Raw genomic sequence first — 144,179 nt, forward strand, 5'->3', positions numbered from 1 at the left:
TAACAACGGAGCGCGTCCCCGCGTCTCAGACCTGCGACCGATCCCGTCTCCCGTGGTCTCTCTCCCCCCCTACACACACACACACACACACACTCCCCTTCTTCCCCAGATTTGTGATCTCCCCGTTGTTTGTGTTGGAATCATCGGAAGATCATGAAAACCCAAAGCGCACGCATCCTCCACGTTGTGTGGCTGTAGTTTGAGCCGGCGTGCGGCCGCAGCGCGCCTCTCTCTCTTTCTCTCTCTCTCTCTCTCTCTCTCTCTCTCTCTCTTTCTCTCTCTCTCTCTCCATCCCTCCGCTGCTTCCGAAGCGAGAACCAGCGACCGAGCAGCGCCGGTGCCATTGAGCAGCACATTTCTTTTTGTCTGTGCGCTCCGCAGGCTGCAGGCTGTGGGCTTTGCGGCTTCCCATCCTCTCCCGGCTCGCTACGGTAGGAGAGGACAACGAAGGGCGAATGAACAAAAACAACATCTTGATTTCTGATGTTTGAAAACAGTTGAACAGTCGGACGTCTGCTTTTTGGCATCGTTTTTCTAGACGCTTTTTTGTTTTGTTTTTGATAACATGGAGTCGGTGGAGAAGGAGTGTGGAGCGCTGGGTGGATTATTCCAGGCCATCGTGAACGACATGAAGGTAGCACATCTACACTGAAGTAGACAGTTTTTCCCCCCTGACCTTTATTATTGCATGGTGGCTGATCAGACGCTTATATTTTTTTTACTGCCTTTGTTTCTTTCACCGAGTCCTCCCCCACTAGAGACAGCGCTGCAGGACAAATAGAGAGATGAAACATGTTTCCCTTTGTGTTATTTGCATAATGTGCAGCAGGTCTGTCAGGCACTGCTTAGATTTTAACACTAATTTGATCAGTGTGTCAATCTGTGTATCATTTACTAATCGCCTGTATGCTATTAAGTAGCTGAGCGTGATGTTTATTTTGTTTAAAAAAAAAACTATTTGGTGGTGATGTGCATTTGGCCCAGAGGTTGCAACCTAACCTCATCATGGCTTTAGTATTCAGCAAATAGACAGTTTAATCAAATAATCAGTTTTGTTAAAGGAAAGCTGGGTAAAAGGATGGAAAAATAGCAATCAAAAGTGACTTTGATTATTTTGATTGTGTGGATTTATCAAGATCTGTCACAGTACAAATGTTCTGGGTGTTCCAGTTGACCCCAAACTCTAGTCCTTCTTATCAAAGGCTCAAAGGTTTTCAAGATATAATGCCAGGGATGGAAGGATGCTCTTAAAGCTAACAAGACTAACAAGACTAACAAGACAAACAGCTGCTAGGCTCCATCTCCTCAACCTCTCAACAGAACCAGGGATGGAAGGATATTGATTATGGTGCTTCCTAATGTTTGGCCTTGTGGCAGGAAATCACTGCTTTGGCAATATGTAGTTCAAATGTAGGCCTTATTTAAATTGAATAGACTTATAATAAGACTTTAGTTCAACTGAATGTAGTCATCTAGGCCAATATTTCTGTGTGTGTATGTGGGTGACATTTTTCCTTTTTGTGTTGCATCTTATTTGTCTATAACATGAGAAAAGATAGATTTCTGGTGATGCTTGATGTCTCCAATTCTGTTTAAATGTGTGTGTGTGTGTGTGTGTGTGTGTGTGTGTATGTGTAGGGGGAGGGGGTCAAGTAAGTTGAACCAGGGTGGTCTGTTGTTCTTCACGGCAACAGATGGAAAGTGTGAACGTATTCATCAGCCCTGCTAGAAGCCCACAGCCCTGTCATTGTCAAGGATGCTCATCCTACAAAGCGTTAATAACACCATATAAGCCGAGCATCAGGCGCCACTTTCAACCTAACAAATTTCTTATTGATCACTTGCTCACAGGAGCATGGCGCCGCTGGACACTGACTATTTATGGGCCCTCGTTTGTCAGACTGTCTGTGAGAGGCTCAATGAAATCAGCTCCCAGCTATTGGCAGCGGTGGTTTCATATATTTCCTTTTGTGTCGTGGTCATGCCAGGGGCGAGGGAGACAAAGAGCCGGTCCATGTATTGATAAGCAGTGCAGATGAATGGAGGCAGAAGCCCTTAGTCAGCACAGTGTTGATGTCCAGTCTGAGACAGACATCTGACCTCATTCCTGCTGCCTGGCTGGGCCATGGAAGCCCATCAGGCCCGCTTTAACCCTTAGAGCGACCTAGCAGTGTGTCTATTCTATGCATTCTGTGGCTGATCTTGCTGTTCATGTCTATAAGAGTGAACAAATTGTAATGTACACACACATATACACTTATATATACACATACAGTGGACTTAAAGAACATACATTGCTTAGCCTCTTTACAGACTGTACAGACACACACAAAATGTCTTGATAAAAGCAGCACCTGTTGGAGTTATATAACTGCCTGGTGAATTGATGACGGGCATTGGATAAGAAGAAAAGGAGTAGGAGGTAGTAGAAGAGGAGGCAGATGGTGAGAAGGAGGAGAAGGATCTGGCAAAAATATCTGGCTGGTTTTGAACAGAAATCAGCAATTTGGCCAGCGATGTAGCATAGAGAGTAGGGAGACCGCCCTATCTATCTATCTATCTATCTATCTATCTATCTATCTAGCTATCTATCTATCTAGCTATCTATGTCGATCCCTCTGTCTGTCCCCCCTCGCCTCCATGGGAGCTGCTGAGTGTGGATGAAGGGAGTGGTGTGTGTCTCCCTGTCCCTGGTGTGTGTCTCCCTGTTGCGCTGCGTGTGGCTCTCCTCACCTCCCGTCTTCACCCTCCTCCCTCAGCTGTCTTGGCAGCGCATCTCTCCTGCCCTTGGGAGGCGCGGGCCACACAAGCTAATTAGCCACCTGTTGGAGTCCAAGTGAAGACAGCGAGGCTGGGAGGTTCACGGCAAACATTTTGTTAGCGGTGATAGTCACTAAATCACTTTCCGAGGCGGAGACTTTATCCGAGAGACGACCCCGAAGCAGTCGTGTTGTTAACTTGAAGATATTATGATGAAGAAGAGTGTTTCCAGATTGCATGCTACTGTATATATAGTGAGAATGTGTGGCCTCTTCTGCCTCCTTTCCGTCAAAAGAGGCACATAGGGGGTGTGCCCTCCCTCTCCTTTCTCCAAGGCTCAAGCTCTTGTTCTAATGGGATCTAGTCCTGAATGTGTTTTATGTTTTGGCTGCTGCTCTGATAGCCTCAGGCAGCGTGTGATGATCCTGGGCTAAATCTGATCCTTATTCCTCAAAGACCAGGCATACTACCTGCCCCGTGCGCACAAACACACATGCACGAGCCTACACAGATCATGCATGCACTACACACATGCACACGTTAACACACATACCCGCCTACAGCAACTCATGTGCATAGAGAGAGTATGTTGTCCTTTTTAAAAACAAGTGATAGCACATAGAAGCGCACACACCAACCTGTTTCCAAGCCCAAGGCGAGAAGCCAGGTTTTCTTGAGTTATTCCCAGCTTTATTTGGATTTCACTTTGTGGACTCTGTATCTTATCGCTATGATTTTGCTAGAAAAATGCATGTACTGTGAATAAACTTGACATTGAGCGTTTATCAAGTTGTGCCATAGTCTATCCTATTGTGGAGAACATCACGTCCTTTTGACTACATTTGTACACAATATGTGTGTGAGGTTAGTTCCTACTAAAATGTACTGTATGCTTGTGTGTATGCCATCCTCGGAGAGGTATTTTTGGTTGACTTGACTATCTTCTTTCCCCTTCTCTTATCAGAGCTCCTACCCTGTGTGGGAAGACTTCAGTGCCAAGGCCACGAAGCTGCACTCTCAACTCAGGTGAGAAATAGCTCGCTACCTCCTTCCAAGAATGCCAATGAATGGTAAACCTTTAGTGATAAATTCCTGTCTGTGCAATATTTACAGACTTTTTTTTATACTGTAATGGCGCAGTAAATGTGTGCCAACATTTTTACAGGACGACCATTCTGGCAGCAGTGGCCTTTCTCGATGCCTTTCAGAAGGTGGCAGACATGGCTACCAACTCCAGAGGTAAGGGGAAGTTGTCCAATTAATTCAAGCCCACACACAGCGGGGCTATGCTCGGAAAGAAGTGGTGGAAAAAGCAGAAAGAGAGCATTTGCCAATTCTTTATGGGCAGTTTGCTTTGTTTCTGTCTTTGGGGGTGTTGCATGCTGAATATTCTTTCCCTACTGGAACAAACAAAATCCACGTACTTTGAAGCTCCACAGTATAGTAGAGTTATACCACAGTAGTGTTTTGTGTAGTGGTCCTGTGTAGCTCAATGGCAGTATAACATGGCAGAAGACTTACAGTACTAAAATGTATGCACTCACAGTACTGTAAGGTGCTCGGGATAAAAGCACCCACTGAAAAAACACTTACCACAACTTATTAATGTTATTCTTCAACCACACACATTTTCCCCGTGATTGAGAAAACGTGTGATTGTCACACATTTCCTCACACATCTTCACACATCTTGTAGGACTACTAGCGAATTCACCCCACAGTGAAAACAGCATGGACAGATGAAGACTTCTCTTTTTCCTTTGGCAACTGAATTTGCTGTGTATATATAAACTAAGAAAGAGAGCAAGGGGGCAGTCTGACCTCCCCCTACGCCTTCTGCCGCCCCCTCAGGCAGAGTCGTGACACTCTAAGATGGTCGGAGCGGGGTGGCTCTGGAGGGAGACGGCTCAGAGAAGTGAAAATCTGAGCTTATTGTTTCTTGGGTCCTAATGAGGTCTGCTGATCTGCTTTGTCACTGTGCTAGCGGCAGCAGACGGATCGGCTAGAGAGGCAGCTGATTAACACAGATTTCGGTGCAGTTGATCATCGAGAGCAGTATGTAGGTCAAAAAAAACCTGCGAAGCCCCGCGGACGAGCATGCACCAGCTCATGACACATACACAAACTCACTCACACATGCGTAGAAACATTCACTGCATGCATGCGCACGTACGTACGCGCACACACACACACACACACACACACATTCACAGAGCGACAGCTGGTAGCCGGCCACCTGACCTTAGGTCACATGCCAACATGCTCTAAAACAGTTTGCAGTAGCTGACCCCTTTACTGACCACTGCCTGCTGGAGAAAATAACTAAAGAGGTATTTCTTCAACACAGTGTTCACACATTCTCACCCCTAAAACCAAATATAGTAGTGCTTTTACTCCTAAGGCCTCTTCAGTTGTGCCAAATTTTATTGCTATAGAGCTACATCACGTTACCTTAATAGATTCCTGATGCGAGCGCATATGAGCTCAGCAAGACTGAGCGAGACACAGTTGGGTCAATCCACCGGCTGCTAGCAGCTGGCTGACTGCTTCAATAAAGCAGAGATATAGACTATGCAAGGGCAACACTTCAAAGGAAAGCGAGTCTGCACTAAGAGAAGGTAAAACACGACAGAATGATTGGAGGAAGACTGCGAGAGAGAGAGAGAGATGAGAGAGAAGGGCGATTTGGTTTTACAGCTATAGATGCATAAAATCCCTGTAAGTGTGTCAGTCATACGCCCACTCACCCCTCTACTCCTCTCCACTGACATTAACTTTAGGATTAAAGTCATCGTTCTCAGGCCACCATCCGTGTGAGTGACGCAGAAAACAATATGGGCAGAGAGATTTTCTACAGATTAAATAGGAACGTAATGAAACATGGTTTAGAGGAGTGGACATTATTCTCTCTACAGTGTTGGTACAAATTGTGTGCGGAGATAAAGTGCACAGAAACTGAGTGTGCCGTTCCGGGTCATTAGTGTTATAGTAGAAAACCATTAGATGAATTCAAGATTTAGCACTTATTAAGATGTCTTACACAATTTAGTAGGTCTGGCTATAAAAAAGCACCATTGCTCTCAGCCTTTTTTCATACTCCAATTTGAATAGGACTCGATATTAATTAGTTGGAGGAATCTGCGAGAAGTCTTGCAGCCTTTATGCACTCTTAATCAGCGGACCAATTCCATCACATTTGTCCTCTGGGAGCCCTTTCGGCCCTCGTGTGTTCCAAACCCCAGCAATTAATTGGGCAGGAGGAATGTCGATATTTATTGGAGCTGGCTTGTGGTGGACTGGGATAACCTTTGAACCCCAGGCTGCGTGCTGCATGGATATAGTTTGGGTCATTTTAGCCGAGGATTTGTGTGTGTCCTGGACTAGTGTGTCAATAGACGACAAATTGTAAGACTAAAGAAGCAAAGGGAAAAGAAGAAAGAGACAGGGAGTGATAGAGGTGAGAGGGATAGAAGCAATAGAGATGTAAACAGAGAGTTATCATCCTAATACATATTGGCATCCAGACGTTCCGCTCTTTCCGCTCTTTCCGCTTGGTTGTACACTTACAACTCCCCCGCATGAAAGTGTAAAGGCACTTTTCAGGAAAACAACAGCAGAGAAATTGCTGTCTCGTAAGTTTCCCTCTCTCTCTCTCTCTCTCTCTCTCTCTCTCTCTCTCTCTCTTCATGTCTGAGTGGGTCTGTCTGCCTGCAGTGAGTGTGTTTGTCTCAGTGTCTGTATGGCCATATAGGGGTTATTGCACCGCAGGGGGCAGGTCCTGTGCTGTTGGCCATCAACACTGTCACCCCGATTCCCCTGTCTTGGTCAGGGACGAGCTGCAGCTGCCGGCACAGCTGGAGGTTTCATCGCGTTCTTCTTCCTCTAATCTACCTTTGACACACTCACCCCATCACCCCATTAAGTCTCCAAAACTGTCTCATTCTTTTGGCTGTACGCATTTCCCTGCCAAGGAAAGCAACATTTCTACCTATTCAGTGCTTCTTGATAGATTCAGCAAGTCGGGGAGAGAGGACAGTGTAGGAAAGAGAGGATTTCATTATTTCCTGGCTATGGATTTTTGTGTTGTCTTTTGTGGGAACTATTTATATATAGTCAAAAGTTTGGACACACCTGATTGAATGTACTATGTTTTTCATTATCTTAAAGCCATTTTGATCTAAAGGCTTATGCTTAAATGCTTGAAATGTGTTTCTTAGACAAATATAAATAGTGAAGTTGATGCCTATGTATGAATTTCCTTCCAAAGCCTTTGCCTTTCCATCAAGGCAAAGGAAGAATCTAAAATATAAGATGGTTTTGATTTGTTTAACACTTTTTTGGTCACTGCATAATTCCATTTGTGTCATTTCACAGTTTTGATGTCTTCACTATTATTCTAAAATGTGGAAAATAGTAAAAATAAAGAAAAATGTGGCGTGTCCAAACTTTTGAGTGTACCCATAATAACTGTGTTACAGTAGAGAGCAAACCTCCTCCACTCTCTCTACCTGCCGCTTTCTCTACCACATGCAATCTCTCTCCCCTCTGTCTTTCTCTCTCTCTCTCTCTCTCTCTCTCTCTCTCTCTCTCTCTCTCTGCATGTCCATCTATCAGAAGGTCTTGGTCTGGGTTCAAGTTTGGGCTCCCAGTCGCCTGTGTTGTCCGTTTTTAGAGTTTATAGTCATGGCGTCAGCGTCTGTGTTTTATGAAGCAGCTGGAGGGGTCGGATGCCAGGCGTTTTGGCATGTGTCCGACAGCGGTGTTGCTCTAAGCTGTTCTCTGTCGTGTTGACGGATCTATGTCTAAAGGCCTGCCTGTCTCCATGAAGCGGGGGCCGGCATCTGGGTCCAATAAAGGTCCGCTAACAAAGTGCGTATTGGATGAACGTATTTGGAGAATTTAGTCGTAAAAAGATAAATGTTTCATGTTTCGTCACCCATCTTTCCTAGGACTTAGTTTGAGGCCCTGCAGCTCTATGGAGTGCTTTGTTGTTATATTGGTTAGCGTAATGGTTTCTGGTGTGTCGTCTAGGCCATTTTTTTTTTCATTCACAGACCAGACTCATGCATTTTTTTTAACTGATGTGGAGGGTAGTGTTTTGTTAAGGTGTTTTGTTGTTGCTAGGCTAGATTGAAACAGGCCCATATGTTTTTTTTTCGTGAAAGATTGAGTTCATTTTTTCCCATTTTTGGACATGGATGAATTGGACTCGCCTATATCCTCTGTGTTTAGAGAGGTCAGAGGGCCGGGAGTCCAGGGCTAATGGTCCATCAGGGTATGAGATATTTGCTCCATATTTTCGGCGAGCGCGAATGAGTCTGGTGGGGGTGGGTTAGGGCCGGCTGGGGTGGGGGTTGTGATTGCAGTGGGATTTCCACAGCTCTGTGTAGCCGGGCTAGGCAGAGGCGTTTAGCTAATCCTCTTAGCCGCACTCTGTAACACACAGACACAGACCGCCTTCTCTTCACTTCCCTTCCCGTCAGCCACTCTCAGCTTTAACACCACGTATTCACACTGCGGGATCACCAGTCAGACTGGGATGCTTTGCGAGTTTGTATTCAACACTGCGTGAACACATTCACACTCCGCTCTCCCTTCACATCTGTGTGCCAGAGCTAGTAGAGTACACACACCATTACACACGCAGACGTCATGTTCCAGTGGATCACTGCATGCCGATGCTTACTCTCTGTCTGTCTCCCTCTCTGTGTCTTTCTTTCTTTCTTTTCTTCTTTCAGTCTGTCTTTGGTCTCTTCAGACTCATACAGTACATACAGTGGAGGCGTGGAGGTGCGCTAGTAGATCAGTGTGTCAGCGAAGCAGTAATCTGCTTGGCCGCTGTGCTTCTCTGGGTTGGCAGATGGGACGGATATCCCTACCCGCCATCTGGACCGCCTGGCATGGGCGAGATGCAGCCGTGGCCTAGTGCAGAGCGAGATCAGGGGATTACTGTCCTCCTCGCCATCCCAGCAGTGCAGCTATTTATATGGACATGTCAAATAATGAGCGAGTGCCCATGTGACCGGCGTTGACATCCACCACCCCCGGCTTTTCGTATCTGAGGCTGACATGAGCCTGTATTGTACTGTAACGGGGCGGGGGGGTTACATCTGCATTTTATGTGGGTTTGATGTCATAAGACGTGCTTGTGGATTTAGAGCATGTTTGACACTGGATTATGCGCACATGTATGTTGCGTGTGCGCGCGGTCACGTGGGCTACCTTTGATGGATGCCAACGCGTTATGGTCTTTCCACCCCCTCTGCTGAGCCATTACCGCTGATTGTGTGGTGTACTCTGCAGGTATTAAACGACCTGCAGCTTTAAGGTCACCTTAAGTATAGACAGAGCCTCTTATTTCTCCTTCAGCTGCCCAGCCTGTCTGTCAGTCAGAGCCACAACAGAGTTGTGTGTGACCACCGCAGTTCTCCTACTGCCTCTCTCTGGGTTTACGAGCCTCAACCTTAAAAGCTTAATGTGGTCGCCCTGCAAATGAATGTTTTCCAGTAATTATTATTACTACATGCAAGGAGCGAAGGGTGAGGGGGGGGGGGGGGGGTGGGGGGTGGAAGGGACTAGATGGACTAGAGGAAAAAGGGGGATAATAATGAGGAGAGAAAAACAAATCTGTTGGCCCCGCATAACGTTGACTCTGCGGGCGAATACCAAACTAAGAAGACAAACATGAGACTCGAGGAGAACACTGTGTTCAGCTCGGTCCTGAACGCTCAGTCGGGGTGGAAGGGAGCCGGAGAGGGGAGGGAAAAACATGAGAGGGAGACTCTGATAGAGGAATGCAAGAAGGAGGTCATAAATGGAGGGAATGAAGGAATACATACATGGTTTCACTCAACTAAAGTGGCTGATAGAGACATTTGCTGAGATGTGAAGTTCACTGGTCGGGTCACACAAGACCACACAAGCCTCACATCATTTAAAGCATAACACTGACTGTCCTGTAGCTTATTTTCCCATCATTTTCTGTCTTGCCAATCAATTCTTGGGTGAGCAGCTCTCCAGTACAGTACTATAGGGCTAACGGACATTTAAAAAAACAAAAAACAAAGCGCTCAAAGCTTTTCTTTTTCAACATATTGATGCTCTCTCCAACTCTACAGTGAAGCATTTGAAGAGATTTTGGTCAAGAATGATGGGAAAATAGAATCCAGGGTGAAAGTGGACACAGTTATAAGCTTTAAGACTGAGGCGAACTTGTCACAGACCAGTACTCTCCGTCTCCAGTCTGTCTGCTGTTGTGTTTGGACACTGGTCACAGCTGGGGTCCAGTGGAGCGGATGTAGGAGGAGCCTCCAGTGTCCATCTCTCAGCTTTAAGTTCCCCCTGTCAGGGTTGTACACGACGACATCTCGCCTCCTTTCCACTGTCTTTTCTGCTCAGGGTTTCTCTGTAACTCTTCTCCCTCACTCATTTTTCCTTCCCACTAAGTGCTCTTTCTCTCTCTTGCTCTCCCTTTCCGGCATTTTTCTCATTTTTGATCCTTGTTCAGCCCGTTTTTGATTCCATTTTTGACTCATGACACTTGCATTCTCTTCTTTCCTGTCTTGTAAGGTTGTTTTCTCTCTCTCTCTCCCTCTCTCTTTCTCTCCTCCACCTCTAATGAAAAGCACATCTGGACAAGGGGAGGTATTTATTATTAGCAGCACTTCTGTCCCTCAACAGGAAGCTCCTTCAACAGTAAATATCGCTTCCTCCCTGTTCTCCTCCTCCTCCTCCTTTAAACTCTGTCCCATCTCTTCTTAATGCACTCCAGAACATGTTTACACCACATTAAGACACTCCAAGGTCTGCTGTCTGCGGGTGTTTCTGGCGGTGAGGTAAAGCTCGCTGTGTGTATTGTCTGGGCAGACAACAATGGGATGTGTGTGTCCGTGCGTGTGTGTGACTAAAACAATTGATGTCCGGGCAGTTTCCTCTGTCTTCCATTAGTATTGTTGCTGGTAAGAGCATGAGAGACATTCCACATGTGAGGAAGTGACACGCAGGTTTTGAATGCTGTTTTTATTTCTACTGTGGACTCATATCATTGATAAACACGCAACACATGTGCACACACACAGATACACACACACACACTCACGTGCAAGCACATTCACTAAAGAGTTTCCTCATTAAGCCACAGGAGTCTCATGAATCTCATACACACTTTCATCCATTTTCCTACTTTACAGAATGGGGAGTAATGGGTTTAAAAAAAAATCACAGTTTAATGTATATTGTGGTTTTGGGGCCAGGATTGGCTGCATATGTAGTTCAAGGAAATACAATTTTCAATATTTAATTGTAAAAACACAATGTGGGTCTTGGTTTTAATTCCCACTGAAAACAAGAAATACAAACACTGGTGGTCTGTTCTTCAATTAAAGCACAATTTTCACTTATTAAACACTGTCATCCACTTCTGGCTTTGTTTACATAGTGATTTATTTGATTTAAAATATTCTGTAAGGTTATTATCTGAGCTTTTGATACATTGTACGTGTATCATTCTACATGTATTTTGAGGCTGTAAAAGGTTTGATTACATTACATTTGTAATTTATGTAAAAATGGAGTGAAACAGACTAGTATTTAGTGTTACAATGAACAAAGAATGTTCTAAAAAGCTTATTTTTCCATTTGCAAGTCAAACTCCCATATTAAATAATAAACCCATATTTTAGAAAGTCAAATAAATTCTGGATGGTTTCTTGAAACAGTACCTAGGATGTTAAACACTGCCTCTGCTCTGGCTGTCATCCAGAATTCATAGATCTTCAGGTAGATCCGTAACTCTTGTTAACAAACTATTGCTCCAGGCCTACTGCACTGTTCTACAATCAATGTCCACATGCTGCTGCTGTTTCATCCACCACTCTCCCCATCATCACTGCTGTCAACAGGGAAGCTATCGCTGCCTAACCAGCAGACATAATGGATGCAGATTTTCTTCCAGTGTTTTGTAGACCGACTGCTCCTGCTGCGGAACACAACTCAAGCTGTGCTTTGAAGTAAATATTTGATGATGTGAAAGTATGATGTTTTCGTCAGGTTTTGAATTCAGAAATATCAGCGGCGTATTTGCTCTACTGGCAACTGAACGAGATCAATGAAGATGATAGAATCAAAGCGATTTCTCCTCACACAGCCTCGACTCCGTTACCGTTCGCAGGATGTTTTTCATTCCTCGGAAAAGACAAACACACAACCTACAAGAAGATGATGATGATATTTCAAGGTTCAGGTTCCTCTTTTTTTGTGTCGTTACACTCGTTATCAGAGCAATAGACACATTTACCGGGGCAAATGCACAAACATGTACACACGTTTTCCCAGAGATTGGGCCTGGCAGCCCTATAGTTGCACCTGCAGCAGCCGGGCCAGCGCTTCCTCTGTCCCTTCACTGGCCGAACCCAGCCAGTGTGTACCCTCTTTCATCCTTTCCTCTCCTCCCTTCTCATCCCTATCCCCTTTCATCCATCATTGGCCTCCACTGTGTCCCTGCCAGTTCACATTCTCAAGCACTTAAAAGGCGAGAGAGAGGGTAAAGGCGGGAGGCTTAGCGGTCTGTGCCAGCCGCGGTCAGTCCAGTGGCCAAGGTGCCAGCGTGAGGAATAGCTGTTGTCTTACGGATGATGGAATTTCCTTAGCTAAGCAGCGGCTGTATAAGAGCTCAGCACATCAAGGGACTCCGTATTCCTGGAACCGTAACGGCGAGGATGTTCTGTATCTTACTGCTCCACAGCCCACATAAACATGCTTTATTGACACAGGAAGCAGAGGGAGAGAGACAGGGAGCACCCACTGGAGCTCTAACAGTAGAACTGGGTTTAACTTCCAGACCGGTCTAATTCCAGCCTCGCTCCAGTAGAAGCTGCTTCTCATTCCAGCTCGGTAGTCTGAGCGCGGAGGAAATCAGAGCCGAACAGCAGGGTTTAGATGCTGAAAGAGGGAGATGGTTAAGCTAAGTTCCCATGTTGAAGACATCAGGGAGTGAGGCCCCTGGCAGTTAGACTACAGCTCCTGGCTCCCGGCTCCTGGCAGGAGACCCCCCTATAAAGCAGGCCTATTAAAAAGCTCCTCCTTCCCCGAGGATTCAGGCTAGTTAATCAGAACCAGAACGCTGGAAGGAACCACTCGCTAAACGCTTAGACCGCACTACACTGGTGCTGGATATTGGGACTCAAGGTTCCCACCAATACCCAACAGTGGAGCACGACCTTCCCACCAATAACCCCCAGTGCTGCTGTAACCGAGCAGATCTGGTGGCCATTATGTTTATGTACGTCACATATATTGAAATAGGCACCATCTGCCTCGGCGACATACACAGCAGTCGCGTTATAATGACCCACACACTGTTGCGCTGTTGGAATATCGTTTAGTTGCTCCCAGTTGTTTAATCCGCGTCTTCAGATATACAGCTGGGTTGCATAACGGCTCTCCCTCGCTCTGGCCTGCGCCGAGGGCCTTTGGCTCTGTTCTTGTGAATGTGTGTGTGGGTGTCCGCTATGAGGTCGGCCCCGCTCCCCCTGCACCCCCGGGGGTCCAGGTCTGCTAAATAATAACTTTCCCAGCTCCTACTCACTTCCAGCCAGGTTTCAAGCTGCAAGTGAGTCAGGTGCTCTGAATCTTTCCCTCCCACACAGACATAATAACAGAGAGAGAGGGAGAGGAGAAAGAGTGATACTTAAATAGGTAGGTAGGTAGGTAGGTAGATAGATAGATAGATAGATAGATAGATAGATAGATAGATAGATAGATAGATAGATAGATAGATAAGCAGTTGCATTTTCATAATTTTTTACTAAGTGTACTTTTAAGTTTAAGTTGACTTTTTCAGTTCTAATATTTCACCTCTAGAGGATTTTGCTGATTTATCTGTCATTCCAGTCAACCTGAACCGTCCTCCCAGCTCTGCTTGCGTATGTTTGACGCATGCCTGTGTGTGCGCGCAGGGGTGCTGTGGGAGCGAATCGCCCTGTCCCGGTCCGTCCGGTCAGGGCCAGAGGCCAGCAGGGCTCCTGGACACGGGCAGGAAGCCGCTGGACCTCCCCAGGATGTAGCTGTCAGCTGATCCCCTCTGGGAGGGGAAGGAGAAGAAGAGGAGACGGGAGGGAGAGGGAGAGGGAGCGGGAGAGGAAGGGAAGTTGGCAGGTGTGGATGGGATAGGAGCGTGGGGGTTGGGGGCTTTCGGGGAGGCTGGCCGACGGTGACATTGGGAAGGTCTGTTATAGAGATAAAAGAGCCCACACTGCTCCCTCTCTCCCTCTAGCTCTCCCTCTCTCCCTCCCTCCATCCTGCCCACTTACCCTCCAAGAGCTGATTTGCAGCTGTGGATGCCTCCTGTAATGCTTTTAAGAGGAGAAAGGCGAAACGGAGAGATGCATAACCTGCGCCGCGCACGTGTCCTGTGTGTGTGTGCTTGTGTTTTTCCACGTCAGTTTCCCCGTGTGCCTGTCTGTGTATCTCATTGGTCTTTGCATATATATATATATATTATACAGAAATGATCCAGTGTGTGCATAGAGGCTTCAATGTGACAGATATTACACACTTAGAACACAAACTCCTTTGAAGATGGACACCTCTTCTGCCATTAATAACATGAGCTTGGTGTATGGGTTCCACATGTTAACACAATCACTTCCTGGTGTTTAAGGCCTGTGTGTGACACAGCTGGATGACCTTTCACCTGTGCCCCCCTCAGTCACCTGGAAAAGCAATGCAGACACATGACAACACACACACTCACTCACACACACACACACACACACACACACACACACACACACACACACACACACACACAAGTTATTCTACATCTACCCAGCCAACACTGATGTCTCTGTGAGATGGAGACCAGATACTCTGCTGACTGCCTTTGAACTGGTTCAACAGGCGCTGCAGTTGACAGCTAAGGGAATACTGTGTGAGTGAAATGGTCTTTGTCTCACACTGTGATGTGATATTGACTGGAGATCGGTAACCCAGTTTCTTTGTGCGATAAATGGAATAGAGCGGAGATCTCACCGGACAACCATCCGCAGCATTCCTCAGACAGTGTCTGATTTCATGCCAGCTGTATTAGGGGTGTTTTTCTATCTCTCCGTGTCACTGTCTCTGTCTGTCTCTCTCTGTTTCTGCCTGTTTTAGCAGGGAATGTTGGAGCCAGTCTCTCTCTCTCTCTCTCTCTCTCTCTCTCTCTGTCTGTGTCCCTCCTGTATGAATGGTGTTTAGGAAACAGAGAGAACAGGAAAGGCAGAGCAGGCAGGGAAGAATAGAGGGATATCCCCTTACAGGGTTCCCTCCTTTTTCCTCCAGGATAGAGGGGGTGAGAACTTCGGAAAGGGTGGGGGTGGGTAAATCACACCACCTGTCCACACACACACACACACACACACACGCACATGCACGGGGCCTGCACACATGCACCCGCACGCACACACACACTCAAACAAACATTCTCAAACACAAACACAACGGTGCATGCCACCTCTCTGTGAGGTCTGTCTGCTGCTGAGAGATGCTCTCTCTCTCTCTCTCTCTCTCTCTATGTGTGTGTGTGTGTATGTGTGTGTTCAGAGACCCTCAGATTAGCCCTATGTGGCCCAGATTACAACAGGATCAGTGCTGCCACATATTACACTGGCCTGTGAACCATCAGTGAGACAGTGGGCCGTGGCCAGCCTGGGCTTTAGGGCTTAAGACCCCATTTAATTACACTTCAGCAGAGAGGAAAAGTACAGTAACAAAGTCTCACAAGCTGTTATTTACAACACTAGGGCAAGAATCACGCACGCAATCTGGAAGTGTCAAACCTTTGTGGGGGAGATGTAGCTTGCAGGCAGTGTGTCATATTTGCTTTCCCCATGGTTTAAACGGCAAACAAAGTATGACATTTGTGGGCTCTGGTTTTACCATCAGCACTCGTCCATCTAGTGGCTGCAGCTGGAACTTCCTCTCTGGTCTGGAATGAAGCCCTGATGAATCCATCTGACAGGAGTGAATTGGGCCTTTCAGAAAACGGTCTCCTGATTTGTCTTGCCTCCTCTCAGAAAGTCATGTGTCGCTGGGCCGAGAGGCATATCTGTCATTTTTAATGCCAAGCTTTTATGTCCTCGCTGACAATTTCTTTGTTCATTTTATGTATTATCTTTTTCAAGGTGCCACCAGGGACATCGGCTCGGCTCTGACGAGGATGTGCATGCGACACCGCAGCATTGAGACTAAATTACGCCACTTCACCAAGTAAGTGGCGCCTGCTGTTTTTTTTCTCTGCTGCAGTTTTCTCTCTTCCCCTGCCTTCATGGAATTATTGTGTTACAGGTCTAGTAGCTTTTTTCTGTTGACCTTCCTCTCATTCTGTTTTTTTGTGCATGTTTTCCCTCCTCTTCTCTGCAGTGCTCTTATGGAAGGCCTAGTTACGCCGCTGCAGGACAGGATAGAGGAATGGAAGAAGACGGCTAATCAGCTGGACAAAGACCATGCCAAAGGTGAACGACCAGAAAACACAAACTCCCACCAATACCCAGCATTTACGAGCGTTTATTAACAATAGATAAAACAGGAACACTTGCTGTCATGGATGCTGGGTACCACTGAAACATATTTTTTTTAACCACATGAACAGAATAGAAATTGAAACCTCTGTGATTTTCACTTGCCCTCCACAGAATACAAGCGGTCTCGTCAGGAGATCAAAAGGAAGTCGTCAGACACCATGAAACTCCAGAAAAAAGCCAGAAAAGGTGAGAAAAAAAATCTCCCCAGCGACAAGATCTTATTGGTGAATGGAACTGTGATGAAGTTTATCATAACTCTGTAGAAATTTTAGGGTTGATGTTTATGAACTTCTGCTTGGTTACAGTTCACTGGTCTGTACCAATGGCTCAGTTTGAGATGGCGCCATCTAGTGACTAGAAAGGGAAATCACAAGTCAGTTGACTCAAAGTGACTGGCAGAATTTCAGAGGGCCTTTTATCAACTTTGCATGATTTATCAGCATCTACCCTAGAAGGCAGACAAAATGATCTTCTCTCCTGGATATGCTTGCTTTAGCCCCTATTGCTGGTTTGACCTCTTATTTTCATACAAGACTCTTACCAGTGGTACGGGCTAGTCATACATGCAAATTGCCCTTATTTGATATAGCTAACATTGCCTCTCCTTCTGTTTCTCTTATACTCCTCCCCCTGCCTATTCCTGCAACCCCTCTTCTATTTCTTTCTGGCTATTTCCCTGGCTGTAGAGCTTCTAGGTATGTGCGCTGCGTTTTGCCCTGATGTTAATTTAGTAGTGAGATATTCCTGCATGAGATATTTCACAAACGCATCATGATCATCTTTGAGGTTATGTCTGTCTACATCATCAGAGAAATGAAGATTTTGGTCATCTTTTATAGAGTCGTCCGTCCTTTCATTCTTTTGCTTTTCCTCACCCATCATCCAGTTTCATTGTGCTATGCCTTCTTGAATGACTGGTATTCTGTAGTAATAGCCTGTATCTAATCACATCCATTTCAGGACCTTCAAGTCACCACCAGTCGCTGTGCATCATCTCATCATCTCACCTGAATAGTTAGCGATGACATGTTTCAGTGTCTGGCCTCCTCTCATCCTCATGTACCTGCTGAACCATTTAACTGTAGTGTTTGTCAGTGGTTTGACCTCTAGTGCTCTAGCAATTTATCATAGTGAGTGCTCTAATCATCTCTTTTTTTTACTCTCTTCCCTCTCCCCTGCACTACCTCTTTTCTCCCTTCACGTCATCCCCGTCCCTAACTATCACTTTCTCCTCACTCAAAACAATTTTCCCCTTCAATTTCCAATCCCTTTTCGTTCTCCCCTCCTCTCCTCCCCTCCTCCTTTTTGTCCGTTGTTCCTCAACAACCCCTGCTATCCTTCCTCCCCTCTTCTTTCTCTCTGTGCTCTGACCCCTGTCCTCTCCAGGGCGGGGTAACCTGCGCCCCCAGCTGGACAGTGCCATGCAGGACGTCAGCGACTTGTACCTGCTGATGGAGGAGACGGAGAGGCAGGCGGTGCGCCGAGCCCTCCTGGAAGAGAGGGGGCGCTACTGTACATTCATCAACCTGCTGCAGCCTGTGGTGGTGAGGGACATTACCTGAGGATTTCATATCTATATATACATCATCTACCAAAGCAGCTGTAGAAAAACAGTGGAGATGTCACTGATGTAAACAGATATTCCAGCTTGCATCATCTTGTTGTTGATTTGGTTGTTGTGAAATTCGATCCATCTTTTTCTCTCTCCCTAGAATGGAGAGATTGCCATGCTGGGAGAGGTAACACACTTGCAGGCCATTGTTGATGACCTCACTGTGTTGACTGAAGACCCACACAAACTGCCACCAGCCAGTGAGCAGGTAACACTCACTCTAATACTCTTTAACACAGTCAAATACAAGGGCATGTGTATATTTTTTGTGTACCAAACCACATTCCACTATTGGATACAAGCCCTCTCTAAACAATGTGCAGATTTTACTGTCGTTAGTCACAGTTACGCCTGTCACTGCAGTGTGATTTCTGAGATTGAATTATAAAGGCTGGATGTTATAAGATGACTTTGGTGTTCGTCCACACTTTGCCTGAAAATACCTGATATAGGCCCACATCTCTTGTGGCTGTGTGTCTGCAAATGTTTTTCTGCTCTTCCTCTCCTTCTCTAAATTATTCACATGCACATTATCACAGGACTGTGTCCAGGCTTTGTGGAATTCTGATCACAATGTGACCCTGATCGCTTCTGAATCTGTTTTTTTTCCAATGGTAAAATGAGCAAAACCCAGGTGTAGCCATAGCCATTCAATAACCCGCTCTATTATTCACATTGTTTTTTTAATCCCTATCTCTATCTCTTACAAAAACAATGTTGCTCATGTCCATTGTCTCACCACGTTGGCCACATCTCATCACCATGTGCTCATGTGTCGCTCCAGGTGATCCGGGACCTGAAGGGCTCCGACTACAGCTGGTCCTACCAGACTCCTCCCTCCTCCCCCAGTAGCACTGGCTCCAGGAAGAGCAGCATGTGCAGGTAAGTCCTATACATACACACACACACACACACACACACCATGAGAGGGAGAATGGGACGGAGCGAGTAGAGAGCAGTGCTTGGTCCTGTGTGGTTAGTGGATAGAGTGCCAAGGTCAGGGGTTTGATTTCCACTGGGGCATCCACAACTAGAAGGGCACTCGGAGAGCGCAGACCTCCACCAAGGCCAATAGTCCAGTCTTCTACGAATTGCTTGTTCGTGAGTCGGATCCGCTATTATTCGCTATTACTGCTTGTTGCTGCTTGTTCATGCTATTATTGCTTGTTCGTGAGTCGGATCCGGATCCGCTCCAAAATTTTATGGGTTCTTCCTTGGGCCATGCTACACCCTTCCACGAAGTTTCATGAAAATCGGGCCAGTAGTTTTTCTGTAATCCTGCTGACAAACAGACAAACAAACGGCACCAAAAACATAACCTCCTTGGCGTAGGTAATAAAGGGAGTGCAGTCCTGGACCTACAAGGTGCTTTGGCTAAAATCATCCACCAAAATAGCATGTTGTTGCTGTGGGGTGAAAACCTCACATCTTCCAAATATCTCCCAATTTTTCAGGAACTAAAAAAAACATGGAGTTTTTCCTCTGGGCTTTGAAAGGGTTTCACAAGCCCAAGGTCACAGAATTTTCTCAACCCACAGCGGAGCGACCTATCGCTCCGCTGTTGGTTCTCTCCTGTGTTTTTTGACTTGAAATGATTAAAAATAAGTAACTATCAAGTCGGTCGAGGAGTTATGTAGTGTGTGCCAACTTTTACGGATTTTATTTCCCCTGTATTTTCCCAGCACCTAAAAGAAACTGCAGCAGTGCATTGGACGCTACTAATTTTGCCACAGAGGAGCATGTAATGATTCAATTGAAGTTAAAACATGAAAATAAAAAAAATTTGAGTTACAAGGTTTTTACACAACAACATTGATGGATGAAGAGGTGAATGAGTGGGTGGATGGGAAGAAGGAAGAGGAAACAAGGTGGAGCAGTTAGGCTACTTCCAGAGAGAGAGAGAGGGAGAGGGAGAGAGGGAGGGAAGACCAGTATGTGTGAATACACTGCACTGTCAAGTTGAGTACCTGGCCTGGGGCTCAAGGATAATGAGCCATTTTTTCTAGTTGTAGAACATTTACAGAAATATTAATTAATTTGCCATTTAAAAAAAAACGTTGAAAAGTTGACTGCTGTGAGAGAGAATAAGGCGCTAGGAGGAAGAGGATGAAGGAGGAATGATAACTGCAAATGTATTCCAGAGGGAGAGGGGGAGGAGTGGGAGAGCAGAACAGTAGGGAGGTGAGAAGCCCAAGTCGCACATCTTCAAATGTGTGGGTGACAAAGAGGAGAGACGCTGAGTGAGAATGAATGAGAGGGAGGGAGATAACGAGAAAGAAAAAGCAATTTGATAGCCTGTAATGCTGAGAAGGAAAGACAAATCAAAGAACAGATCACTTTTTAATGCTCTTTGATGCACCAAATTAGAACAGTGGCATCGTATTGTATGGAGAATTTATAGAGTTTTCATGTTCGTAGCTGTTGTGATCAATTTTTAATTTCGCTTTTTATGTTTTGGTTTCGGCCTGACACATAATTCCTCCCGAAACAAGAAAAAAACAAGAATAAAAATGTTTGGATGTTGACGGCGTTCCTTTTTTTATGATACACGCTACCAGTCACACCACATTTTTCCTTATTATTACTATTTTCCACATTTTAGAATAATAGTAAAGACATCAAAACTATGAAATAACACAAATGGAAACAAATGGAAAGTGTTAAATCAAAACTATCTTATATTTTAGATCCTTTAAAGTAGCTTTCCATTGCCTTGATGGAAAGGCAAAGGCTTTGGAAAGAAATTCATACATAGGCATCAACTTCCCTATTTATATTTGTCTAAGAAACATTTCAAGCATTTAAGCATAAACCTTTAGATCAAAATGGCTTTAAGATAATGAAAAACATGACTGGTAGTGTGCATGTGAATGTTTAAATAAATACTGATGTGATGTTGTGTCCACAGTCTCCTGCAGATGCCCTCTGCCGGCGCCCATCGCCTCAGCAGCGTCTCCTCTCACGACTCAGGCTTCATCTCCCAGGACGCCAACACCCACTCCAAGCCCCCCTCACCCATGCCCTCTGACATCACCAGCCAGGTAGCACTCTCGGCGGTTTAATCTTTTCGATCGTTTTATCACGGCAAAACCAGAAAGTAGCTTACTTGTTAGATCCCTAGATCCCTCAGGCAATAACACCACAGGACAGAAGGATGCAACAACAACAACACACCACTTTCTGGTCACGGTAGATCTAATTCTTTTTAGACTACAAACTCTCCCCCCATCTGGCAACTTCAGGCTGACCTGAGATACTGTATTGCATGTTTTTTCCTTTCTCATCTCAGACACACACCCATAGCCTCTTCAGGGAGACAGGTACCCAGGCCCAGACAGAGCTCTTAGTTTTTGTATTAACCGCTGCAATAGAGCTTTATCAGTTCTGAATGTTGGGTTTTCATCCCACAGGAATGATGAAGTTATTCTACTCTCACTGTCTGAAAGGATTGCGGCGCGCAGAACACACGCGCATGCAGCAATACACCGACTGATGCAATGTTCTGTGCTGAATAAATGATCTTATGGGCGAGTTTATTTTCTATCTAGCCTTAGATCCCCATAGACGAAATAAAAGAAAAGAAAAAAATCCTCCCTCTTCCTAAACCGTACCACCCCTCTTCTCCAACTCTCACTCCCTTTCTATACATTTCTTATCGCTCACACCTCCCTCTCTCTCTCTCTCTCTCTCTCTCTCTCCATTTCTCATTCCCCTCTCTCTCTCTCTCTCCATTTCTCATTCCCCTCCACTCTTTCTTTTTTTTTTTTTTCCATCTTCCACTTTCCTGCAGAAATCAACAAGCTCAGCCTCCTCTGAGGCCTCAGAAACCTGCCAGTCTGTCAGCGAGTGCAACTCTCCCACAGCGGTTAGTACTGCATGCACACACATCTCGCCCATCTACTTACTGCTTTGGTGGACACACACACACAGAAAATGCAGTGCTTTTCGCTCATTGTTATCTATAGCTTAAGGAGGCTCATGGGCCTCTCCTGACAACCGCAGTACAGTTTGACGAGAGCTATTCATGGATGTTGAGCACTCTGACTCAGACTTGTCTGTCCGTTCCGCAGTTTGGCTCATGCTCATCCTTCGGTACCTTCCGCCCTGCTTTCTCTCACACTGGCACCATCAGGCCTCTCTCTGTCATACTTCCTGCGTCCCCCACATTTAACCACTCCCCCGGATCCAACACCCCCTCACCCACATCCAAGGTTCCTAGCTGGAAGGTTTGTTTTCATTTGCAATTTTTACTTTTGGGTTTTCTCCTTTTAAAAAACTTCTCTGTGTTGCTTCCTTGCTTCTTGGTTTTTTCAATGCCTCACATGCATATCAAGCAATGTGTAGATTAACCTCACAATCACCATTTTGCTGCTACCCATTAAGCTCAGTTTTCAAATCTTTACTTACAAAGGTTTGCTAAACTGAGACAGCCTAACCCATTGTAATGCCATTGACATCTTGATATCTACCGTAGCATCTAACCAGTTCATGAGCCAAATGAACAGTTTCCATTTGTAATAAATGGAAGACTGTACAACTGTCGGATGGTAGACAAGTCCTCTACTTGGAGATACGCTGCTGGGAGACAGTCTCATTGTTACGTCTAATGCCACAGGATTGGGCCAAATCGAGTTCCTATGAGCCGTCACTGGCCACCACTCTGCAGCGTAGGAGAGAATCTCTGGATAGGATGAGAGAGCAGGAGGCTCCGCCCAGTCCACAGGGGTATTCTGGGATGCATCCAGACGATCCACACCGGTCCAGGATTGGCCCAGGAGCCATTGCAGCCAAGGTAAGTGAATGTTGGTATATACAGCGGTATGCCTTGGGAACTGTCCTGTGGTCAATTGTGTATGTGGGGTTAGGGTTAATCCTTATGTATGTCTCTTGTGTCTTGCCTGCCTGTGTGTGTGTGTGTGTGTGTGTGTGTGTGTGTGTGCGCTTCAGCATTGTGAGCCCATCTCCCCAGCAGCCAGTACTCTGGCCATGGTCCTGACCAGAGGCCTGAGCATGGAGCAGCAGAAGAGCAGCAGAGACTCCCTGCAGTACTCCAGTGGCTACAGCACCCAGACCAACACCCCGTCCTGCTCCGAGGACACCATCCCCTCACAAGGTAACACTGCCCACTTGGGTGTCATCCCAATCATTATCTACATTATAAGCTGAAAAGCCATAAAAAAATAATCTTCAAAATGTAGTTCCCATCAGTGTTTGGTGTGGAATATCATGAGAAAATGGATGCTCATGGCATATTGTTACTTTCAGGTTCTGATTATGAGTGCTACTCTCTCAACGGGGACGCTGACAGTGAAGGTCAGGCAGACTTTGACAAGTCCTCCACGATCCCGCGCCACAGCAACATTGCCCAGAACTACCGCCGCATGATCCAAACCAAGAGGCCTGCTAGCACCGCGGGCCTGCCTGCTGGTAAAACCCCTCAGGGAACTACAAACGGAGCAGGGGGAGGGGGCTCAGGGGCCGTCGCCTCCGGGACAGCCACCATTCGCCGGACACCATCCTCCAAAACCGGGGTGAGACGCACCCCGTCCACATCTGGCCCCATCCCCATCCGCCCCCCCATCGTCCCAGTTAAGACCCCCACAGTCCCGGACTCCCCGGGGTACGCCAGCCCGACCCAGCAGCGTTCGGGCAGCGAGGAGTTTCTGTACGGCGACGACCCGTCCACTACGGACTACATGAGGGCTTCTCCCAAGCGGCTGAGCCTGCCGGACACGGCTTGGGGCTGCGGAGCGGGGTTGGACAGGACCGTTTACGCCCAGCAGCCCCCCGGCATGGCCGCCCACGGTGCCGAGGAGGACCCTCTGCTCGCCGCCAACCGCCACAGCCTGGTGGAGAAGATAGGAGAGCTGGCGGCCAGCGCCCACGCCCTGGGCGAGGGTCAGTTCCCCTTCCCCAGCTCGCTGCTCGGAGACCTGGCTCAGTCTGCCCACTCGGTGCCCCAGGAGCTGCCCTCTACAGCCCAGGGGGACGTGGATATGCTGGTGTCCATACGCCGCGGGGTGAGGCTCCGCAAGGCAATGACCGATGACAGGTCGGCCCCCAGGATCCTGCGGTAGCCGGTGGGAGAAGAAAGGCTGCGGTGCAACAACTGCAGTGTCCTTATTAACAAACTGAAGCTGTGTAGTGAAATGCAACAACACTCATGTAATACATGAACTCAGTTAACTGAGAGGACGTAATATGCGGTGAATGAAGGCCAGTTGATAGAGGAAATGTACAGAGGATGAAAATGAATGACCATGGACAATGTCATGTCATGTCATTTCATGTCATGTATGTATTGCGTACAAAGTAACCCATGTTTTTTTGGTTGTATTATTCTTTTTTCTGTCTGTGGGCTTTGTGGCTGTGCTTCTCTGTTCCCTGTGACCGGTCGTTTCAGCCCAGCTTGTCCCTTTAGACCCAGTGGCCAGAAGATCACTGCTGTAGGGATCCAATGCTCTGTGTCTTTATTCTTCCTCTTATCATTATTATTATTGTGCATTTCTTAATTAACACAGCCACCCGTCAGTGGAAGGTGACGGGCTGAAGTGCTCTGTGAGCCTGTCTGTATGTTGTGTTTCATCACCATTACTGTACGTGTACCGTATTACTGTTTGGTTTCATAAGCTGAACACCAACTGTGTAAGTCATGTAAAATAGGAGCAATATGGCAGTGTTTTTATTGCTGTACTGTACTGTCAATATATTCTGCAATTAAACAGGCTTTTTACTGTAAAATGACTTGACTCTCATTGTTGGGAAGTATCATATGCATAAGCTACTGTCAGGATACAAATAACCTGGTAAACCTGCCAGTATACCGACAGCAGTGCTGTGAAATATATTGTTACATATTATTATTGACATATATTAATAGTTATTAATAGCATATTAATAGTTATCGAACAGCATTAACAACATTTAAGATCAGTTTCATGTAGTTTTTATTTTAATTTATTTTCCTTAATTTCCTCTAAATTTTATATTTATATTATTGTTTTTAATTTCAGTTTAGGTTTCAGTATTATGTTCACAGCTAACAACTAATCTCCAATATAGCTATTTTATATGTCCAGTGCTACGTACAGCTGTACAGCAAAAAAACTTAAACTAATAATATTTTTTGATTTCGACATTAGTTAATTATGAGGGGGGGGGGGGGGGGGGCATTCATACCTGTGCAATCAACTATTTTTTTCCTCCATTAATATTAGGTTTAGTTCACTGTAACCGTACCTACAGCCATTACATTGTATGTCGCTGCTGCTATTTTCAACACTGCAATCCGCTGAGGAGACAGATGGGGGCGACAGAGGTCTTCCACTGTGGCGGAGCGGCCACAGAGGAGCCAGGAGGAGCAGCGATGGAGGATTTGTACCAACGTGACTGCTTCCTTAACATTGGGCAGATTGGCAAAATGGATGATAAGTGGGATAAATACGAGAGACAGGTAAGGGGCTATTACAGCTTCCATGAGCGATATAGCTTTGATCTTAAACCAGTGAACCAACACCACCTGTATATAAACATAAACATTACACACATATTTCAGAATAGTTATGCTTTAAAGGACACAAAAATGACCAAAACTATCCACGTGGATGACATTTATTCTAAAATAGCCTATATACCAAAATATATTTTACATACTTGCAGATGCTCTCAACAACAAAGACATTTCCAGCGTCCAAGATATATTTCGAATTGATTCCTAATGAATCTGTCATCTGCAAATGTACAAATTCATTGTGGCCAATTTCCTGTAGGCTATATTTTGAACCATATCTCTAAATATCTTCTGAAGTATATGAAACGTATTACCCTGCAGAATGAGCTGCACTGAATGCAAGAAACTCCCTCTCATTAGGCTATAAATGATGGGTGCTGCTGGAAAACAAACAGTAAATTGAGTGTATAAAGCTGCTTCCCCCTGGACGATAGTGATGGACTGAGGCCCTTTGCCTGAGGGGCCCCTATCTAAAGGGCTTTAAGATCTATGAGCACCACGTCCATTTAGGGCCGCGCTTATTACTAGGAGAACATTAAACGGCGTAGACCAAGCAAACGAGCAATATAGTTTATAGAAATTAGGAGAGAGAGAGAGAGAGAGAGAGAGAGAGAGAGAGAGAGAGAGATGCAAACGGAAAAAAATAATAAAAATGACCTATTTTTTATCTCATTGACACTGACTCATCACTGACAAAGCTCTCTGATTTGTGGGGAAAATGGAAGCTAATAAGTTTGAGATAAGGAAGATCAGACAATTGGATCAGTGGTCCAGCCTGGCTAACAGGGTGGCAGGAGGGTGTGGATGTGGGTGGGGGTGGGTGGTTGGGGTGGGGGTCCTACAGGTATGCATGTGTATGTCAGACATGTAGCATATGCTGCAGGACCACCAAGTCTGAAGAAATGAATCATCTGCTCAACTCAGCAAGCCTATAATACATTTCCCATTTTCCGCAAATGGGTTTGTCATAATCCTCTCAGCCTCATAAATAGCACGTTATTGAATTTATACTATTAGTTCAGAGCCTTGAATGAACTGGTCGGGTAATGGAAACCTGCCTAATGGCCGGGGCTTGGCGGAATAATTAACTCTCCCTGCAGTGAAAACATGAATTAAGTAGTTGTTTCATTGTGTATCAGGTAATGTTCTCTCTCTCTCTCTAAACTAGGCAATTCAAAAAGAACATCATCACTGCCTCTTTCACACATCTCACCTTTTATTTAGGCTAGACATTGAGCTGAGCCACTGAGCTGTGCTCATTTTCATTTGCTTTTATTTTTCAGTGACTGTCTCCTGTGTCTTTTGTTGATGTGAGAAATCTTTTAATGTGCTAATAGATAGTCGTGATTCTTCAGGGCTAGAACAAGATACTCTTCAAATCAATGATCATCTCTGAGTGTGCTAATCACTTAGGCAGCCTGAGGCTGCTCTAATCAGAATGTAGATATTATAAAAGCTCTCCTCAGACAAGATGTGGCCCTGAAGTTGCAGGTTTTTGTTTCTATCTGAACAACAGGCCATGCATTAATCATAAAATTATTTTTGGCTTATTCTTTCAAAGTGGCTAATGTTGTTCTCATTTTATTATTCTTAGTGAGTCTTTCAGTGAACAAATGCCAGCTTCCAGGAGAAGTGGCATTCTGAGCAACAAAGGCTGAAGTGACACTCGGTAATTAGATAGTTTGGTTTTTCTGGTACTTTTTGTGCATAAGTGACATTTTCAAAACCTGGTAGTAACTCCGCTGCATAATTATTGATGAAGGTAAAGACTGAACCTGGTTGCACGCGTTGCTCCATAATTAATATCCATATTAATACACTGTGATGGGTTGCTACAGCACGGCTTAAATAGTACAGTAGGTGGTAGGAGCCTCAAGGGGCTCACAGATCAAATCTAATTAGCCGTACCTAATACATGAGGGAAATGTCTTTATATTTATCCAGCTCCTCTAACTGCTTTTTGCCTTCAGGTTTTGTTCAGGGAAAATGTCCTGAGGGGGCCGTATAGTCAGGAACGCTACAGTGAACTGCACTACAGAGCTGCTGCTGTTGGTGTCATGGTGTTTCCAGAAATGGCTCTTCCAGGGGAGTGTGTGAGTGTGTGTGTGTGTGGGGCAGGGCGTCCATAAATGTTCACTATAAATGTTCACAGATGAATGGCAACCAGAGAGCCGGATGCTTAGTCATCCATTTTAATTGTCCTGTCATTCTTTAATACACCTGCCTGTTTCAGCCAATTATTTCACTGACTTCTGCTGAACAGCCTATTTCAAGACATTTTTTAACACCCTACTTATGCCGTGGCACAAACGGACTATTAACTGATGCCAGCACCACAGAATCCCCTTAACATTGCCTCCCATTATTTCCCATTTTGCTCTGTTTTTCCAGGGAAAATAATGGACAATTTACAACTTACAGAACCTATAACTTGACATGAGAGGATCCCCCTCCTCCACCCCACCATCCCCTGTCTCTGAGGAATGTAAAGACAAAGGTAGGAAAGTTTTGAGTGCTGCCACGGCCACAACCTTTGCCTTTAAGAAGCCATGCCTGCTTCTATTTGAGTGAAGGGAATGGATTTTGTCAATTATTCATTAAGCATGAAGCTTTCTAATGTTCGTTGGCTACTTCCTTGGGTGTGATTTTTTTCTTCTTCTCTTAATGCCCTGCAGCTCTCAGTTATCTGTTGGAAAATAGGGATGATGAAAAGGTTTCAGCAATTTTTTTTTTATTATTCATTACAGCTTTGTTGTTTTTATGTGGTGTATGTTGGCGTTTCATCTCGGGCAGATAGAAGTGCTGCAGCCCTCAAGTCAACTATCCCTCTCACTAGTGTATGGCCCGACCCAATGATTGAATTAGCACTTGCCGCTATCTCTCACACTGGCAGTCACGGTGCATTTCACCGTGTGAAACAACATGATAAAAGACAGGTCTTGATTTGCATTCGGTAAGCACTTAGAAAGTTCAAAGTGAAGTTACATGGTACAGTAGAGCAGAGGAGAACAGAAGGTCCTTTAGAAAAAAACAACACAAAAAAAGAATTGGATAAAAGCCCGTAAACTTGGGCACCCAGATTCAGACGGCCTATTTTTAGGTTTTTATTTTAGCTTCACCTTAAAGGAAAACACCGGTGTTGTTCAGCATAAATTTCTTGGCTCATTTCCTTCATCATAACTCATATTATAAACTTATGAACTTATAAGGCATCTTCCATTAAATGGTTTTCTTGCCATAATTTGGAGAAAGGTTCTTTTAGTTCACATATTTTGAAATGTAATTTCCTTCTTAGGTCAAAGATTGTAAAAACACCAGTGAGTGACACCAGTGAGGCATATATTGTGTGCTGTGTCAACAAATAAAAGACTACAGCTATCTATTCCAATATGAACAGCTGCATGCTTTGATTCAAAATCGTCTGGGAGCTCACTGCCAGTTACCAAAGTTATTTCCTCAAAAGAACAGTTTTCTGCAGAAAGTGAATCTGCAGTGATGGATTGTGGCTTCAAATTGATAAGGATGTCTGACAGCGGGAGTTTTGATGAACTTTCAAACTGAATGCAGATGTAGGAGCAGCAGAATGTAATGTGGCATTGAATTACATATCTAGCGTAACAACACACCCCAATGAATTGAGCATTGATCCATGTGCCTCCATAGTAAAGTAAAAATAATACGACATGAGTGACAAACCCAACAGACAGTGCAGCAGTGTTCTCACCCCGGCAGATTGCATTACTCCCTTATCTTTCTGACAACTCAAAGTATTCCGGTCCATGTAATATTTAGCATTCTGTCTTGTCACAGACTGAGAGGTGAGGGGAATCGGAAGTGTGCAGTCTGTGAGAATCAGCAGTAGGCCACCTATGATAAGGTTGTTAAGAGTGTTCATGGTGCTTGGCACGCTAGCAGAGTGGGAGGGGAGAGGGAGAGCGGTCGGGGTGACAATGTTCATTCTGAACACTCTGCTGAACATACAACACCTGCAGCACAGATACACAGGGCCGCGCAGCGTAGGCTGTCTCACACTCTGATACCGTGATGTTTACACAGCTTAACAGCCCAAATCATAGGACTTTCAGTTTTAGGTTTCAGTCAGCTGTTTCACTGGTTTTTCATGCTTTCATAATGCTGTATTTCCGGACTTGTTTGCATTTTCTGCAAGCTGTAAATAAAACAAAGCCATGTGATTATGGAAATAGGTTGCATATGGCTGCAGTAACCTAACGATTAGAAAAGTGGGCTTGTGACCAGAAGTTTGCAGGTTCAATTCCCCAGTCAGGCTGGGGAGATGTGGGGGAGAGTGAATGAGTGAATGAGTAATGCCTCCCTACAGTTGAGGTGCCTTTGAGCAAGGCAGTCCACCCCCAGCTGCTTCAGTGGAGCCCCTCGGTGGCCAATGGGAGACTTTGATTCTACTGGGCAGCTCTTACATGTGAACATGTGTAACCGTGCATGTGAAGCAGAGCGTTGCTGGGAAAAGAGCATTATATGCGCTCACTCGACTTTCCCTGGATGAAAAAAAAAGGATGAGTGACTTCAGCTCCATCAACATTTCTTTATGCTGAGAGCGGCGTTGTAGCAGAGAGTCTCCCACATCTGGGGACAACAGTCGCTCAGGGAGAGCTGGTCGGGGTTTGAGGCGGGGACCCCTCTGACCATCACGCAGGGTGGGGTTCTCCGAGGATCTACCGTCCCCCGCGCGCCACGCCCCCGCGCTTGGCGCTGTCCGGTGCTCCGGTGCTGAACGCTGGGTACGAAAACAGAACAACTGCCTGCAGCGCTGTGGACTGGCTGCACGCAGCGGCGCTGAATGGAGCCACGCGACGGATCTCCCCAGGATGAAAAGAGGTTAAAGTTCAGAGGCGTCACTTGAAAAAGGATCATATCGTGGAGAAGTATGAGGGAAATGTTTTTTTAAGTTTGGGATTTTTTTGTTGTTGTTGTTTTTAATGATTTGCTGTCAGAACTCCTGAGCCACTCGAAGGAACATAACTTGTCACCAACATGATTTGGAGGGTTTTGCTATGCTGCCTCCTGACACTGGTTTTCGGATATAAGACGGAGGAGCGACTGCCTTTCTTCCACGGGCATGTTTTTGAGAACTCGCCGACGGCGTCAAAAGTGAACGGACTGAGCATTCCGGTGAGGCGCATCAACGCGCAAAAATGGTGCCCAGAGTCCGGGATGCACTTGAAACTGTATGGAAACGGCAGCGAAGATTTCCGCGTCTTCGCCCACCACAAGCGGGGGAATATATTGCTAAAAACTTCCCGGGTTTTAGACAGGGAGGCTCGCGCAGAATACCTCCTGAGTGTTGGTCTGTGCTGCCAGACCTGCGTGTCGGAGCCCGTCGTCTTCGAGGTTGCGTCGGTAAAAGTGGACGTTTTGGACACCAACGACCACGAACCCACTTTTCGCAGTGCAGACACCGTTCACATAACTTTAGACGACACCACTGCTCTCCGTAGCGTGGTTTACAGGCTCGAGGCTGTCGACGCAGACAGCGGAAAGAACGCAGACCTGGCATACGTTTCCATCCCCAAAAACGGCAGTTTCTATGTTGTCCCGAAAACAGGCGAAGTTTTGCTGGTTGACTCTATCCTGGGGCTCCCCTCTAAAGTCCAATTCTATGTTTACGCCAAAGACCACGGATGGCCCTCTCTGACCAGTAAAGGTGTAGTGGTCACCATTACGCCACACCGGTGGGCGACGCGTCCTGCTGAATTAAGGGAGTCACGGAGGGCAGGGCGGTCGCCGAGGGCTCTGCTGGAGCCCGGCACCGTGCTCTCCCTCAACGTGTCCGAAGACGCCAGCATCGGCTCGGTCATAACGAGCCTGAGTCCCACCAGGTTTCAGTCGGCCGCCTACGAGTTGATCTACCCGGAGTCAGAGAGCTCCCCGGTCACCGTGGGGCGCGACAGTGGAGATATCACGATAGCCAGGCGTTTGGATAGGGAGACAGAGCCTTTCATGGAGCTCACTGTTAAGATTCAGGATAAACGAGGTGTGTAGTCTATTCCACTATTAATCCGCACTTAAGTGAGGTCATATATACCCCCCCCCCCCCCCCCCCCCCCTTCCCCCCCATCCTCTATCTCCCTCCCCTCCCCTCCACCGGGTGATATTTGCATTGTGGTGATGCCCTATAATGGAATGCTGCTATTGCATGCATGATGTGGCAAAACTGTGCCGCCATCTGGACAGCTCACCCTTCATCACTAGAGCCCCCCACCCCCACCCCCCACCCAAAAGGCCTGACATCATATCAATACAAGGCTGTCACTGTAGCTGCAGCACAGCCTCATTCAACAGGTGTGCGTCATTATCATCCATCCATCCACACGCCTGAAATATTATCCGAAACTCTGCGCATCAATATTACAATGTTCCGTGGCATAATCTCCAGAGTGTTCCAATTTACAATGATTTGAACACTTTGGCAAGATGTTTCAATTATGGATTAACATCATTCACGCTCATTCGTGGGAGGCAGAAGTTGATCTTTTCAATATATGTTCAAGGTCTTTGTGAACTGGATGAATTATGGCCATGATTGACATGGTTTGTGGCTGTGAAGTTGTTTTCAGTGCTAATCCTTGCAGAGTGGCAAACCACTGCGACCCTCTCTCTCTCTCTCTCATCTACTAGCATTAGCTCTCTAATCCTCCTCTCATTCACTCCCTAGTCCCAGGGATTTGAAGTGGTGCTGCCACAGTCAGGCAACCTCTCAGATTCTTGGAGGGAGAGAGAAACTCTCCGTATCTGTCATTTAACTTTTGCTTTGCCCCTCCTGAAGTTAGATTCCTGGTATCCTACAAAGAAACATTTGTGGCACGGAATCTAAATGATTTGCTTTGTAATTGTGCCACACAGCGTGCAGGAAACTTGCACTGTTTTCATTTGAATAGCCTGCTGCTGTTACAATGCACAGCATGTTCTAGATTGTAATTGCACGCCTGATTGGGACACATTCTTGTGGGGAAGTATGTGGAGGCTTTTCAGTGGGAGCAAAAATAGTCGGAATTCTATCTTTTTTTTATAGATGCATAATAGAAATAAGCTTCTCTAGTCTGACAGATATTCAGATACCTTCCTCCATTTTCCCTCTCTCACCTGCCAAACTCTCCTCTCCTGATCAAAGGCATGGCATGTCCTTTATCCTGTGAATATAGCTTTCCAGACAGAATCCTGACTCGAGTCTGTGAGGGCGGGCCTTTCTTCTCCTTGTCTCTTTCCCAATCCGCGCATACATGGCTCTTTGAGTGATGGAGTCCATTTTAGCTGGGTTTGAGGGATTTACCCTAATCTTCTCCCACTAGAATTGGCCTGCTACCGTTGCATGTGGGTTTGCTTGGGTTTTGCAATAAATACGCGGTCTGTCTCATGCAAAGAGAAGCAAGCTCATACATTACAGACTGAGAAAGGATGAGAGAAAGGCTTACTGTGTGTGCGTCTGGGCGTTTGTGTGGGTGTTTGTGTGTATGCAAGTGTGAAACTACATGGTCATACTAAGGCACACTGAAATTGACGTTCCCAGGTACGTGCGCCTAAAAACCAATTTAATAAGACCCCGTGTTGCTTTGTCTCTACCCATTTTACTCCTGTGAGCTCCCAGTAGCATAGAGCTGTCCATGGTGCTGACCGTCACCTGCTGCATGCCAGACAGGGAGCAGTCAGGAAATAGTCTACTTACTGCGGCTCAAGGTTACAGGAGCTTGCTGAATTCTAATCTATTACACGCTAATCCTACTACAAATATTTAGTGCATTACTCACATACATACACAACATGTCACTTTCATTATAACACTTAAGTACCACTGCTGATGCATGTCTGTCTTCTGCTCCTCCTCTTCTTCTGAACAACAACAACAACATTAATACTACTACTACTACTACTACTACTACTACTTCTGTCACTACTACTACTGCTACTACTACTACTACTACTACTACTACTACTACTGCTACTACTACTACTACTACTACTACTACTTCTAATAATAATAATTCCATCCTATATAGCCTATATATAATGTTTGGCATCATAGTTAACTGTTTATCACTATCCCTCCTGGATAGTATTTTCCAGCTACTCCAAGCATACGCATACATATGTTACGGTCAATTTTGGAAAAAGATAAATGTTCCCATTGACAGTGCACAATGTGGACGTACCAGATGTGTGGTGAATGTGTCCATTAACTGGTTAATGTGGGCGTGAGACGCTAATCACAGCGGTGCGAGGCTTTCTCATGTTAATAAGTTTTGCTGTGGGTACAATGTTCTGATTAGAGCCATCACAAGAGCTGTCATTTGAGCTGTTGAAATGGAGATTAAAAAGGCTAGTTTGACACTTAGATATCTTAGATTAAATTATTCTGTCACACTACAGATAAGGAGGAAATGCAATAGCAGTACCGGATTGCCCTCAGTATTGGGTCCATCCTCACTCCAGGAGACACACTTACCCGTATGAAAATGCACATAGCAAAAGCCAATCTTCTGTCCCCCATGTTTGTAAGATATGGCACATTTGAATACTTGGCCTACTTTGCATCCTTTGTATTACTCAAAAACAAATGTATTTGAGTACATTTTGAATAAATGTAATGTTACAGTGTGGCAGACCAAACTGGGTTATGTCTATCCACAACAAAATGTAGCACCATCAGGACTGAGAGCAATGTGCCACTGTGCTCAGTGTTTTGCTTCCTGATTAACCAGGAAATACAGTTTGTCATCCATGCATAAAAAGATGTACATACACCAAGATGGTTATTGCTCACAATCAGGCATATCATTTTAAATAATCTACCATATCACTGTAAAGCCAATTACATGTTAAAAGTTAGACTGCTGATATCCAGATCTGATGTAATTTTTCATCACTGTGATTGGCATTTTCTGCTGAAATTTACCACCATAGTTGTTCAGTTTACACATATGACTGCTCAATGTGTACAATTACCATTGACTGTAACCAGTGTTGGGCTCATCCCTCAAAAAAATGTAATGCATTACTTACTATTCATTTCCAAAGTAATAATTTTATTTTACATATTACTCCCTGGGAGAAGTGATTTGTTTGATTTGTTAAACTAACCTACTTGTTACAGCTAATTTATTTTCCATTACACCCCCCATCTCCTTCCTCAAATTGGCAACTGCTTTTGCTTTTACCTTAAAAAATGGGGATAATTTAATGACCTCAGAGTCACTATTTCTTATCTAATCTAGCTCAGTGTGGAAGGAAGTCAACTAATTATGATGAAAACCAATCAGTGTATGGGTGCGGGATATCATTTTTGGATAATTTGGACTTTAATCTGATTTAGTGGTTGAGGGTTACGGATGATAACAAAAGCAATAAATTATATTTTTGTTGGTAACTAATAATTTTTTTGAGATTGAAACTTGGGAAAGTAACAGTATTGTTCCACCCAACACTGACTGTAGCACATAAACAAACATAAATACAGCAACATCCTGGCAGTATAAGTGCACATTTCTGGACCCCCTGACAGGATGTGACACTGGCCCCCCCCACCCTGATGCATCAAATTCAGTCCAGTATCACCTCATCTGTCTGAATGGCCCTTTCTTGCTTGGGGCCCCATGAAAGTACCCCCCCCCCCCCCCCTCCTCCCACTTGTGAACCCCTGCTGATGTTACAGAGATGTTTCCCTTCTAAACTATTTTCAGTACAGTGAAAAGCCCCAGAGATAACAATGCAGCGGTACTTTTTTGACATCGTCTCTGTGTATCAAAGTAGTCGTATATGAAGAGTGGTAAAAGCAATGGAAGTAGGCCATGACTCATGACTCACAGAAACTGGTTAGGTGGTGTTGTTTTGGAGGAGAGGGAGTGAGGGACCTCTATAGTTGTTTCTGTAAAGGATTTTGTTGCCCCACAGAGGACGTCAGCTTAGATTTGTATTGGAGTGGAATTTTGCGTTTGGTTGTCCCTCCCGAAGACTCCTTTTCTCTGCACCTGAGCAGAAATCTGTTAATGGTATCGGACGGGTTAGGAGAAGTATTGAGCAAGTGGTGCAATCCTTTGTGAGTTGGAGTGGGGAATATTGGAGTGCTTTCTCCCGCCTTTCCGTATCTGTGGGCAGGATGGCATTCAGCTTGTGGTAATCACCTCGGCTCAGCCTGATTTGTCAGAGAACCTACTCCCTCTCTCGCTCCCTAGTCTCTCTCTCTCTCTCTCTCTCTCTCTCTCTCTCTCTCTCTCTCTCTCTCTCTCTCTCTCTCTCTCTCTCTCTCTCTCTCTCTCTCTCTCTCTCTCTCTCTCTCTCTCTCTCTCTCTCTCTCTCTCTCTCTCTCTCTCTCTCTCCCTCCCTGTCTCCCTCTCTGTCTCTGTCTCATAGTCAATGTCTTGCCTCATGCTGTCTTTAATCCAATTTCCCCTTTCCTACTAGTTTTTCCCCAGTATATTTGCATATTCCCCTTGTGATGTGAAATGAATTGAGAAGAGACTCGATCTCATTTTTATTTGTAATTTGTGACTGTGGGGCTGTTTGTTTAAGTAGAAAACATCTCCACAAAAGCCTTATTCAATTTAGGGAAAAGACGCCTGTGGTGATTGCGTTTTATTTCGTGTGTGCTTGTGAGCGCGTGTGCAGCGGCATGCGCACGCGTGTTGGTACGGTTTTACATACCCAAGTGGCGTTGTGTAAATTTGTTTGTGTATCCTGTGCGTGTGGTAAATGTTTATGATGGTCCCTACAGTATCCAGATTCCCCACAGAAGAGATTCTCAGATTTATTGCTTGGGATGCCGTGCTGTGATGCTCCAGCTCGCCTGAAGCATTCGATATTCTGCTCTGTGGTCTTTCTGATAGCAAACGAATGTGTCTAAGGAACATACACCCCTGCAGTCTTCTTCTCTCCGCTGTCCTAGCATGTTTCTGATGCCCCAGTAGGAGGGAGGGAGGGAGGGGTGGAGGAAGAAAGAGCCACAGTTTCTTTAAGATGGGATTAAGTAGGCAGCGGGAGCAGGAAAGAGAAAGGAGGCGAGCGCTCCTGGACTTGTTAGGGAGATATTTAAAGAGGATACAAAACATTAGTAGGGGCACAGAAAGGTCAGGGGGAGCTGTGCCGCCGCTGAGGCCAATGCGGCCACAGCACCTGGCTTTAAGATGAAGCAGGTTCCGTGACGCAAAGGACAGAAAGCCGAGGATGAGAGAGAGAGAGAGAGAGAGAGAGAGAGAGAGAGAGAGAGAGAGGGAAGCGAAGGAGAAAGAAAAAGAATGAGTCTGATGAAAGGAGTGTGTAAATGTCTGTGTGCGTTCTGTGTGAGTTTGGACGTGTGCATATTAACTATGTGTTTATTGAAGATAAGTAAAGGGCAGACGGATCAGAGGCAGGGAGTTGTATACCGCTGATAAGAGGTCAGCTCGGTGAGACACTAATTGTCAGATGGTTAGAGGGCAGAAGGGAGAGAAACCATTGGGGTGGTGAGAGTGCAGGAGGAGAATGAGGTGTGCATGTGCTCTAGCCCGTAGTGCCGAGTGGATGGTTTCAGGGCAGAGAAAGAGAGAGAGAGAGAGAGTGAGAGAGAAATAATACTGTATAGCAGAGAATAGGGCAAGGTGTTCTAGTGTTTGTCTGAAAGGGCAAATGGAAGGAAGATGAGAGGAAAAGTATAACCTGACCCTTGGAAGGGCATGCGGAGAGAGCACAAGAGAGAAAGAAAGAGAGAATATTTTGTAAATCTCTCCGAAACAGTCGAGAGAGAGAGACATAGGGAGAGATATGTAGAGTGAGAAAGACAGGGAGATGGAGAGAGAGAGAGAGAGAGTGAGCGAGAGAGTATGTGGGTGGGTGTACTGCTATGCTGGGGTCACAGCAGGATAAGGTATCCCTCCATTGCCAACAACAAAAATGGTAGAGCTAGAGGCATGGGATGAGTGTGTGTGTGTGTGTGTGTGTGTGTCTGTGTGTGCCTGCTTGCATGAGCAGTATCTATCTTCTTACTGGAGCAATTTTAACAATAGAACCCCATAAACAGTTAAGCAAGCTTGCGTGTGTGTGTGTGCGTGTGTGTGACACCAAGAGCAGTGGGAAAGGGAACAGTTGCATTTGACTGTGAGTATAGTCATGGGGACAGGGAGTTTTTACCAGGCCGAGGGTCTGCATTATTGATGTCCATTACCACAGACATTGTCAAGTCCAGACATCGCAGGGCGGCAGCTGCTGTCAGGTAAAATGTCTCGCTGACCTCCAAAGGCACAGATTCCCAGAAACACCTCCGCGCAACCTGCTGTCTACCTGTGTGATAAATGAATACAACTTGTACATTTTACAGGAAACTTATCACCAGCTGAGAAGGTCTTGCGGTTATTAAATCTCATCCGTGATGCGCTGACACCAACTTAGTGGGAGGCAGAGATTTGAGTTTGAAGGTTCTGTAGACGTTGATTTAATTTGCCTCCATTGCGTGTGTTGCTGCGACTGCCTAAATTTAGAATTTGTAATGAACACAATAACAGAGAGTTTATTTCACCGACTGAACGGCTGCTCTCCTCCTCCACCTGCCATTTTCCCCCCGTCCGTCTGAAACTTTTGTCTTGGCTTCACCTTTGCATGCTCCATAGCCTCTCTGTGGCATTTCCCCAGAGAGCTCAATTGATTTTGTGCTATTGATTAACCAGGAGCTGTTTTGCTCCCAGTCACAAAACATCGCTTTAAACAACAATTTATATGTCGAGGAATAGGCCGCGACAGACTGTTGCTGATAGTTTACAAACTGGCGGAGAGGTAGGTGTGAGATTGAGTCGACGAGCTGATAGAACTGTCCTAAAGCACTCTAATGAATCAGCCCTTCAGACAGGCCCGCCTATAGGCTAGACTGAGCAAGGAAAATTGGAGCTGGCACGAGGATATGCCGTGGGAATTCGATGCCTTTTGTTTATTTATCTACTTTGTCTTGAATTTCTCAACCTTTTGTACCCAAAGGTCCAATTAACTGAGCATAACAATGGTTGCAGCCCAACTCTCGGTGGCCCAAGGAGGCACTGATAAACACACAAGGCACAGACAACTTTGAAAGTTTTGCCGGGTGAACTGTGAGCAAGGAGGATTTTTTAGTGCAGGAGAAAAGATCACATGGTTGGCCAAGTCGCCTAGTGAGATTTTTTGACACGCCATGAACTTTGCTGTGGAGAAAAGAGCAGAAATTGCAGTAATTGTACGACACCGATTTGCACAGCGAGAATGTGCCTTTTGTTGAAAAGATGAAAATGACTGCCATGCAAAAGAGAGGGTAGAACGAAGAGAAAGACTGTTTCGCTCATTCCGAGTCTGACTGATGATCAAAAAAGACTACGTTGGAGCCAAGGGAATCACAGCTCAGATAATAAAATGCTTTTGAAGATGATGTCCATCTCATGGTTCAGTTATTTAATCAATTCTGGGAGATGGAGAGACTACGACCTCATCTTAGCCAGAGGATGACTGATTACAGTCGCAGGTGTCTGATGCGGAGGAAATGTAGTGTCTCTCCAGGCTGATGAACGACACCTAGGGGAAAGAATGGGCTACACGGGCTGTTATTTGGATATTTACACACATGTGAGTTTGTGTGTGTGTGTGTGTGTGTGTGTGTGTGTGTGTGACAGAGAGAGGGAGAGAGCCAGATAAAGAGAGATAGATAGACACGTAAACAGAGGGCCTAAAGCATGGTTGAGACAAAAGCAGGATGTACAAAACACTGTTTCTGTTCCTGCTTTGCATTCCTTTGTTGTTTTGTCATCTCAGTCGGAGTGCATATTGTACGCTTTTGTTATATTTTCCCCATCTGTGGTTGAACACGTCTGTTATGCCTGCTCCAAACTAGACTATTGTGCGTGTGTGAGCACGTGTGTGATCGTTTTGTTGGTTTTTTTAACTGTGGTTCGACTGCCAATTTGTGGCCGTTCTCAGCGGAGCCGGCGAACGTGCGCGGCTCTCTTTCTTCCTCTCTCCGTCGTCAGCGTAGGGCTTAATTCCGCGGACTAATCAGACCATATGTTCTCTACGGTCTTATGATGTGCTGAGAAGGATGGGATGGGGATGCTATGTCATTAGCAGTGCCAGCCTTGCCGTGCAAACGCACAGACACGCGCCACCGCCACACACTGTAAGGATCAAGACCTGGAGCTGAGAGCGCAGGGTTCACTGCAGTCCTCATTGCAGTCCTCATTGCCCCTGTGCCTCTAAATGAAAACTAGGAAAAGAGCAGGATTGGAAAATGAGAAGTCAAGTTTCTGCATATCCTATTTTTATGCCTATATATAGTATCTGTGTTTAGACTCCGTCGAAAGATTGCCAGCCTGCTTTGCATGCCATTTTTCACAAGTTATCGACTCGTAATTACTTCTGCCCTTTCTGCCCCGGCAGTGCAGCTGCAATTTAATCGAGTAATTTGAATAATTAATTGCGTGAATGTTTGTTAAGTTGCTTTTGATGGATATCTCTGACTGAGAATTGACTGCGTCTGTCAAACTCTAAATTGAGGATCTGTCCCTAAACGTTCTGGGACCCCATGAATAATCATCTGCTCAAAGTCATAAATGAGTCACTCAGCTTGTCTTAATATTTGGATTGATTGCGAGATCATCGCATATTTACACCACCAAATCCTACTGACGAGATATAAATATGAGATTATATCCAACCAATATGAATATCACATCATCATAGATTTGGGGCATTTAAATCATTTATTATTTCTATTTAACATGTATATAAGAGATAATCACAGATATCCGTTGTTAATGTGTTTTTGATACCAGATACTGTGATAAATGGTGATGAAGCGGGGGTGTTCGTCATTCGGGTCTGATGATGTTAGCCCCTCTCTCCCTCACACGCACTGGGAGTGATAAACATTGATCTTGTTTAATCTTGCTGGCTTGCTGCTAATGCCGCTCTGGATGTGAGACGGGAGATGATGGTCAACACAGGACAGACTGCTCACTGGATTAGATGTTCTAAATGAGGACTTTATCCTTTCCTCTTTCCCCATTAACAATGTGCCAGACTAGTCACATGCTAACAGTATGATACATGTGACCAGTGTAGTGTGTAGCATGTTTTGTGTGTCTGTGTGTATGTGTGCGTGTCTTTGTGTGTATGTGTGTGCGTGTATGTGTATGTGTGTGTGTGTGTGTGTGTGTGTGTGTGTATGTGTGTGTGATACAGACAAGAGACAGACAGAATTACATTCATGTGTGCATTCATGCATGCACACAGCGTTCACATCTGAGGAAGCGTCGTCAGAGCCGGAGCCCACGCTCACACTCTGCCTACTGCTCCATGCTAATCTTTTCACCTGCAGTTGTTCCACAGCAATACATTTGCAATGTTCAAGGCATTATTGTCCCTTTTATAACAATAGCAGGGGGAGGCAAACAGGGATAGGGCCTTCCCAGAATCCCTCTCTTTCTCTGGTGTGATAAACAAACACAGACCCAGGTTCTGGTTCCAGTGATAGATTAACGCTGTCTAACCCATACACTGTGGCTTGTTTTCCCATTAAACCTGCGCGGCTCCCTCTGTTGCTTCTGCCTGGCCCCGGTCCCTCTTCGTGTCGGTGTGGGTGTGTGCGGATGCTTGCGTGTGAGTGTGTGTGTGTGTGTGACTATATACGTGTGTTCCTATGGAAAGATATCGAAAAGGCTCTCAGGACAACCCCCATCAATCACCAACTCACAAGGAAATGGAGAGAGGGATGGAGGATGAAGGGAAGGATGGAGGTCGCTACAGCAAGCAGCATCAGGGGATAAGAGAGAGAGAGAGAGAGGAAGAGTGGATGGATGGATGGAGCAGTCCGGGCCGGCTCTGATTGAGCTGGGTAGTGTAGTTTATATCCTTTAGAGATAAGGCCGGGGCGCACTGCTCAGCAGCTTCCTCCCCCTGTAGCTCGAACCGAGCGTGATAATAAGAAAGCGTGAATGGGGCAAATTGAATTAATGCCGCGGCACACCATAAAAGCCCTAACTATAATGCATTTTAAAATCCTATAATGAGCAGAGAGCTAAAATAATTTCACACTCCAGTGAAGAAGATGGGCCTCTAACAGATTTTGGGCCAGGCTGACACTGCCAGGGCTTTTGTCATTTAATGTGACTCTAGGTGCTGTGTCGAAATGATACTTACTGTTACTTTCAGGGGTACAGCAGCGTGAGGCAAACTTAGTGAACAAACCATTTAAATTCCCAAAACACACACAGAGTTTAATCAGAGCATGGAGCGGCTGCTTGACTGTTGATGTCTCGCTTGGGTCACTTTTACAGTCTCGGGGCAAGACAGAGTTGCAGAGAGGGCACATCTGCCATGAAAGTACTCCCTCATTACTCTCCATTAACGGCCCATTCAGTGTTGGGGACAGCAGTAGGAGTTGGACCCTATCCTGCTTGTGTCCACACACACACACGTGCACACACACAGAAAAGCACAGATGTGCACTTACGCATGTACACAAGCACACACAGAGACACACACACTATTTTCACTCTCTTTCCCAAGCTCACATGCTCTCTGCTCTCCCATCCCCATCATTAGAGTCACACCATCGTAAAACTGAAATTACCTCTCCATCATCAAGCCAGGGAGAGAGAGAGAAAGAAAGATAGCTCTCTGACACACACTAACACTAACAGACGGGTACTGATGGAGACTAATGACCAAATGAAAGCCTCTGGTATGAACAGTACCCCTTCCTGTTTAGAGTGGAAGAGAGCAACATGGCAGCATCCACCATTTCCTCTCTTCTAATCTCTCCTCTCCTCTCCTTTCCTCTACTCTCCTCCCATGCGCTAACAAACTCACCATTCCCAGAGGAATAGTGGTTTTTTTTTTAGTTTAATGGTGTTTCTTCGAACTCCTTGCACTTCCCAATAAACCTCAGGCTAGTGTGAGCTGAACGGTGGAGTGCATACGAGCATCTTAACAGTCTGCTTACTACTGGAGACACACACACACACACACACACACAGATGGACACAGCTACACATGAGTACACAAACAATGCTCACTTTAAAAAAAAAACTTCACCACGCTGACATCACATGCATATGTACATACACATGCGCACATGAATGCGCAGACAACACACAATTCGATACAATTTCGATCACACACACACACACACACACACACACATATACACACACATGCATTCCCTCCTCCAGACTCATAGGCAGGAAAATGAAAGCCCGGAGCGAGGGGCAGGAAGAGGCCAAACAACAATTTATATCTGTTCATACCCATTTAGACCAACGCTCCTTTCCACATTTCTAAATAACTGCTCTGCTGTGAGCTGCGAGACAGCGTGTGCACGTGTGCTGTTGCACATTCATGTCATTTGTGGGTGGGTGGATGGGTGCAGCATGTATGACTGAGTGTATAAAAGGCTATTTCTACAGTAGCTGTCCTTTTGGATGGGAGCCATATGTTCCATCACAGATTTGAGGATAGAGAGTGTACTTCACCAACTGTAATACAGAAATACAATACTTGACTACTGATACAACACTGATGTAGAGCAGATGTAGTGCTGGGTCACACAGTCATTTTCCCTCTAATTTCATTCAAGTGTTATCATGCAGACAGCTCTAGATGTGTTTTTTATCTTCGCCTACCCATCAAAAGCTCCTCTGGTCTGCAGCTTGTTGAGTGCAGCAGCGAGGCTTTTAACTAGAGCGAAGAAGAGAGCTGATACAGCCCAGCGCCCGTTTTACCTTGTGTTGGCTTCCTGTTGATTTTCAGATCTTAACATTTTCTTCTTACGTGACAAGCGGCTTGTTTTAAGCGTGTTTTTTATGAGCTTTAATGAACTCCCAATCTTCAGAAATCTCAGACGTACAGACAAAGCTATTTGGACTGTTTCAAAGTCTAGATGAAAGACAAAAGGCAATCAAGCATTTTCGATCGGGGCCTCTAAACTTTAAAGCAACTTGCCTGAGGAAATACGATCGGCAACGCTGTATCTTCTTTTAAGACACAACTGAAAACTCCATTATATTGGATTCAACTGCTAACTTGTTACTGCTCTCATTATGCCGTAGAAAAAATATTGATTTGTTTGTTGGGAGCGCTGGGTCCTATCGGCTTTGATGGTGTATTTAGCATCAAGTGGACTTTGAAGCCCATAGCATTGTCGTTTTTTTTTGTGTGTAAAGTATTGATTGTACAAATTGTATTTGTGTTGCTAATATTGACAATATTACTGTTACACTGATTTTTGCTCTCTTCTGCTGCATGGGTGTTAATGGAGCCAGCAGCGTGACCGCTCCTTTTATTATAGTGGATGGTTTGGTATCATCCAAGTTTTGTTTAATTTCTACAGCACTTTGTAACTGTTAGGAGAATACTCACAATATATCTGTAAAAATGTGGCTCTTTAAAAATGGTCATGTGGTAATATGTTCACATCAGTTTATGTGAACAGACAACCTTATTTCTTGTACAATAGGCAGAGCCATGAATTAACACACATTCCAGACTTTCAGGCACAATTTCAGACATTTTGTGTCAGCGTGATATTGATTATCCAGCGTCAAAGTCAAGGAATCAATTATGTGTCCTTTGTGTGTGAAGGACACTGAGAGGGAAAGAGAAATAGTTTCATCTAGATGGAAGAAGATGAGAGTTTGTGTCTTGGCTCGTGTTGCAAAACGTCAGGCACAGAATCTTTCAGCAATAATTTCTCAGCACTGACATTGAGAACGACAACGCTGTTTGAATTCTGTCGACACATAACGAACCGTAACAGCATATATCTTCTCATGACAGTGGCTTCTTTGTGTGTGTGTGACTTGTATCATGAATATATCAACATGACTAAAAAAATCCATGACAACATGACTCACATGACTCTTGAGTCATGTGAGTCATGTTGTCAAAAAGCCAAACATTTTGGGGGAATGCGAATTAAAGCTGGCAGCTGCTGCGTTTAGACATAATCTTCCCCTGTGTTGTTTTTAAGTATGTGAGGATGCATCGTAGACATGGGCAGATTTAAAAGAGATGGTGATCTTAAAGGTGCATTAAGTAAGATTTTTACGGTCTCACACAAAATAGCTATAATGCATCTTGAGGGGGTTGCTGATCAGTGCCAGTGACTCAACCATCATTTGCTGAAATTCCTGGCTTAAAAACTCACTTTCCACCCTGCCAAGCCCACCCACCCCCTCCCACACACACACACACACACACACACACACACCTACGCACATTTTCAACTGCTTAACGGTGGAGGACAGTGCTAGGAGCGAGTGACTGGTGACCAAAAAAAGCAAATGACAAAGCAGTATTATTATTGCAGTATTTTGCATCATAATATAGTTTCTGGTGGCTCTCTGCACTGATTAGCTAGCTCACTCACCTCAATTGAATATGAATATGTGACTTTATTATCTATGTCAATTACAGGCCACTGTGAACTGTCCATGTTGCAATTTCTTGGTTGCAGATAGAGGTTAAATACAAATCATAGACTTACTTAATGCCCCTTTAATGGAACACTCCTATGTGCATTTATTGTAGAGATAGAGGAGCTAAAATGTGCAGAATGTGAAAATGTCTGCCATTTGAGATTGTGTGTGTGTGTGTGTGTGTGTGTGTGTGTGTGTGTGTGTGTGTGTGTGTGTGTGGTTAGCATGTCAGTCATACTGAGCCACTGAGTCCAGAGTGTGCAGTGCAGGGATCCCTGAGTTAATAGATTTCCGTCCCTGGTGCTTTCAGCATGTTGATCTCCTGCTGACGGCTTCACACTCTGCTTTAAGCACAGAGAGCAGGGGGTGGGCAGCTCAGAATAGAGCCTCCTTAACACTGCAAACATTTGGCTAATGTACCTTATTACTCCCCCATTGAGCCGATTTTCACTTTCCATTCACTCGCTGCTAAAAAAGCACTCCTGAAATTCCCCGTCTCACACGGGCCATTGATATTTATGCTTGCAGACGCAATTTGCGCTCATCTAATTCCACGCTGGAATATTCGGATCTTAATTCCCCTCCTCGCTGGACTCTGGAAGTGGAGCAAGGGATCCATAAGGAAAAAAAAAAACCCTGTGATTTTAATTATATCTTCTATCTCAAATTTTCGCCTCTTGTGTTGTGCGCTCTGCTACTGTATGTTTCCTTTGTAAACACAGATGCTCCTGGAGTCCATTGTTGTGCTTGTGCTGTTTGTTGTTTGTTTCCCCCTGTGCTCTTGTCTCTATAATATTATTTCACATTGTCGGCTAAGCATCACACAATATTCCCTCCCCCATCCTCCTTCACCCTCTCTCTCTCTAGATTTCTATATATGTATACAGTATATATTTGTGTTTCTGCATCTCTGCCTCTCCCGCTCTTTCTGTTTCCCTCTCATCCCCTTCCCACACGCACTGAGTGTCCTTGTACTGTGGGCAGTGTATATGTGCACAGCAGCACTTGAGACAACTTTTCTTTTTTTTTTACACCGGCAAGCCACTTAGCAGCTTTATATAGCAACTACCCAAGGAGAGGATTAACAGCAGGGAACATCAACAGAATGGCTTGCAGTGATATAGAACACACACACACACACGCACACAGCACACACATTGTACTCACTGAGCCTTGGCTAACCACACACAGAATACTCCTCTCATCCACCTCTTTATGATACATTATTATATTAGTCATCCGGCAGATGCTCTTATCCTTAAGGGATTGTAGTGTATAGACCGGCTTTTCATCAGGCTGAGCTGCAGAAAACACATCAGACTTTGAACCATCCGGCGGAGCCCGGGAGCCTCTGCCTCGCCCGGTTATTTGATCACCTCTCTTGTCTCAGTCAGGTGCGGCGGGAAGTGTCAGGTTTCGCCGCTCGTTCGCGGCCGTTCTTTATTTAATTCTCCAGATCATAGAGAAATCGCACGCGTCCGCAGCCTCGAAACACACTCCCTCACTCACTCACATCACTCAGACGTGAACTCAACCAGTCGCTCACCTACTCTCTCACACACACACACGCACACACAAACTCGCGCACGCACTCTAGTACATTCTTCATTACCATTCTAGAGCTGATGGGCTCTAATTATCTGCCTTGGCTCTGATTAGTCTCTCTGTAACGAGCTAATTAGACGGAGCCTTGTAAAATCATCGCTGCCATTACCACAGAGACATGGCTGGGAAAAGCACCAACAAGCAGGAGGCAAGGCATGTGGCGTGCTCCGCTCCCCGCAAAGATTTGATAGTCAACTAAATGTTAAGTAGCGGAGCTTTGATTTCTCTTTGATTAAGTGCCTTTGAAAAACCCTCTAGTTTGGAATAGAATCTTTATCCGTTCTCATTATTCATCACGAAAGGATTGTTCCTTCTTACGGAGCGGGACGGTCTGGCTAAAACCGCATAAACTGCCGCTGTCGACATTTTCGGCGATAGCATCTGAGCATTGATTAGTTTCTCTGCCCCTGCGATACAGTGGCTATTTATCCAAACGAGCTATCGCCGGATCCAAGTCAGAACTTTTCCCTCCGCTGAGCAACTTTAAAGCCTGAGCAGAAAGCTAGATTAATTCTCTCCTCTAGCTTCTTCCTCCCTCTGTTATTATCCCTCTAACAATCCTTTTAGGAGCTGTCACACACTTTATGGCTATTGTGTTTCAGTCATGAACACTCCAGAGCTAGTCTGGAGTGCAACACTGTGTTTTTCATCAAAATGCAGGCTATCTGGACTATAAGCCAGTTAAAAAGAAATAGGAAATGTGATCTCAGCATCTGTTTTCTGCTGTCAGACCCAGCTGAGCAAACCGTAGGTGCTGTTAAATATTTACGATTGCAATTCATTCATTTTGAAGACTTTATTTCAAGGATATATAGTTTTCATTATTGGCTATAACAGATTTGTAGAGACGGAAGATTAGGGAAACCAGTAAGGCAGCTTTTTTTGTACAGTGACAGAGCACATCTGTTGAGTCAACCCTCAGGTAGCAAAAGGATGCATCAGAAACTCCTGCTGCTTTTGTCTCGGATTAAAAAGTACATATATAGCCCCTGGTCAAACACAGGAGACCTATTACATAATGGGATTTGAAACCCATAGTTACTTTTATCCCTTAGGTAACTAACCTGTGTGTATGTGTGAGAGAGAGAGAGAGAGAGAGAGAGAGAGAGAGAGAGAGAGAGAGAGAAAGAGGAGAGAGAGAGAGCGACTTAGACATGTGCATGTCAAGTGTGTGAGCATGTGTGTGGGTGTGACCGTGACAGGCCTGCATGTCAAATCCTTGTGCTTGTATTTATTTGTGTTTGTGTATGTTTGTGTGTGTGTGTGTGTGTGTGTGTGTGTGTGTGGGTGTCCTAGTGGGGGGGTTCTTCTCCTCTTGGGTGCGGGAGATGGCCTCTGTGAATCTCAGTCTACTGAACTGGTTGGCAGCCCCTCTGACATTCCTTCATCCTGTGTTGACACTGGATCACAGCCAATATCTGCAGAAATAGTGACTTAGCTCACAATTCTGTGACTTGTTCCACTTTGCAGGAATAGATTCCATACAAAACGTGTCCTAGATTGGGGCTGTAACAGTGTCAGTAGTTTTTTGTGCACTTTGTCTTATCTACCCCTTGCTGGCTCTATTGTCATAAGTTGCTAGATTGTGCCGTCGTGTTTCCTCAGTACTTTACTGAAATAATGTGGATAACGATCCCCGCTATCAGTTCCAGTTAAAGGCTCGCTAGGCTCCTGACACGGCGACTGTAATGCAGTCGTACACCAGCCCTCCTTGGGCACTGCTGTGCTCTCTTGCTGTCTAGCCCAGCTCAGGGTGAGAGAGTTGGTAATTGGATTCCAGGAATCTTCTTATTCACTCCAGTGAGGCTGTGTGCAGGCGACAAAATGCCTGCAGTCATGAGGCATCATCTCTAGGCCCCTGTGGGAAGATCAAGGTGGCTTTACACAGACTTGCTAGATGAGACCCTGGCTGAGACACTCTCCCACGGGAACCTGGGTGTCTGGACGGCTGGATGGGAGCCCTGATGGAGGATGGATGGATCATGTCACCTCCACCAACCTCCACCTTGCGCTCAGACAGCCTCCCTGACACCCACTTCCAACAATCTCGCAAGCCCGGCAGCTGTGTAACAAAGGGAAGGAACGTGGAAAGAAAGTAGAGAGATAGCTGTTAAATTGCGACTTTTAAGATAGCACTGCAATTGGCTTTGACCAGCACTCTGGGCCGAAAAAGAAGAGAATAAGTCAATATGTCGGTATCTGCTCTACATTCTGGATATAATAAGCATTCAGATTTATTCTGATCCTGCAGCATTAGGTTTTTTTCATCTACTGTAGCTGGTTCATATCTCACAAGCCTCCCCTTGGTACCCTCGGTTGACTCGCTGCCTGTCTCCGCTTTGGGTTCCCCTGGCTGCTTGTCTCCCTTCTACCCACACAGTTACATGACAGCTGTCACTTTCGGAAACCACAGCGCCGTCACTATCTCTGTACTATCCCCCAGGCCCAGACTGGTACCTGAACAAGGTGAAGCTGAAGATCACCGATGTCAATGACAACGTCCCTGAGTGGAACATGGAGCCGTACCCCTACCTGGCTGTAGTCTTCCCCGAGGCTCCTCCGGGAACGCTGGTCTACCAGCTCCAGGCTCGCGACGGGGACGAGGGCGACAGCGGGGAGGTGGAGTACTTTCTGTCTGATGGTAAGGTTTCTGGTATTCGTACGTAAACGCACACACACACACACGAGATGGAGATGAAGGGAGTTGTATACTGGTGGAATACTTCTTCTACTTCTTCCTCTCTCACTCTTAAAATAGGCTGGCAGACTATGGATTCCTGGATATAAACACAGCCAGACTGACAGCAGCACAGTCGCTCCGACAGGCAGCCACAGGCAGCACGTTCATTCATGCACTCATACACTCTATGCATCTCTCTATTAGTTTACCTGTCTCTCTGCCCGTCTCTCTCTGCTTCTGTCTCTCTGTCTCTCTCTCTCTCTCTCTCTTTGTCTCTCTCTCTCACACACATATACTCTCATACACACACGCACACTCACAGACGGCCAGGGGCTTTCACACATTTGTGTATGCACTCATCATGCGCTCTTGTGTGTCTGTCTGCTTCTCTCTTTGCCTCTCTCCGTCTCATACACACACAGAGAAACACACATACACACACACACACACACACACACACACACACCAACACATAGAGTGGGCTATTGGAAGTCTGCCATAGTAGTGGAACCCCTGGTGGTTGATGGGATAGAGGTTTGTTGCCATGTCAGAGACGGGGGGTTGTGCTAATCTCGCTCTTGGGGGTTTACACTCCGCCAGTGACGTTCCTCTGACCCGCATTAGTGCACACCCCCACCCCCCCTCCCCCTAAACCACAATTACCACAATTTTAGTGGATTTCTCCCTCCTCCCTCCTGCTTGATCTCTTGTAGGCAGTAAGGTTCAACTGGTACAGCGAGTACAAGCTAAACAAAAAAATAATCCACCTTCAAAGTATTCCAGAACAAATTTCTGAGATTTCACATATATTTTATCTAATCCTCCTGTTCAAATACATCCTGTGCTTAACTTTAAACATGTAAAGAGGATGAGAGTAGCTGACCTCTCTCTCGGTGAGAGAGGTTTGGCTTATATAGCCTGACCTCGTTCTTTAGTATTTACAGCACATGCAGAGCCTGCTGTGTTATGATTGGTGAATAGGATGGTAATATTTGCTGTTCGATGAATACGCCTTTTACCTATGACCTTTGGAGAGCTCAGTGTTTCTTTGTTTGCCTTTGTGTGAGAATAAAATGTATTATAGATCATGGACACAAGCGCATATGTTGTAATATTAATAAAACATCGGTAGAGTCAGTCTTCCTTTCCTCTCTGCGTTCTAAATAAAAGATGGCCTGGTGGTTCTATACTGAACCAAATGTTTCTTTAGCAGTTTTTATTTGATAGTTTGAAACACCAACAGATGAAAATGATTTTTCCCTGTTTGACAGAGAATAATTCATAATTCATAATAATTAACTCATTACGTATCTGCCTTTGGAGATAGCTATTGATGACGCAGGCTGAAATTCAGCTTGATCTCACTATTGAATGTTTACTATGGTAAATGGTAAATGGACTGCATTTATATAGCGCTTTTATCCAAAGTGCTTTACAATATGCCTACATTCACCCATTCACTACTACCATACTGCCAAAATAAAAAGTACAAAATGCTGTGTTCCTACATATAATAATATATGTTGGAACTGTATTAATACAGTTGTTTTGTAACATGTCATGCATTGCTTTTATTTTATTCTATAGCACAATAGTGTACTGTATGTGAACTGTATGAGCATGATGAAACCTGCTCAAACTTTTGGCATATCCATATGGCATAATAACCTTTCCTAAAGGGTTTTAATAGAAAACAAAAATGGTTCTAGTACTATCCAAGCCACAACAACACTCTCTGGTACTAAATAGAAATGTTTGTTAAAGGTTAACCAGTGTGTTTATACAATAGATAGTGGTTATTCATATGGCAAGAGCCTTGACAATAGTATGAAAATAAAGCATTGCATGGAAAGAATGAATGTACGTGGCAACTTGAATGACAATGACAATGATGAAACCTACTTGATAAAAATAGAATCACCCACTTCCCTTTAACATCTGAATAACGGTTCTGAGTTAGTGCTCAAGCTGAGATCATGGGATATTCTTACAGGTTCAGATCCTGTGTTGGACAATGTCATGTGTATCACCCTGTAGGAGGTGACGGCTGCTTTGCGGTGGACAAGAAGACAGGCCAGGTGGCGACCACGGGCCTGGTGCTGCAGCGGGACAGAGAGTACTTGTTAAGTGTGGTGGCCCTTGACGGCCTGGGCAGCCGCAGTGCCCCTGCCATGCTCTCTGTGGTGGCAGGAGCCAGAGCGCCGCAGTTCACCAACACCACCTACGCCATCTCCATACTGGAGAACACGCCCGAAGGACAGCCGTGAGTACTGCACATGCTCATGTCCAAACACACAATTAAGGACACACACTTAAGCAGGGATGAATGTACGTTTGCATGCACTCAGTCAGTCAGTCAGTCACTTAGTCACACAAACACATTCTGTTTCTTACATATCGCTGTTGTCCCGGGGAATTTAAACCTTGTAACCTTTGGTGATTTTCATGTTTTCTCTCCAATTGAAGGATTACATGCTCTTCTATGGGTTGAGTTAATCCTACGAGACTTGTGCTTTTGAAACCCTTTCAGATCTCATTGGATAAAGTCAAAAATACATGGAGGTCAAGCTGAAAACAAGGCTGTGTTTCTTAGTTCCTTTAAAGTTGACATTTTGGAGATACAAGTGATGATATGTATATACAAATATTGCTGTGTACAGTCTACATCTATATTCTAGTAATAATATATTCTATATTCAACTGTGTTTGTGACATTAAATGCATACAGCCATGACTTCTCACACCCAGTGGCAGTCAATGGCCTAGAGCGGCAGGTGGCTAGGGGCGGCAGGTGGCTAGGGGCGGCACGCTGCGGCAGAGCGCTGTTACGGTTGTTGTTGTATTCAAAGTCATTTCCCTCCTGTGCGCTCGTGCCGTGCGCTGCGCTAGGAGCGACAGGGCGCAGCTTTATTTATTATTATAATATAAATTTCAAAGTAGTTCCCTTCCTGCGCTCATGCCGTGCGCCCCATCAACTGTGTCGTGATTTCTGTAAATTGTACTGTAATATTGAATGTAACAATTATTTGTCATCTTCCAATACATTGTTTTTTCTATTTGTAAATATGTTATATTTGCATTGTATAGTGTTATTTTTCTCTGTAGTTGCTGGAAAAAAATATGTTTTTTATTGTTACACCCGCTACAAATCACTAGCATAAGGAATGACAATCAAGGAGGTAAAGAGTCACATGTTTATTACAAAAGTTAAGCTTGACAATTTACATCCGCCCACCTTAACCTCCTTACAGTTTACTTCCCAGCTATCACTGACAGGACAGGGGCTGAGTTACACTAAATCACACCAGTGCACACTATAATTAATAAGTCTTGCACGCTAGGTTGGTTAACACATTCCAAAGTTTAACACACGTGATTAATGTCACTGCAAACAATTAATAACTCCGTCACACCTTAAGCCTGCCCTGACTGTCTGACTGGGATTCGACCTGAGTAAAGGTATTGATGGGGGAAGCAAACAGATGGATAATAAAACAGAACAAACAAACGAAAAGAAAAAAGAAAAGAAAACTAGTCCGCCCCAAGGGCAATACCCAGATATTTTTGCCCGCTACCAGCACACTTGCCAGGGCGGACTAGACAGAAAAAGCAATACCAAAAACAAACTGGCAAACAACGAAAATAGTCCCACGGCAAGAGCAGCTAATGGACCACTGATGCTCTGCAGGGAAACAAATATTAACAATCTTAAAAACACTTTATTACATCAATATTAAAATACATACCGATTAAATGTTAAAAACTACATGCCTAAACTTCAAAATACCTGGTACGTCGGTCTACTTCGCTACCGACTACCAGCCACCTTCAACCCAACAGGGAAGCAGGTCTGAAATAAATGAAAACAATAAATGTCACACACATTCAAACCTCACAGCACAAAACGCTATACAAAGAAAACAGCCTTAGGCCTACCAATTGTTCCTGCCCCCTCGTCTTCCCTGCACGCCAGCATGGAATGAGGTGTGCACCTGCCTCACTCCACCGGCTTGAACCAACAGCCGCAACCTGGCGTTCCTCCTGCAGGTAGCCCTATATCAGCAAGCCTCTCTAATTGGTGCACCTCCCCTTTTTTACTCGGTGCCACCTGCCACATTATGTTATTTCACAAGATAGAAGGTTCTCTAAGGCTAATGAATAACGATAGCTTTAGGTGGGTCAAGGGATTATAACTATGTGTCGGGTAATTGGAAGAATTCTTATTGTTGTTACTTGAATCTCTGAAGCAATAATGACTAATGAGTGAAGTTCTAGCAGCTAATGTACACATGCATATGCACACACTCTACCTTGGTGTTGCGGCTACCTATTGAAACTTGCTGATGTGCTGAATACTCATCTTGTCACACTAGTGCACTCAAGCATAAATCCACATAATAATAATGCTTTCAAAAACACCATTAGGCAAAGCAAACTCTTACCCATAAAAACACAAATATAACAGCATAATAATACCACATTACTACACAGAATTACTAGTATTGATTGAACACGTTTTTAACACTTGACCTATTGACCATACAGTAATTGATTCCATTACAACACGGTGAACAGACTGCTGTGGGTGTGCGGTTTTCCCTTCTTTTTTTTTACACCATTAACCCCACAGCGCCGCCTGATTAAACCGTTTTGTCCCGCAGCTTCCTGGTGGTGTTGGCCATTTCCTTCCAGAAGCAGCCAATCAGCTACAGCCTGTTGATCAATCCCAGCAGCCTGTTCAGCATCCGGCAGGAGACCGGAGAGATCAGCCTGACCCGCACCCTGGACTACGAGAGCGACCAGCGGCGCTACCTGCTGATGGTGCGGGCCAGCGAGGAGCCCGGCAGCCTGAGCGCCGCCATAGAGGTTAGTTTAATTAGAAAGTGATAGAGAGAGTGTCAATGAGCCGCGTTAAGAGCTTAATCACTCGTGTCAACCAATCCAAGGTGAGCAGAGCCGAGGTTCACTATGATGTTTTATTACTGAGTCAGTCAAGTAAGAATTTACGGAATGGAAATCCGCTTTGTTGCCGAGCTCGGCGGTGTGATGCTATCCTGCTGGACGCTCACAAAGCTCTCTGACAGGCCAATTACACCTAAACGCTACGCGGCTCAGATATCGCCAGACAAGACAGCATTAACTGGAATGATCTGATCTCAGCGCTGACCTATTGGCACCGCGATGCTTTGAGTGAACCACAATAGAGAGGCAGCAGAGTTTGTAACTGTCTGCAGGAAACGCATGGTTGGCTGGTTTTGAAAAGTTAACAAGTGGACCATGGGCCCAAATGATGGTGTTTTTTTGGGGTTTTTTTTTGCTTTGTTTCCGCCCTTTCGTCTCTGTGTCTCAGTAAGTGATTTCTGTGGAGTGTGAGATCTGGAGATGCACCGTGTAAAATATACAACACACTCTGAGGCACTTGGCATGAGAACTCATAATCCTAAAACTTTATTCACTAAAGAGACTATCTCTCGTTAAACTGTTCATGTATTCAGTATCTTTTAAATTATTAATTCAAAGATTTTGTTACCCAATTATCATGTCAGGCACTTATTTCACACCACAGATTTAGCAGGCAAAATCTCTTTCTGCTCAGCTGAATGCTCTGGACCAGTGGATGGAGAGTCTGGGCCTGGGAAAACCTATCCCAGCTATTTCAGGACTATTACTCAGCTGTCACTTCACACTTTACACACAGTGGTGACAGGGAGCTTGTAGGGCGGAGGGCGGCTAAGGGCCTTTGTCGAAAACACACACAGTGAGGCACACACATGCTCAGAACATTTCTATTTTTGACTCAGGAAAATCATGAAGCGGAAGATAAAGGATGTGTTGAACTGGCAACTTGAGAAACTATATAATGCAATTTAGATTAAGTTTTGAGGTCAGCCTCCTGTACAGAGAATTTCCCGCGGCTGTCTCCTGGATTTAAGGGTTATTAAAGAGATGCTAATTTTGTATTCTTCTACGCTGATTTTGTATTTTCCTCTCCTCTCCTCTCCTCTCCTCTCCTCTCTCCCTCTCCTCACCTCCCTTCCTCCTCATCCTCCAGCTCTTCCTTCCACTCCTACTCCATACCTCACCTCACTCCCTCACACCATCTCCTCCAACAACCAACCATCCTCACTCTCCCTCCCTCTCCTCACCTTCCTTCCATCTCCTCTTCCTCACTCCAATCCCTCTCTCTCTCCTCATCCCTCTCCCTCTCCTCATCACTCTCCAAACCTCTCCTCTCCCTCTAAACCTCTCCACTCCTCTCCATCTCCTCTCCTCTCCTCTCCTTCCTCACCTCCTCCAGTCCTCTCCTCTCCTTCCTCTCCTCTCCTCTCCACTCACCACCCAACCACACCACTCCCCACACTCCTCTCCACTCCACTCCTCTCAACACCTCCTTCCTCCTCGTCCTCTCACTCTCCTCTCCCACTCCTCTCCTCCATCACCCCTCCGACATCCCTCTCAACCTCTCCTCTCTCCTCTCCTCTCCTCAACCTCTCCTCCCTCTCCTTCTCACTCTCTCCTCACCTCTCCTCTCCCTCTCCTCCCTCTCCTCCTCTCCTCCCCTCTCCTCCTCCTTCTCCCTCTCCTCCTCCTCTCTCCCCTCACTCTCTCCTTCCTCTCCCTCTCCTCTCCTCTCCTCTCCTCTCCCTCTCTCACCTCCCACTCCTCTCTATCCTCGTCTATCCTCATCCTCTCCTCACCCATCCACCTCTCCACTCTCCCTCTCTCCTTCACTCTCCTCTCCATTCTCCTTTCCTCTCCTCTCCTCTCCTGTCCTTCTCCTCTCCTCTCCTCTCCTCTCCTGTCCTGTCCTTCCTGTCCTTCGTCCTCTCCTCTGCCTGTCACTCCTTCCTCTCCTCTCCTCTCCTCCCTCTCCTCTCCTCCTCTCCTCTCCTCTCCTCTCCCTCTCCTCATCCTCTCCCTCTCTCCTCTCCTCTCCTCCTCTTCCTCTCCCTCTTCTCTCCTCTCTCCCTCTCCTCTCCTCTCTCTCCTCTCCTCTCCTCTCCTCTCCTCTCCTCTCCTCTCCTCCCCTCTCCTCTCCTCTCCTCTCCCTCTCCTTTCCTCTCCCTCTCCTCTCCTCTCCTCTCCTCTCTCCCTCTCCTCTCCTCTCCTTTCCTCTCCTCTCCTCTCCTCTCTCCCTCTCCTCTCCTTTTCTCTCCCTCTCCTCTCCTCTCCTCTCCTCTCTCCCTCTCCTCTCCTCTCCTTTCCTCTCCTCTCCTCTCCTCTCCTCTCCTCTCCTCTCTCCCTCTCCTCTCCTTTTCTCTCCCTCTCCTCTCCTCTCCTTTCCTCTCCTCTCCTCTCTCCCTCTCCTCTCCTCTCCTCTCCTCTCCCTCTCCTCTCCTCTCCTCTCCCTCTCCTTTCCTCTCCCTCTCCTCTCCTCTCCTCTCTCCTTCTCCTCTCCTCTCCTTTTCTCTCCTCTCCTCTCCTCTCTCCCTCTCCTCTCCTTTTCTCTCCCTCCTCTCCTCTCCTCTCCTCTCCTCTCCTCTCCTCTCCTTTCCTCTCCTCTCCTCTCCTCTCCTCTCCTCTCCTCTCCCTCTCCTCTCCTTTTCTCTTCCTCTCCTCTCCTCTCCTCTCCTCTCCTCTCCTGTCCCTCTCCTCTCCTCTCCCTCTCCCTCTCCTCTCCACTCCTCTCCCTCTCTTGTCCTCTCATCACCTCATCTTGCCGCTAATCAGGTTCAGGTGTTGATAACGGATGAGAATGATTGTGTCCCAGAATTCCTCCAGTCCATCTACAGCGTGGATGGAGTCCCTGAGACCGTAACCACGGCAACGTCCCTGCTGCAGGGTGAGACTCTTCTGACCCCATATTTCACATCCATCTGTTTCTCTTTGAAATGAAGAGGCAACTATTAGAAAAGTCACTTTTTTCTACAGAAATACAACAGCTTTATTTTAATTGTCGGCAGAAAGCCAAGGCTGCAAACTTGGAATCATTTTATTGGCTTGTAGACCTGTAACATCTCCATCTTTGCCTCCTGAAAGGCACTAACATAACTCTCTGTGATCCGTTCCAATTATACTATTGCATTTATAATAGCTGCTATCATGCTTTTGCTTTGATGCATTGTGTGGTAAGGTGATGAGGTTATGATAAGGTTTGTAAAAATAAACACCACGCGTAATGAGGAACGTTACCTAAGCCTAAAAGCCTTTTAATCAGAGGCACTTGTTCAGAAAAGCTGTTGATTTCAAATGTGTGATAACCTTTGTTCTAAAAAATAAGATGTTTTGTCACTGTCATTTGTCACTGTTGCAAAACCAAGTAAAATTTCCTCCTAAGTCTTCATAAGTTTGCTGCTTGAAAAATTACACTTCAGAAGCATTCAGTATAACTGTTCCAAATATGACTCTGGATCATGAGATTCATGGTGTATTCCTCTGAGATACTCAGAGGAATTCCTTTGAATGGATCTGAATGGATCTCAGCAAGATTTTGAGAATTTTTCAAATTCTGTTATATTTGACTCTGGGATAGTGTGGACTACATGGCTAACTAATAAAACGTTAAAGTTTTGTGGCCCCAAGGGAGCAAAATCCCCGTTCAACTGGGCATAAAGATACAGATGGATACTTTATAATGAGGCTTTCACATCCACTTCCCCCCCAGAAGTTGATGGGAAAGAATCCAGAAGTAATCTTAAATGTAATATTGAATTAAAGCACCTCCATCTTGATGTATGGTGGAACAGTAGTGCAGGTGGGGTTTCAGGCAAATTTACTTCCTCAGTGCCTTGACATTTAATCAATCAGTCATGTAATACAAACTATACTGTACATGGATGAATAATTGCCAATCGTGATCCATATTAGAAAACACTGAGATGGGACGAGAATCGAGCATTGAGATGCACAGGCATAGTTGATGCTTGACAGAGAGGAAATATACACATCAAAGGAATATGCAGAAGTCTTATGAGCTAGAGGGGCTGTACTTGAAGCAGTGAGTTTAAGTGAAATGAAATTTACCAAACAGCAAACTTAGTCAGACTTAAATTAGCTTTGTAACCAAGGGTGTCAATATTTGTGGCGGCGCGGCAGTCTTTTAGAAAAAAGCTTATCACACATTAGAAACAAATATATAGTTTTTTCTGTGCAATTGCCCCTGAATAAAATAATTCTACAAACATTCTCAGCCCAAAATGCAACTCATTACTTGTATTGGGTCTTTTTTTGCTGTCTTCTAAGCTCATCTTTGCAAAGGATGGTAATAATTCTGGAGGGCGCTGTACAGTGTGTGCGCTGCTAATTGCAACTGCCACTGCCTATGATCTATTACATGTTTAGGAAGGCCATAAAGAGATAATGATCTGCACAGATGTCAACATATTCATCAGCCGATGCCGTCAGCTCATTTGGTTAACGGATTGCTCTTGTGTGATATTTGTTTTACCTCTCACCAGTATTAGCCACGGACTGTGACTCGGGGTTAAACGCCGAGCTCACCTATTACACCCTGAGCCCGGACTTCAGCATTTCGCCCCACGGGACCATCTTCCCCGCGGGCCGGCTGGACTACGAGAGGCCCAACCATCTGTACGAGTTTGTGGTGATGGCGGTGGACAGCGGGGAAGAGCCTCACTCGGGCACCGCCACGGTGCGTGTCAGGATGGCGAACGTCAACGACGAGGCCCCAGAGTTCTCCCAGCCTGTGTGAGCAGATTTCTTTCTTAGAATTTGTCGACCCGCAAACCACAAATCACCCTTAAAAATCCTTTCTCTCATCCCCCATTTCCTCCATTATTTCTCCTGGTAATCTCAGCCATTCTCATTTAGAGTATATTTAGAGTCCTTGTGCCATTCATCACCCATCAAAGAGTGGGTGTACAAATAATATCTCCTTAAAAAGCAGAATAAGGACCAATAAGTGATCTACAAGAGAACGTTGAGACTGATATTGATTGACTCAAAACATATTGTATAGCATCTGGAGAATTATGATATCGAGATATAAAGAAGGATAGTCACAAAAAGACACAATAGTGCTATGAGTAGCTCAGTAGGCTATTATAAAAAGCAGTCAGTGTGTGTGTGTGTGTGTGTGTGTGTGCGTGTGTGTGTGAGTGTGTGTGAGTTAGTTACTGCCACACCATCTTGGAGGCGCATCTCTGACCCACCAGTTGGCCAGTTTTATTCTCAGTGAAGCTTTGCTGGTAGAGCAGACAGAGGCAGTTGCATCACAGACATGCAGGTAGTTACATCACACAGCACCTTCCTTCAGGCTATTCATCTCATAACATCTAATGCTGGGATGCTGCTATCTCAACCACGGAAACTCTCCACAGAGTGTGTTTGCGCTGCTGTAGTAGCACGCCGCCATTCAAAGAGCAACTCAGTGCATACGGCTTGAGGTGTTAATCACAGCCATCTGGCATTAATACAATCTGTTACTCACTTCTCATAAATTAGCCACAAACACAGCGTGACACTTTGTTCCTTTGGTATAGTAATGCCACTTACACTGTCTCCTCGAGGTTCGCTAATAGCTTCTCTTGTTCAATATCGTAGTAAAACCATGCAGCTGCACACGGTTCCTTGGGGTTATTTTCTGCCTTTTCCGAAAAACCTATGAAGTAAATTGACATAGGGATGCAATCCACTGTGTCCTGGAGAGTCTTTTTGGCAAAGCTGAGTGAGTGGGTGGGCAGCAACTGTCACAGCTGCTCTGCCGCATCTATTCCCCCAAATGAGTCAGCCTCTTGTCCTGTCAGTCAAGTGTCAGCGACCTTCACAGGAAGCGCCGCAGACCCCTGTTGCGCGCTCTTGTTCTATTGTTTGGGTGTGCTCGCCTCGGCGGGCGGACGGACGCGGGGACAAACAGACAAGACAGGCGGACAGGAAGACGGAGACGTAGGCAGACACACATGCAAGTGGAGAGAGAAACAGACTGGAACATGGGTTGGCAAAAAAGGGAGAGAATAACAAAAGCACGCACGACGAGCCGACAGGAGACAGGCAGTCAGATATGCAGATGAACAGAGAAGGCTGTCGGCAGGCAGACAAATACTGTTGCCAGACCGGCAGACAGATAGTTAGATATGCAGGCGCGCTGCCAGGTGGGGTCGGTTTGGGCTGCTCTTCGTAGCTCACTGAGATGGAGAGAAGTGCTTTAAGGGCAGAGGAGGACAGAAATAAACAGCGCACAGACAGTTATATAGAAGGCTTAGAGGTTGTCCAGCAGATTCTGCAATGTTTAAGGAATTATTGAATTATTGTTGGAGTGAGACTGACAGACAGATGCGGCCGTTCCTGGTCACAGTTCACGGCTGAGCGAGATGGAGAGAGGTTACGAGGGGAGAAGAAGCGCGGACACACACACACACACACACACACAGGCAGCTGCACAGAGGAACTTATAGGCGGACAGACAGGCGGCCCTCAGACAGTCCGCCTTCACAGCTCAGTGAGATGTAGGGAGCTGCTGCGGGAGGAGAGGAGGAGGGAGTGTATATGTCTCATCCCACAGTGCTGCGGAGAGGTGGCCTCTGAGCCGGGTGACAGATTACAGGTCACTCATGTTGCCACCGAGACTGCCACGGCTGGCGGAGATGAATCACCCATCAGCGTTCTTCTGTAAACCATCAATCACCTCTGACTCCTCGCCACAGACACTGACACCCCCGCCATAGACACGCATACTTACACACACACACACACACACACACACACACACAGACACACACACACTAGAACAGGATACAGCACAAAATCTTGCAGGGGATGAGTTCTGCTGACGAATCAACTCAAACTCTCTCCGAACACCGCCCTCCTCTTACATCCTACTCCTTTCCGTCTATCTGCCTTACTCTTTTCCCCTGCTCCTCTCTCTCTCTCTCTCTCTCTCTCTCACTCTCCCTCCCACATATCACTTTACCTGTCATTTCAGTGCCAGGCTTGCTCTCCTCCGTCACCTATTCCTCTCTCCATCTCTTCCTCGTTCTTTTGCCATTTCTCTTCATCTCGCGGCCCTCTAAGTCACACAGTTCATCTCCGCCCCTTTGTGCAGCGTACCACAGCGGTATATCAGTCTCTTGTGTCTCTGTGCCGGGTATCTCAGTGCCCAACGCCACAGAGCAAGCAAATCACTGTTGACATTTTAAAAGGCACTGGATCAAATGGCCCAGAGTGGGCCGGGTATGCGGAAGGACCATTTGTTCAATGACTTCAACATCCCAGTAGACATTATCGTTTGTCTCTGGGCCGGCCAGCTAAGAGGCCGGGTTAAATCATAGTGACAAGGAAAAGCCACAACCATAAGTCTAATCAGCCTGCTGATGCTTTGAACTGTGTGAATGATGCGTCTCTTGTGTGTTTGTGTGAGAACATGCGTGTGTGCGTGTGTCTCTATCGCTGATGTCTATCGCACCTCTTTGCAGATATCGAACCTTTGTTTCGGAGGATGCGGGCCCCAACACCCTCGTCGCCACAGTACTGGCCAAAGACCCAGATGGCGACGGAATAATCTACTCAATAACAGCAGGCAACGAAGAGGGCAATTTTGTCATTGACAGCCAGAAAGGTGATACTTTTTAATTTGCCAGTCAGGCTTTACATTTGCAGCTCTCACTCTAATTGACAGGCTTTCCCTCAAATCACACATTCCATTTTCTCTAATATAATCTCGCTATACAGTGTGTGCACAGTGAGTGCCCTCTACTTTCAAAGTCAATCTGGAAAGATATTGAAAGTTGATATTAAAAGCGGTAATTTCAATACGAGCGGCGCTGTTTCTATTATTGGGGTCATAAATACAAACAGTGACGTTATTGGGGAATTTTTCCACAGCGGGCTTTTTCTTTTGGCAGGTACAGAGAGGAATGTTCCTTGTTTCTGAGCTCCCGAGCTCTGGTGACTGCACAGTTTATCTTTTTTATTTACCCTTTGATCCGAAACCAGTGGCACATTTGTCAGACACTGTGACATTTGTCAACCAACCCTTTCAATTCAATTTCACAACAACCGCTCTATCATAGCTCACAATCTTCAGCCTGCACTCTGCCAGCTCCTCTATCTTTTGTGTAGTCCTCTTATGTTCCTTTGCTGCCTTTTTGTGTATCTTCAGAGCAAGAAAATGCGAAGGGTAATATTGTTCGGGTGCAGGAAACCTACGATGTGGCTTCCCACTTTGCATGAAGTGCTGGCTCATTGAATAGCTGCTACAGCTCGTGTCACATTTGTAAACAAGGTTGACATTTAAGCCGGGAGAATCACTGTGTACATCGCACCATTCACTTATTTCAATGTAGTGGCGCAGTGCAGTTAGTGTCATGCATTGTCATTAGGAGCTGAGGCCCTTCTCTCCTCCGTGGGCAACGGAGATCACAAGTAAATGGGAATAGAGTAGAGTCAGGCACTCGCATCTGGGTGTATCAGCATGCTGTGGTGTCTTTAATCAAGAGCATTGAAAGAGATGAATAGAAACACAACAAGAGAATATAAAAAAAAACACTCCCCATGCTCTCACTTCAATGGGTTTCCCCACATCACAGGCTGCTTGCTCATCCTGCAACCTCTGATGTTTTTGTATGTCTGTTGACAGGAAAGATGTTGACTCAGATGCTGCCTCCTTTTATCCCACCTTTTATCTCGACTGTTACATGAACACAGACAAAGGGGGAGAGAGCAGCAAGTAATAGGCATCTGCTGAGTCGGGTTAACTTCTAACCCAAGTCACCTACTACTCATGTTTTCGCTCAACTGGTTGAGCCGGACGGGCGTCTGTAGAGGAGAGCATGCAATTATTAGATTAGAAATGTGACAAAATCACTCAGGAAAATCACCACTGTGAAATTGGTTTTCGGATTTAGTCTGCATTTCAGATTTTTACCTCTTTGAGGACTTTTGAGGTAAATTTCCACCGCTCCCTATCTTGCTCTCAACTCCTGGAATCTAACAACATACAGTGTGTCTGCTGTGAAACTACCTTAAGATACCACATACCTTACTATGGGTGGCCACAGCGGGAATCATCCCCCTAACCACAGCGGTGTTGATGACTGATGAATGGATTGGACTACTCATTGAATTGGATGGGACCCTTTAATGATATGTAATTTACTGGGCCTGTGATGTCTGTAGGGCTGATTCGCCTGCGCTCCACACCCCTGCCCAAGCTCCAAGGCCTGGAGTATGTCCTGAATGTGACGGCCACAGACGACAACGTGTCCGGGGGGCCGCACCCTCTCTCTTCCACCGCCCACGTCATTGTTGGAGTCGATGACGTCAACAACAACAAACCCATATTTGAGAAGGTGAGGCGAGCCTGTTAGTGAATATACAGCGTTTTTTTTTGCTGTTGTCACTGTCATGTGGTTCAACATGTAAACCACAAAAAAGCACTCTAATTAACAGCTGACAGCTGGTTGTTTTGCCTCAAATCAGAAAATGTGCTTTCACAATATGTTACATTTTTCTCACTCCTGCGGCCATGGCATTGGTCTCTCTCGCTCGCTCATCCTCTCGGTGTACGACAGCTATTCATCTGTCTATCACTCTGTCCTCCTCATCCCCCTCTCCAACTCTCCCTCTTTCCTTTTTTTGCCCTGGCCATCTCATTTCCCTGGCCTCCCTTTTCTCTTTCCGCTGTTTTCCCATGAGTTCTGATTAGCCTGCACACCCACTCTATCTTTAGGCGCTCCATAGGGATTTCAATTAATTTATGAAAAAAAGTGCAATATCATCACAATATACCATACCTGTTTAATTAACTTCCTCCTTAATTAGGAATGACTTGAACTTCAGATATATTCATGCCAAGCTGTCACTCCTGAGGTCTTGTGGGTGGCCGGGAAGTGTTGGCAACTTGATGTGTTTAAATATCAAGTTACGCCTCAGAACCATCTGGGCTAACACGACCTTATGTTTGATATTATGTGATTTTATGAACAATTACCTACAGGCCATATTGCCTCTGTCATCACACTCCCTTAAACGCTTGCTTTAGTCTTCTTTCTATCTCTTATATCCTCTCATCCATCTCCCTCTGTCTCTGTCTCTCTCTCTCTCTCTCTCTCTCTCTCTCTCTCATCTGTGTCGGCTCCTCCACTCTGTTGTTGTTCTCTCTCATGGTCATTCTGCAGAGAGAGTAGCTAGCATGTATATGTAATTACGAAACAGCAGGGCTCCAGGGACACAGCTCTCTATCTGGGGCGTATGTTCATCAGGGGAAATGGATTGAATACCCGGCTGAGATAAAGCCGGGCATTGCTTGGTTTTCATAGGAAACCAGCTGAAGTGCTTTCATTTCTATACTGTAGAAGCTGGCTGCAGTATGTATAGCTCACGCCTTGTGTTTTATGTACCCACTGTGCGGTATGTGAAGTGGCCTCCTAATTGATTAGTTCCCTGTGATCTTTGCACTCCGGTGAATGTAACATATTCTGACATGCCCTTATTCGCTCCTGTTCTCCTGTGTGTGTTCTCTACCTTGGATTTCTACCCTCCTCCGTCTCCATTTCCCTCTCCTTCTCACCCCTCATCGCTCCCTATCCGTCTTCTCTCCACCTCCTCCCCCTCTCTCCTTCATTGTGTCTTCACTTTACTCCCTTCAATCCCTCCACCTCTTCCTCCCTTCCTCCTCCTCCTCCTCCTCCTCCTCCTCCTCCTCCAACCCTGCGTCTGCCTCAGTGTCTGCAGTACCGTGAGCAGGCTTCGGTGCTGGAGAACCAGCCGACGGGGACTTTTGTGTTGCAAGTGCACGCTGTGGATGCAGATGAGGGAGCGAATGGAAAAGTCAAATATGGCTTAATGCACAGAGACAGCGCCATGCCCGCCTTCAGAGTTCATCCAGACACAGGTAGAGTGGCTACGAACCGCCAGGGGTAGAATAGGTCTCAATTAGACTTTGATCCTCAGAGTTTACTGTGCTACACCATAGAGCTTAATTGACACCTGTGCAGTGGTAAGGGCCATTGCAGTGAAATTGTTAAAATGATCCTGAGAGGACAAGAGGCAGATGGACTAGCATGAGCTGAAATTTTCACAGAATTCAAACTGCTGCTCTCATGTTCTCAACAGCATGAGCCCGATGCCAAAAAGCCATTAGAAAAGGACATTTTCAATTATCTTTATCTTCCTGCTGGAATGAAGCACCAGCCCAGTTAACCTTTACATACCTGTCAATTAATCATCATTTCATTTAATCTGGTCAAGGGCAGTGTGGTGCTACAGTACACACAGTGATTGCTTATCATGAATGAAAGATTAATAGGCCAACAGTTTTACTCCATAATGAAGACTTAACACATAGAGGCATTATGTTATTCTAGCACTCATTTCATCCTTGTGTTCTGTAAAACACACATTTAAATAGGAAAATCACTGCGCCTGAAGAAAACGCTTGACATTTCTCAGAATACATTTCTGCTTGTTTAATTGTTTTTTCTTGGTTTGTGGATGGATGGATGGATGGATGGGTAGATTGGAGAATCGCTGAATGGATGAATAGATATATGGATGCATGCATGCGTGTATGGTTGGTTGGTTGGGGAATTGCCTGATTATTGTGTTGTATTTACAGGAGTGATTGTGACAGCCAGGCGGTTTGACAGGGAGCGTCAGAGAGAATATTCCATTACAGTAACGGCCACTGACTGGGCGGAGGAGCCGCTCATCGGCATCTGTCAGCTCAACGTCCAAATACTGGACCAGAACGATAACAGCCCCAAGTTTGAGAATTTGCGCTATGAGTGTGAGTTTAAATAAGAAAATATCATTAAAAAAAATTTACTAAAAATATTACTATGGTTTTAGCCTGAACTACTTTTGCATATCAACCAATGTAAAGTCACAACAAAATGAAAAATGACTTTTTCACCTTGTTAGCTCATTTCCCCTACCATAATATACACCTATTTAACAATAAATGCCCCCCAAATTTACAAAATTCTTCTTTTTTTGATATCAAAATCCAATTACTTTCTGGAAAACAGTGTATCTTTAATGGTGACCTCATGCTGCACCAGTATTTAGTAGTAGTAGTAAATTCCACCCATCAAAACAGTACAGATTTTTTTTTTCCTGTCAAATAATACTGCCTTTCTCTCCCTAACTGAAATCCCCTTGGTTTACACTTTTGAATGAATATGTCTTGCCCCATCATCCTGTTTCAACATGAAATACATCAAATTAAGGAAGCCAGATGTTCTCAAAATGCTGTTTCGTTGTGACTTTACCATCCTTCTTTTTTTACTATCCTGACAAAATGTGTACATTTCTTCAAGGTCACCCTCAGCTTTATACATTTCTACTCTTTGACCAGCAAATCGACTGCATGGTGTCACTTTTACTCTCCCCTCCAGACTTTCTGAGAGAAGACACCATGATCGGCACCAGTTTCCTGCGCGTGGCGGCTCACGATGACGACTTCGGCACAAACGCCGCCATCACTTACTCCATGTCTGTGGAGCAGCCCGAGTACCTGAGGGTCAACCCCGTCACCGGATGGGTCTACGTTAACCAGCCCATATCGCAGGTCAGTCAGCACTTATCGACAGGCTCTCTGTCAGCCAGCGCACGCAGGATCAAAGGCCGTTGTCTGCTAACCAGTCAGCCGATATCACATGTCGGCCTGCGGGTGTGTGTCAACCGAGTTGGTGAGTGAGCCTGGTCAAAACGCTTGCACTTGCTATTCCCAAACTCGGGTATGCGTACTCCCAGAGGTGCTGCATGTGGAGAGACTATAGAGAGGGAGGATGGAGGGAGACTCTAATTTGGGCTGAAGAAATGATTAAAAATAGATCTAAACATCTTGGGATTCCCGTGGTCACATCCGATGACAACACTTCAGTTTTTTTTGCACTGTTTCTAATGACTATCCTTTAAATATGCATAAATATCATCTAACCCAGAATAGCTTGAGAATCTCTGATGAAAAAGATCTGATGTTTTTAAATGGATGGCACAGGTTTTTAAGAAGCCTGTCTAATTTATTGCACACTGAGACTCCTTTGTCCATCCAAGATCCATGATTTACTTTTTTGCTGTGAAATTTATGGTTGGAGATTTTGATATAAAGACTGACAGCATGTGACAGCTTACGATGAGTCATATATTTTGAGGCTATTAACTGGAATAATTAAGGAAACTGTGTGGAATAATTAAGGAAACTGTGTGGAAGGTTCTGCATGTGATTTGACTTGCAGCAGCACCTCAATGCTAACAGCTTCTCCACAGCCAAAACACTGAGTCAAGTGCTTGGGGATAGACTTAAACTACCACAAAGATAAATTCCTTCACGACAGAATAAACAAGTTTCTTCAAAAGGTGAATCATGTTAATTATATTAATCATTTTAATGTTTACATGTGAGACTTGAAAACAGGGTTTTCATACATTTCTGCTGTGCTACTGAGAGGATTTATAGAGGAATTCAAGTGAGATTTATTAAACACCGTTGACTTTTTTCTCCACTGGTTATTGTAAGTGATGTAGTTGATGTAAGTGATTAATTGTGTCAGTGTTAGTTATGTCATTTAACACCTCATTATGCAAATTATGTTCCATAGTGTTTTTACATATACAGTATATACATACGTGTGTTTTAGACATTTAAGTTTTCTGTAGCTTATCAATGTTCTTCCTTCACTCAGACCCATGCTTAGTGAAATCAAATCAAATCAAATCAAATAAAGACATTTTCTTTGGCTGGTAATCTAGTAGCACTATAGCGCTGTGTATTATTTAGTATACCTTTTCTTGCAGTGGCTCCAGACGTCTCTGGCAATTTAGTCAGTGACCTCATGCAAAATTTAAATTGTTAAGTCAAAAACCTTGCTGAACAAAGCTGTTGCATTTTTCAGAATGGTTTCAGGAGCCATTTCCCAATCTTCCCTCAGTCTTTGGGCCCCAACTACGCCTATAAAAGCACTTTGTTAAATGTTAAATGCCTCAACTTGTCTGAGACGTTGTTGCGTTTTGATTTTCTGATCAGAGTTTCTGATTGCAGTGAACGAGCATTAAGGCCAAAGCGTCGAAGCCATACATCACAGCGATTAACATTTGCACGTCAATACTTGTGTTGGTGCAGCATAGTTCCACTTTGTCTTGTGGATGGTTCAGGAGGAAGCCGTCCAACAACAGCATTCAAAACTGTCCCTATGCCCCAAGTTACCAGATGTGATGTCAATGTACAGTGCAGCTCTATAGAAAGTTAATTGGAGAAGATGGAAAAGGTGGCTGTGACCGCATCCAGAATATTTTATGGATATTTTATGGATCAGATCTGACAGCATTACTGCAAATTTAATTTTTAAAACTTAGTTGGATGAGTCCACAAAGTCAGTTATTCATTTATTGTAAATGGAGCGGCTCCAGGGTGAACATCGGACATCACAGATTAGAATCTTTGTTCTCCGGTTTCCAGCTTCGGAAAAGAATTGCACTTGCTCACAAATACTAATTGGATTGTCCTAAGAATAGAACATGTGAATTCTTAAATTAAGTGATGTTTCTTTGTAAATGGCCAGCGCACCACAATAATAGAGTTGCTATGCCATGATTTGCATTGATAGAATAATGCACTTGAGTGAAAATTTAATTCTCAACAATTGAATGCTGATGCGAGCAGTTTTTCATTAACAAAGTGGTATAATTATGACTCGCATTATCTTTTATTGTGAGTGGTTAGAATAAAAAAAAAAAAAACATTCGCTGTGGCAAAAAAGCCCCTTTAAAGGAGGGATTGTCTTTTCTGACTGAGTGCATCGTTAACGTTACACCTCCAATAGATAAACATAATAAATGTTCTAATCACCTCTTAAGAAAATGTTCTACTTTCCCTGCAGTGTTTACTTTGATGAGATACAGTTCCTCAATCAAATTTACCTGCCTTAATTCCTAGCGGTTCAGTTGTAGCACAATAACAAAACTAGACCAGCCTTTGTGCAATCTGCCTGTGTGAATTACAGCTTAATAAACCTTTTCGAGGCTCATGCTGCTGCTTTTGTTCTTCTTACAGTAGCCTAATTAAACGACTTCCTAACTGTCATTGTTTACTACAGAGGACCTACATTACGCGGGACATAATAGCAACGGATGGGGGGAACCGGAGCACTTCTGTTGAGCTGGCGGTCACCATCACCAATGTGAAGAACCAGCCTCCGCAATGGGAACAGGACAGCTACAGCGTGGTCATCCCCGAAAACACCGCCAGGGACACACCCATAGTGGTATGCAGAGTGTGTGTGTGTGTGTGTGTGTGTGTGTCTGCAACTTTGATTGCAGATTTTTTGTTGTTACACCCTTATCAATACTTGATTTGATACTGATGGATTAGGGTGAATATTGTTGTAATGCTGCTTTAATTACTCTAACTTGGCATTTGTGTTGCTGTAATTCAATCAATTAAATGTTTCTTTGCTTAGTTTCCTGGTTTAGTGAGCAGTCGGAGCGCCATTCAGTCGCTGTGTGTTCTTTTTGTGCTCAAAATACACCTTTGAAAGCTTGTCAGTGTGCTGGAAATCTTTAAACCTTTTTTTGGTTTGATGCTCTAAGTGAATGCTGACATTGTACTGCGTGTGCTGAGCAAGTTTCATGACTCCAGGCTAATTAAATCCATTCAAAACGTCTCCTTTGAAGTGAAAAATATATGGCTGTCAATCTGGGGAGTAAGAAAATCCTTTTTCTATAAAGGTCTTCAAAAGGGGGACTCATTTAGAGATAAGAGGTTGTCCCAGGGCCCGGACAATAGGTTTGACTGTTATCCTCCTATACGTCCATTCCAGATAATCATCGAGATACATTCGATCAGAATCTGACATAGCCTGCGCTCCTTCCAGACTAGCGAAGCACCAACCTGACCTGTTCTCTATGGGGTTCAGGCTGTCACATACGAACAGATGTTACCTGACCTCCATCAAAGAGAATCAGAAGGATGAGAGTCGACTGGGTCGTGAATGTCGATCGTATTCCATCACAAGGCTTGAGTCGGCTCGCTTGCAGCCAGTCAAGCACATGGGCTTAAACTGGAGGAAAGCAGATGGCACACTTGCAGAGATTTTTTTGGGTGGGGGGCAAGGACTAAGAACTGGTGGTCGGTTTGCTCTGTGCATGTGTTTTTGCACGAGTCTAGCCTAATTGTAATGGCAAAAAAAAGGTGTGAGAAGGTGCACACTATTGTACAACTTCTCACACCTTTTTTTCCATTTGATGCATTTTTCAGAAAGTTTGCACCTCGCCTAAAGTTTTTTGGGTGTGCGCCTCCAGCTTCTGCGTCACTCTATCCTAATTCTAACAGAGCCTGAGATCTAGGCCTTTGGGAAACTTCTAACCTATCCTGTCGTCCTGTTCAGACTATCAAATCGACCTCTCAGCTGGGTGACCCGAGGGTGACCTATAACCTGGAGGATGGGATGGTCCCAGAAACCAACATGCCAGTGCGTTTCTACCTCTCCCCCAACCGGGAAGACGGCTCCGCGTCCATCCTGGTGTCGGAGCCACTGGACTACGAGACCACGCCCTTCTTCTCTCTGCGGGTTCGGGCGCAGAACGTGGCCGCAGTGCCTCTGGCGGCGTTCACCACTGTTTATGTCAACGTTACAGGTATGATTTGTACTGACATTTACCAGTGTTTGTTCTTTGATAGGAAAAATGTTGACCAACTATACCTTACATAAGTAGCTAGTATCTTTTATAATTTGTGTTTTTTTATGGTATTTTTTAAATAGACTGTCGTTCATTCTGCCGGGTGATGTAATAACTTGTCAGAATGTAATAAAATGGCCCTCTAAATGGATTGAAAATGTAATAAAATGTGTTAATATACTAAATTGCCAGATAATGTAATGTAATGTAATTGCCAGTTAATGTAATAATGTTTAGCAAGATATCTCAAAAAGCAACAATCGGATTTGGCTGAAATTTGGTGGACAGAAAGCCCTTGGCCTTATGATCAACTGATTAGATTTTGGTGCTGATCTGGATCTGAGATTTCTGCCATTAGACAATTATTGTTTGTAAGCTGTAACTGTTATGCTGCGTTCATGTGCTGCTGGGAAGGTTCGACATCTGGTAATCAGATCCCGGACACAGATCAGCTGTGTAAACAGCATTGCACTCACATGTTATCTTATTGGAAAATCAAACCCAGAAGACAAATGGTAAACAAACATAAACCATTACGGAGGCTCCGGCTTTGCAAGTTGGAAAATTGTTCGGCGTTTGCAGAGGTTTGTGCTTTACCAAGTGCTTTCTAGTTACATTTTAGACTCATTTAGAGGGGACATTTTATCACATTTTCACAAGTTATTACATTATCTGGCAATTATTACATCATCAGTTGCTACATATGTGTTAGGTAAAGTATACATCTCTCTTCTCTCCCCTAAGATGTCAATGACAACGTGCCATTTTTCACCTCCTCCATCTACGAGGCCTCAGTGACAGAGGGAGCCCAGATAGGGACCTCGGTTCTCCAGGTGTCTGCTCATGACAAAGACCTGGGTCTGAATGGAGAGGTTTGTGTTATTTTTTTGTGTTCAGGTTAGGTTGCACAGGTAGAAAAATTAAGAGATTTGCAAAAACCTGAAATCACTACAACCACATCTGCAAACTGCTATTCCCTTGCTAAACCATCAATCTTAAGTCAGAGGGAACATCACATCATAGCACCATCCCTCCAGTGTGGAAGCTTTTGTTTCAGTGCTGTCAAAGGGATTTTGGGAACTGTGCCATTGCAGCTGCGTGACTGACTGTGACAGTATCAGTGGGACACTGTATTGATCTGAATTTTGGTTGCATGGAGAAAAGACGGACTTGAGGAATACAGTAGAGACCTGTTGACATTTTCAGCCACAAAGCCTTTAATTTCTGCTGTTTCTGCAGGTTATTGTTAAAAAGAAGATTGCTACTTAATTTCCAGTTTCCCCGTGCTCCACAGATCACTTACTCTCTCCTGAGTGACAGCAGTGGGGACCACCATCTGTTCCGTATAGACCCAAAGCTCGGGACGGTCTATACAGAAGCGGTGTTTGATCGTGAGGCGCGCAGCTCCTACTTGCTGGAGGTTCAGTCGGAGGATGGCCAGGAGTCGGCTCGACCCGGCAAGAACAAGCAGTCCAACTCAGGTTAGAAGTGATCTGGATAATAATAATGACATCAGATTAGAGCATGAAACTTTCATGAATTTACATTTTGCTTAATTTCATTAAGAAGTGGCCATGGAAAGCTCAGTGCTTGGTCCGACCACGGGGTAGAACTCTTATTATTCAGTCATAAAGTTGTAAATATTTGAATGAGTCAATCGCAATTGCTTAAGTTTTGTTTTAGCCTTATTCTTTTTTTCACATGGAAGTCTTTTCGTTGTTAAATTCTGAGACGCTTCTTGAGTTGTCGGAGTTAACTTTGAGGTGACCTCCACCCTGGTTGCAATGTCTCATTCATAAAAAGCAGCATTGTTCTTTTCCCAAGCCCAGAGGGCAATACTGAAACCAAGGAGTTCTTCCTCTGTGCGCTGTGTTTAAAACAGACTGCACTGGCATTACATTACATTCATTTACACCCTGGGACAGACTTTGAAAAGTGAATCTTAATTTGATTTATTCCGCTACCATGACCAGACAGACTTGCTCTCTTCCATGTGAAAATAGCTCAGAGATTTCTTGGAGCTCTCTTATTCTTTACAAGCCTTCTTTTTTTTTCATTGTTCAATATTCAACCAGTATGGCCCTGTGTTTGTTTAGCATGTTCACTTTGTGACATTTTGGCAGCCTTAAAACCTCTGTCTGTATCCGGGGTGACGTAATAAGACGTTTGTATTCAGATGTGGGTCTTAGCAAATGTTTGTGAAGGAGGTATTAGGGGTAAAGGGTGATGTTTCGGAGCAGCAAAGCCTTCTCTCCAGGGATGTCGGGGCTGCTTAGCATTTGCAATGAGCCTTAGCTGCGTTTTGCGCTACGTATCTCCCACATCCAGAAGGGCTCATCTCCTCTGCAAACATTACCTGTCTCTCTGCGTCACCCCTGGGATACACCAAGAGAGGAGGAAAATGTAAAAAGCAGCAGAGAAAATAGAGCCACATTCCGCCATCATCTCTAGCTGCAGCAGCTCCAAATTAACATGTCACCCGTGTGTTGTGTGAGCAGATAATTTACTCTTTCTAACTAAAGAAATAAACAGCGTAATGAGGAGGGCACAGATAAGACATAAACACTTGTCATCTTATAAATATTTAACCTTCCCAGTGGAGAGGTTCTTTATCTACTCTGTGCGAAAAGGCAGCTTGTTGAAGAGGTTTAGCCCCATTAGTGCTGTTCTTTGCACTGAAAACAGTTACCCCTGCTAAAACAATAAACCCTTGCCAAAATGAATAATTTATGTAATTTACGGCACATCTTTGTGAATAATGTTATGTCTGATTTCCATGTCAATGAGGCACATTGCGTCGGGTTAAGTGCCTCTTCCCACTAAACAGTGACAATGAAATGAAGGATTGATAAACAGATGGAAAGAGAATATGAGTATGTGTGTGTGTGTGTGTGTGTGTGTGTGTGTGTGTGTGTTTTTGTGAGCTGCGTCATTTAATCTCCTGCCATTGCTGTCATTCTTGCAGACACAGCGTATGTGCGGGTTTTCATCAGCGACGTCAACGACAACAAACCGGTCTTTGCTCAGCGCCTGTATGAAGTTGGCGTTGACGAGAATGCAGATGTGGGCCTGGCTGTTGTCACCGTTAGCGCTAATGACGAGGATGAAGGTATGCTTGATGAGGCAGCAGGCGGGGGAGGGAACGGCAAAATCCCAAGGAGATTCTTCTGATGCCGCTTCCTGGGAGTAAAGGTTAAGGAAGCTAGCCAGCCAGAACCAATATAAAACTTTTTATGAGCCGCTTTGAAAGTTTAGGGAAGTTTCCAGATTTTATATTCCGTAATCTGCCAGGCTCTCCCTCCAGGAGCGATATTTGTCAATCATTTCAATTTCCTAGCACTGTATTGTGAGTGACCCTGTGAGCAGTGCCTCCCCAATCTGGACTGAGCTCTGCTGAAATCATGCTGTGCCGAGCGCAGTGTGCTAGATTTAGCAGTAGTCATTTTGATTGCCTGCTGCACGTCGCACATATGCTCCAAAAAGAGTGACACGCTCCCACACAGTGGGTGGGCGGGATTTGAGTGATAAAGCAGTTGCTCATCCTCCGTACAGCAGTAGCCTAAGATCCCTTTATCGGGCATGTTTGGGGCCGTTAATCAAGTATTTATGGTGAGCGGGGGTGCGGCTTAGGCCATGCTGCAGCGCTAATGATGAATAGCCTTGGAATAACACCAACCCCCGACATTAAAGTTACAATACTGTTGCGCTCGTGCCTGAGAGGCTAAACTCAATCTGTCTTGTTTAAAAACTCCACCCTGGGCTTGACTGCTGTAAGCCTGTCAGATCCCGGAGGGAGGCAGGGAGCACTTTGTCAGCCAGGGTTGTGTTAATAGTACAGATTAGTGTATTTACATGGGATTGTAGCTACTTTAACCCAACAGACTGATTGAAAGGGGAGACTGTACAATCCAGGAAGATTATCTTATCTATTCCAATGTTAAACCACCAGATTGGACGGTCTCCATGGAGACACACTAGATAAGTTCAGATATTGACTTCCTCTTTGCTAGACTACATCCCCCCACCCTCTCTCAGGCCTCAAAATCATTCCCCAGAGGGCACTATCAGAGTGCATTATGCTGCTGTTCACTCTCCCTCTCTCTCTTTTCCTTTTTTTTCTTCACTCTTTCTTTAATTAGTGTCTGATTAAGGCTGGGAAGATAAGGTACAAAGTTTCCATTTAATTAAGTAATCAAAACAAGTAAGGGATACATGAAAACCCACTAAGGCACAGGTCCTTGAAGAAGTGAGGTTTAATACCCTTGTGGTAGCATGTTGTTGCAGGTGTAATCTAGGGACAACGCTCCAGCAATGATGTGGATTCCACTAAAAGATTCAGGAGATCACTGGGCTGAAAGGCTCTTCCCAAAATGACATTATTGAAGTAGCCAGCATTGTGGGATTGCTAGAATACTGATGCTAGCAGCCTACTTTAAATTCCTCTACCCTCCCAAAATGTTGGTCCGCTCATGTTTCACTTTAGATTTCAGTAACTTTATTATCCCTAAAAGGAAAATTGGTTTTCAGAATTAAAGGCCTCTAACTTCACATCTCCGATCATGCATTTCTTGATTCCTGTCCCAGGGGCCAATGCCAAGCTGCGCTACCAGATCACGTCTGGCAACACAGGCGGTGTTTTTGACATAGAGCCGGAGGTGGGCACGATCTTTATTGCTCAGCCGTTGGACTATGAGCAGCAGAAGAGATTCAAACTCCTGGTCCTGGCCTCGGACGGGAAGTGGGAAGACTACGCCGCGGTGGTGGTCAACGTGGTTAATAAGAACGACGAGGCGCCCGTGTTCTCTATGAATGAGTACTATGGCTCAGTCACAGAGGAGCTGGACGGGTCACCAGTGTTTGTGCTGCAGGTGAGTGGGTGAGATGTGAGTGGCTAATAAGACGTTTTACGCTGCAGTCTTTCATTAATTATTGTCTATTTAGAGATCTGAGTTCTTTTTAAAGCAGCCACTTCTCAACTGTTGTTCACAGTAATTCAGTTTAGTTACTGTTAATCTGTAGTGACCATACAGTTACAAAATTGTTTCTTTGTTACTACTCCATCATAAGTTCAACCTAAATAGTTGCAGAATTGTACTTTCTTTTAAAGTGTGCCAGGGTTTTCACTTACTTACAGGGCCAGGAGGTAATATTGCCACTGTGATGGATCTTGTCTGGGGATGGACTCTCAGCAACATTCAGAAGCAAATCTAGGGCTGCTGGAACCTTTTCAGAGGCCATTTGCAGCGAAAGTGCCCTAGTGGAACTCGTTCCATTTCATTTAGGTAGTCAGAAAAAAAGAAAAAAAAAACCACATAAATGGGCTGCCTAAGAATGTCATAAGCAAGGAAAACCCTGGTGACTGCTGAGAAGAGATGAGAAGCCTCTCATAACTTGGGTGGGTGGGTGAATGAATTTCTGCTCTACTTTGTGAAGGACTCTGTCTTTATCTCTCCAGGTGACAGCCACTGACCCAGACAAAGATGCAGACCAGGGGGCCATACGCTACTCTATTCACGGCCAGGGGGCAGAGTCCCACTTCATGATCAACGACATCACCGGGGAAATGTATGCCCAGCGCACCATGGACCGCGAGGAGCGTGCCGTCTGGCGCTTTGTTGTCATGGCAACGGACGAGGAAGGCGAGGGACTCACCGGCTTCACAGACGTTATTATCAACGTGTGGGACATCAATGACAACGCGCCCACCTTCTCCTGTGCACCTGATAATTGCCACAGTAGCGTGGCAGAGAACTCCCCACCCGGAACGTTTGTTGTGGAAATGACAGCGGTAGACCTTGATGATGCGGCAGTGGGTCAGAACGCCATCCTCACCTACCGGATTACTGAGAATGCCCGCAACGCAAACAGTGTCAACCTTTTCTCTATCGATTCCAGCACCGGCACAATATCCGTGGCAGCCGAGGGCCTGGACCGGGAGTTTGCGGAGAGCCACCGGCTGGTAGTGGAGGCCCGGGATGGCGGGGGCATGACAGGCACAGCGACCGCCACAGTGGTGGTGACAGACATCAACGATCACGTGCCAAAGTTTAGAGAGGACTGGTGCGGCGCTCGTGTGTCTGAGAGCAGTAATCTGGACGCTCCCGTTCTGGAGCTGAGTGCCGTGGACCCGGACGCCGGCACTTACGGACAGCTGGCCTTCACCGTGGTGGCAGGAGACCCGGAGCAAAGGTTCTACATGGTCAGCCACCGGGTGGAGCAGAGCGGCACTCTGAGACTCAAGAAGAAGCTGGACTACGAGAAGCCAGGAGAGCAGCGGTTTAACCTCACTGTCAAGGTGGAGGACTCTGACTACTCCAGCCTCATCCACTGTCTGGTTCTAGTGGAGGATGAGAATGATAATGCCCCTGTGTTCACCCCCAGCTCCCACCTGCTCTCTCCTCTGCCTGAGGATGTACCTGTAGGAACCAGCATCATCCAGGTGACAGCCAGCGACTCAGACTCGGGCCTGAATGGGGACATTTTGTACAGCATCTTTCCCGAGTCCGACCCCTATGGACATTTTGCAGTCAACCGAGCTGGCGCGGTCACAGTTGCCAGACCGCTGGACAGGGAGACAGTGGCAGGATATGAGCTGGTCGTCATGGCGACCGACCGGGGTACCCCGGCGCTGACCGGCAGTGTCACGGTCCAGTTGCCGCTGCTGGACATGAATGACAACGGGCCAGAGCTGGAGGCAGCCTACACCCCTGTGCTGTGGGAGAACAGCCCGGCCCCTCAGGTGGTGTGGCTCAACCATACCTCAACTCTGCTGCACGTTGTGGACAGAGACTCCCCAGAGCACGGGCCTCCTTTCTCCCTCGCCCTGCCCCTACCTTACTCCACTGACTTCCACCTGCAGGATCACGGGAATGGCTCTGCCACGCTCACGGCACTGCGGAGATTTGACAGGGAAAGGCAAAGGGAGTTCCACCTGCCAGTGATAATGATTGACAGCGGCCATCCACCAATGACAGCCACAAACACGCTCACTATCACCATTGGGGACCAGAATGATAATGCCCATCAGGCGGGGGAGAAGGATGTGTATGTGCATAGCCGCAAGGGTGAGTTGCTCACTTGCTCATTTCATTCTCCTTGCCACTTATTTTTCACTACAGAGTTTTGTACTGCAGGAAGAGCTTGAGTGAAGGGGGGAGACTGAGGCTAGAGCTGTAGGGAGAAGTTTTCACTCCCATACCTGTTCAGTATAGTCTGGAATTCATAATTGTGCTCTTCCTCCTTCATTCTAACAGTGTTTTGTTATGGTAATGTCGTTGTCAAATCCTCTCTCGAGCCCTCAGCAGATTCTTCCTCTGCCAACCCCGTCTATGCCTGAAGCTCATCTGAGCATCACATTATGATCAGCACCATGATTTTTTTATTTATTTATTTTTTTTATCCTCCGGGTAAGTTGGTTAGGTATGTAGGCTTGTTAGTGTTTTGATCGCGTACTCAGCTCCACAGCAGTTTTAGTAATTGTGGAAAACAGGGGCGGCGTGACTCATCCAGGCTGCCATTGTTTACCCAGCTACAGTACTCTGGCACTGCAGGTCGATAATAACATAATCCATACTGAGATAGCCCCACTTCCTTAAGCTCCACGCTTTCTGAAGTGGAGCACTGAGAGCCTATTCATTCCAGCAGTGGGGCTCCACAGTTATGAGCATAATAAGTAGAACAGAACACAAGAATGCAAGATAAGGAGAAGAGAGGGACGAAAAGATAAGTGTTGGCATCAGCAGATTCTGTCCAGACAGAATCAATGTGTGCTGTGTCTGTGTGTGTGCGTGCGCGCGTGCGTGCGTGTGTGTGCGTGCGTGTGTGTGTGTGTGTGCCCGTGTTTACCTTGAACAGGAAGGATGGCCACTGCGGCACTGGGGAAGGTGTATGCCCCAGATCCTGATGATTGGGACAACAAGACCTACACCTTGGAGACGAGCGCAGCCAAGTAGGAACTCTCTCTTTTAAATGCACTTAGTATTCCTTAATGCATTGCTGAAATGTAGCTACAAATGTGCAGTAAATATCAACTTGTACTTTTCCAGTTTCAGGCAACAATGCTAAAACAGTGACTTTCTAGCGATACAAGCAGAACAACTGCCAACAATGCTGAGTTTGCTAAATAAAATGTGAACTCAAAGTGTTTCAAAGTGTTCAGGCCTCATTTCTCCAACAAGGCCCTGAACCAGCTTTTTCAATATCGCTCCTTTAGAGACATGCCTAACAGGTACTTCTCCTAATCTTAGATCTAATTCCCTGGCCTCTAATATAAGGAACACTTTCCAAGGGGACTTTAATCACAGCAGTCAACAGTGATTGCTGCTCTGGAAAATGCAATCAGATTCAAACAAACTAAGCAATCTCAGTATGCTTGTATAATGTTCCTAGATGAAACAGCCATAGTAGCACAGCTTGGCTCTGTCAGGGACCTTGTGCAGCTATTCAGTATTCACACCCTCAAGATCAGATTAGAAATACCAATTGCATATTTGTTTTATTCATATAACAAATTCTGACAGTTACTATGACAACTATCGAGCTCTTTTAGGAGCTTTTGGAGCCAAAGAATTTGCCTTTTTTCATCTTGGCCTTTTCTCTTTTTCCATTTCTTTGGGTTTTTTTTTCAAAATTAATTTGCATTCACTCCCTGTGGGAGTAAGCCCAGGTGCCTCTGACCAATTCTGTCCTCGTCCATCGACCATCTGTCACTCATCCTCCACTGAAGCAGCCCTCTTCTCTCCTCTTCACAGATACTTCAGTCTGAACCAGAGCTCAGGAGTGCTGACCATCCGGCAGAACACCCCCGCAGGCAGCTACTGGTTGCGGGTGGGGGTGTCAGATGGAGTGTGGCCAGACGTGATGTCAGGGGTCAGAGTTCATGTCAGAGAGCTGGAGGAAAAGGCCATCCTGTCGTCAGCCTCCCTGCGTTTGACTGGTACTGCTACCAGTAACCGTAACACACCTGATGGAATAAACAATAAACAATGTCAGGGGTTCAGCAGTTGGACTTGTGTTGTGATGCTTAGTGATGCATTATATCTGAGTTTGACCTGTAAGATCTCTCACGATGATCTCTATGGCTGAGTCTGAAAAAACATTGAATATATTAGTTTATTAGCAATTAGTTTTTCCCTTTGATTTCCTGTCTCGCTCATCTTCCCGTCCACAATGAGCATGCTTTCTCTTGCTGTCGCTACTGTTGGTTGTTATGGTGACTCTGCCTTTATGAGGCTAATATTGAAAAGACAGCATCTGCCATAAGCATGAATAAATTGATACTTTTCATTGGATGATTATCAGGTTGTCAACCCAGTTAACGCTGAAATAATAGGCTGTCATGAGAACTTTTTATACTTGCATTATTCAGTGTTTCTAAGCATTCTAAAGCGACCATTCATGCTGCATGTGGGTAATGGTTTCCTTATTCTTCTTCAAAACTCTGAAGTTTATGTTAGGGTCCTCATTTTTCTATCAGTCTCTCGGGGCAATTCGTAGTTGTAAAGGTCAGTTTGGAAGTGTCAGGTAAAGTCCTTGACATTTAAAAAGCCATTCTGCGAATAGAGTTGAAGGCTATTATGGATGCCTGTGACTCCAAGTCATTATCATTTTTGGAGATTAAAGATGACTTCCTCCATTCACCCGATATTATTGGAAGGTGGCATCACAAATCTGATTGATGGCGGGGTCATGAAAATATTTCATGCATGAGACAAGAAATATGTTTCAGAAGGGAAATAAAAGATGGATTTTATTTGAATGCATCACGGCTGTTTCGGCTTATGGATGGAGTCAGTGAGGCTCGGCGAGGATATGGATCAATGAGAGGAGATGTTAGGCTGCTAATGGAATCGGGAACGCGGTGGACTTTGATCAACTCTTTAGCTGTCATTGACAGTTCAGTAGCTCTTATTGCCTGAACCCCTTCTCTCTTTTTGTCTACTGAAGGCATCACAGCTAGAGAATTTATCGACTCCCATGTCGAGGGGAAGAGTCGGCTGGAGACGTTCTGGGACTTCCTGTCTGAATCCCTCTCTGTCAGGCCGGGGAGCATCAACATTTTCAGCATCGCAGACAGAGGGGAGAAGACCCTGGACATCCACTTCTCTGTGCTAACCGACAGCGGCTACCTGCGCCCAGAGAAACTGCACGGTGTCCTCGCCGCACATAAAAAGAAGGTAGCATATAGCAACTCGTCTTATAGATAGAGATCAGTGCTCATACATCAAGTGATACACTGAGGAGCTTGAGGGGGAGAGATAACGGGGCTTTTATCTGCCCTTTTATTTTCCCACCAGGTCTCTGCCTGTTTAATACCATGGCCCTGTCATGTCTCTCTGTCTCTCCCCTCAATCTCTTGTCTATCTCTCCTTTCCTCACTCCCACATACTGCCTCTCTTCCACTTTTTGAGTCTTTTAACCCTTTAACTTAAATAACTCATTTTTCTATATCATTTTTTCCTTCCTCTGTCATAGCTAACTGTGTGCCATTCTACTTTAAAACACGCAGTTATTGAATGTAGGGCTGAAAGATGTTGACAAAAAAATTGAATTGCGATTTAAACTGTGATTTATATCATCACAAGTTTTTCTTGTCATACATTTTTTAGAACTTTAAAATAGTTTAAAGAAAAGTGATCCCGTTAAAAAAAATATTGTGCTTGATTCATGGACCAAAGATTACCCGGTGCACTGAAACACCTTGTTTAGGAATCCATTTTGCACGCTCCTCTCTCTTAAGCAATTAATTGCAGTCTCTGCGATTTGGAAATTGCTCAAGTTCATATTATGATTTGGATTTTTTTTTTGATTAATTGTTCAGCTCTAATTGAAAGCAACTATGTAGGGTAATATGTATAGTATGCCTTGCATTGTTCCTTTGCATTGTATGTGAAACCCTGTTGTCCTTCCACCATGTATGTTAGTGTCTGCTGGATAACCCTGTCAGTCAACATGTCTCTGAACCAATGTCACCAAGACAAATCCCTGACGTCCCTCTTCCCTTCTCTCACTCTCTGCAGCTGCAGTCAATGCTGCGTGTGAATGTGAGTCAGGTGCAGGTGGATGAGTGTATGTATGCAGACTGCAAGGCAGCGGGTGGCTGCTCCACGCACTTGAGCATCAGTGACTCGCCCACCCTGGTCGACTCGGGAAGTCTATCCTTGGTCTCAGTCAAGGTGACGTCCTCGGCGGTGTGTGGCTGCGCCGCCAGGGAAATGACCCACCAGCCCTGCTCCTCCTACCCCAGCAACCCCTGCCTGCATGGGGGGACCTGCGTCGACGCCCACAATGGCTACAGGTGAGAGGCACGCCTGCAGCGAGTAGGGAGAGAGGTGGTTATTGTCTGGGAGGGCTACAGTTGGAGGAAGCCTCAAAAAGCATAGGTCAACAGAGCCAGGACTTTCCTGAGGTGCTGCGGTCTCGTGTCTGCTCCTGTTAGACTCTCAGGAGTGACATCTCGGGAAAGGAGCGCAGAATTCCTAACAGCTCCCCGCATGAGGAGTCACATCTCCTTCACCTGTAACTTGACCTGACTTGCCTGAACCGCTGTGATTTGTTGTCAGCTGAATAGACAGGAGCAGGATGTGTGTGCTTTCAAAAGGCTTTGGTCTGTTTGCCATGGAGAGGATGTACATGCATGCGCAGGTCATTCTGAAGGCTGAAGTAGGTTGAAGGGATAGAAATTCATATCGATCTAGGTAATGCTTAGAAAAATTCCTCGAATTGAGGTTCATAACACAGTGGATTCTTGACTGTAATATCAATTTTTTACTTTTCTATCATGCTGTTTATTGAGTGAGGAATCTACAATAAATAATTGCTATAACCTTTGAATCAAGACCATTAGGCAGGACCTTGAGTGTTAAGCCTGAATATTGACTCAGTGTCACAAATCAATATAAAGGCCTTCACCTAATGTATATAGGAACACAAGGGAGGCTCTCGCAGAAGAAACAGTATGCAGTTAATTTCAAGCACATATTAATGCCCAGATTAAATAAATATAGGGCAGTGGGATTAGTACAACTCCTGCCATCCTCCATGCTCACCACTTCTCAAAATCTCATTTAATACCATTTACATGAACATGCGACTTTGTTCAAGGCATCGTCTCTGAGAGGGAAGATCTCCAGAAGTCTTTTTTTCTTCCTATATTGTCTCTGCTGCAGTTGATCTGCAGGCTGTTGAGAGAAGCCCTTGTGTTGTACCATAAGAAGAATATCTCCCCATATGTGCTATATGGACCCTCATGTGAATGCAGTACAAGCATAAAGAATCCAATTTTTGGTTCTATCTTCTGCAGAAAGAGCTGAACAGGCCATCACAGATATTGTCAGTCAGAAGTGAGAAAAACATGCCCTGCACCGCTCGATTTGGATTGACATTGCTCTCATGAGTCACATGAAAGAGCAGTGAAAGAGCGAGGTGCTGTGCTCCGTGTGTGCATATGTATGCATAAGGCTACACTCCGCCTAAGCCGTCCCTTCGCTGTGTATGGATCAGTATTCCTGACATGTGTAGTCCCTCTGCAGAATAAACAGCGCTGGGGAGAAACAGCCCCTAACAGTCTCAGTACACAGAGCTTTCCTCAGACACTGCATGAAAATAGATGGCTTTGACATTATCAGCAAAGCCAGCGCGTCTCACATGCCTCATGCAGCGGAGGGGACGGGATGAGATCAGCCGGTCCCCTCCATCCCCTTCATCTCAGTGATTGAAAGGGTTTTCATCACGGCATGTATCGCTTTCTTGATATATGATGTTTTGTTCTTTTTTTTTACTATCAATATTTACCATTTACTTACCCATTGTACACACAAATCCACTCAGCAGAGGCATGAAACCACTCATTTTGTTCTAGTTAATACTTCTGCAAGAGCAGCGATCCTTAACAGTCTCTCATCAAAGTAGATAAGAACAAGAAGAGGCAATCGCACAGAAATGCCTTACCCCTTCATAATACCTTTTAAGAGAGAGAGAGACAGACAGACAGACAGAATAAGAGAGAAAGAGACCAAGAAATCAGCAGTGGTATGGTGCGAAGAAAAGTAAGAGAAATGGAATTAATTATCTTCCAACAAAGGAGATGTGATGTGCCAAGCAGGAGCCGTCTCCAGAGGGCTCAGCCCTCAGCTGTGGTAGATAAAGAATAGAGCAGAGTAATGCTGTGTTCATAGTTAATTGATTTAATGTAGAATTGAATATTCAGAGCTTCATGGCTAATGCAAAAGATCAGTGTATAGATTAAAGCTCGGCACCCCCGACTCAGTTTACCCAGCATTTGTTCATTGCTGACTGTTGACAGCCAGTGTGTTGGAGTCTCTGGCAAGTCAAAGCCCCCGCCGCTGTGAATCAATAGGACTGTCACGTCCACCAGGGAAAAATCACCACACAACGATCCAGAGATAGGACATTGTGAAGATTTCTAAGAGCAGAAAAAAAACATTAATTGTTTTTTCCCAGCATTTGTTATTTTGATTTCAGCTTTTTCTTCGCCCCCTACTTTTTATTTGTCAAATTGGTCATTACAAATACAATTTTTATGGGTCAAGAAGCCATATAACAGACCATGTTTTCCCATTAAGAAACATTTTTTATCATTTAATGTTTTTTACTCCGCTGTGCTACAGGTGCCAGTGCCCCCCGCAGCTTGATGGTCCCGAGTGTCAGCAGACGAGACTTAGTTTCCTTGGCAACGGCTATGCCTGGTTTCCCCCCATAAGGCCATGCTTTGATAGCCATCTTTCAGTGGAGTTTATGACGGAGGAAGATGACGGGCTGCTGCTGTACGCCGGCCCGCTGGCCACTCTGCTGCCTGGAGACCCCGAGGACTACATGGCCATAGGTAAAGAATGATTCACGATAATTAGATGTGTGCCATGGGGCCTCCGGGCTGTTATTGTGCTTAAGCTTGGAACTTCATTTTATGTGTTTAATTACTGGATGGTAGCTAATCAGATATATGGGGCAAATTTTCTCTGCTCGAGTGCTGCTAAGGGATATGGGCACTTACTCTACAGAAGTATAGGCACCTAATGCGCTGCTACGGGGGCAATCCTGCTTTAATGTTTAATGTGAACGTAATACTTTGTTGATTCCTGTAGGGAAATTCTCTTTTCTCTTGCCCCTCCTCCATAAGGAGGTCAGAGGTCAGGCTGAGCTACAGAGCAGCAGCCCTGCAGCTGGTAGGGACTCAGTGTCTTGCTCAAGGACACTTCAGCAGGGGGGGCGGGCTTCAACCTGGTCCTCTGGTTGAAGGATAATCTCTCTTATGCTTAGTAGATGCTAATTAAGACCATGACCATAATATAGTAGTCAAAATGGTAACACTTCTTAATAATGGTAGACAAATAAACATGAATTAATACATTAACTAATGCATGAATCAGCATGGATTAATGCATAAATGAATTAATGAACTATCAGGAATTTGCGAAGCTCAACACTGACAAATGAACAAGTCAAACCTTGGTTAACTCACTTTGTAGTAATAGTGAATTCATGGTCAGTGAATGCTTACCCCCAATCAATGATTAATTTGCTAATCATTACCAAATTTTGTATCATTGCATGACTTTACTTGAGGGGGCACAAAACAGTTAACTCACCATGAACTGTGTGTGAGTCGATCATCAGGCATATGTTTGTGTATCAGCCCAGAGTTGTGTATCATACTGTAGCATGTAAGTAAGCTGCACAGCCACATTTACAGACACACACAACCTGCAGAGAGCTTGTGTTGTGCTGTAGCTGCAGAGTGGATCTGTGCAGGCAGCGACCTGCAGCTGGCACCGACCTCATTGAGCCTGAAGAGGATCGAAGAGGGGAATGATATGCCACTGTTGGCTGATTTATAGCCCATTTCATCCCCCTATTTAATCCATATATTAATTACATCTGTTTGTTGACACCATTAATTAATGCCAAATCATTATGTACAAAGGCATTAAATCACCACCAGTAACTAATGGTGACCAAGGTATGACTCATTCATTTGGCGGTGTCGAGCTTCATGAATTCCGTGATAGTTCATTAAGTCATGCATTAATTCACGTCGATTCATACATTAGTTCATGTATTAATTCATGTTTATTTGTGACCTTTATTGTAAAGTGTTACCCAAATATTGTTAGGATGTCTTAAGCGTAACATTTCAGTGCTTCCCTAAGTGCGCTGAGATCAAAAGCAAATGAGACTTTGAAGGAGCCTCGTCATTTCATTATTCATGATACTTATTGATAGAATGAGATGGACAGCGATATCCTTTGTAATAAGCTGGTAGACCTCGGCTGAGTGATTATGAGTGAATTCTCACACTCTCACTACTGCTACTTATTGTTGTAGGTATTGGCCCAGGATGGTGGTGGTGATGATGATGATGATGATGATGATGATATGATTTAAGTAGTCCAGTAGGTAATTCTTATACAGTTCTTTCTAAAGTATGAGTCCAGTCCGAATCAATAATATTTCGATAATCCTTTAGCTGTCAAGGGACAAACAGCTCAATCTCTCTCTCTCTCTCTCTCTCTCTCTCTCTCTCTCTCTCTCTCACACACATACACACACGCACACACGCAGCCTCCAACTCATTATATTCTCTTCCCATATGATTTAATTTCCTTCATTGGAGCTATTTATTTTTTTATCTTTAATTCCCTTGTCATTTGTCAACTGTTGTTCCGCCATTGCCCACCATGTTGTTCCAGGTGTCATTTAGATTCTCTCATACAATCTAGTCGTGTCATCTTGTCATCTTCATTTTTTGTCGTTGTTTTGTCTGTTTGTTTTGAGGTGAGATGCTTTTATATGCCCCTTGGGGTTTTTTTTTTAATCTTGCCTGCACAAACTAGTAATTTGCATCTCTTCTGTGTTTTTTTAGCTTTGTTGTTTTTTCCTGACATTGCTTCTATATTTTGACACTGTGGACAGGGGCGGAAATCACGGGGGGGACAGGGGGGTCCGGACCCCCCCTTCCTGGGACTAACAGAGAGTTGTCCCCCTCAATATATCATTGTAAACATAACTATATAATTTTAAATAATATAATAATATGCATTGAAAGCACTTGTGCTAATTATAGACGCAAAACAATGCGTTTTTAAGTTTCGAAAGATTGAGTCCCTCTCTCATACGCCTCACAGTGGTTTGGTCCACTGCCTACCTGCCTCCCCGAACCCCCACACACACACATTAGCCCTCGGTACGAGTGTGTGTGGAGGATCTCTGGAAGTGTGTCAGTGGTGGCTGACCTCCAGTAAGTAGCTACTTTGCAAAGGTTAACTTAAAACAAAGGATGTGTCAGACATTTTTCTTTACTTCTACCACTCAATAGAATAAAACACATTCACAATTGTAATCAGACTACATTTTGTTCCGTTACCTCGCGGTTGAATCTTGTGCGTCAGCGTGTTGGTACGGAGCCGCGTCTCCTAATGCATGTGTGTGTATGGAGGCAGGAGGTCTGTCCACAATTAAAATCATCATAACTCGCTGAATTTTCGACCGATTTTCAAGCGGTTTGGTTTGTTACAAATGCCAGACATGTATTTATGATACAGGATACTTGGTTAAATTAAAATGCGGGATTTCATACCAAAATACTTTATCTTTTGTAGATGGTAACAGTAATATTTCTATAATATAATATTTAAGATTAACTTACCCTATGTAATTAGGTTCTAAGTATATTATTTTTTTCTTACTGCATGTAAAATGGCTGCCACTATGTTATTTTGTTCATAATTTTGGAAATAAATGAAGACTTAATTAATAAAAAAGACATAATTACAACAAACATTATGTTAAATATAAGTACGTTTCTGGCAGGCAAAACATTAGAGATCTGCTTTTTCGGGAAAACTAAATCTAATTAGGCATATATTAGCTTTAGTTCAGTTAATGGGTGTTGCATCTCACCTACTACTGTAAATAACCTGCATGCTGTGTGTGTGTGTGTGTGTGTGTGTGTGTGTGTGTGTGTGTGTGTGTCTATTTGTCAGCCAGCCAGGTCAGTTAAAATGGCAGAGAAAAGAAAAACAGACATCCGATCATTTTTCAGTGCACCGAAACGCCAAGTAGAAAGACCCCAGTAATATCAAAGGCAATTTGATAAAATCTTCATAAGAAAGGAATGAAGTGCTTATGGAAATGTTTCATAATGGACCTCTATATACATTTAATACAACAGTACTTTTGGCGGCACCTTTGGTGTCCCCTTCAGGAATTGCTCTTGAGAAATTTTTCTGTTTATTGTCCCCCCCAACAGTGAAATGAAATATCCGCCCTTGACTGTGGATGTAAACTAAAGTAAACCAAACATGAGTCTTACATTCTAAAACCTACAGAATTTTTCTAAAGACTTTTCCTGACTAACCTTTTCACTCGGGCACAATAATAACCTTGGTTTACGTCAGAGTGGACAGTGAGTGTTAATGTTGATGTCTCTCTTCCTCAGAGCTGATTGGCGGGACACCTAGTCTGAAAATTAACCATGGTTCTGGGACCCTGGTCCTCCAGTTGGCAAACAACATTGGGGTGGCTGACAGACGCTGGCATCGCCTTGATGTGAGGAGTAATAGCAAAGTAAGAGAACCACACTCATGCTAGCCCTATTACCTGCCATTCTCTCCCTCTCTTTTTCTCTCTTTATATGGAGGAGAACGTCACATGCAAAATGCTGGAATGCTGGAATTTGGCGAGTTCCTTCCTCAAACATGCGTACTTCGTAGTCCGTCTGACGTGATTGTCTGACCATAGAGACGGCGAAAAAGAAATGTAGCCTACATTCACGCATCCACATGCACAGCGGTTTATGACCCCTCTGCTCTGCTCTCTCCCTCCAATTTAAAGGAAGTGCACTTCACTCTCGATCGATGTTCCAGTGCAATCGTCATGGAAACGGAAGGCGTGGATTCGTGGGCAATGACCGAGGATCGCTCGTCTTGTGAAATCCGAGGGATCACGCCCAATAGGGACAGGTATGATCTACAGTTAAATGAGACAAGTGTGATCAACGCTGCACACTAGAAAACTAAACTAAGGGTTCATTGGAGGTTCTTCTGAGTTCCAATAGCAGCCAATAAGAATCTTGATGAACCCCCATATGTTAGAGGTTCAGGGTTTATGAATCCTTAAGAAAGGGGTTCTCCAAGGAACCTTCTGGGGTTCCCTTGTGGTTGTAATCTGAAGGTTTCTTCAAACACATTTACTTTTTAAAATGCTATTGTAATGTCTTTTATGCTCATTGTTTTGTGGTGTAAATGAGATGCATGTTAGTTTATGATGTTCAACAATGTACAGAAACACCATTACCATTACCATTGCTGCTAATTTGACTTTTGCTGAGTTTCAGTGAAACATATAATATAATATAAATAATCCAAACATTAGCACTCTGTATCATTCTGCGAGTTTTTGTCTCCTATTTTTTCACCCAGTTTTAAAAATGCCAGAGTTGCTGTGTGCTGACAGACAGTTAGTATTTTAATAATTGAATACAAGTGGAATTTAATGGTCATGTATTTGTTTTCAGCGTTTGTGACAAAGGACAAGAAGAAGTTGTCATATTTGTTGTCGGAAAACAGCAACGTTTATGACAGCTTCAGTAAGAGGAATGAATGGGGAATCTCCATATATGGTGCCTGCCTTTTTGCCGCTTTTTTTTTTAGTTGCATCCTTTTCTGTTTCTCTATATTCACAGTTGTATTTCTTCCCCAGGTACCTGAATGGAAGCCATGTGTTGCAGCTAGGAGGGATCAATGAGAACATATCGTATGAATACCCACAGCTTCAGCACAAACACTTTGCTGGATGTATGCGGAACCTGGTTGTTGACAGCAAGGTATGGAGCAAGAAGAGTTTACTTCTCAGCCTCGCATGCAGATTGCCACGGAGAGACCTGTTTATGAAGCCTGTTATGGATGAATAGATTGCAGTATAAGAGTTCTCCTTTGTAACTCCTCATTCTTGACCTGTTTGGATAACCGGCTGCAAGGGTGCTGGAGGACTCCACTTCAATAGGAATGTAAATGTGGCCTCAAGGCTACGCTGGAAGACCCGGTGAATGCTGATGCCGCTCACTCATCACTTTCTCTTCTAGTCAAATGCTCTCTCTCTCTCTCTCTCTCTCTCTCTCTCTCTCTCTCTCTCTCTCTCTCTCTCTCTCTCTCTCACTCTGATTGTGAGTCTGCAGCTAAGAGAGATGCCAGAGAGAGTTGTTTTTTTTCCACACCTTTTGTTTTTGCAGTTCTGTAGGCCTACACTTCAAGCCAATACTTGTAATTTATTAAAAGGCCATGTATTAAACCTAACATTGTTAAAAACAATATAACAATGACAACAACAACAATAACAATAATAATAACACTTTGCAAGTTGTAAAGTGCTGTACAATCAGCAATCACATATTATGTAATATCTAATAACATACTGTAGAACTTGTTTATAAAAATGACTTTTCATTTGAATTTGAAAATCAGACTTTGCAAATCGTATTGCACAGGCAGTGTTCAACAAATCTTTCTCTCTCTCTTTCTCTCTCTCTCTCTCTCTCTCTCTCTCTCTCTCTCTTTTCTAAAGGTATTATATAAGACTGATATTCACTCTGGTTGATTACTCTGTGATCACGTTTCCTTCCACTCATCTACTTTGATTAAAGACTGAGATTCTCACCCTGTCTGTTTCTGTCTCCTTTCCTCTCTTCCTCCCCCTCCTCCTCCTCCTCCTCCATTCAGCTGTATGACCTTGGCTCCCCGGCTGAATCCTTCAACAGTGTCCCAGGATGCTCTCTCACTGATGGCCACTGCACCACCATGGAGCAACTCCCCTCCTGTGGCAAGAGGGGTCGCTGCCACGGAGAGTGGGGGTCCTTCAGCTGCCAGTGCGAGCCGGGGTATACAGGGCCACAATGTGACCAAGGTAGGCTTATAAAATTGCTTTAAAATGTTTTATGGAAAAGTACCTGTTAAATGTCTATGGATTTTTGTAATGTAAACCTCACAAAGTATACAATCCAAATGGGAGATGTGGGAAATTCCGCCACCCCACTTTGCTGCTGCAACGCCTTTCCTGGAAGATACCCTTGCCTTACATAAATTGCCTTTACAGAACAGCAAGCACGCACTGTAATCTCCTTGTGTATGTTTGTGTATGTATTCCATTATCTGAACACGTGATCGCAATAATTGAACATGCCTTGTGTCTGTTTGATCGACAAGCGGCTCCGGAGTTCTCCTTCGACGGACGGAGCCACGTTCAGTTCCAGCTGCTGTGGTCGCTGCCCGCGCGGCAGACGCGGGTCCAGGTTGGGCTCCGGACGCGCGCCACCGGCGGTGTCATCCTCAGCCTGCTCTCCCAGGAGCAGAATGAATACCTGCGTCTGGAGGTGAGTCACGGCCGGTCACTCCCCTCCACCTCGACAGCTCTTATTGTGTTGTTTGCGGGCCCCGGCACAGTGATTAGGGCCCAGACAAATGAATGTTGTGAAGGCTTGTCGGCCTGATAGAGTGGCTAATATCAGGGTTGGAGACAAAGGGGTGGATACCGAGGGGGCTGATGAGTGACATCTGTCATCATGTTCTCAAAAAGGTCTTTCAGCAAGTCTGCGGATTGCTGCTATTGAGAGGCTGCGATTTCAAAAATTAGGCCTACTCTATTCAAGGTTATTTCTGTCTCTGCCTAATGTTGCAAGCACAATTCACTCTGGCAAGAAAGCAATTGTGTGTGCTGTTGTTAATGTTCCCTTGTGTTTCGAGGGCAGAGTGCTCTTAAGAGAAGGTCAAATCCCCTGCTCTGTGCTTCAAGCCTTTGACACGGCTCGCTTTAAGTGGGGAACTCAAAGTCATGTATGCATGCCGGTTGCCCTGCCAAAACTGGAGTGATGCTCACACACAACTGACAGAACATTTCTTCAGCAGACAAGCCTGCTTCAGTTTGCCAAAACTCCATAATAGCAAGCCTCTCCCCCCCTGACACATTCCTGAGTGTATATGATGCTAGTGTTTCTCGTCTGAGCCTTTCGTCTTCATTGACAGGCAGAGTGTGAACAGCACCTGGGAGTAAATGGCTCTGCTCGCACTGTCACTCTTGGCTAACTCACAGGTCATCTGTTTGCAGTGAACCTGTCTCCTTTATGGTATCTCACACGCCAGTGGTCCGTCTTTGAAAACATCTCGTGTGTGTGCTTGTATGTGTTAGACAGCACTGGTTAAGCACTTGTTCCTCTTTGGGTCTTTACAATGCATGAGAGAAAACACTGTTGTCCTTTTCTCTCGTAGCACTCCCACAGTGACAGGGAAAGGAAAAGGCTGTAGCCTTTACTGTATGTGGGCTGTGAAGCCTCTCTGTGAAACCCTCTCTGGAGCTGAGTTGGTGAGCTGTATAAAACATCTGATGTCTGTCTGCGGCAGCATGCTGAAGCGTTTTCAGCTTGGTTGTCTCAAAGCTCTTAGAAACACTTGAGCGCAAGCCTGGTGTGTCTGCCGACAACAAGCCCTAATTTAAAGGGCTGTCTCTCGACCCTTTTTTCTCTAAAGGGTAGAGATGGGATAGAGTGCACACTGAATAAATAACCAGACATTCACACAAAGGTTACCAGGGGCTAGCTGGGTATAAACAGCATGCGGTCCTCGAAGGAGGATGGTGTCTCTATATAGAAAAACATTTATCTATTAATGCAGTCCTTGAAGGAGGTGTTCGGAAGCCACTGGATTGCATTACTCTGTCAAACCCCAGTAACCCCAACAACAGCATAACTCTAACAGACTTTCACTTTTATTTCTGTATTTTTAAATGCGCTTTGACATTGAAAAGCCTAATAGAAATTCAGAAATTCAGGTTTCAGAAATTCACTAGAACATTTTGTGCTTTAGCGATGATTGTGCAGATCTCTGGTGGCACTGCAGAAAGTTTTTGTAATCAGATTCTTTGCTAAGTATTGATTGAGTCCTTTGTCCTTTGCTCATTTTTGTTGTGGACTTGAGGGCAAGATGAGGCACTGGGGAGAGCACAGTCAACTATTACGGTGTGTGTGTGTGTGTTTCGGTTTGTGTGTGTATGTGTTTCAGTGTGTGTGTCCAGATGCTGAGGGAGCAATAGTTAATGCAGGCCGGGCTGAATGCATTACACACTGTATTGAATTATCTTGCCCCACTGTTTCCAATTAAGGCTTGGACATGTACAAGCTGCAGTTATGGGAGTTCGCTCATCCTTAACTGCTGAAGATAATTGTTGTTCCTTGTATACCCTCCTTCGGGATGACTCTTGCTACTGCCATGTAGTGCTGTGTACGGTAGCTTTGCTAAGCATCATGGTTGCAAAATTGCTGAATTAATATTTTCCGCTGAATTTTTAGATCATTTTTCTGGCAGGTCTAACTGTAGACAATCTTTTGTAAATAGTTCAGTTTCACAATTCTTGACTGCACAAACTACAAATTCCACCTTAGCGTCCTTTCTTCACCATGGGAGCCGGCCTACTTCTTGTAATGCTGTGCTCAGGATTTGTTTTTGCCCATCAACAAAATACAATATAATGTAGTATGGCAGGAGCCAAAGTCTGTCAGTTTAGAAATTACTGCTGCTCATAGCTTTTGTTTATCATCCTTTTCACTATTTTTCCACACAACCGTATCAAGCCCTAGAAACCACACTAGCTCAGATAGTGATACTGTAACTGATGACAAAGCAGGCCAGCTCATATCAGCTGGTTTAGGCTTTCTACTGTAGCAGAGCTTTGCTAATCCAAACTCCTCAGGAATGGAGGTCACCAAAAGATTGAATTTTCCTTATTTTGTGCATGCTTCTTCGGTTCGCTGGTCTGTTTGGAAGTCTGAATTTCAGATGTGTAACCTTCTGCTGTATGTCTTAGGTGTTTCAGGGTCTGCTGGCCGTCTTCTACAACCTCGGAGATGGAGACTACAACCTCACTCTGCCCTTCCATCACCTCGATAACGGAGACTGGCACGAAGTGGAGCTGGATCGCTATGGCAGAGAGTTCACCCTGCGACTGGACGGAGGGGGCGGGCGGCGGGAGGTGACGGCCTCTCCTGGGCGGAGCCAGGAGATTATCATTGACCCGTCGGCGGTGATGCTGGGAAACTCCTTCCCCTCGGGATACAACCGCAGCTTCCTCGGTAGGCGCTCACCTGTTTTTGGGTGAAGAATGAAAGACTGAATGGATAAATGCTCGGATGAACGATGGTGGACGGATGAATAAATGGTTGAGCGGAGGAATGAGTAAATGAACGAATCGATGGATGATGGATCAACAGATGGATGGAATGAATGAATTAACAGATGAATTTATGGATGGATGAATCTGACTCTATATGCAAAATGTATATCCATTGACAAAATAGTGGATTTCGCAGCATAACTTATGTACCTCTTAAAATTCATGGCCTGATAAATGATTCAGTGGTTACGCTTACCCACTTATCTCAACAGTTCACAGTTTGGCCCAAAGGTATTTTTGATGCCTTAGTTTTAAGCAGATGAAGTGTGGAGGACTGGAGTCAGTGGCACTGATCTGTATATAAATGATGTGTTGCACCTCATCCGCCCCACAGAGTGAGCAAACTAACCAGCAGAGAAAATATCCTGCAAAACAGAAGTCCAACACAGAAGCTTAGCCTGGGGCTATTTATATGTGTGTGTGTGTGTGTGTGTGTGTGTGTGTGTGTTGGTCTGTGTCAGCAAGTCTGTTTATGTGTATCAACCAGTGTGTATGTGTATTCGAGTTTACACCACTGCCGTTGTGTAAATGTGTGTCCATAAAAGATTTTGCCCGAGGACTGGTGTCCTAGTGTCTCTTTTGCCATTGTAAACACTTCTTCGTTTTCTCTCTCCACCTCTCCCTCCCACTGTCTCTCTCTCTCTCTCTCCCCCCCCACCCCCCCCGCCGCTCTCCCTTGAACTTTCTCTCCCGCTTTGCCAGGCTGTTTGCGGGATCTGAGGCTTAACGGCCGCTCCATGCCTCTGGACAAGCAGCAGCCATCAGAGGGCCTTCAGGTGGTCAGCTCCCAGGGCGTGTCCCTCGGCTGCCCTTCAGAAGCCTGCCGAAAACACCACTGCTCTCCTCCCTTTATCTGCGTGGATCTCTGGAGGCAGCACGAGTGCAGGTGCAGTAAATATACAGAATAAATAATAACCCGGGCTCGTAACGAGGGCTTACAGTACTCGCAGTATGCAGGAATGTATTGTAGGGCCTACATATTCACATATTCACACATTCAGAGACACACATTGCACACAGCGGCCGTCATCTTGATAAAATGAACAATGGCTGCTTAGAAATCGACCTAACAAAAGACATAAAGACATTCAGTACACAATACACACATAGGAAGCCACATCAAAAGAAGAAAATAAAAACATACATCTGGCTACAAATAATATACTATATGCATAGAACACATACTGTAGATAATCATTTCTGACTCGGTTAGATATGGGCACATTGTCCTGTCTTTTCCTACTGCAGCCTTCCAAGCTAAAAACGCATTTATCCTGTAACACGCTTCAGATAGAAGCGTCAACCAGATGGCATAGCTATGTAGCGGCTAGCCACAGTTCGGCCGAGGTCCCTCCTGTTACTGTCCAGGTCTAATGGTGTGTCAGTGTCAATGAGTGAATACGTACCGCATTGTAACAGCAGGGACCGTCAGTGTCTTGGCTGCCTCTTTAAAGACGAGATGAAATGAAAAATGCCTTTTTAACCCTTTTAGATCACATCCCCGGTCATACTGTGCACCTATTTAACAATAGATGCCAAAAAAAATACCAAAAATCAATTTCATTGTATTCTTATATCAAAATTCAATCATGTTTTCTTCCTGTAAAACAAAATATGCCGTGTGCTTACGTAAGCATGCCCGTAACTAATTTCAACCAATAATATCATGACATCCACCCATCAATCAATCTTCAACTTTTAGCGCACAGAGCTAAGAGGCTAAGATTCATTAGTTAGCTAGCTAGCAACAGCATGGTACTTCGGTGTGTCTTCGGGTGTTATGACACACCCACTTTTCAACGTTCAAATCAAATTCCTCCCAACGTTATGTCCCGCCTGTCTTTTCTGTTTCACTCGGAAATACGTCACGATACGGAAGTTAGATACTCTCGAAATGCCGTTTCATCTCGACTTTAAACTCTCCAGGACCGGTACGTCTCCTCTCCTCCCTGGCTGTGATCTAAGACTCACAGTTTGGGGCTCTGCAGCATAGTGGGACGTCCACCTTCTGCGCTCGCAGCACAGCCTCAGGTTACGACGCACCGACAGAAACGGGGAACAGGGGCGAACGATATGCCGGGGACATTTCGTACAAGTACATGCTTAAGAGGCTGCTAGTGCAACGCCAATCTTTGTCTCCATCTCTGTTTCTCAGTTATCGTACAATCGAGACAGTGTAGACTCAAGAGAGCGCAGCTTTTGTATTTGATATAAGTGGTGTGGCACCTAAGGGATTTATTTTTATGGTGTCAGCTTAGCTTTCATAGCTCTGTTGAATTCGGTGCGCTTTGTATCTGACAGGTTCCCCAGTGTCTCCCTTGTCCGTGCTTTAGTTAGTTACCGTCTCCTGTTTTGTCTCTGCACAGGTGCCCCCCGGGCCACATGACCAAAGAGAGCTCCTTGGGCAAAGTGTGTGTGTACACGCTGTGCGCCAGCCGGCCGTGCCGCCACGGCACCTGCGTGGCCCACTCTCCCTCGCGGTACTCGTGCCACTGCAGCGAGGGCTACCGGGGACGGCACTGCGAGGTGACGCTGGCCATGTTTCATAACGTGGACGGCAACAGCCTCAGCGTCAGCTCCATGTTCGCCATCAGCATCTGTGTCATGGCCTTCCTAGGTAGCTATGTCGACTACGTCATCTTCTACCTGTGGTAGCCGAACGCCGTCTGTCTGCATCTCTGTGTTTTTGTCTCCTGATTTAAGTGTTTTCATACTTTAATACCTTTCTTTTCATCTTATGCCGCCTTTTGTTTTTGTCTCCGCAACATCTCTGTTCGTTTTCATCTTCACGCTATATGACTTGCATCCTGTTTATCTGCAACATCTACTGTTTGATTTGTTTTCCCTTCCTGTTTGGTGCTGCGAAATCTATTCATGCACATGTATTGCAGCTGTATTGATCTCCTGAGCTGTGTCAGGATGTGATTTCTCCATGGGAGGTAGTGGAAACAAGAAACAAAGCATTGCGATGGAGGAGAAGCAGGGGAGGGAAGCACTGTACTTCTTAATTTGCGATTCACAGGAAAGCTGTAAAAGTCCCCGGAGGATCAGGGGGTTTCTTTATGTGTTTCTTTATATTTCTCATCACTTTAACGTCCCCTGTCTGTTCCGATGTTCCGCTATGACTACACAAGTCATTTTCACCCTCAGCCTTACTTTTTTATCTGTCCAACTTGTTTTATATCCCACCATCCTCTCATTTCACTCCCCTGTTGTCTGTTTTTATCTTTCCATCCATACTTCTTTGTCATTTTCTTTTTGCCCCAGCCAACCTAAATGTGTCTGTATCACTGCTGACACATTTTGAGCTTTAGTGTGGTGTACTGTGTCTGGAGCTCTGTGTGTGTGTGTGTGTGTCTTGCATGCTGTAGCGTCTGGAGCTCTCACTACCCTCTGTAGAGCCACACTGCTGTTTATGAGTCTTTCTGTCACAGGCAGGCTTATAAAACGCTTGGGCAATTCAATACAGTGTCCCTACCTCTATAACTGACTCAACATTCCCCCAGGGCATGTGGCTAGTATTGGAACATCAGTTATCCTGACACTTGAGAGTGAAACTTATAAAGCGGTCTTCAATATTTGATAATGAATTCAAAGATGATAAAGTGTGGCCTCGGCATCATTCATGAAAATTCATGTGTTGCATGCTAAATAAAAAAGGGGGCGCAGGCATTTGAAGCTTGCCCACTGTCGCTGATGAGGCATTTATATTCAAGGCTCAAACTTTTCACCTCAACAAGAATCACCGACTAATCCATAATATAATTCAGATTGGAAATAGGGGGCTTTGCAGACTGTTATTACATTTTCACAGCTCGTAAAAAGAAAATCTTCTCTCAAATTTAAAGCAAAAAGACGAGAAGCACACAAACCAGTTCTACCTTGTGATCAACAGTCCTTATGGCTGGGTCTGGAACTGAAATAAATCCAGCTGTGGGCTTTAATGAACAGCCAGTTATATGTAGTTGTTTAATGATGACCCTCATCACCACTGCAACCACTACCATAAATACACACACACACACACACTACACACTCCCTGCACTGAGCGGGACTGCTGGCTGGGTGCTAAATTAAAGTGGGACTCCTACTCTGCCTCAACGTGCATTAAAAGTTAAACTGATCATCCATTATTGAGTTTTACATAAGCCATCACCGACCAGCCAGAATGTGTGAGTTCAGCATGTGCCACTGTCAGAGCCAGACGAGCCGATGTCTCACCATGCTTCATTAGCCCTATTGAAAACAGAAGGTTCACCCTCTTTATCATACCAATGAATTAGATATTGTACTTGGATATTGTACTTTCAAAGAATGGAAGAAATTCATTTTGTCTACATGGAGTCTGGACACCAAATGATCATTACAAAGTGCCTGTTCTCTTTTTTTTTTTTCCTTTGCGAAATTGATAAATAAATTATTTCTCAACTCTTCCCATCTCTCACCTGTCTCATTTCCATTTCCTCATCCTTCACCGCCTTTCATTTTTTTACTCACAACATTCCACTGACATTTCATTCTATCTGAACTCCTGTTGTAACTATTTCTCATTAACCTCAGATCTGTGCAACCGCAAAGGGGTAAAGTGTTTTTCATCAAGCTGGGTTGTAGCTGTTTACACTGCGCTCATTCATAATGCACGGTCCGGCCCGGGATAACATCGTAACACCCTGTTCATGGTAGCGGGTGGAGGGCTAGGAGGCAGCAACATTATGGATTGATGAATGACTTCTATGTTTGTTCTCCACCCTGACTGATATTGATCTTTCTGGAGATGTAGCTGCACACCGCTGCACACCCAACTCGGGGCAGCAGTGGCTGCAGGCACAGAGTGTGTGTGTGTGTGTGTGTGTGTGTGTGTGTGTGTGTGTGTGTGTGTGTGTGTGTGTGTGTGTGTGTGTGTGTGTGTTAGTGTGTGCTTGTGCTGTATGTGTTCAAGCTCTCATAAATAGCTTGTGCATTTGTATGTATTTGAACATGTAGTTGGCCTTGAGCATTCCTATACTGTCTGTCTGTCTGTGTGTGTGTGTGTGTGTGTGTGTGTGTGCTTTGGGGCTCTCTGCTGAGGGACTTTGCTCCGGCCCTCTGCGCCGCATATCGAACGCCTCGCCTATAGAGGTGCGTTTTGATATGGGCTCAGGTGATGCTGAGGGTGGGGTGGGGGTGTGTGTGTGTGGGGGGGGGGCGGCCGCTGCTGGGCTGCCGCCTCATCGAGATTCTGGTGTTTTTCTCCGAATCGCCCCGGCACAGCGGTGAAGAAGCCGGGTCAGCTGATCAATACCGCTCTGCCTCCACCCCACACTGAGGATGGCTGGCTGAGGATCGAGGGGGGAAGCTCAGAATCTCACTTTTCTCTCTGATATGAGAGTAGCATTGAAATGGAAAGTGTAGTAAACAGCAGTTGAGGTGTTACAGCACGGTTCCCGGGAGTGAACGGTGCGATAATAAAGAGGACATTATGAATTTTAATTGAGGGGACTTTTTTTTTTTGTTATGGTGGGGCTTTGCTCTGTAGGTTGTTTGTCTCAGGGAGTTGTTTTTCTGTTTTCGTCTCTGAATACCTGCCTATTTGTGCGACCCCAGTGAGCAGTTGGTACATTATTCTCTTTCTACACCATTACTTTAAAAATTCAGTCTAATGTGATTACCCTGCATTTCTCAGAGGGTTTCCAATTAAACTGATACTTACAACACACCAAATAAAGTATTCCAGTTGAAATGGATCCCATCTAGTGTGAGAGATAAAAGCTGAGGCCAGACAGAGGCCAGAGAGGGGCTGAAAAATAGAGACACTGAGAGACTTAACGAGAGTGGGAGAGGAAGAGAGAGAGAGAGAGAAGCAGAGCAGGAACTTCCAATGTAGAGAGAGAGAGAGGGGGAAAAAAAGAATTAAAGAGATAAAAAGAAAGAGAGTCAAAGTGTGAACTAGTAAAAACAGATAGCGAGAAAGGGAAAAAGAGAAAGAGGGATGGCAGATGGGAGAAAAATATTGGTTGAGATTAATGGACTTTAAAGGTCAGTCCAGCATGTTGTATAATTCAGCACACAATAGCTGTGATTGATGTGTATGCTTTAGGACCTTTCCTTCTCTGCTCCCGCAGCATTCCCCTCTGCGTTCAGCCGAGCCACTGAGGCTTTGAGTTTAAGCTGGGAGGAGTGCAGATTCGGTTAATAGGTTTCCGAGGAACTGTGGTATTTGATAAGACAGGAAACAGAGCAAACATCAAAGGGAATAGGTGGGAAGGTGGTGCTTTTGTTTCTAAGTATGTTCCATTAGTATGTCCTAACTGTACAGTCAGTGGTACTAATAGGTCTTGCAGGGCAAAATGAGCTAAAGCAGTGTGATGGAGGCTCCCTGTAAAACACTTAACTGTTATTATCATGCTGAGTATTTAGAAGGATGTATTAATGTTACACTGCAGACTGGGGTGTTATATCAGACTGTCAGGGACAAAAAAAACCAACACGAAATACAGTCAGTGTCTCATCGCCACTTTCCACTCACGTTATGCATTTCATTCACTCCCAAGGATATGTTGTTGTTGCTTTTTTTCCGCCTCAGAATCTCAATTTAATTATGTGAGAGGGCTCCCCCTTTAGCGGCTGTGCTAACCTGCTCTCTGGCGCCCCCCAGTGCTGATGCTGGGCCTGTTTCTGTACTCCTGCTGGAGGAGGCACAAGGGCCTGAAGGAGGGCGTGTACCACGTGTCCGCGCACCACGGGGAGTGGGAGGACATCCGAGAGAATGTGCTCAACTACGACGAGGAAGGTGGAGGGGAGCAGGATCAGGTATGACACGGAGGCAACAACACACACACACACACACACACACACACACACACACTGAGACTCTGATACACATTTGCACACATACACACACACACACTTGCTCACATATGTGCTTACTGCCTACACAGAAGGAGGCATGTGCATACACATACATGGACAACCCCCCCACCCCACCCCACACACACACATACACACACACACACACAGAGAGAGTACTAAGCACAAATACTGCACTTTTTTAAGGGTTCTCATTTACGTGGTCTATGTATAATAAAAAATTCTGTATTTTTCACTGATTAGGCCATCATCAGGGCAAGTAGACTATTTCTTTGGCATCATACTATATTGTGGCACCTTTAGAGGAGACGTAGGATGAAAAAACACAAACAAATAAGGTGGTAATATAAACAGGAACATTTGATAGTGCTTGGCAGCCAAGCAGAGAATGGTGTTTGTGGGTGCCTTGAAATTAACACCAAATATTGGTTCCCTGGAGATCTGGAATGGGAGTCAATTAGTGGAAATTAAGCAAGTAGATACCAATAGCTGTTAATGCCTCTATTTGTTTTAATAGTGCTGGTAATAGCAGTTTTCCCCCCTCTGCAATCAGATAATTAATTACTTGGCCAATCAATGATGCTGTTGTTGCCAACATCTCTTCCTAGACCGTGGATCTCCATCTCAGTCAGAGGAAGAGGTTCATTTGCTGGCAGGAGCATTAGCCGAGCTACATTGCTCTGAGCACTGATTGGTGTCATGTGGCAATGTTGTTTTTCATTATCTATTATACTCAAAAACAAAAAAAAACACCTTCCCCTTTGTCTCTACCCTCCTCTGTCTTTGCTCCTGTCTCTTCTACGCCTCTTCCCTCGCCCCCTTTCGCTTTCTCTTTCTCTCATCTTCTCTCTCTCTCTCCTCTCTCTCTGCTCTGTCTCAGAATGCCTTTAACATGGTGGAGCTGCAGCGCTCCCTCCAGCCTAGCCCGGCACAGTCACTTCGGTACAGCTACCCACAATGCATCATCTCCTACCCGCAGACTAAGCCGCCCCAGGACAACAACAAGAAGGGGGTGCCTAACGGGAACGGCAACGCAGCCATCGCCCTGCGCCTGGCTGTTCCCCCCTCGGAGACAGAAACCCTGCCGTCCCCCCTGACCTTCCGCCGCTCCCAGAAAAGCCTGTCCTTCTCCAGCCAGGACCTGGCCCGCTACCTGTGTGAGGTCATCAGGGACATGGAGCACCCGGGGGAGCTCGGTACCATGACCACACCGCGCCGTCCCTCGGGAAAGGAGCGCGGCCTGGCGGCGGTGCGCTCCCTCAGCTCCCTCAGTGCGACTCAGGGTTCAGAAGTCAGGCTTCAGGGGGCCCAGAGCCCCCGGCTGGACAGGTTCAAATCCCTCCGAGCTGCGGTTAGCGAGCTGAGAGGAGACTCTGCCGGCCGCTCCAAGACCCCCGAGGGCCAGAGGGACAAACTGAAGGAGAGCAGAGGGCAGCTGAACTGTGAGAAGAGCGGGTAAGGCTGCACTCTGAGAAGCGGAGCCGAAGGTTGTGAAAAACAACGTTAATCAGAAGGCGGTCGGGGAACTCCAAAGGGAGATAATTAAATGTGAGATACTCCGAGACTGGGAGGCTGCCGAGGGTGTATGTGAAGTCTGCTATAAATGTACTGTATCGATGAAACTTTGAACATTTCAGCTCTTTGATATAAAAGATGTTTACTGATGAATGATCAGATGTGATGTATTGTTTACTTGGCATTGCACTGTACAGTATATATTCCACAGAAAGCACTTTTGGAAGAGCCCTGTGTCAAAACTATTCATGTCATAAAAGTCACAAGAGAAATGTCTGCAAGTAAGAAGGCAAATGAATTTCCTTTGACAGAGTTGGTTTCTTTTTGTTGTTAATGACTATCATGAAATCGTTTATGTGAAAAAATGATTTTGTTTCATTTGTATTTTATCTATTTCCTTTTAAATAAATGAATATCTTTGATAATATTTTGAGCTTGATCTTGTTCAAACACGCCTGAGTTCACATTTGTGATCTACACATCTCCGATCTTTGAAGTTCAAACCAACTTTCATCATCAAATGGAAAATGGTAAGGCTGCTTTTTTTGGCAGTCAAACTGCTTAACAGACACAAAGTAAAGTAAAGTAACACGTCTCACAGATTTACAATAATGCGTTCTATATATTTCCAGTTCATTTGTCTACTTTTATTCCTGGCGGTGTGTAGGAGGACAAAATTCATGAGTAAGACTTGTGAAATAAACTCGGAACAGCTGCTCTTGTCTTATTCAGCCAGCTATTACCAGCCTCAGCAACAATAGGCTCTGATGAGGAGGACAAGTCAATTTCAGGATTAATCATTCATGTCCAGAACCCATACCCTCCTGACCTGAGCTTCTGGGAGCCTCCAACATGAACTCAGAAGCATGCAGCTCCCAGCAGGCCGCCCTCCTCCATACTTAATTGGCTGGCATTACTGGAGTTAAACAGCTGTGACACTGGAGCGAGCCACCGGGGAAGCGGGCCGGGCCGCTTCATGCAGCTGATGGTCTTGATATGTGCATCACCCCCCTTACATAATGCATCATGTTAAGAGATGTGAGTGACAGAGAGAATGCTAAAAACTCTCTCTAGGTTCTTAAGCAGCCCCACATTTATCCATCTCACATTTATGAGATCTGGTGCTGTATAAATATATTTAACAAGCAACTTGAAATAACAGAGTGAGCAGGGGGAAGAACTCCAAGATCATCGCCACGCTCATGACGACACTACATCTGCTTCTCTGGATTATTATTACGAAATTGTTAGGTGCATGATATTGATCCGGTGTTGTGAATGGTTCAATAATTATTCATCCCCAAGACAAATATGTTGTATGAATAAATACTGCCATCTATTGGCAATCTAATGGCACCACATCCAATTGAGACAAATAACTGCTGATTGCTTCAAAGTAGGTCTAAGGTCCCACAGAGAGTTTGTTCAAGGGTCTGGCAAGATGAAGGACAGTTTAATTATTCCATTTATTTGAGTTAGAAAAATGATAGTATCAATGAAAATGGCTACTTGATCATAGCTTTCCACTCTTTTCTACCAATATACAGAATAGGCAGTTATGTAATCTAATTTAAATCATATTTAACAACAAAAACCTTGGATTGGAGCTGAATGTGTGCATTTGGGTTTCCCTGGCATGGTAAAGGTTGGGGAAACTATTGTATGTATTAAACTGTCCAAAGAATATGGAATAGTGAATTTTAAGTAGAAATACTATCTGAGAAATTAAATTATACGTCCATAAGACAAGACACAAATCTTGCCAGTAAAAAGCCATTTCAACTGATGTAATTCACCTTTTCGCCATTAGAGGACACTGTAAGTCCACAAAGCAGCATGGCAGACTGGAGCAAACTGCTGCAATACCTGAAAGGCAATTCTGTGTGATATACAGTATATCAGAGGTTAGGATCTGCAAGGATTCAAACAAATCTAAAATGCTGAAATTTAAAAGAAAAAAATGCCTGAAGATTAAGTTTGTGATCGCTGCCTAACAGAGTATTTACACCTCAGCGGGACTGCAAGAGAGTGACAACAGCATGAGGCAATATTTATTCAGGGATGATCTGGGAGGGTGATACTATATCTCTGTGTCCTCTTGAGCTAGAGGATGTATTTCAGTCAGTCAGTCTGATGAGATCTCAGGGAAGAATGGGGGGTGGGGGTGGGGGTGGGGGTGGGGGTGGGGTGGGGGTAAGCTTGAGTCTGGAGGAGGGGCGACGGAGGAGGAGAGTGTTTGATGTGACAGCTGGAGATTGTGAGAATGAGGGGTGACACAGAGACCCGGCTTCCTCAGCCCCGGCCAGTCAGCCAGTCAGTCTGTCAGTCAGTCATTCTCTCAAACTTCCAGCTCTGTTTACCCTTGTGTCATCAACGTGTGTGTGTGTGTGTGTGTGTGTGTGTGCTGCTGTGTTTATCCTCAGGCAATAGATCTGGGAGAAGTGACAGTGTGGCGTTGCCCTCTGTCAGTCGCCCAGTAAAGTGGCATGCATGTCAGCTCTCCTGACAAACGCTCTCATCCTGCTGCCCAGCGATGGCGGCTGCAAATGTGGGACATGTCTTGTGACAGAGCGACACAGCCTACACGACAACTGGGCGCGCAGACAGGACACGAGCAGTCAAGTTTGATGTGAGGGGGTCGCAGACGAGGGCCGGGCTCTCGCAGGGTGACTGAGAGCCGCGGTGATCTCTGCACAGCTGGAGATGCAGCGACCGGGCTGCGACTCACTTACACTCTTTTGTTTCTAAATAATTGTAGCTGTAAGAGAAACCTCTGTTTGTCAGTGATGGACTAGCATGGTTGAAGGTGCTACGTGTAGCATTTAACATCAATAAATCATTACCATGTTCATTTTGAGACATTAGTATGATTGGCAGACTCAACTGGCCTCCAAATTGCATTTTACATTGTGAGCCACTGGGTTAGATTTTGCAGGGAATCTGCTCCAATGCTTTATAGTACAAAGGGAGATTGCTTTACGGCACAAAACAGGGGGAAGGAGATAAAGCTTTCTCGCAATGGCAGATGGTGGAACAAGTGAAAGGCTCATGGAAAAATCACATTTGTCAGATTCAGATTTCATTTATTTAGCCTTTTACAGGCCAAAGAGAGTATTTTAGAGTAAAATGAAACAGAAAACAAACTCAGGCAGAGCAACGTCAGGGAGGGAGAAGGGGGACAAGTAGCAACACTCTTTGCAACAGAAAGTAGAAAGGTTTATGGGAAATGTGGTCTTAATTTTAAGAAGCACTACTTCAATTACTAGTGTGTGACACAGGCTACTAATCCTAAACAAAACAAAGGTATCCCAATTAATTTGATGATGATATATCGATTTTTAGAAATGCTACAAGTAGCATCTTTAAAGGGTGGACTTACTTTTTTTGAAACCTGTTATTTTTGCTAAGTGGAGTGCAGGCAGTCCGCCCTTCTTAAGTATTATTATTTGTTTTTTATATAGTTTCAGTGGAAACAAGAAAGGGATGAGATAAGCTTCGATAATCATAATAGATGCATCAGACTGAGCTGCTGGGACTTAAATGTTAGATCAGATATATATATATATAAAAAAAGTAACGCTTTTCCCTCTCCCCTTGTATAATTGTGAGGTGACATATTCAGTATCTTAAAACTTACCAGGTATTTTGATTTGTTTGACTCCATCCCAACATGCAGTTCACTCCATCAGTCCACAGATGGCAGTCTCTGCCACACCTGAGCAGCGACACACACCACTGCTCTGTGCTCACATCAAGATCCTCAAGTTTCTTCCCAGACACAGACAGTTAGATACTTCATTCCCTCCCTCTGTGGTTCAGCGCCCCGGCCCTCTGCTCTGCAAGGATGCACCACGCCGCCTTCCAGAAATGCGCTGGCCGCAGTTTATCATTGACTGTATTGGGAGCATTTAATGGCACAATCGTGATGGATTCTGTGAGCTGTTGATTTATTGATCACTGTCCTCGGCTAAGCTGTGAATACTCAAATAGTTACCAATCACCTCTAGAAATCACCTTCCCGCATAGCCTTTCCTTTCAAAAGTTGTAAACGGTTATGGTGTTGCACTGCAGGTGATGCTGAGGCAATAATGGGATGAATTTCCGAGGGGTTACATAATATCAGCTCAACCTGTGAGATGTTCTTGTGTCGAATGTAGCCGTTTGAGGCGGTCATGGGCATTATCCATCCATCACTGAGGAAGAGGAGGATGAAGCAGAACAGCAGTGGAGGGGAGGAAGAGAGGAGAAGCAGAGGGCGCCTGACAGATGGGCTTAGTGAGTGAATCATTGACAGGGGCCTGCTAACGGATGCTGGGTCCATCAATAGCTCAAAGCCTGTGTGATGAATTACTGCAGACAAACAATGCTGAGTAAGCAAATGTGTTTTTAACAAAGCCGGGCAAAAAAAATATTACGGCTTCTTTTGCGAGCTTCAGACATCAAAATGTAACTTGTACCGCATATGCTCTTTGTTTTTTTTTTTGTTTATCTTGCCATCTGTAAGGCCAAGCTTGCAACATAGTTTTCTTGGAAGATGTCTTTTTACATCTGTGCAAGTAGTATAAACTGGGATGCAGTGAAGCTAAATGCAGTTCAACTTCCTTTTTTATTTACTTTTTATTACACCTTTTTAGTCTGATATACATTTTAATCATGTAAAATCATAGTATACATCACACTAAGTAGTGCCAAACAACTAAAGTCAAAGTTATATAGAGGTGGGGTCTTTTAAGGAAAAAATAATAATGCATTTCTGAAAATATAATTGTTTTTCTGTCTTTTTGACTGTACCACTACATGAGTATAAGAGAAGTAAAACTCTGAGCATGTGGCTGAAATGAACGAAAACTGAAAAATTCACACCTCAAGTCTTTGTTTCAAATTTTGTGCTCCAGAAAAAAGGAGTAGCCTAGAAAATTTTAACACCTCTCTCTCTCCAGAACCAATCCTCTCTCCTCATTGTGTCTCTCCTCCTCCCCATTACTGCAGACAGAACTCCACCAGGTGCTGTTGGAAACAATGGCTGGGCCATACAGGGATCAATGCCAGGCCACTGATGGGCTCTCATTCCTTCACCAGCAGACGTGATAAATGACATGGCCCATATGTTTCAGCAGCTTAGACTCTAGCCGCCAGCCTCCTTTGTCTCCACATCTAAAGGGAGTTACGCTTTGAAAGAGTAATGCACACACACAAACAAAACGCGCGCGCACACACACACATACGCACACGCAAACACGCGGCTTTTTGTTGAAGGCCAGGAAAATGCAGAGAAGGGTTATGCTGTATTAATTGTATTTTAGACAAGAATTGATGACAGAAAGCTGCTAATTGGAAGCGGATCCCTATTGTTTATAATTACAGAATTTTGCAAGTATGTGATCCTTTTGGAAAATTTGTACGTGGCCTCTTTCTCTCTCTCTCTCTTCCCCTCCCCTCTCTCTCTTTCTCTCTCTCGCCCTCCCCTCTTCCTCCAGCCTTTTCCCTTCTCCTTGGCAGCAGTAAATCTTGATGTCTATACAGGTAGCAGTGCTCTGGCCCCTGCCTGCCGTGTCCCAGGTGTCTTGTCAGCTGTCAGAGACGTCCGACAGCAGACAGGGATGGCATGACCAGCGGGCCGGGCCGTGTTGGACGGGTCAGCCGTCAGTGTTGTGGACAGACAGGCATGTGGCAGTGATCTTCCTGTGACAGGCTGTCAGAGCCGCCGGAGAGCCACCTACCAGCACGCACCCCTGTCATCCCACCTGACTACAGACAGAGGGGAGGCTCTGAATTCTCAACTTGGCACCCAGACTCCCCTGCTGCCTGCCGGCTGCTGTACAGTACATCCATTGTGACTTCTAACTTTAGCAAGAGCTCCTTTATATCGGAAACGCATCGGTCTGGTGACTGACTCGGTAACAGCGTCGCTCTGTGTTTAGATATTCCAATTGTACGTTGTTTACTTTGTGAAAGGGCGATTTGTTTTCAAGCGGTTTTGCCTCCTTCACCTCCTGAAGATTTATACCTGGAGGGCATGCACAGTACGGTCCATCAGCAGTGAGTTATCCCACAAGAAGAGGAGACAAACAGTGGGAAGGGTTGGCTAGGAATCCTGTCAAATGGCATAATGGTCATTTTTATAACAAGAGGCATTGCTGTAGCTTGTGATCCTGTACCTTTAAGCTTGTGTATGCATGTGTGTGTCGGTGTGTGTGTGTGTGTGTGTGTGTGTTTAGTCAACCCCAAACCACTCTCTGCCCCCATTCTCTGTGCTCTTGTCTGACAGGTGACATTTGGAGTGGTGCAGGAGATGTATGTGCCATTTGTATCCATGGCAGGGTCAGAGCATGTTACATGACCTGCAGGACAGGGAGCTAGGGAAAGATACTAATCTCACCCAGGGATCAATACTGCACAGAGAGACGCTGATAATTGACCGCTGTCAATCAATCAATGGTGTGTGTGTGTGTGTGTGCATTACATTCGGGCCATTGCCAATGTCTCTTTGTGGGAGAAGGAAGAGGGGGAGGAAGTGGGCAGGCAGGAGAGTGAAGAGAACCTTGATATATATATATATACAGTATATATATCATATAAAGAAATTATCCAACCCAGTCTAACAGTGTGCGGTTGGATAATTTCTTTATATGGACTATTTTTTATTCCTGCGACCAACCAGCACCTGATTATAAGTGGCTGTGCACGGGCGTTTTGACTACTTTCCACTGATATATATATATATATATGTATACAGTATATATATATATTAAGTTTCTCACAACATTTATTCTGGTAACAGTGACATCCACAACATCTGTGGTTTGAAATGGTCTGCCGCAGGTTTCAGCCTCTTGCTGCTATCAAAGCAATGCCACTGTGTTGAGACGGGGTGTGATGTTTGCCTGAAAATTTGTCATGTGTACATTCAACCTTCAGAGTAAATGAAAACTGATTTTTAATACCTTTGAAAACAATTTTTCAGATGCCAGGAACTTTGTGCAGTGGGAATTTCATATTACAATTATCCCAGTGTTGTATGACTTGATAAACAGAAATTATTGCCATTGGCTTTCGGTTACATTGTGTAGGATGGGACTCCGGTCATGGGTTTTCATCGCTGGTTCTCTGAGGAAAAATGCTGCATACACTCTCTGCACTCATGAGGGCATTAGTTATGTAAACAAGACTATTTCCATAAACATGTCTGTGACAAGAGTGATTGAACACCAGTCTGTTCAAGCTAGTATGTCTGACTGTGTTAATGGGCGGTGTAGTTAGCTATGTCTGGACTGGTGGTGCACAACAGAGGCACAGACCACACACACATACACACATGCAGATCCACACAAACAAAAATGCAACCACGCACACACACACACTACACCAGAGGCGCAGACTAGAAATGCATGTGATGTTCAGAGAGGAGGTGACATCAGAATATGCAAAAAAGACTTTGCCGCAGGCCAGAGATTTTTAATGATGAATCCATTCATTATAGAATAAGGTCATTATGCTTTTGTTGTCATGAAATGTACACATTCATCATCAGTCCACCCAGGACCGAGTCCATTGTCCCGCTTCTCCGGACGACCTTGGACGAAACATTTATAAAGAGAAAAAATAACAAACACGCACACAAATGCAAACATGGCCGCTCGCAAACATGCATACACATATGCACACAAACACACACACACACATGCATAAACACCCCAAGGACAACAAACAGACACCATAAAATACTTCCTAAACACGAACACGTTCATTCCATCATACCATTTATAATACAAGAGAGGAAACACAAGAAAATCATTTTTTTGTGCGTGTGATTCAGCCATTCCGTAACCTTACTGGAGACTAAACCAGATATATGAGTCTGTAATGAAACATTTTATGCTAATTGTATTTGTTTATGAGCAAATTAATGGCAGCCGTGCAAAACGGATGATGATGTGAGCGCACACACAACATGATAGGATTCCTGAGGAATTCATTAGCTGTTTGCAGGTAATTAGAGGAAATAATTAAGGTGATTAGAGTGCATCACACACACACACACACACAGGCACACACACACGTGCACACGCACACACACACACATACATCAAAAGATCTCCCCCACCGCCCTCCCTGGTTTTCTGCAACTCTTTGTGGAAAGTGCTGACAGTGCTGTCTGGAATAACCCAATCACTGAATACAGAGAGATTTTGATCCCTCTTTCTCCCCTCATCTTCTCTTTCCTCATAGCTCTCCTGTTCGCAGGGTTCCCCTCCAGTCACAAATCCCTCATACTGAGCCCAGCCACAATCTGACACATGCAGAGGTGGCATATTGGTGCACCAAAGATACAATCGAGTGGAGAGCGCTAGCAACACAATGCAGAAGTGATAAATCAACAAGCTGAAGCTCCCCAATATAGACAGCACAGCATCACAGACAATAGCCTGCTGTCCATCTGAATAGCAGGGCTGCAGTACACACACACAGACACATACACATTCGCACACACACACACACACACACACACACACACACGCAAGCATACACATCCTACAAAAATGTAATGTCCATGTGTGTAGCCGGGGCTGTAACATGGAGGGTAAAACCCGCTGATTATCTGAGTGTAATAAGCAACCAGCCCCTTCTCCAGTGTAATTGGTCTGCAGTGGATCTGCAGCCGAAGCTCGTTAGTGTCACAGCAGAAATAATCACGCAGTAAAAACCCCTCCTGTGACTGATCACCATATATCATACACACACACGTGCGCGCGCTCTTGATAGGTGGAGCTTTAATATTATAATGCAGATTTGTTCATTAATGTAGGATGGAGAGAGAGGGAGTGTTATAGGCCGCCGTGCGAATTGGAGATGCAGATTTATTTGGATCAAACTCGGTTACTGTTTTGTTAGCAAAAGTGTTATAAAGCAGTTTAAAATGGTCGCATGCCTCTATTATCTCACTTAGTGTGTCAAAACACATAAAACACATCAGAAGTGCCTGGGGAGAACATAATCCCAAGTTTCATCTCTTCTGTGTCATTTTATTTTTCTTCCCCACTGCAGCAACCCAACTGAAAATTGAGAGTTCCCTGGTGATATACATGTGACTACCTCAAATTGTCAGCGCCAAATATCTTCTGTCATTCAAATTTACAGTTTCATGTAGAAATAATATTAGATTTTGTTGATGTATGACCTGTTTTCCACAAACACAAAGACAAAGATCTGTTTCTCCCACTTATCTCTCTTTTTCAGTTATCTCTTATCGTCTTTCTTCTGTAGGCACACAACAATTTTCTTTTGTTATGTTTATGGATATTGTTTATATTCTTAAAGCTAGAATCTGTTGTACACGCCGGTCAGACTTTTAAGAATGAGTGCTAATGAAGAGCTATTTTTGACAACTGCATCCAAATATATTGAGGAAAAAGATTAAAAATGTGTCTTTTTTTCTTCTTCAAAAATGTTATTTGTTTATGAAAAAGAGTATTTCCTATATGTCGTATTTGCTAAACCTATGAATGATTTATCTGAGTGGTGTTTCAGATGGTGCCTTTAGATATGGGAAATCTCATTGTAAACATTTGGAATGAACATGCTTTGAGTCCAAGCCTTAGAAATATTTGCAGAAAAATAGCACTGAAAAACCACTGATTCGCCTTAGAGGAAAGGGCTTCTGTTAGAGCAGCTATGCGGTGAAAAACGGAGTAGATGGCAGTGGAGCTATTAGTGTTAAAACAGTATAGCCCCTTTCATTGTTTAAGATGAAGGTGAAGGGCAGTGTATGTGTGTGTGTGTGCTAGTGTGTGTGGGCGGTGACTGATGATCCTGATTCAGAAAGCAGACCTACACACTGTCTAAAACAGAATCAAACTCCGACACGCAGGTATACGCCACCTGCACCAGAAGTCATTTAAATGTCCTCCTGGGCCATAGTAACATCACGAAAATTCAATCACCCTGTCTGCTGTTGGAGGGGGGACAACTTTCCCTGAGATTACTCGCAAAGAAACTTAATAGCTAAGAGCATTAAACGCTGGTTGTTGCTAGCACTGCTGCCAATAGTGAATAAATGATTTTGGCAGTGTATCCAGACAGGGAAATCAATACCAGAGGGTTTTCTGTGGCGTTGGGCTTCTGTATTCATGTAAACATGGGAAGTGGTTTTCCTCACACCTCTGAGCGAGATTACCTCTCACCACTGGAGGCCTGCCTGGCTGCAGTGGAAGACGCAGCTCTCAGCTTGAGTCCGGCGCTGGCGGGCGGAGATGATATTTGAACATCACCTCTTCCGATACGACGTATGCAAATACCAGGCGACTTTTTCTGATTGCACATGCTACATCTCAATCTAGGGAACATCTCTTGCTTTGATAACCGAGCGCTCGCGCAGAATAATCGTTGCATATTTAGCCGCAGCTGCCTAGATGGCTTGAAATTGTGTGATCGGTGATAAGCTGAAGCTATATTTCATGGAGCGGTGCTATGTAACGGTAAGTCTCGGCCCCTGGCTCCTTTGCGGTCCCGTCCCCCTTGTTCTGTCCCCTCTCTCCCTATCTCGGTCCAGGTCTTTGCAGACTTCGGGGAGAGGGAATGGAGGGAAAAGAGGAGGAGGAGGAGGAGGAGGAGGAGGTGGGAGGGGGCTACTGCTCAGCCATAGTGACCGGGTGAAAAGGCAGTGCAGATGTAATTTGTCCTCAATGGCTGTTTGGGAAGAGTAATTGTGGTGACATTGGCGGGTCGATAGTATGGATTTTTTGTTTGGAGTGCCCTGTGTGTGTGGTGCTAAGGGGAGGCCAGGAAATATAACACTGCTGCTCAAATACAATAAAAATGGATCGAGGGTGTGGTGGTTGTTTGCAGAGCTGGTAGCCATCGTTTGGCTGTGGATGTCATACTGTAGGTGCTGTGGTTATCAAATACACCCCGTCGTTCTGCCCTATTAACACCAGATGTTTCAGCCTTCCGAAAGGTCTTTCAAACAGGTTTAAATGCTGGGACAAACCATCATTTAAGACATGTTTCACTGGAGCAAATATGGGTCCAAATACAGTGTACAAAAGATTGGCCATATGCTGATTCAATTCCAAAACCAACATTTATTTGTTATATTCTTTGTTAATGCGCTTTACAGGAAACCATGACACACTGATGATGAGACACTCAAACCAGTCTGTCGCAGACTTTAATGACTGTTTAACTTTCCGACAACCTCGTTCAGTGTTCTGACAGGAATGCTACTGTGGGCTGCTAATGTACAGGAAAGCCATACACACTGTGTTTATACTGTACAGCATGTGTGTGTTTGGCAGAGTTAAAGGGTTGGTTGGACTGACCCTTGCTCCAGTGCCTGTACCGTAGCAGTTGGGGGTAAGAAGCCTCAGGGGAGGCCGCTGGACGCCAGCTAGGGCGTCCCAGTCAACTCTAACATGATCAGGCAATGGTGTGTGAGCGCGATGTGCTTTGTCCACCCTAAGAAATGTAATGAGGGAGAAAAAAAAGCGTTATGACACACTGCAGGGACACACACTGTCTGTCTGATGTTAGATACAGCCACTTGGGTGTAAGCTGGACATATACACACTCATGCATGGACACACACATACACACGCATACAGAGTGCACATGGACACACAAAAGTATGCATACACTTGCACACTCAGAATGCTTACTCCCATACAGATGCACAATTGCTGCCATCTCTCCTTATCAAATAAAGAGTTGTTCATCTTGTTCATCAGTGAATGTTTGCAGTGTCACTATGTGTGCCTCCTTCACACTGACTGTGCTAGAGACTATGGCTTTGTGTGATCTGTCTGATGTATCTAACTTGAGTTGACTGGCTGTACCCCCTTGTTGCGTCTTCAGCGTCTTCCCCTAGTCTGGGTGTATGGGCTAACGAACACACACACACACACACACCCATACACAGCATTTTTTTGGCATTAATCCTGGCATCTGCTCGCCACCACATTGATAATGAACAGTGTGTGGCGCGTCTTAATGGGATGCTTCCCACCGCGCCGGGGCCACCTCGCCGACCTCCGCCAGGCCGGCCCTGTCTGTGTCACCGCTGTCATCTCACATCAGATCCTGTTTCACTCCAAAGCGGTGCTCTTTGGGTAAAACCATTAACAGAGTCAACAGACACAAACAGGACCACGTTTTGACACTCAGCCGCGGCCCTGACGTAACCGAGCGCGACATGTGACGTGGGGAAAAGGTCACACGACTCGTCAGGGAGACAGGGGTGCCTCAGACGGGGAATGCGTGGACTCAAAATGGATGCCTCCCGACGGTGATGATGGACACATGGCTGGAGCATGGCCTTCTGGGAGCGGTGGGAGGGGTGGACGTCCTGCCGGGAACTGTCCCTTCCGGTTCCTCCGGCCCGCTGACGAGCGGTGTCCTCGCTGATCTCAGATGATGAGGCTCACGCTAAGTAGGCAAATCAAATGCAGTTAAGTCTGGACAGTTTCACGTCTAATCAGAACAGGCATGATGCTGTCGCTGGTGCTTTCAAAGTTGCTAAAATTTTTGTAGATATTATTCACATGACGAGATAAGGTCACCAAAGTGCAATAAAGCTACATTACTCCCAAACCAGCACAGACTCTGCACAGTCCCACCGCTCGGCAATAACATATAGACCTAATAAATTATTATTTTATTTGAACGTGATCTCAGTTGATCTGCTGCCTTCATCTCTTCTCATTACTGTATTCAGTCATACCTGGCTTGATAGAATACCTGGCTTGATAGAATACCTGGCTTGATAGTTATAGTAATGTTAGCAACCACACTGTCAGCAAGCATACAGTAGCATATTACAAACATACATAGAAGCACAACAATGTGCTGTATTATAACATGCTGGAATCTGTGTTCTCTTACAACCAGAAAAAGATGTAGCTACATATACAGCATCGCTAAATACATCATTGTATCATGGCTTTCCACGTAAACTAATGGATGAAGAACCAGAAGTACATTATATTCTCTATTCACCCGTAGAGGATTATGGGAGATTCAAATTATAGTTAAGGTGTGAAGATTTATAGTTAAATTTGCACAATAATATAACTTTGGATTTGTTTTATTAATGGTATACTGCTTAGAGTCGATTTTTACAAAATGACCATATCAAATCATAATGAAGTTCCATAGTGCCCAGTTATAGAAGAGTGAAGTGTTTCACTGGCTGAATTTGGCTCTTGAAAAGCCCATAGCGACAGCACTGTGGTAAACATTAGCCTGAGTGAGAGAATCAGAGTAGTCAAGCGTCTTGGTGGCAACTTTGATGGCTGGTTTTGCATAGGAGACGCTGTTTTGCTTTTCAACTCAGTGTAAAATCTGTGAACACAGATTCACACATGTAATAGGAGCAGAATGCCAGGGGGAAACAGACACTAGAGATAGGCCAGAGAGCTAGTGAGTGAGGGAGAGAGAGACAGAGGGAGGGAGGGAGGGAGAGAGAGAGAGAGAGAGAGAGAGAGAGACACAGAGACAGAGAGAGAGAAGGAGATTCCCTGGGGCCCCATTAGAGGCAGTTCTGAGGGCCTGTGACATCTGACTGGATCAGTGTTCTTCAGTCAGAGGCTCTCCTCTTATCCACTCTCCTACTGGAGTCAATAAACACATCACCTACGCACAAACACACACACACACAGTAACTGGGCCTCTAGGGTACACACCAGATTAGTTCATTTAGAAGGGGTTTGATTCTTTCTCCTTGAAGGCGCACAGCTTACTAAAGACTTAATGTCATGAAAATGTCAGTGCTACTCCGTATGTGTGCTGCACTTGGAATTGGACATTTGAAAGACATAAGAATTTAGAAAAATGCTTTTTTTTGCCTGTGACTATTTGTGTGCCACATACCATGCACATATTTGAGGGAATGTCATATTTCTGGTCTATTAAGTAACTGCAATTTCCAGAGACGCGGGATTAACTTGACAGAAAAACAACTGACGAGCCGTAAACACTTTTCTCCCAACGCCGACAGTGCGGTGGCACCAAGCAGGGTGAAACTTTGAAAGTCAAGCGGTCCTTTATCCATCCCTGCTCTGACCTTTCTGCTAGGCTGCCCTGTATTCACTGGCTGTCAGTGTGAGTTTGTCAGGAGCCATCCGTCTCTGTCCACCTCCACCCCCTCCCCAAATCCCTGCCGACCCATTAGCCGATAGGATCCGGGGAGCAGCGGCGTGGCCAGCCTATGGGGGCCCTCTCCTCCCTCCTCCTCCCCCTCCGCCCTGGTATCCACGTAGCGCACGGCTCATCCAGGTACCCCAGAGAGAGAGAGGGAGAGAGCTGGCTGGCTATATATATACATACAGCATGTAGCAAAAGCATCAACACAGCAGTACTGTCTGACGTGTGGCCCAAGGGAGCTGCAGAGAGGCTGATAGCTGCTGGGACAGAGGGAGAGCTGGTGGCATCACTGCAGGGCTAATGCTGCTGTTCCACGCTGATCTGTAGCGCCTTCACCGCAGCAGTCTACATGTTTATGGACCAGAGAATAGGCATTCTGTTATTGATGCTGGTATAAGTCATATCTGAGGCTCATTTTTCTCATGTAATACCATGATTTGATGGAAAGGTCTACGCTGGTCACAGCTCTGCCAAGATTAGGGATGGAGTGGATAGCTGGAAACTGACAGGTTTAGCTAGGATAAGGGGAAAGGGGGTGTGCGAAAGAGAAAGTAAGTGAGAGTTTTGAAAAAAAAAAAAAGGGATGCAATTGTGAACGATAGAGGGGTGGATAGTCGGAGCGGAGGAGGAGGAGGAGAAAGGTGGAGGGAGGAGAAATAGACAGTGAGAGAGGGAGGGAGAGGGTGAGAGGAAGGGAGGAGGCAGTAACATGTGATTAATGGATGGGTGGTAGTGGGGAGGTTGAGGCAGACTGGGAGAGAGCAGAGTGACAGTAATAAAGTGAACCTGCCTCCCATTCATCTCCCTCAGCCCATCTCCCGTCTGACTGGTAGGGCTTTACACACTCTGACTAATGCCACGCTCCGCATGCGGGCACAGACAGGAGTGCCACACACTGCTTTTGGCTGTTACACCACCACAGAAATGAGCAGGCACCTTCGCGTGGCCTCCCATTGTCGGCTTCAGCCCCTCCCTGGCTCAATCATTCATCAGAGATGATAGCTGTCTGAAAGATCAACACTACCTCATCGCTTTTTATGGCTTCTAAATCATTCTGTGTATCAGACTCGTCTGGCGTGAAACAATTGCCAGTGCTGCTTTAATAACAGGTCAACATGGCGGTCGTGTTCGCCGTGGAACACGTGCACACGACCTCTCCCGAATGGAATGTGAGTTGTGGTGTTTAGCGCATTTTTTGTGTCCTAGTTCTACCATAACAGTGTGATGATTTGCTGGTGTTTTGGTACATTTTGCCCTGTTTTTCAAGGATGAGTCTGGCTAAGGTAAACAGTGGTGTTTAGTGACCTTCCCCCTGGCTGCGGTAATGAGATGCACATCCCAAATGTGGCCTCATTAACCTGTCCTGAGCTGTTTCAGGTCATGAGTTTTACATTGATTCCACACTTGGGAAACCTAACCTCATCCCCATAATAGGGTTATACCAGGGTTGTTACCTCTGCTCATAACACGCTACCTTCACTCAGACCTCCTGTAATTACAGTAAATTAAACATGGTTCACAGCGGAAAGACGAACCTAAATATTCATCGTTCTGGGATTGCGCATTGCATTTAAAGTGAACCTTCCGTGACCTCGCTAGTGAGTCAAGACCCCCACCCACACCCCACCCCACCCCCACCCTCCCCGAATGAATATATTAGTAGAGCCACTCCTGGTTATGTGCAGGTGAATGTAATGTTGAATTAACTTTAATTTTTGTAGATGAGCGATCATTCATCTTTCAGTCAACTTCCACCACGCACCAGTAAATCACAACGTTTGAAACCCTGAAGCCTCCAGCTAAAAATAAAATGTATGACCAAATTGGCTTAAATTACTTTGGCACTGACTTGATAAAAGACTCTCCGTGTTATTTCAATCATTAGCGGTTTTAATTGCTCCAAGGTATAATGAACACATTACTAATTGATAAGGAAACCAGTAACACTAAAAATCCCTCTCCAAAGAGCCCCACCTGCATGGGGTAAATCTGTCTTCATATCAGCCGCATGACTTTTGCCCGGGCAGACAATAGATTAAACAATGAATGAATGATTTATTAGCTGTCGTTGTCATGCTATTTAGATGGATGGGTGTACACGCGGCATGACCTCACTTCCTTGTTCTCTGCCTTGTATTCGAGGGTGTGAGGAGAGGAGGGGGGTGGACCGGGAGACGCTGGCAGGGCGGGGCGGGTCAGGCACACCACTGGCCACTGACAGGACCCAGCCACTTGATCAATGATCCCTGGATTCGATATTGTGCCGGGGTGTGAGGCAGCTGCATCTGAACTCCAAATAGGTACAGAGGGACAAAGGTGTGTGTATGTGTGCGTGTATATGTGTGTGTTTGTGCGTGTGTGCATGTGTGTGGGATAGAGTGTAAAACCAGAAAAGTAACTACCTTTACTCTCTCCAACCTTACCTCCCCTCTCTTCCTCTCTCTCCCTCTCTCAAATGGGTTATTCTGGCGATGGCCCTGACAGGCCATGGTTTGGATTTTGATTTATGTTCCTGTGAAGCTCAAATCAAAGATTCCATCTACTGCTGCTTTATGGCAGCTGGGATGATGAATGGTGCAGTCTCTCGGTCAAACCAAGCCGCTGTGTCTTTGCCCCACATTTTAATTGCTAAAGTAGCCAGTCATCGCTCAGCCCTCCTACCCTTTCCCTGCCTCCCAACCTCATCCTTTCTCTGCTTTTCAACCCATTGTCTCTCACCCTCTCTCTCATTCACGCTCGATAATGCACCCTTATCTCTTGCATGCTCTCTCTCTCACTTTGAAATGTCTGGATGGTGTAACTTTCCTTGATAAAACTTGAACTTGGCACCTAAAGAGTTGCCATCTGAAAAAATAATAATCACTCCCAGCTTGTAAACTATCCAGATATTTAGCGGTGAAGTCTAACAGATACCCCTTAGTATTTAGAAACAGTATCTGTCTTTTTCCCTTGCCTACATTATTTTACACCTCCAGCGTTAGTACATGATATACAGCAAACAAGTCTGATGAGGGGGAAAATTCATTCCTGCATCAACATAAAAAGCCACTTTATTTGGAGGAAGAATGCGTAGATGTCAAGCTCTGATAGAGTTTATGTTTTCTCGCTATTTTTCAAAAGTAAACACATTCTGCGGTACATGACATTACTAAGTAGGTTAAGTATAGCCCCGGGCCATCATCCATCAGTACAGAATGAAGCGAGCATATTCTGCTCGATGAGAGGTGAAAGTTTTCCACTGTGCCACGATGACATTTAATTTTTCACATCTCCTGCGTGTTCCTGGGATGAATTTTGGCAGACCTGGTGCAATTTAGCTGCTTGGCAGTTTGAAATTGGGCGATGAATCACAACGTGGATTCAATGGGAGCCAGTCAGTGTATAATATTTTCTCTGTGTCAGAATGGAAAGAGAGAGAGAGATACAGAGAGAAGGAGAGAGAACGAGAGAGAGATACAGAGAGAGAGAGAAAGAGAGAGAGAGAGAGAGCTGCTGAGGCTTTAGACTGTGTTCTCCAATCATCTTCCACTCACATAGCCTATCATCCCTTCCTCCCCCTTCAAAAACAAAGTGCTGGAGCCGACCATTACAAGAGGAGCTGTGTGTGGCTGTAGATGTCTGGCAACCGCGGAGGTCTTTAAGGTCTGCAGTTGGATATTTTGACAAAGAGCACTGAAGAAAGAAATCAATAAAGTCAGGACTTTGCCAGTCACTGAGCAGAGCGGCAGAGAATGCAAAGCTCCTCTCCAACCCCTAGACAAACTCAAAATGAGCAACCAATAGACTGACACTGCCTCTGACACAAGCCATTTATTAGCCTGGCAGCAGAATATGGTGGATTGCACAGCTGATGGTCTGTATCTGGGAGGACCACACCTGAGGAGGATATATGTCAGACTGGCTTCATAAATGTAGAGGACAGCCTGTGTAGCAGCACTGCACTGTGTGGTAATGACTAGAAGTGTAATCACTGTGTTGCCACCACAGTAGAAACGTAGTAAACACACAGTATATGACATTTAGTTAAGGAAGATAAGATACAATTCTAGATCATAATCCATATTACAATGCATTACAAAATAATACAGTCTCTGAATCAGTTACCTCAATATGCTGACTCTGCTCTGCTGAAGCACCCATGAGCACAGAAACCATCTGACCCTGCACTTTGACCTCCCTGTGGAAGCAGGCAAAAAAAAAAGAGAGAATAAATAAATAATAAGAACAAAGCCAATAAGATAAACAATAAAAATGGTAAACATAAATTAAAAGTTTACATCCGAATAAAACAGGCACATACAATAAGAACGAACCAGCTAAAAACAATTTTAGAAATGCCTACGTGTAAATACTTGTTTTAATAAGTAATTTATAAAGTGACACTGATTGTTCCAGCCTACGCTTCTCAGAAAGGGCGTCCCAAAGCCTAAACAAAGGAAAATAGCTAATCAAAATAGTTAAAGCCCCTCTGTGTAGAATGTTTACCTCAGTATATCATTCTCAAATTACATTTTGATAGCATAGTATAATGGCTGTAGAAAAATTAGATAATGGCTGTGAATTTTTTTTTATTCTGTGTTGCTTTCTAAGTGTTTATTCTGTGTCCCGGACCCTGGGTACAATTCCCCGCGAATTGTGGAGAATTGACTTAGAGGACTGCCTCACTCTACTTTTTCGTAGGCGAACAAATACATAAACAAGTCTAGATGCTGTACAGTCCCACAGCGCCTTGCTAGGCAGCATCAACTGTTGTTATGGCTGAAGTTCCTACAGTCCTGGAGGATAACCACATCATTCGCCAAAGTATTGTCAAGAAGAACAGATCCACTCCACTATGCAGCTACACTGTAGGAGGCTAGCTGACTTTCAGTATCATAGTTGCCTGTTAGCCAAAATGTTTCATTAGCATTGTCCAAACTTTATAAATTCTACAGCTATTACAAATAACTGCTCTGCTGGCTCAATCTAGTTGTAAATAAAAAAATGTTGTCATAGCATAGCAAGTTGTCTTTGCAACAGCTGATTTTCAGCTTACACTAAGAGACTCAAGGGTCATCAAGTTTCAAATTCAACTGGTAGTTCTTGAAAGCAAAATTCTCAAAATTGTTCTTAATTTTTTTCTTAACTTTAACCTTGCAATCGTTTTAAAATTGTTGCACTGAAAAGGTAAGCCTCTAAATAAATTCATTTAAACACACATTTGAGACAATTGAGTAGGTATTTCAAAGTATTAATAGTTTTACTTACTGTATGTTTCTTTTTAAGCTTAACATTGTTAAGCTTAACTTGTCACTATTAGCTAGCAGTATTAGTAGCTAACAAATTAGACAGCTCAATAGGCCTTTAGCCAATATGGCAGTAACCACTTATGTCTGAGCCTTTTCTAGGACTTAAAGTTACTTAAAGTAAGTTAAATATAGCCACCCTAAATAACTGTTCCAAATCATTTTCTAGATGATACTGTTACGTTAACGTTTTCTTCTCAAAGGTCATTTTCAAACCAACAAAGGTTATATTCCTGTAGCTAGCAGAGTGCATTAATGTCATTAAACATGGTACTTTAAATGACTGAAAATAAATGTTTGGTCCTTTTTTTGCTTGTTTACATCACGGTTGCTATTTTAAGAAGTTCCTAAGTAAGAAACCAAGAGAAGTCCATAAGAGATTTGACAAATCTTAAGAAAATACTGGGGAACTGCACTTAGGAATCCAAGAAGAACTTCCTTAAATGTATTCTTGGGTCACTTGCACATTTGTAAATATGGCCCTAAAACGGCCAAGCGGATCCTGCATGAGGATCTCAGTGAGGAGGGGAATTAGAGCCTGAAACGTCACTGGGTTGTCTTGTGTTTTGCTATCACTGAAAGCAATTCAAAGAATGATTTCAGTAACTCTCCATTTGCTTGTACCCCACTAAAATGCCGGCCATGTCTAAGGCAGCTGGTTGGGACCCCACTGTCGGAGCATGTTGGCCTGTCTGCCCAGTTCACTGATCCCCCCAATCCTCGGCGTGTGAGAGCCTCCACTTCCGCTGTGTAAAATCACATTAGCCTAAGCGGGGAAGGCGAATGAAAGGACAGTGCTGTGGAATGGCCATAGACCAGTGAGTTGTCAAAGCCATTTATGTTTGGCGAGAAAGAGAGAAAGGGAAGAGTAAGCGAAGATGGAGGGAGGAGGGCAGAGTTCTCTCAACAAAGTAGTGCTTTTCTGTTACAGATGTGGTCATCTTTCTCACAGGAATGATCAAGCCACCTAAATCAAGTCTGCGCTAATCTCTCTCTCCTTTCACTCTCGCAGTTCTATTGCTCCTCACTTAACGTCCGAGGAGTGCGGTCGTCAACCATTTGGAATCCACCATTGGCTGAATTGAAAGAGAGTGCTTTTATATTGATTGACAAACAGGGCATATCCCTTCCTCTTACACACTGACCCTCTGTCTCCTAGTAGTCGCACGCTTTATATGACACAGGGCTGGAAAATGTGAAGTGAAATCTCTTTGTGCGCGCCTCTCTGTGTGTGTTTATATGCGTTTGCGCGCGTCTGTGTCGGGGTGTGAGGATGATTCAAAGTGCCACTTCGTTGTGTGAGGACAGCCTTCACAAACACACTCGTCATGCAGGGGATGTTGTCATCCTCCGCCTCATTGTTTGTGTAAGTGATGTCTCCAATCACCATCAAACACGTGGAGGTTTCACCCTCCCTCTGTCATTCTCCCTCTCTGCCTTCTCCTCCGATTGCTCAAATTGTCCCCTCTTCCTTCTAGTTCTGCAGTCTCCCGTCTCTCCTATCGCTCTCCACTCGAGAGGTTCTGCTCAGGGTGCGGATGAATGCGGACTTGACCCGCAGATACGAAGAGATAGACAGAAGCAGGGATGTAGGTAGAATGAGAGCAAGTGATTCAGTTTCCGCCATGTGCTGGACTTGAGTCTGTGTCAGTAGTCTCCACCTTTTATTGACCAATAAACATCTCAGGGCATCGACTCTTCTGCTCTAAGACGCCTCCACTGAACGGAGTGTAGAAAAGTGTGAGCTGAACGGAGACATTGAGTTCAGTTCAGTGTGAGACTCCACTGTGGCCATTTAGCTGAGTCAACATCCTAATGGCCTGCTAGTTTTTCAAAAGGAAGTGTGTGTCATCATGTAAACAACCAAAAGATTACCTGATATTTGCTGAGAGAAAGCAATCGTGGATCAAGAGGTTGCAGACGCACTTAGACACCTTCATTTAAAATGGGACTACGCTCAATTGGCATTGCAAACACATCTATGGGAAGAAAAAAAAAAAAGGAGAAACATTCCAGCAGTGTGTGTTGTTGGTTTCGCCGTCAGTTATTTTGTATCTCTGTATAGGTGACTACTCCATTAGCGCTGTCTCCAGCCGTTATAATGGAGCCAGTGAAGGCTTTTGGCAGGCCCATTACAGCGCCAACACCCCACCCCACCGCCCCCCCCCCAAATATCTCTTCTCATTACCTGATCGACCTGTTAGCGGGGCATTCGTTACCAAAAGCTGGACCAGCTCCCCGCAGACTACTTCAGATAGATTTCCCATTTTAGATCAGAGCAAAGTGGAGTCAGCTTCGATTGGAGCAGACATCGGAGGAGTTCTTCAGGGCAAACCAGCTGTGACTGGGCTGATGTGTAGCTGTCACTGTGCCGTGACATGATATAATATGAAATGATATTGAACAACGCTGGTTTGGCACTAAATTGTTAGCAGGGCTTCAGGTCTGACAGCAGCCAGTTTATGGCTTTAATCCCAAGGTCCTTTAAACCTTGCTTGACATAAATTGAGTTTGGCTTCTTGAGGGGAAAAAAAGAGCAATGACAGAGAAAACACTTTCCGTTCTTCTTTCGTGTTTGGTTGGACTGGAAAGTTTTTCTGTCAGTGAAGTTTCATTTTCTCCTGGGCTGTAGTGTGAGATTGAGATGTTAATGTCAAAGTCGTGTAGCGGGTGGATTTAGGTGTGTGTGTCGTTACAATTTTAAGGAACCATGACGTGGGATTTTGCGTGTGTGTTTCATGCTGTTTTACACCATATGGGATACGTTCAATATACTCAATAGCATCTCACAGATCACTTGCCTATATCCATACACACTCTATCAGCCAGACCTTAAATTACAACACTGAGGGGAAACAGCCTTAGAGGGTCATCTCATCTCATTGTTGGGACGTTGACATCAGCTGGTGATCTATGATAAATCTGCTATGTAAAGCTCAATGAAACCCCTGAACACAGGTCTGAGGGACCCGTTACCATGACTAATGCCCCGACTGACAGCGAAAGATAAGACTCATCCTTCACCTCAGCCGAGCCCATTTCTCAGCAATAATGTTCATAATGGAGTGCTCTGAGGTCGTTATTGTGTGAATAATTTAAATGGTGATTTAGGTTATTGGGCGCTGAGGTCACAGCCACAACACCTAGCCAGATCCAGATGAGATACAGTTTAATTTTGAGAGGCATCTGACTGGGCCTTGTTTTGTTTTGGACTGTTTTGTTGTGCGGAGACAAAATGGCTGGAGATGACCGAGAGGCAACGATTTGGTGTGTTGCTTAATTAGATGTTCCGGAGACATCTGTTTTTAAAGGGAAACTGCAACTCTGGCACATTAATTCACTTTGTAATGAATGACTGAATGTCAAAGCAGGCCGTGAAATCACCAAGAGGAAAGTATGTGTGTGTGTGCAACACAGTGATGCTTTTCCATCTGTTTGGCAAAACATTCCCCCTCCAATACTGGCACCATCACTGTGCAGTAGCCAGAACGAGGAGGGATTCAAGATGGCCTAATGCTGATTGGAATGCCTTTTGAATGGGAAAAATGAAACAAAGATGGAGTGGACATTACGCCGCTGAATCTTAGTTAAGGACGCTTCAGAAGTGTGTGACAGTGTCATTAATCTCATGATATCACAGACAGAGAAACCAATACAACAGAACCACAGGCTGCTAACAGAAAATGCGCACTGTAAGACCCACTGTGGACATATCCTGTGTAAATGCACATATAGGTTACAGACCCCACCGGCATGGCCACACTGTTACATACATCACCTGAATAGAGACATAAAATAAAGCAGTAATTTTTACATTGTCCTGCTACAGCACAAACATTTTTCTCTGTGCTAGAATCTAAGACTGAACTGAATCTCCTCCTCTACGATCCAGATGGAACCCAGTCCATGTTGCTCTCGCCAACCGGATAAAATGGGATGCTGCTTTCTCCCTGTGAGTGACTGACTGCAGTCCAAGGAGACCACTTGGCACCTGGAGTGACAGGCTGCCATCAGCGTGTAAAGATGCTAATATGAATTCTGATCACTCACTCATATAGGCAGGGGAATTACCACCCATCACCAGCGTCTAGTGATTCTCCACACATGGCAAAGTCAAGGGGCACGCTGTAAAACCCAGGCAAATGGAGTTGGCACGACAGTCAAAGCCAGCTTCAGCTTGACACCTCCTTTCTAAGTGATAGTGCTACAAGATGTGCTCTGTAATGTAATAAATTGGGAGCTCTGCCCTCAGATTCAGACTGATGAGATATTTCTATGACAAATCCATCGCTTAAACTATCTTCGTCCTTCAGTCTTCACGCCTGCCTAAGCCCAGGAGGATCAAAGGCTAATTACCAAACAGGATAAGAGATAGGGGAGGAGAAAGACAGAAAATTCACATTTTTAGAGGGTGTGAATTTATGCAGATTATTTCTAAGACAGGGATGTCTTTCAGCCATTATTCAAGAGGTAGAGATTCCTCCTGAAGTGCATCCATGGATACGAGCCGGGCAAACTTCAACAGCATCCGTCTGCTTCGTCTATAACCTTTGGTTTACCATATGTAAGGGATGAAGAAAATAATGGAAATGTGAATACAACTAGTATCATACTATGTGGCATGAGAATCTTCTTCTCACCTCACCTGTTAATATTACAATTACTTACACTTATTACAGAGTACCCTGCTGTGTTATTGCTGTACACAAATGGTAAGGTTACATGCGGAATTGCCACTATCAATTACATGCAATTAAATATTGATAGTTACAATTATTTTGAAACAATGCTTCCACAACTCTAAATATATTATTCTGATATTTGGATAACAAACAAAAAAGGGCAACTTGACACAAAAGTCAGGCCAAAATGTCGGGGATAATGTCCAGTCTCCTCCACTGTCCCTTCGCTCCTCTCCTCCCCTGTGGATTCCTGCTTCACTCGGGAGGAGTGATGATACTGTCTAGTCTGCTAAGACTCCCTCTGCTTGACATCTCGACACGAGCAGAAGGATGTTCCTGTCTGTCTCGTCACATCACAGCCGTCCCGATTCAGATCCCTCCCATCCAACACTCTGTGATGCTTCTCTTTAAAAAGCTGCCCGTCCATCATAAACATCCTCTCTTTTATGTTCCCCGCCTGAGAAGGAAGGGGAAAGAGAGAAATCAGCCCTCTCCCAAACACAAGCTGACAGCACTAAGCAGACTGACGTGACATCAGAGGAGCGATGTGCCAGACGTAGCTCAGAATTTCCATAACAAGGTAACACCACAATTATTAGTCACTCAATGAACACGCAGGTCTTACAACTTATTAAAATATCTCCGAATTTGTATGTTATATCGCCAATGCGGGCACAAACCAGGCAAATTGCATATTAGGCTTACAACTGATACTGCATTGAACTTTTTCTGAAAAGTGTTAATGGTATAAATCATAGTTCCTTAATCAGTCTTTTTCTAAATATTCTGAGCAGTTCTGCAAGAGTCTTAAATTAAATCCCTCACCTTGACTCCATATAAATGTAATTCTGTCAATAAAAGAGATATAAATAGATAAGGGTGTAACCATTCATAATCTACCTGAATATTTAAAAAGGTTCTTTTGGGCAATGAGGCAGAGAGAGAGAGAGAGAGAGAGAGAGAGAGAGAGAGAGAGAGAGAGAGAGACTTGATCAATCGTCTGAGTTCTGCCTCTACAATCAGAAGTGTGCTAATTGAAATGGTGTGGAGTCATCTACTACCCCTAAAGGATGAACCTTGTCAGATTAGTATGGTTTTTCATAATAATTTACAGCAGGAATCTAAAATCTACTTTCTTCTCACATATGCATCTTCTCTCTCTGTCTGGACAATGATTGAGAAAGAGTTGGTTGCTGGCTGTCCGGGGAGAACCGCTGAGAAATGTTAAGGAGACCTTTTCAATGCCCGGCCCATTCAGTCTGTGAATGTTAATGTTTTTAATGAAGACATGAACTGAAAACTCTGAACTATACAGCTTGATAACAGGGGGAAAGGCTTGAAAACCAAGAAGAGAATGACAAAATTAGAGGCGAAAAGTAATTTGTTACAGTGAGTGCTTCATGCTTCAGGCCACACATGGCCAAAAAGTGAAATATGTAGGATGTCAAAAGCATAAAAAAAAGGGATTGTGAGTGTTTAAGGTGGATTGGTGGACATATTTTAAGAGTGCTTACTCTGAACTCTCATCACATGTCCACCTTTCCCTGAGCTTTTCTATTTTCAGTGTGAAGCTAATGAATTGGGATCTGGAAAAGGTTTCTCTGCAGGCTTACAATGAGAAATGATAAGAGATTATTTTAGAATGAAGATCAATGACAAAGTCCAAACGGTATGAGAAGGAGGAGGAGGAGGAGGAGGCGGAGGAGGAGGAGGAACAGGAGAAGCATATGCCCTAATGTAAGACGAGTGTAATGTGCAACCCAAGGCCAAAGGCAAGAGCTTCATTTCACCAATTCTCTTTACCAGAATGGAAATTACTCTGTGCCATACATAGCTGATTTATACAAATTAATGACCTGGGTTATTAATAGGCAGAGATGCATATATTAAACACTATGAGTAAAGGTAGCTTTAATTATGCATCCATTATAAAACCTGTTTGACTTCAGCGCCCAGCATGTAGGTGCATTTCCAACATTAATCAGATCATTGAAAAATGAGGGTGAATAAAGAAACAGGTTTTTGTCCCACCTTCCCTTTTGAATTACACCTATTAATTCAACTGTATACAAACATCAACAATACATTAAGAAAGAATGTATATCAAATAGACAAGAGAAGAAGAGCCACGCAATTATTTATTGTTATGGCTCGACTTTGGCCCATTGTCAGGGATAGTATTAGTCTTCTCTGATTATTTATAGCGCAGATCTTCCTCGTGCTTTAATGCGGATCCTGTAATATTTTCACATGAACCAAAACGCTGTTCACATTGCACGGGACACTTTGGGGGCACTATATGAGGGAGAGTTCCTGCCCTGCCCCTTCTGTTGTCCGAGGGGACCGCTGCATTGACAATGGTGTCACCTCTCCCTTGGGGGGACACCTCCGAGTGATTTGTGGTCGGGGAAGACTGATGAACTGCTATTGCCACCCTGTTTCTTTGCTAGATCAATTCTACATGTAGGAGTGCGCTTTATGAATGATGGAGACCTCCTCAAGCCATCCATACAGCTGCCCAAAGACACGGCCCTGGCCCCCATAGCACCTACCAGGCAGGAATAAAGCAATCACTCTTCTCAACAGGGCCATGCATTACGCACCCACACCCACACATGAACGCACTCACATGAATACACAGATCAGCATACGAGGCACACACACACACACGGACACACGCGTTACATCTATTTGCGGAAAATAAATGAAAATCTTACTCAATGTCACTGTGTTGCCTTTTTAGTTTTCCGCAGAGACGTTTTTGTGAAAACTGGCAAAACTTTATCACACAATTGACGATTGCTCTTTGGTTTGGACGGAGCGCTGCTAAATGGGACTGTCTCGCCCGCTCCTTATGAGAGCAGAGCTGTCAGCTTGCACTCTGACACCGCGCTGCGCTGTATTTCTGGACAGGCCCACAACTGGGTGCATGCCAATAAGAAAGATCTGATGGTATTGAGGGATCACTTGCAGCACACATCTGAAGGCTGAATAGCATCGTGAATAGGAGCGGCATACATAGATGTCATGAGTTCTGCCTCCCGCAGAGAGGTTGAAAGAGAAAAGTAGAGCGCAATGAATACTTGAGTGTTCTGGAGGCTATGAAATTGAAAGGCCTCTCCTTTTTTGCCAAAGATTTCAATAGAAGAAAAGAAGCAGCTCCTGCTTTTTAATCGCAACTTTTAGATTGATTGGACGAACTTGTGTGCAAATCAATGCGAGCTCGACAGACGTCCTCTTTTATGATAATCCTGGTGTCAAGAACAAGGAGGAGAGAATAATGCAGCGAGGCTACCTGACACACAAGAAAATCACATACAGTCCTGTGTAGAAAAAAAATCAGAATCATTTGGAAAAAGTCGCTCGCTTCCTGTAACAAGTTATATTGCTAGAAACAACGGAGTAGCGACGTCTGTGTGGATTTGCGTGGTTTAATTTTTTATCTTTTATTAAAACCTTAATACTTCACATTCAGTTTCACACCTTCTTCAGGAGAATAATATTAAATATCACAATCAATTTTCACATTTCACACTTTAAAGCATCTGAGATACAATTTGCATTTCACTAATTTAATGCATAATGTCCCTCTCCATGCTGTGCTCAATACAATACGCACAAGGTTGCATTCTTTAGACGTCGAGGGCTTTATGCGCAGAGCAAAGTAAGACAGACGCACAGCAGAGATAACTCCCCTTTACAGTGTGAGGTGGAGGCCATATACTATTTATGGGTTAATCGATACAGTAGCTGGATGACACCATGTCCCCGCTACTTTCTGTCATGACGATGGCTCACTAATTTTGGAGAGGCTGCTTTCCCCTCCTGCCTTCAGCCGGCTCCGAGACGGTTTAATTTGGCTGTAAAAATGCCAATCACCGGGTTACTTCTTGTTCCTGGGGGAGGTCATGATGGGGGTAAGTCCATGGGAGGAAATATATTCACATAGTTCTCTTAGAGACACTGCTAACCCCTGACATCCCATTTGGGTTGTAATTTCATGTTGTTAAAGTGACAGAGACCCAGCCTCTGTGCTGTTAGAGAGACGGAGGCAGGGGCAAGACCGGATCAGAGAGGCCTTTAATTCTTGTTCTCTGAGTGAGTATGTTTGTGTGGGTATGTGTGTGGGTGTGGGTGTGTGAGAGAGAGAGAGAGAGAGAGAGAGAGAGAGCATGAAAAGGCCTATATGTAGGAATATTATACAGTGTGTGTCAGTGACAGGGACAAAAAGTGTGAGTGTGTGTGTGTTTGCACATTTGCGTGTGAGAGAGAGAAAGAGAGCGGGTCCTTGACTATGTGCACACTCATATGTGTGTGTGAGTGTGTGTGTGTGTGTGTGTATGCAGCTCTCACACAGCATGTTTTGGTATCTGTATGTGTCTTCTGCTGGCAGGGGTCAGCACTCATCAGAGGCACAAGGGGAAACCAAGGACCATCCCATTCTCCAGAGATACCGCTGGCCAAAGAAAAGACAGGGAGCGGGTGAAAAATGAACACGACCATGTGATCATTACCTTGGCACTGAGACTTAACGCCTCTTCCTTGAACTGGCTTTGATCTCTACCTAATGTGGATATATGGAAGAAGTGCTGCTTTTACTGTGATGAAGGCTCACATTAAAGTGCTGCCATTAAATTAGCAAGAGAAGGGTATATCAAGTGTATGCATGTTGGGGAGTGAGTGTGGGTGTGTGTATGTGTATGTGTGTGTGTGTGTGTGTGTGTGTGTGTGTGTGTGTGTGGAGGGGGTTACAACAAATTTTCTTAAGAGTTTATATGAGAGCTTATTTTTGGCAACAAATAAAAATATAAAAATTTCAGCAGTAAGAATTGAACTGGTTCGCTACATTTGTAGCACTACTGCATATAATAATTATTGTTGTAAAAACATTTTACTTTTATACATGAAGGCTTACTCTGTCATTGCACAAAAACAAATATAATCATCAACCTGATCAAAACACTTATTGGATTAATTTTGATTATTAGGAATTTTGTGGATTTTGCATAAGAAGGAAATTTCTAGAACAATTAGCTGTGTCTGATAGTCATTATCACTAAACTAAAATGTAAGTTATAATCCCTTACAAAAAGAACTACAGTAATCCTATAGCACATTTTAGAAGGATACTATATAAATATCACAGCAAAACTCCAAGTCCATATACAGTAGAATGAATGGGAATATAGTAAGAGATTAAATTACAAAACAAGCAAAAACAAAAACAAGGCTATACTATAAACTCACTATACTGACACACTGCAACTCCCTCATAGTAGCATTACTGGAATATTATAGAGATCATTCGTCATAGGGAATGCGATACAGCAGGTTTGGTCAGTATTAGCACGCGGTGTGTAATAAGCAATAGCTCTATAATAACTCTCCGTGAATGTGATTCATACATGAAGAGCAGGGAGGCAGGAGGACTCCCATCCGCGGTGACCGCCCCTCTCTGAGAAGTAAAGAGTTAACGGAGCGGTGGGTTTGCCCATTCTCCTGCTGTGAGTGACGCGATCATCTCTCTTATCCCTCAACTTTGCCTGTTGCCAGACCAGGCAGCCGAGGTGGACGCTGACTATCACCACTGACAGTCTTACGCGATCTGACCACATTTCTCCCTCCCCTCCTCGTCTATTTCCCTTTTTTTTTCCGCTGACTTTTCCACACGCTTCTATTCCCCAACGATGATTTTTAGTTCTCCTTTCCATCGGACTCCCCGATGTTGTGTAGTCTACTACATGAAGGCGTGAATCTTTTGAGTAGAGGTGGATCTTCCCGGATACGGCGAGGGTATATTAAATAAAAAAAAAGAAGAGTTTCACGGAAATCCCCAAAATAAAAATGCCGAGGAGGAAACAAGAAGCGCCCAAGCGCGCAGCAGGTATGTGGATCTCACTATTATGTGCGTAGAAAAAGGTTTATTATGGTAAAGCTGCGGCTGTTACCTTTGTTTTGTAAAGCTCACTTTATAGTCACTGCATTTCCGTTTCCACTTTCTTTTTTTTTTTTCTCTAACGATGCGCTTTGCTACTCCTGCCTACTCTTGTTTTCCACCACCGAGACGAAATAGAAACTGTTGAGGCACATTTCAAACGAATGTATCAGGAATTACATTAGTAGACAATCATTTGTGATGTTGTGTTTTGCGTTTTTCGCTCTCCACGCTGTGTGTTTCGCTACAGCAGTCCTATCGGATGAGTTGGCTGCTGTAAACTTTCGCTTCCTATTGTTCCCAACTTGAATCCCGTATAGTTTACTGATCCCAACTGCCGTCTAAATGTACGTTTTAACAGCAAAACCCGCTGGGAAAAAACGGCGTTTCTTGTTTATGGCGAGTGCCCGAGGCGTGCCATAAGGGCGACTCGGGCTTTGTGCGCATTTGATCCGAGCGCATAACTTCTTTGCACTAGCGAAACAGGCCTACCTCTCCCCTTTTTTTCCTTTCTTGTGATAAGGTAAACAATTTGAGCGCAGACAAAGGGGTTTCGTGGACTGGAAGGAGCCATAATCGACAGTTGCCATGTCTGATTTGACGGTTGATTGATTGGCTGTCATGCGGCTTTGATCTGCTCCTTCCCGATTTGCATCAGAAAATCACTTCCCACCATGTGCTGCAGGCCCCTGACGTCACGTTTAAACCACTTTGAAAGGCCCTGTGTACTTTTTACTCTCTCTCTTTCTTTCTCTCTCTCTCTCTCTCTCTCTCTCTCTCTCTCTCTCTCTCTCTCTCTCTCTCTCTCTCTGATTCTCTGATGGTCAAGTGACTCACGAAAAAGTAAAAGAGGGGGGATAAAGTGGTTTCACAGTGAGACATTGCACACACATCCACAGAGACACACACAGACACACACACACACTTCCAGCAGAGAATATCACACTCCTATGTGCACATCCTCACTTGTTCTCTTTGAACACACACACACACACACACACACACACACACACACACACACACAGTGGGCCGAGGGGGCGGGAGGAGTGGGTTAGGGGTTGTAAAAGGAGCCGTGTGCTATGTAATGGAGGGGAGGAATGGGTTTGCTCTGTCAGACCGGGCCGTCACAACGGCTTTGTTTCATGTTTGATTTAATTGTCTCTCCCCTGACAGGCCCATTCATCAATGGCTTTAATGGTCAATCAGAGACAGGCTGAGTGAGTGCTCCCATTCTGTTTAGCCATAAGCTGGCCTGGGCTTTTATTTCATCAAAATGCCCCAGCCTAATGTACATGCTCACTGGCTCAGAGTGGCCGCGGGGAGCACATAAAGAATGACTGAAAGCTTTCTGATTTCAGATCAGCGAGAAGGATGTTTTTTTTTTTTGTTTTTTTTTTCATCTCCTCCTCCCTCTCCTCTCCTCTCTCCTCTCCTCTCTCCTCCCTTCCACATTGCTGTTTCTCTGTTGACGAAGGAGAATAAAAGGCTGTAATACGGATCGTTTTGTGTTTTTAGAAAACAACTTTTTTTCCCTGAAAGCATAATTCTTTGTTCATTCATTCATCTATTCATTTCTTCATTTTTTCATGCTCCCCTTCCACCCCCGTCAGTCAGCCCGTGCAGCTGCAAGTTATAAAGTTGTCAACTGTTCAGTGGCACACAAAGGGTGATGATGAATTGATTGCAGCACAGAGCATGGTGATAGAGAGAGCAAAGAAAAGGATGACAGATGATGGGCCTTGATTAGGGACTTAGGGGGAGAGTCAGCCCACTGCAACCTTGAGACTTGCATGAAAAATCTACCCCCCCCCCCCCCTTGCTCTCTCATTGTCTCCCAAACACACACTCTCTCCTCCAATTTCTCGCTCTCCCTCTTTCTTTCCTTCCTTCCCTTTCCTCTGGCTGAGAGGGTTTCTCTCTCTCTCTCCGCGGTAGAAAACTTGTTTTGCCTGCTTCATTAGCGTTGGTCCAATTAGCCGTGAGGCTGATGGAGTCCTGACAGCCCCTGTGATTGGAGATGACAAGCTCGGGGTGCCCGGCCCAATGAGGTTTGCCACCACTTTGATGTAATCAACTTGATATTACACAGAGCCGCTCGCCTTTGGTTGTGCTGTAACTCAATTTTCCGCTGCAGGTGACAAATGGGCCCGCGTACCTGGGTCAGGTCTGAGTGCTCTTAACAACCAAGGGCAGCTGGCCACGTAAACAGCCGAGCAAACATGAGAAAGAGACTCTCACAGCTGTGGAAATACAGGCCACCTTCCTGCGCGACTGGAGATCAGGCTCGCCGCAAGCCCAGGGCCCGAAGCTGCTGATACGCAGCTATGACTGTAGAAAGTTGAAATCCTCCACCTACTTAACAGGAAGTCAACATAGGCTTTACAGCATGTGGGTAAAGACGGGTCTATTTAGGTGGAATGTGAAGCCTATTAGCATGAATGTATGTACAGCATGTCTAGGGAATGCACGGCCTGTTGCTGTGGATGTGTTTACAGTATCCGGAGCTTGTTTCAGTGTGCTGCCCCTTCCAGGTATCATGTCTCCCGACCAGGCCATATAGTGAAATCCAGCCCCCCTTTGCTCTACTATAACCTGTGGTCCGGTCCATTTGTGTGTGAGAGAGCAGAGTACAGAAGTTTCTGTGTCACTTAGGGGCAGAGAGAGAGAAAGAGGGAGAGAGAAGGAGAGGGGTGGGGGAGTTTGTCTAGTTTGGACCGGGCTCCACAGCAACGGTCTCTTCTTTCTGCAGGGTCAGGATTATAGCTGCCAGGTCAGCTATGCCAGACTGGCAGCCATCACTCATGTGTGGGTGTGTGTGTTTGTGTGCGTGTGTGCATCAGTACGCTCGAATCAGTGTGCATCCGCTTTTGGATTTGTTGGGTTTGGATGTGTGTGTGTGTGTGTGTGTGTGTATCTGTGGTTTGGCTAGTGGTAGTGATGAAAGGAATTGCAACCATAGAGCACCTGATGGGGTAAGTCAGTCGCAGGCCATAATTCTCTGAACCCTGTAAGCCCTCCCACCTTGCCCAGTTTCACCTCCTCTTCCCTTCTCTCGCCCCTCTCCTCTCGTATATACAGCATATATACCAGCTCAGACTGGCATAGCGCACAAACACGCAGTGGAAACACTTACACTCGTAACAGCGAGACTAGTAAAGACCCACGCGTTTATAGCACACGTTGCAGACACATGCACACATGTTGTGACTGGGCTGTAAAAGCGCTAAGTGAAGTGAAGTAAGCCGTTTTTATTATATCTATCTGTCTTCCTGTTGTTTATGTGTGAAAAGTATGTCGTTACGGAAGCGGCGGGGGAGCGCGCGTTGGAACTTAATTGTTCAACAGACAAACTGACTGACTGAGTGGCGAGCTAAACAACAATAAGCCTCCATTGGCGTTGTTTGCAGGTGTGAGCGCGGCGAATGTTTTGGCGTTGCAGGCCCCGTTGCTAATGAAAGTCCTGTGGCTGGATTCCGGCGCGGTTGAGTCACGTCTGTGATCTATGTGTCTGATAAGTGCATACCTAATGAGGCTGTGAGCACCAGTGGAAGGGGAGGAGGAGGGCTGACAGAGTGTTTCCCACAGGTATTGACAGATGCCTTTTTGTTTTTGCCATAGGCCCTGACTCCATAAATCCTGCCTGTGTAATGATAACAATGCCACCCTGCCAACGAGTCAGTGAAAGAGAGAGAGAGAGAGAGAGAGGGTAAAGGGGGAGGAGGAGGTGGTGGTGGTGGTGGTGGAGGGGGGGTAATGAGGAGAAGAGCGGGGGCGGTGAAATGGGCCTTCTCTCCTTTTTAACACACACTTGGCAGATGTCAAGCCATAGGGTTGGGCTCCGGGAGAGAAAGAGGAGTGCAACTGCTGTAGTAGTGTCACAAATAGAAAACCGTTAGCCATCTACTCTTCTCTTTCTCTTTCTCTGACTGTTGAGTGTGCTTTCAGCTGAGGTTTTCAGCCGGGACTGCTGTCTGGGCAGTGAGTCGGAGGCTTTGTAAAAATAGTCCCACCGCTGTTGTGATAGATGCAGCTGCACTGTGGCGACAATTGGGGCAGGCTGGCTCCCTCCTACCCCCTCCACCACCCCTACCCACCACCCACCCCACCCACCTCCCCCCCTCCAGCCCCGCCACCCCTCCCAGAGGTAGAGAGCGTCAGAGCCTGGTGGGATGTGTGCTCTTTTCGGGAAACTGAGCCGCTCTGGTCTTCAGGGGTCCTGAAACCCAATCCAGGAGGAGAATAGCCTGGCCATGCCAGAGAGCCGATTTCCTTTTCAACAGAGTCATTTATCACTGACCCACCCTTCGCTTCTGACACGCTGACGTGTGTCATTTATCAAACAGGCTTTACCAGACACACAGAGAGGGGAGGTGGATAGGGGGCAGAGAGAGAGAGAGGGAGAGAGAGAGAGAGAGAGAAACAGAGGGGGAGAATGAAAGAGGAGAAAACTAGACAGAGAGGGGACTGAGAGAAACAAAGAGAAGGAGAGGAATGGGGAAAGAGGGGCAGAGTCAGTGGAGAGAGACAGAGAAATGGAGAGCTAGGAAAGGAGAATGCCGTGCGTGTGCGTGTGTATGAGACTTTTTCCAGGGAAGAGTGAGTTTGCCTGAAACCCTCGAGGAGAGGCGTTTGGGAGGGGAGATTTTTTCGAGATGACAGGCAGGATTGAGTTACATTGAGTTGTGTTTTGATGAGTGACAGAATGTTCTTCCATGACATGTCTCTAGATGTCTGTATGAAGGGGAGAAATCTGCTTTGTGAGTATACAAGTCGGTGAGTGTGTTGTTGTCGTTGCGCGCTCATAATGTATGCACGCCGAACACGCGCGGAGGTGTGTGTGCGCGCGTGTGCGTGCGGCCATATGGCGTCAGTGTTTAATGCTGTATGTGTGTGTCCGTGTGTGTGTGTGTGTGTGTGTGTGTGCGCTGCTCCCTGATGAGCGGGGCTGACAGGTATCACTCATGCAGCAGGCTGGCCTCTAAATGAACCCGAGCTGCTCTGCTCTCCCGTGGCCCTAACAGGCTCTCTCCAAGATGGATGCTTCTTTAAAAATCAGATTAATGATGGATACCAGGCTTATAGTGCCATTTATCATGGAGAATATTATTTAGGCCGGCCGTGTATGGCTGTAACTGGAGAGCCAGGACGAGAAGAAGCAGGGTGGAAGCCTTAGACAGACACTCACTGTGTGATGGATGGCTGAGCTCTCTCTCTGAGTGTTACTAGACACCAGCGCCACAGCAGTAGGCCATAATCAGATAGCCCAGGGATGTTTATCCCGCAACTACACTACCCAGATTGCTTTGCCTGGAGGGTAGCTTTATGAAAGGTATAGTCTGTCATTATTATCATCTTTAAAAAGTTAGTGGAATCATAAAAAAAAACCCTCATTTCTAGACATTGAAGGACACGTAAAAGCCTCAGAGGAGTTTATTGCAATTATACGTTATAAAATGATCTATTGGATCCAGTATAACTGACTGTAATGATTACCTAGAACTTTCCATTGAGCTTCGCCCAGAAGAGTCCCCAGTTCCACGTCATTCCCCAACAATCATGAATAAAAGAGTACAGTGAGAGGTCAAGGCAAGGCCAGCTCTGCTGCCGCTGCTGTGACTACAGAAGAGAGCGAAAAAACGGTTGTTTTGTTTTTGTCCTCCCCTTGTTCCCTCTCTCCTACCTCCTCCTCCTCCTACACACTGGTGTGATTTATGGTGGCCATCCATCTTCAGGCTGCGTCCATCACCTCCTCGTTGCTAGGCGATCATGGCAGCAGCTGTTTGTTGTGAGAGGGGTTTGGTCGTCCCACTCCCAGCCACAGCCCCTGACTTTATTCCCAGCTTCAGCCCCCATCCTATCCCCCAGACCCAATTTTAATCCCAGCTCCGAATGTAGCCCCAGCTTCAGCCCCAGCTATAGTCCTAGCTTCAGCCCCAACTATAGTCCCAGTCTCAGCCCAAACCCCAGTCCCAAATTTAATCCCAAATCCAAATGTAGTCCCAACTTCAGTCCCATTTCTACCTTTAGCCCCAACCTCATCTCCCAGCCCCAAATTTAATCCAAGCCTCAGCCCCAACCCTATTCCTCGGCCCTAGCCCTAGCTTCACCCCTAACACTAGCTTCATCCCTAGCCTCGGTCTAACCTTCTCCCCCAGTGTCCAGCTCCAGTCCCAGCAGAGCCTGGTGACCTGGGCCAGAGTCACACCATCGCCAGGAGGCCTCATTAATCTGAGGTCAGGGGAAAGAAAGAGCAGTTAAAAGATATGATCCATGGAGCTGAGCTGGAGGACTGCATCAGAGAGACAGAGAGAGAGGGAGAGATGGAGGAAAGGGGCCAAAGATGTGGGATAGTTTAGGGCAGTTTGACTGACTACATGTCATCAGACAAGATAGTCTTGATGCTGAATGTGGGACTGGAACACAGCCTTCCCACAGAGTAAATCCCCATGAAGCTTCTGGCCTTACTGCCCTTGGTTCTGCACCTGTGGAAGCTGCTTATGTTGGTTTTCCGTTTGTTTCCATTTTGTTCATCACTTATTGTGGCTGCGTCGAGTTCCAAACACTGGAATCGGGACTTTATGAGTCGGTCTCTTGCCCACCCGATAGCTGTTTATGTTAGAGTTAGTGAGGGAGACCTTTATATGTTTGTGGCTATTTTCATGTCAGATAAACGAGCGATTGTCAGGTCCTGAAGGTCTGTATGTTCAGCTGGCTCTTTGAGGTCCAGTCATAACACAACAATCAGCCGAGGGTTGGATCTACCCAGTGTCTGTCTTTGTTCGGGTGTGCGTCTGACTCTCTCTCTCTCTCTCTCTCTCTCTCGTTCTCTCTTTTCTCACCATGTGCACTGACAAGGTTCAGCCCTAAGCTTTGCCTGGGGCCAGAATGATCTCTCTGTTTTTCCCATCTCCCATAGCACACATCCTGCACTACAATCGGCGGACACAATGTATTCACAATGCCATCAGGGGGTAGAGAACACACACAAATAAAAAAATAAAAAAACCCAACTGACAATGACATCCATGATAGCTTGTATAAGCATAGTGTGTTTTGCAATGCTGTGTATGATAGCCGGTAAAGGCCCAAAACGTGAGCAGCACAAGATGGCCTTCTCTATTTGAAAAAGCGACTTATGTCAGGTCATGTTAATTTTTCAAATGACCACTGATCACCTGTTACATATTTTCTCGTGGGACTCTGAGCGGGCCTGTAAGGATCAAAGGGAACCGAGAGAGAACTAAGTTTGATTGAGTGCGTTGCTTTGACAAATGTGTACAGCAGAAAGGCATTTTAGGTATCTTACTGATCTGCTGGTATTTTGACAGAATGGGGCTGTTTTGGACTGAAATTATTCTAATCTATTTAAAGTGTTTTTGGCTGCTGGGAAACTTGAGAGAGTGAGTGGAAGTCGGTGGTTTGCGGTTTTTTGATTGAGACTGAGGTGACTTCCTGCCCTGCAGTGTTCTGGAGCCGTTTCCTGTCAGTAAGAGCCCCCCGCTGAGGGGCCGTGTTGGTTTAAGGGCGTCGGGGTCCAGTTAAAGTACTGTACACATGTCAGGGCTAAGAAACACTCGTCATGTTGTGACACAGTTTAACTCTCTCCTCTCGGGCCCGACCCTCCTGATCTGACTCAGAATATCCCCAACCGACGTGTGATCTAAAGGCCCTGGCATCTAAATTTAATCTCTTCTCCTCTGTTCCTCAACTGTTAGAACTTCTATAGGACTAAATCTCATGTTATGGAATGGTAATACTAGGATTACTTAAATTAGTAGCAACAATAGAGAGCGATCTCTTTGCTTCATTTTTTCCTCTTTTCTCCTTTGATTTTTTTTCCTTGATTGCCGTCATATCTTTTTTTTAAACTTTAGGTTAAGCTATATAGGACCACCCATGTAGACGACTTCCTCTCTCTGGTCGAATCCTTCCCTTTTAGCCCTTCTCCATGAATTCCTGTTGTTGTTCCTCGGTACAGTTCTCTGTGCATACAAGTGGTAAAAAAAGACACGGGCAAACTACGAAATCCAGTTGGTAAACAACAAGGCAAACAACCGCCCATATAGACGGCCAAAACATTATTTTCACAACAGCAATCATTTATGTTTTATTTTCTTAAAGACCCTGTTATGATGTAACGCAAGTCTGATACTACTTATTCCTCTCTTCTCTCTGCACAGTATACTGTAATGTGCACTGTGAATTTACATCATACAGGTTTACATCAGCTTAGAAAAAAACGTGGGCAAAGACCATTTTTGGAGATTATTTCACATTTTAAAATACAGTGGGTTTAAATAGGTTCACCCTCCACTACATCCTTACAGGATACTTTGAGGAAAAAAAGACAGAGGTACGTTTTTTATTCCATAATATACAGACATCTGCTGTCTGCGCAGCATCTTTTTTTAGCATAGAAGGCACAGAGGAAACATTGTACTCATGATAACCGTACAAAGGACGTACCTTTTTTATATCACTACGCCTGTGGCAAGGTTGTACCTTTTTTTTTTTTTTTTTTTTTTTTTTTCTCTGAGAGCATGCGGCCATTGGTGTTGGAGAGGCAGACTCAGGTAGAGTTTTAATGACACATCCTGTTTACCCCGCTGCTGTTGGGTGTGATCTGGCTGCCAGACTGTTTCCCCAGCTGTGGAGGCCAGACCAGGAACATGCACTCAGGTCATCAAGGGGCTGAGTCAAGGAGGGGGGGTGCAGGACTCAGTCGTAGCTCGATGAAGAGGCATTACACTGCGCCTTCACAAATTCCCATCCACTAAAAATATATATTTAAATATATATATGCCAAGTCAACTGTTGTTTCAACAGAAATAATCTTGGAAGTATAGGAGTGCAAAGCTTTCTACTTCAGAGACAGATGATTGATTTTTTTTTCTCTTTGTCTCAGTATAATCACTTGTGCGTATGATGCCCATTTACAAAAAAACAAAAACAGACAATGCTTTTAACTACACTTGAAGAGGAATAACCCGTGGGATAGAAGGAGGGAGACGGAGAGAGACACTGAAAGGCTTTGGTTTACAGCCACAGCACCTTCCTGCTTAATCACCCCCTGTCCCTGCCCTGTCTGTTGTTCCTGATCGTCAGAGCAGCACTGCAGTATTTCTATCAGATGATCTCTCCCTCCTCGTCTGCGGCCCTTATGTTTATGAAAATGATACTCCACAGGAATGCCTCCTGCATGCCAAGATGTCACTGTCTTTCCTCATCGCTTGCATGTACGTGTGTGTTTGTGTGTGTCTGTGTTTGTGTGTGTGTGTGAGTGAGTGGAAAGGTGGTGTCATAACTGACTGACTGGCTTTATTTATAATTACGTGGGGGTGTATTTGAGGTTGTGTGTGTTTAGGCGGAATGTGTCTTTCTGCATGTGAGGCATATATTTTCGGCAGTTCGTGTGTGTGTGTGTATGTGTTATTGCTATTTCGGTGCGAGGCGTGACTGAGATGTTGACTGTGTGAAAGTAAGTGTACCTCCTAGCTTTCTAATCCCCTCCCAGGAATCATTCAGGAACCTAATGATTCTTGTCTTTCCTCTACATGGCATTGGCTCACTTTATCATTACAAGAACACACACACTCTCTCTTTCTCACTCCCACTCTCTCACACACACACCCACACACATATTATCAGGGAAATGCATACATTGGCTCTACACCATATGCCTAGATATTAGTTAAGACCGCATCCGAGAGTATTGTTGTATTCATAATCCTCATTCTTTTTTTTTTTTTTACTCTGAGGGAGCCTCTATACTCCCATCACCTTTTATTAGCTTGATAAATCACCTCTGTTGTCAGTCAAGCCAGGGAGAATAATTGGATGTGGTTGTCGCCCTGTGTGATGGATTATCAGTCATTGGGGATTAAATTAACAGATAGTGCTCAGACGTAATGGTTTTTGTTTTGCATTTTAAATTGCCTGGGAGCACCGCTAGACTCTCTAGGTTTTTATAGCTGGTCCTCTTGGACTTCTCTCTCTCCCCCTCTCTGCTTCATTGTCTCGGCGCTATCTAGGCTTAATGACAAATGAACAATAACCTATAGGGCCGCAGCTCTATTAGGATGAAATGTAGAACATTCACTACCCAAGTTAAGCCGCAGAGAGAGAGAGAGAGCCTGGGAAGACTTAAGAAAGCGATAGCATGACATGAAATTGGATATAGCAATAATTTGATGAAATGTCTACTAGGCGATGTGGAGAAATATGTGGAATATTTTCGTGATTGTCGAGGAAGGGAAAGGTGACCTGACAACTTAGTCAAGCAGTGCGCCAGGCTCGTCTGATGCAAGCTGACATCTGTGACTAGCTGGTCAGGACGCAAACACATTAACCACCTCATCCTGACTGGATTTCCTCTTTCAAAGGAGACTCAGACCTTCCAGAGGAGAAGGGGAGAGAGGGTAAAGAGAAAGGAATGAGGGCGTGGGCAGTAGATTGTGCATTGGTAGCGGTGAGATATCCCTTGCGTGTTTGCCCGAGCGTGAGCGATTTACCTCCTTGCCCGCCCCTATTCCGTCCTCCCAGACCCCCCCCCCCGCCCCCTGCTCCCCCCCTCCCACTTCCACATTATCATAATTGTGTCCAGAACATGAGGGGCCGGGGAAGTGATCATGTCATTTTATTTACACCCTGCTTGGCCCCTTTTACAAACGACATGCCACTGACTGCCAAGCGGACTGGGGCCCGACGACATCTTTTGATCAGGGCTGTCGGGGCCTATCAGCGGAGAATGGCAGGTAATGGATACCCAGTGACAAACCAAATCTCCGGGAGGATGGAGAGTGGGCCGCACCTGCCAGGTCTCCATTAGGCTGGCCTCTCAGTGGGGCTGCCTGCTGACTCTGCCCCCAGGGCCCAAATCAGACCAGCGCCAGCCGCACGGCCGCCTGGAGATTGGCTGTTAGCACTGGAAATGGGAGTTATTTCAGCTATGACATTTTTGTTTAGACTGGACGTGTGTGCGTGTGGGGTGGGGGTGAAGGATTTAGCCACTGCATGTGTGCGTGTGTGTGTATGTGTGCCAGTTTGTTTGTGTGTCCACATGCACCCCTAGTTTTTTGATTGTTTTTTGTGTGTATGTTGTGTGGGTGCCCATAACATTAAAGTCTTTACCCGCAGCTCCTTCCTGTGGTATTTGTCATAAGTCTACAAGATTGTGCAAACGGCCTCAGACCAGTCCACAATCCATCTGCTGTTTCAGAGCTAATTTGTTTTTCCTAAAGTTGAGCGTTTTGCGGAGTGAAGCGGACAGCAAGTGAAGGAGCACAATGTGGGAGGGTGCTGGTGACGTGGCCTGACCGTAGAAACGCGTGTCCCACTTAACCGTGTCACAGTGACAGTGGTGATCGGGGGGGCGGGGGGGGCTTGCCACCACAGGAGACACAGGAGTCGTTCTCAGAGGACAGCAGAGGGTGTGTGTGTGTGTGTGTGTGTGTGTGTGGTGTGAGGGTTCAGTGCCTTCTGAGATCCGTCAGAACCAGGCACTGGCCCAGCAGGACACCTTCCTCGCTCTTTTTACACACAAGCACAAGCACACACACACTTGTCACCTGTCTCGAGGTGAGCAGTGGGCGGCCACATGCAAAGTGACAGGTCGCTTATGCGTCGCCGTCCTCTTCACAATCCTCACTCACACCTTGTTCTCTCTTTATCCCTCTCTTCTCTCCGTCCCACCCTTTTCTTTGTCTCTTTTTTGCTTCTTTGATGAGGTGTGTGTAATGCCTCGGTGACATGTTTGCATGACATCTAGCACCTGTTAGGACCATTGGGATTTGCGTAAAAAAAAAAGGCAGCTT

The 144,179-nt window shown here is 45.0% G+C and overlaps 3 protein-coding genes across 3 annotated transcripts in view; all 3 read left to right on the top strand.

Moving 5' to 3' along the window:
* Window positions 1-380: 380 nt before the first annotated feature.
* Window positions 381-24,646, top strand: mtss1la (MTSS I-BAR domain containing 2a). Its single transcript, XM_078283001.1, has 14 exons — window positions 381-634; window positions 3,725-3,786; window positions 3,926-3,999; window positions 15,924-16,008; window positions 16,162-16,253; window positions 16,434-16,508; window positions 17,709-17,866; window positions 18,035-18,142; window positions 18,719-18,816; window positions 20,843-20,975; window positions 21,725-21,799; window positions 22,550-22,726; window positions 22,882-23,047; window positions 23,200-24,646. Exons 1-14 carry the CDS (start codon window positions 566-568, stop codon window positions 24,009-24,011), a joined length of 2,184 nt encoding a protein of 727 aa, XP_078139127.1. The 5' UTR covers window positions 381-565; the 3' UTR covers window positions 24,012-24,646.
* A 5,808-nt stretch (window positions 24,647-30,454) lies between these two features.
* LOC139912525 (neural-cadherin) lies at window positions 30,455-102,611 on the top strand. Its single transcript, XM_071900353.2, has 33 exons — window positions 30,455-31,454; window positions 48,923-49,120; window positions 51,197-51,422; window positions 53,821-54,025; window positions 56,831-56,942; window positions 58,558-58,807; window positions 61,531-61,673; window positions 63,233-63,405; window positions 64,781-64,949; window positions 65,673-65,843; window positions 66,454-66,626; window positions 69,154-69,321; window positions 70,444-70,693; window positions 71,480-71,607; window positions 72,030-72,216; window positions 73,701-73,844; window positions 75,320-75,603; window positions 76,191-77,799; window positions 78,590-78,683; window positions 79,486-79,670; window positions 80,681-80,910; window positions 81,754-82,031; window positions 84,364-84,578; window positions 88,191-88,318; window positions 88,586-88,713; window positions 89,453-89,576; window positions 90,469-90,652; window positions 90,952-91,118; window positions 93,602-93,866; window positions 94,670-94,853; window positions 96,334-96,584; window positions 100,602-100,756; window positions 101,694-102,611. Exons 1-33 carry the CDS (start codon window positions 30,455-30,457, stop codon window positions 102,270-102,272), a joined length of 8,757 nt encoding a protein of 2,918 aa, XP_071756454.2. The 3' UTR covers window positions 102,273-102,611.
* Window positions 102,612-131,994: 29,383 nt separating this feature from the next.
* The window catches only part of tshz3a (teashirt zinc finger homeobox 3a), a 17,159-nt gene continuing 4,974 nt past the window's right edge, over window positions 131,995-144,179 (top strand). The window contains exon 1 of the mRNA XM_071900284.2: window positions 131,995-132,315. Coding sequence (XP_071756385.1) covers window positions 132,276-132,315 — 40 coding nt within the window. The 5' untranslated portion in view covers window positions 131,995-132,275. The remainder of the gene's footprint in view (window positions 132,316-144,179) is intronic.

The sequence above is a fragment of the Centroberyx gerrardi genome, chromosome 4 (assembly GCF_048128805.1).
Source record: "Centroberyx gerrardi isolate f3 chromosome 4, fCenGer3.hap1.cur.20231027, whole genome shotgun sequence".
Taxonomy (NCBI): domain Eukaryota; kingdom Metazoa; phylum Chordata; class Actinopteri; order Beryciformes; family Berycidae; genus Centroberyx; species Centroberyx gerrardi.

Coding starts and splice junctions, on each gene's coding strand:
- LOC139912525 (XM_071900353.2), top strand. CDS start 30,455: ATGATTTGGAGGGTTTTGCTATGCTGCCTCCTGACACTGGTTTTCGGA. Junction 58,808..61,530: donor CCAGAGTTCTCCCAGCCTGT/GTGAGCAGATTT, acceptor ACCTCTTTGCAG/ATATCGAACCTTTGTTTCGG. Junction 61,674..63,232: donor TGTCATTGACAGCCAGAAAG/GTGATACTTTTT, acceptor TGATGTCTGTAG/GGCTGATTCGCCTGCGCTCC.
- mtss1la (XM_078283001.1), top strand. CDS start 566: ATGGAGTCGGTGGAGAAGGAGTGTGGAGCGCTGGGTGGATTATTCCAG. Junction 18,143..18,718: donor TGCCACCAGCCAGTGAGCAG/GTAACACTCACT, acceptor GTGTCGCTCCAG/GTGATCCGGGACCTGAAGGG. Junction 23,048..23,199: donor GGACACCATCCCCTCACAAG/GTAACACTGCCC, acceptor TGTTACTTTCAG/GTTCTGATTATGAGTGCTAC.